Source organism: Dasypus novemcinctus, chromosome 4 (genome assembly GCF_030445035.2).
Source record: "Dasypus novemcinctus isolate mDasNov1 chromosome 4, mDasNov1.1.hap2, whole genome shotgun sequence".
NCBI lineage: Eukaryota > Metazoa > Chordata > Mammalia > Cingulata > Dasypodidae > Dasypus > Dasypus novemcinctus.
Window position 1 is genome coordinate 161098008 of NC_080676.1, and position 144179 is coordinate 161242186.

Below are 144179 nucleotides of genomic sequence, written 5' to 3' on the forward strand. Positions count from 1 at the left end.
ATGGATCCATTGTCTCTTCCATAGACTGATTTACTTGGAAGCAGCCAGTTAAATGAACAATGAAATGGCCCCTTAAAGCTAAGATAGGGAAGACACCAAAAGGTGCTTGGGCCACTACCCTCCAGTTTGGCCAGAGCATGCTGTTGCAACAATAGCCAATATGGTGCTGAATCTATAGCCAAATTATGGCATGGTGTCACCATTTGCCAGAACACACGGATCTAGGAACCAAATCTTGGAAGTAAGATTGGATGTTCCTGCCATCACTTCTAGTGACTCACTAATAGAATTTGTGCTTCCTGTCTCTGAAACTATATGTTCAGCAGGATTAGAGGTCCTGGTTCCTGGAGTAGGGGTAGGGTGCTTTTTGTGTTTGTTTTTAATTAGGTGGAGTTGTTGCAGGTTGCAGCAGTGGACTCTGCCACTTACTCAATTAAACCTTCTAGTTAGCTCATCTGTAGAGATTGTGGAGGTCCACCTTCTTGACCAGTTGGTGAGAGAGCAGAATTAATGTAGCATGTCATAGCAGTCCTGGCAAATGAAGATGGTTTTAATACTATACAATGGTTAACTTAAACTACAAGAATTTATTGGACTATGGTTTTAGTGGCTAGAAGTCCAAAATCAAAGTGTCAGCAAGGCCATGCTTTCTCCCAGAGTAGGCAGTGAACTGGTGATGGTGGTCCTCCAACACATGGCTATCTGCTTCATTCTCTCCTGTGGTTTTCTCTGCCTTCTGGCTTCTATGTCTTCTGGGCTCTCTCTGTAAGACCTCCAGTGATAAGGATCCAGGCTCACCCTAATTCAGGTGCCTGACCTAAATGGGATGTTAGAAGATCCTCTTCACAAATGAACTTACACCTTAACTGATAATCCGTCTTCAAAGAATCTTTTTTTTTTTTTTTAAGATTTATTTTTATTTATTTAATTCCCCTCCCCTCCCCCGGTTGTCTGTTTTCTGTGTCTTTTTGCTGTGTCTTGTTTCTTTGTCCGCTTCTGTTGTCGTCAGCGGCACGGGAAGTGTGGGCGGCGCCATTCCTGGGCAGGCTGCTCCCTCCTTCAGGCTGGGCGGCTCTCCTTACGGGTGCACTCCTTGCGCGTGGGGCTCCCCTACGCGGGGGACACCCTTGTGTGGCAGGGCACTCCTTGCGCGCATCAGCACTGCGCATGGGCCAGCTCCACACGGGTCAAGGAGGCCCGGGGCTTGAACCGCGGACCTCCCATGTGGTAGACGGACGCCCTAACCACTGGGCCAAAGTCCGTTTCCCCAAAGAGTCTTATTTACATGTGCGTTCACACTCGCCGGGATGCGGATTAAGACTAAGAACATGTCTTTTATTGGGAAGCGTGATTCACTCCACCACGCAAAGCTAGAGTGGATCTGAGTGGTGTGAACTGTAGCAAATGCATGCAGTTGGACTCCCTTCCCCTTAGGCTGACACCTGATTTCAGCAGAGCCTAGTGCTGCATTTCTGTTTGGTGTTCCCATTACACTGGGCTGATAGCAGCTGGCTTCCAGCCTGGGCTGCAGATTTTCACTTCTGCTTCAGGAATCCTATAAGACTGTGAACAGGAGACACTCAGTGTTCATGAACAGCCTGGCATTGCAAGGAGTTAACACCTGTATTAGTCAACCAAAGGGGTGTTGATGCAAAGTACCAGAACTCTGTGGGCTTTTATAAGGGGTATTTATTTGGGGTAAAAGTTTACAGTTACCAGGCCCTAAAGTCAAGGTACCATAAGAGGCACTTTCTCACCCAAGTACATTGCCATGTGTTGATGCAAGATGGTGGGTGATGTCTGTAAGGGTTTAGCCTTCCTCTTTCTTCTTAAGGCCTGTGGTCCCAGTTTCTTTCAATCTCAGCTGCAGGCTGGCATAAGGCTCATCTCTCTCAACAGGGCTTGTTTCTTTCCAGGCTCAGCTGCTCTGCTCTCTTCACAAGGTCAGCAGTAGACTATCAGCCTCATCTCTCTTCCTGGGGCCATGTCTGTGGAGCACTTTGTCCTTCTGAGTATCTGCTTATGTGCGAGAGTCTGTTTTATCAGCCCGAGGGGGCTGGAACTCAACACTGATTGGATCAAAGCCCTAATCTTAACATACTTTAATCAGGTGTCTCAGCTGAATGTAATACAATCAGAGGGTGATCATGCCACAGGAATAGACTAGTTCACAAACATAATCTCTGTTTCTTTTTGGAATTCATAGATAATATCAAACTGCCAAAACACTCTTGGAGAAAACCCTTAACTGGTGGGGAGACAGAAGCTGGTGACTCAATGCCCACATGTCCTGTCCTTCAGTGAACAGTTCTGAGATGTTCTGAACCCTTCTCAGGATGGTGCCCATTGTCCTCAGCAATTATTTAACTATATTGGCGTTTCCTCCTTCCCTGTCTCACTCTTTCTGCTTCCTCTCTCCTGCTCCCTGGGATGACCTCACAAGGAAACTACCTGTCAATTAATCCTATTTTCAGGGTCTGCTTTTTTAAGAACCAAGCTAAGACAACCCTTATGTTGTGTAAAGAGGGATACATTTATGTACAAATGAGCATGCCTATGAGTGAACTCTTTTTTGAATTATTTAGTGACTATTTGCTGGTCAGCTATTATGTACCTGACACTTTAAAACACTATCAAATTCAATCCCACAACGACCTTACACAGATGTTCTTATCATTATTTTACAGAAAAGAAACTAGTTTGACAGAAATTAAGCAACTCACACTATTTGTGAGTCCAAACACATGTTCTTTCTAACTATCCAAAACTTTGCCAGTAAACCTTGACTTTCCCTTCTTGTCTCCAGCTCTTATCTATATCTGCCTCTATTAGTTAGTGTACAGGTTTGGCGGCTGTGATAGAGACCAGAATAACAGTGGTTTAAACAGGACAGAGGTTTGCCTCTCTCTATAAAAGACTATCCTGGGGGCCAGCCCTGCTCTGAAGTCTTTCATCCCAGGGAGCTCAGAGTCTGTGGGTCTCCTTGCTCCACCTCCTCCAGGTATTGTCTACAGTGGTTTTTTATGGCTTCTCAGCCAATCAGGAGGAAGGAGGAGGAAGGAAAAGGGGATCCGAGCACATCCCATTGATGAGAATTTAGTAACATGGCTATGCTTAGTGGCAAGGGAGTCTGGGAGGTGCAGTCTTTATTTTGTGCCCAACTAAAAATTTGGGATATGTATTAGTCATCCAAAAGGGTATTGATGCAAAATACCAGAAATTGGTTGGTTTTTATAAAGGGTATTTATTTGGGGTAGGAGCTTACAGATACCAGGCCATAAAGCATAAGTTACTTCCCTCACCAAAGTCTATTTTCCTGTGTTTGAGCAAGATGGCTGCCGACGTCTGCGAGGGCTCAGGTTTCCTGGGTTCCTCTCTTCCCAGGACTTGCTTCTTCCTGGTCTCAGGTTCCTCTCTTCCTGGGGCTGGCTTCTCTTTCCTCTGTGAACTTATTTCCCAGGGCTCCAGCTTAAGGCTTCAGCATCAAACTCCAACATCAAAACTCCAACCTCAAAACTCTCAACTCTGTCCTTTGCCATGTCTTTTATCTGTGAGTCCCTACCCACCATAGGGCGGGGACTCAATGCCCTAATGGTGTGACCCAATCAAAGCCCTAATCATAACTTAATCATGCCCAGGTATGTGGGAAAATAGCTTGAATTTGAATGTGGGAAACTGACTTGAAGTTGAAATGCTTCCATAGTGCAGATAACAAGTGTGGGCTTGGGAACACTGGCCTTGACTAGACAGAATGCTGTCTGGTCAGCACGAAAATTGTATGTGGAGACATTTGAACTTTGCTATGGCCTGCTCCCTAGCATTGCCGGTGCTATAGCTTTAATAACAAGCAGCCTTGAAAATAAACATAGATAACTACTGCTTTGTAATTTCTAATAAATGCGATGTGGAAACTAGGGTTGAGGCTCTCAGTTCCAGAAGCTGTTGAGCCCCCTGGTTCCATCTTTAATTTCTCTCTTGTGTCTTTCTTTCTGTCCTCTTATTTCTTCAGTTCTGCCTTGCCTTCCCTTCATGCAAACCTATTGCTGAGCTGGTCTCAGCAACTGGCACCCAGACAGGGACGCGAGGGGAAGAAGAATCGCTTCCAGCGAAATTAAAGGTGTTAGCATGGCACAGAGCCCCGAGTGGTTGAGAAGGCTTTCCCAGTCCTCGGTGAGTAAGGACACTCTCGGGTATTTTAGCAGGGTTACAATGGGAAACGGAGACGGTTCACCCGTATGTCTGTCTCCTAAAACAACTCCTCAAGGCAAGAGGAACTGAGGTCAGTGAGTCTCATATTTAAGAACTCTTGCAGATTATAGAAAAATATTGCTCATAGTTCCCAGCAATAAGAAGTTTAGAATTGGGAAACGGACTTTGGCCCAGTGGTTAGGGCGTCCGTCTACCACATGGGAGGTCCGCGGTTCAAACCCCGGGCCTCCTTGACCCGTGTGGAGCTGGCCCATGCACAGTGCTGATGCACGCAAGGAGTGCCCTGCCATGCAGGGGTGTCCCCCGCGTAGGGGAGCCCCACGCGCAAGGAGTGCGCCCGTGAGGAAAGCCGCCCAGCGCGAAAGAAAGTGCAGCCTGCCGAGGAATGGCGCCGCCCACACTTCCCGTGCCGCTGACGACAACAGAAGCGGACAAAAGGAAAACAAGACGCAGCAAATAGACACAGAGAACAGCCAACGGGGGGGGGCGGGGATTAAATAAATAAATAAATAAATCTTTAAAAAAAAAAAGAAGTTTAGAATTAGGAGATTAGGAAAGAATAGAAAAAAGAGTTAAAAATATTACATGTACAAGGCGTTCTGCTCCCTCTTACTATTTGGCCCACACTTGGACTATTATTTAATCTGTTTTGATACTAAGTCTAAAGTTGTTTTGCCTTCAGCTCCTTCATTAACTGACTTTAGAAAGTCACTTTCCCTTCCGCCAACACCTCCTCTCCCTCCAATACCCGGAAAAGCTCAGCCAAAGTTGTCAGCTTTACAAGAGGGCATCTTGAAAGCTAGAATGGAAGGAAATCATGTTGAGCCGCTTGTGCAAGGAGAGGTTAAGTCACAAATGCAATGTCTCGTATAGGCAAAAGTGCTACATAAGGCCCTTGTTAGTGAAATCGTGCAAGTAAGAAAGTTCTCTGTTAAAGTGTTGACTAAGATAAGGAAAATATTCTGGAAGCAGCTGTGCAACACCCCCTGCTGCCTACATGATAATGTGGCTGTGGGCTAGTGAGGACTAATACAATTAAACCTCTGGAAGAAGAGGAAAATATGGCAACATTGCTGTTCTGTTTTGTTTCCATGCTGATTCTGATTGGGCCTATTTAGCCAAATTAATAAAATTAGTACAAAATATTTATCAAGGTGTTAAAAGGAATTTTTGGTTTTGAATTAATAGCTTACTCCTGAACTTCAAGTCTTAGTGTAGTCTTAAAGAGTAGTAATCCAAAAAATGTGTTAACTGTCCATCTAAACTGCTAAATAACAGCTTAACTGCATTTATGCTGCTCAAGTTATCCTAACTGATTGCTGATTACTAATAAAAGTATTTCCAAGAACAAGCTTGCTTGTTACAGGTAACATGGATTCCAAAAGAAATCTTAAAAGCAGTAAAATCTAAGATGTGAAATGATGGAGAGCTTAAAAAACAGCTATACCAGAAAAGTAAGAATTATGAGTCAAATTGTAAACTTTATGTTTCTGTTGGTGTGTTGTAACTGTTTTTGTATTTGTCTGTTTGTTCAATGTCAGTGTATATTTTGATACCTCTGGATAGTAAATAAATTAATAAATAAAAATTTCTAAAAGAGCTCTATTCAAATGGCCCAAAATTAAATAAGCACTTATATTAATACAAAAGTTTAAATGTTAATAAGAGCTCTACAATGATAAAAATTGTAAGCCTAGATTAATGAAATTGCTGTAAGTCTTCATAAAAAATAGTTCTTGCCTAAATTAAAATAATAGTTTCTTTTTCTTCACAGGATAAAATGAAGTGTGTAAAACTTAACTGAATATTTAAAGAGTAAAAAGTTTGTGTGAGTGCTGACTGAAAATTAATAAGTTTGTTAAAAAAAGTGTGTTTTGTCCTAAAATAAAATGGCTGCTTTTCATAAAATCAGAACGAACATATGGAGGACAGGACTTGAATGAATGTGGCAAATTGTAGAAGGTATTGTGGTAACTTTAAGTAAGGGAATGTGTTTTGTGAAGGTGAAATTTGTCCTAAAATAATATAATTATAGTCTATACAGTTTTAAGTATTTGTGGAAGCATTGTTTGAATTAAAGTATTTAAATGGCTAATTCCAAGAAGTCATTATTAAACAGAAACTGAATTGATAATAATAAAAAAAGTAATTTTATAACGGGAAAACTTGTTGGCAGCCAGCCTTCCCTGCCAACTTGTTTCTAAAGACTGTTTCTAGTATTGTATGCTATTAGGTATTTAAAATAAAAAAGAATTATGTTTGTCTATAACCAAACTAAATCATTATTTTAAAAAGTTTGTTTAGTGTTAATGGTAATTGTATGTTGTAAGAAGTTTGCTTGGAGACAGTTTCCAAAATTTTTGGTAACTTATATATGTAGGATATATAGAATGTGTTTTATTATTAAAGAAACAGAAAATAATTTTGTCCTAAGATAAAATGTTTGGTTATTAAGAAAGAGTAAAATGTGGGACAAAACTTGAATAAATACTGAAAGTGCAGAAGGTTCCTGGAAAAGGAATTTTTATGGTTAATGTTGAGTGCAATTTGATGGGTCTATCTATAAAGTTTTTAAAGCTTTAGTTACCAAATAGTATATTGATGCAAAGTTAAAATTTTGTTCTTTCTCTGTCAGGATGACAAAGTTTCTCAAGTCATTAATCTGTTTTAGTAAAAGTTTATAAAGAGTTTTTCTCCTGAATAATCAGTATACAAAGAAAGTCTCTTTTATCAAAATAGCTTCCTGTACTTTAACCTTATCATTTCCTTGTTTTTTTAAAGAAGTAAGTCTCAACACTTTTAAAGGAGCATAATGTTCCAACCTGCTTTCTCAAAGACAGATCCTGAAATGTATCTTTTTATTTCAAACTCTTACAAAAGATTTGTTCTTTTACCTTAATTAAAATTAAAGTAATAAAATAGTTAAGTTCCTTTAATATGTTATAAGTTGAATGGAAAGTGTTTAAAAATGTTATAAAATTAAAAATATTATTTAACCCTCTGTTAATTAAAAGTGTATGAATAAAAAGTTCATATGAATATTTAAAGAGTGTATAAAATTCCTGGAAATTTACCAATGTTTCAGCATAATATTAGACAAAAATACAATGTTGTTAATCTTGGTTGTAATTATTTAATAGTATGTGTCACAGAAACAACCTGTTATTGTAATTTAAAGTAATACCACTGTAGTATGCCTCAGTCCCAAATATTGCTAGTTTGTTGCAAGAAATTAATAGCCAATTGTGTCACTATCACTTTGTTTTAAAACTTGCTAAGACTTTCTTTAGTATTTCCTTAGTCAAGTCAAGCCAGCCGGCCTTCTCCTACCTGTAGAAAAGTCAACAATGGACTTTTGCAGTGCCTCCCTAAGGCTGTGTGCATAGCCCAACCATCTTCCCTGGCTTGGTGGCAAAGAATCTGGCTGCCTAGAAGAACTGTGTGGCTGAAACTCTACAGATGACATTACATTACGTTAACCAGTAATTCTTTTTTCAGAATTAAAAGAAACATCAGGGACAATAGTATCTTATCTTAAGAGCCTAAAATAGGCAAACAATTGGGACAGGCTGCAAGGTTCCTGGTGCTCTATCAAATTCTTAAATGCTGTCTGGTTGGGTAAGACAAAACTATACCCTCTGCTGTAATTGATTAAGTACAATGTTCTCTCATGTTAATGGAGTTTTGAAATATCGTTGAAATATTTAAAATCTTTCATCCCTCACTTAGTTCAAACATTAAAACCGTTGTATGTGTTAATTGGGAAAGGTCCTTCATGGGAGTAGGAGGACCTCCAGCAGGTTGCTTTAAAAAATAAAAAAGGAAGGAGAAGGTAGACATTGACTTAGCCTGTGAATTGGATGTGACCAGCACCAATATTGGCTTTGGGTGGGGTTTGTGACAGAGGCAGCATCCTAAACAAGTAACCTTGGGTTTTCGCCACAACTCTGAGAAGCGGCCAAAAGTACAATACACACACACACACACAAAAGCAATTGTGTGCAGCATAAGAAGCCCTGTTGAAAATGAAAGGTTTAACCCAATAGTATCTGGTCACTCTGAAGACTGCCGTCCCTATCTAAGGGTGGATTGCAAATACTAAAAACAAGACAGAAACAATACTCTAGTGACTCATCCTCTGGGGGAGAGATCTGTGGAGGAACATCTGGGATGCCTGCCAGCAGTGACAGGTAACTGTCTACCACATCCCTGCCCACTCCTCTAACATCTCTTACGACTGTTGAGGCAGATGCCTTCGTGAGCATCCAGAGCCATACCATTGAGACCTGAGAAGAAGCAGAGTGGCTCCACTAGAAAGGTGAACATCTTGGGTACCAAACCTTGTGGTGCCTAGTCCAGCAGTTCCGGCTGCGTGTTACTTACCAATAGCTCATGAACCTCATCCATGAGTGTCCTTCATGCTTACTCCAATGACTGTGACATCAGACCCCTCCTGCTCTTGGAAGGGGCAAGGTATGCTTTCACTGCTGCAGACACTGCATTGGGACTCTTATAACAAGACAGCTACTATTTTCTGACTAGAAAATGAATCCTCACAACAATGGACTACGTTTAAATTTAACAGTGGGTTATGGCCCCAGGTCCAATACAGATGCTAACAGTGAGACCAGCGAAGGCATTGAAATTATGAGTTGAAGTTCCAGGTGCCCCACAGCCCAAAGTGGGGGAATAACAATAATTTGTCACTGCTTATGCCTCAAACTACACAAACTGGGGAAAATTAGTCATTTTTGATTGAGTACTGGCCTATTTAGCCTTGCTGATTGGGAATCTTAAGCCCATGAAAAATGAAAGTCTATTCATTAAATGTCTGCTAGTTGGAAGTCTTGCTTATTGTATAACCTACTGCAGTTATAGATTATATATAAAATGCAGCTTTGAGCTTGGTAGAAGAATTACAAGCCCAAATAACAAGCATTCAATGTGCTTATTTGCAATTGCTTTCTGCTTCACAAACTATGACAGGAATTGTGGTTGGTTTAAGATCCCTGAACCCTATGATATGGATTGAGAGTTGGGGAAGGGTCTTCTAGGAGGTATATTAATTATCTGTTCCTATCTGTTTTGTATGTATTTAGTCCTCAGATGCATACTACAAACTCGCCGGGGTATGAAGCAGCAAGAAATATCCAGAACTGCCTTCACTGCTTTGCAAAAACAAAAAATGGGGAGATGTGGGAAAATAACTTGAATTTGCATGTGGGAACCTGGCTTGAAGTTGAAACGCTTCCATAAAGCAGATAACAAGTGTGGGCTTAGGAACACCGGCTTTGACTCGTCTGGTCAGCACGAAAATTGTTTGCATGTGGAAACATTTGAACTTTGTTATGACCTGCTCCCTAGCATTGCAGATGCTACAGCTTGAATAACAAGTAGCCTTGAAAGTAAGCATAAATAACTACTGCTCTGTAATTTCTCATAAATATGATGTGGAAACTAGGGTCGAGGCTCTCAGTTCCAGAAGTTGTTGAGCCCCTGGTCCTATGTTTAATTTCTCTCTTGTGTCTTTCTTTCTGTCCTCTTATTTTTTCAGTTCTGCGTCACCTTCTCTTCGTGCAAACCTATTGCTGAGCTGGTCTCAGCACCAGTACAGACCAGATTACAAACATGATCCAATATCTATTTTTGGAATTCATAACCATATCCGGTAATGCTACCGGATTCCATTACCATACAATAGGGGAAATGGAGTCAGGGCATGCCAGCAGATGTTTACCTGCTGTGCTTTACACTTGCCTCTGTACCGAGCTCATGGGGAATATAGAGCTGTACACAGTTCCATCCCTGAATTCAGAAAAGGGAGAGAGTACTGGTAAAGTTTCACTAGCAGGTAGAGGTTGTCAATAGACATGGAGCACAGGTAGCTAAGGATAGTAAGCTAGTAGGTCTTAGCTAGCAGAACACACAAAACAAACAAACAAGCCAAAGAAGGGAAGAGACAGTAATACTAGGATATTTTGAAACTTGAAATACAAGCTTCTTGAAAAACAGCCCTTTGGAATCTTGGGATTCTCAAAAATCCTCAAACAACTTATTGACCTTGACTTTGATTTTTTTTTCTGATTCTTTAAAATTTAATTTTTTAAAAAAGATTTGTTTATTTATTCCCCCTCCCCCACCCCTCCACAACAGAGTTGTTTTCTCTCTGTATCCATTCGCTGTGTGTTCTGTGTCTGCTTGTATGCTCATCAGGCAGCGCTGGGGATCTGTGTCCCTTTCTGTTGTGTCATCTTGCTGCATCAGCTCTGTGTGTGTGTGGCACCACTCCTGGGCAGGCTGTGGTTTTGCACAGGGTGGCTCTCCTTGCACAGGGGTCACTTCTTGCGCAGGGGGCACCCTTACACGGGGGCATCCCTATGTGGGCCGGCACTCCTTGCGTGCAGCAGCACTGCACGTGGGCCAGCTCACCACACGAGCCAGGGGGCCCTGGGTATTGAACCCTTGGACCTCCTATATGGTAGGCGGGTTGAGCCACATCTGCTCCCCTTGACTTTGATTTTTGAAAGAAATATACTTGGTGAATAAAGTAGGGCAGGGCCAGTGAGTACAATGAGGCTAGCCAAAGTTAACTGGAAAGCAACGTTTTCAGTGACCAGCAGAGAGCAATTAGAGAACATAGCAAGTTCAGCAAAATGTTTGCTGGATAAATGTTCATATCTGCAGTCAAAGTAAATTTAATTCTTATCCTCAGAAGTCAAGAAGATTCCACTACCAAACCCAACATTAACATCTGGCAAGTTTCCTTTTCTGAACAACTACCAGCCCCTGTGCAGGCACTAATTTTCAAAAAAGTGTGGTGTGCTCATTTCTCAGTCATGTGCACCTGTGATGTATCAAGGCATTCTGACATGCCTAAAATGAGAATTCATCTAAAAATAGAGGAGAATAAATTAGACTATGATGTGCCAAGAGCATTTCGTGATTTATACTTTTCTATGCTTTGAATTTCATTTTCAAAAGTCATTTTATTTGATTTTGAAAATCTAATTTGACTTTCAAGGGTCATTTTTATTTTGCTTTATTTCCAACCATTTGTGCCTACTCTGTCCTACACAGACAGCAACTAAGTAGGGAACTCCCACCCTAGGGCCAGGGTACCGATAGAGGGGTCCCCCAAATTTAGCAAATGTTTACAAAAGAGTTTGCATATGTTAAAGCTCTCTCATCCATCATCCAACATCATTTTTTCCCCATCACAGAAAGCAGATGTTCCCACAGGCTCTTGTCACTTGGAGAATGGCTGAAACCTGACACCCAAAGTCGAGAACTGGGGGCCTGCACGTCCAGGACGCTTGGTGAACACAGGCCACCCCCTCCCACAACTTCATGTCCTTTCCTCACTCCCAGAATAAATGGGGGATGAGGTGCTTTAAAACCATGACCCCAAACACTTGGGCACGGTTCCCATTGAGAGGCAGGGTCTACGTGCCCTCACCTTGAGTCTGGACTCCGTGACTGCCTGGCTCATAGATTGCAGTGCAAGTGACTGTGGGAGGGAGAATGCTCAGGCGACCCCACTGCCCACACCCTTGTCTAATCCACCCCCTTTGAGTCTGGGTGGAACATGTGACTGTGGTGGGATATCACTACTGTGGCTATGTTACGTCATGGTGCAAAGGGAGAGTACCCTAACGGGCCAAAGTTAATCACACGTGCCCTTTAAAAGCAGAGTTTTCTCCAGCTGGGACAGAAGGGGAAGTCATAGATTTGAAGCAGAAGAGGAGGTGGGTGTTCTGTTGGGGTTTGAGGCTGGAGGGGGCAATGTGCCAAGGAATGCGGGTAGCCTTTAGGAGCTGAGAGGAACAGGCAGCCAGGAAATGGGGCCCCCAGCCCTAAACCCAAAGGAAATGAATTTGGCTGAAGATGGAATGAGCGTGGAAGTGGATTCTTTCCCAGAGCCTGTAGATAAGAACCCAGTTAGGTTGACACCTTAATTATGAGACCCTAAACAGAACACTGAGCGAAACTTTCCAGATATCTTACCTAAAAACCCGTGAGATAGAATATGAGCATTGTTTTCAGCCACTCAGTCTACAGTAATTTGTTACTCACAGTAGAAAATGAATTCTGTGACAGTGCCAATTTCTAGGTCTACGCCAAAAAATATCTGTGAGCACTTTCTCTTGTGGATTGAATTGTATCCCTCCAGAAGGTGTTTTGAACTCCTAATGGTTAGTATCTGTGAATATGACCTCATTTGGCAATAAAACCTTTGCAAATATAATCAGTTAAGATGAGGCTGAACTGGATTTGGGTGGGCCCTAATCCAACATGACTCTTGTCCTTATAAGAAGGAAATTTGGACACAGAGACACAGGAAGAAGACTGTGTGACAAAGAAGGAAGAGATTGGAGTGAGGCAGCTGCCAGCCAAGGAACACCCGGGATTGCCAGCAACCATCAGAAACTAGATGAGGCAAGGAAGAATCCTTCCCTAGGCCCTTGGAGGGTGCATGGCCCTGCTAAAACCTAGATTTTGAACTTTTAGCTTCCAGAATGATGAAAGAATAAATGTTTGTGTTTTAAGGCCCCCAGCTTGTGCTACTTTATCAGGACAGCCCTAGGAACCTGAGGCAGAACCCAGCTGCCATATAGTGGGGAAGCCCATGGCTCCACGGAGAGGTCTGGCTGGAGAAAGAATTAAGGCCCCCAGCCCAGCCTCAGCTAAACTCCTAGTCAACAGCCAGGACCCCCTTTCCAGCCATGTGAGTGCACCACCTCGGAAGTGGATGCCTCAGCCCCAGTCCAGCTGCGCCAGCTGGCACCGTGTGAACCAGAGATGAGCTGTGCCACTGAACCCTGACCAGATTGCAAAAGCAGTGACTCTTCTTATTTTAAGCCACTAAGTTTTGGGGTGGTTTGAATAGAGTGTAAGTTTTCTGCTGCTTGCTCTACTGCCAACTGTGCTAATTATATCTCTGGCGATATGGTTAATGTTAAAGATAACTTAAAAAGAGCCATTAAAGGGATAAGGGTAGAAAAAAGCCTTTGCAACTTTAAGGGCACATTATTTTATCCTACTTTCCTCATAGGATTTGTAAATCAAGGGGCATCATGGACAGAATGTATTTTGCAAATTCTTATGTACAGTGTGCTGTTTTAGTGTCCCAGCTCCTAAATCAAAGACCAAACAATAGGTTGGCTTACAATAGGAATGTATTGGCTCAGGGTTTTGATGCTCAAAGAACTTCAGAACTGAGGCACCAGGAAGGAGATGCTGTCTCCCCGAGGACCGTGGCATTCTGGGGCTGGCTGCCCGCAGTCCTTGGTCCTTGGCTGTCCCATCACATGGCAATGCACATGGTGGTGTCTTGTCCTTTCTCTTTTGGTTTCTGTTGACTTCCAGCTTCTGGCTGCTCCCTGGGGCTTCTCTTCCTGTTTTCAATTTCCTTTGCTTATAAGGGCTTCAGCAGTGTTGGATAAAGGTCCCCTATCCCCCTGTTCAGTGTGAACACACCTTAACTAATAACTTGTTTGAAGGTCTCATTTACCAATGGGTCCACACCCACAGGACAAGGGGTTGGGACTAGAACATGCCTTTTGTGAGGACATGATTCAATCCCCAAGAGGTATCTTAGTTTACCAGGGTTGCTATGACAAATATCACACAGTGGATTGGCTTAAGCAACAGGAATTTTATTGTTGCGTGGTTTTGGAGGCTAGGTTTTGACAAGGTTTGCTGTTTCCCAGAGTATGTAGCATTTCAGCAATGCCTTGACAGACGGTGTGATGATTAAATTCATGTGTCAACTTGGATGGGTTGTGGTGTCCAGTTGCTTGGATAAGCAAGCACTGGTCTGATTGTTACTGTGAGGAAATTTCAAGGATTTAAGTCATTATTCCGTTGATTGTTTATTACAAGCAACAAAGGAGATTGCCTTCAGCAATGAGAGAAGTCTCATCCAGTCAGATGAAGGCTTTAAAAGGAGAACTGATGATTTCAGCAGTAAAAACGAAGAATTTCTATCTCTATTTCAGCAGTCAGCTTTTCCCAGGGAGTTCATTGAAATTTTCATTGGAGTTCCCAGCTTGCGAACTGCCATACAGAATTCAGAATTTTGCCAAACGCCATGGTCATGAGAGCCGTTCCCCATACCAAATCTTATAACATTTACATTATATATATAGAAATTAATTATCAATAATTTTAAAGTGTTCAATGTATTGACATAGTGTTTCTAGGTAAAGGAGCCTAACAGAAAATATAACATCAAATGTAGAATGAGAGAAAAAACCTTCACTTCATAAATATGATCATCCCATTATTATTTGCAATATAGAAAAACTAGAAACAACATAATATCCAACTACATGGGAATTCATACGTTCATCATGACATATTTATAATGACAACATACTATGTATCATAAAGTAGCATATTATTATGAAGCCATTAAAACAATGTTCATTAATGTTTTTTAATATTTGGATTCATGCTTATAATATAGTGCTACAGAAAAGAAGATATAAAATTGTATATACAGTATTATTTTCTATTATATAATATAAAAAGTAAAAGTATGTATAGTTAGTCATGTTAAATATTTCTATTAGCAAACATGTAGAAGCAACTTAATGTTTAACAATAGAGAATTCTTTAAATAACTGATAGTACACCCATAAATCATAATAGTTATTGGTGATTTAAATGAATTCATAACAGTATATAAATTTTTACAAAATCATTTAGGTCATTTGGTTAAGAGGGTTAAGTGTAAAAAGCAAATTTTGTCTATAAAATGGTGTAATAGTTCAATGAAAAGTTAACGATTATATGTATACACACATGAAGAATTTATGACAAACCTTTTATTGTGGCATCATCTGAGTGTTGGGCTTATGGGATCTATTTTATGACTTCTGTGCATTTTTCTGAATTTTTCAGATTTTCTGCATTGACAACTTTTTTCTTTTGTAACTAAAACAATATTTTTTTTTACGATTCAAATTGTAAGAAATAAAAACAGCTGCTGGTGCTGACCGCATTGGACAAGAGTACACTGCTAGGGGCAGAGCAGCAACCGTGGAGAGTTTATTGCAAATCCAGGATATTTCAGACTCCTCCAAACGTTGTTGTCTTCTGACCCAGCAATGACACTTGTGAGAATTGAGCCTAAGGAAATACTTGGGTGTGTACTCTCAGATTAAGCTCTAACATTGCTCACCACAGTTTAGATGGTAAAATGCAAGCAACATGAAGCTAGTATCGGTAGAAGTTCTGCCCATACTATCCAATAGCACTGCTGGGCTGGGGCTGGGGCTAGCTCTTAAAAATGTGCCTGAGGAAGCAGATGCAGCTCAGTGGCTGACTGCCTGCTTCCGAAGTACGAGGTCCTGGGTTCAACCCCTGGTACCTCCAAAAAAAGAAAAGAGAAAAAAACCAACCAACAAAAAACAGGTGGCTGAAAATCTTGGAGGGGAAGTCAGATGTCACACCATGCCAAGAAGGCCATGCCCCCTGACTCTAAATATCACAACCGATGCTGAGGAAAGAGCTTAATCGGGGTGAAAATGCACCATGCTGGCTTTAGAATTGTATTCCTGTGGTACATTGTTCTGGAATTCTTTGGGTTTTGGATTTTGCTAAGCCTGCAGGGGCACATCTCATGAATAAGATGCTCTGACCCTGTGTGTATTTGTGAGACTATTTGAACACATTGACTCTGCAAAGGCAAGACCTTGTCTGTTTTTCTCACCATTTTTCTCACCAGCTCCTAGCATGGGGTCCAGGGCTCAAAAATATTTGTTGAGTGAATGAATGAGCAATGAATGAAAACCAAATCCTCTCCCAACTCACAGGGGCCTCGGCAGGGAGCAGACCCTCACCCTGCCCTCGTTGAGTTTCCTTGTCTGTAAAATGCAGCTGATACCTCACGGGACTTGGTGAGGCTCCTGGGAGGTGCAGGATGGAAAGCTCTTAGAATGGAGTGCTCGGCGCAAGGCCCCTGAGGGTTGGCTGCTATTTCTAAGAAAATATCCCACAGTCAAGTAAAGCTGTCCTCAAGGCTTACCTGGCAAGGCAGCCTTGGGAAGTGGAGGGTCCAGGGGGAGCCGGCACCTGTGGGCCTCCGAGAACGGGGGCGTCCCCCAGAATGTGAGCGCTGTGGGGCAGGTGCTTGGCTCGTGGGCACAGAATTCCCTCCGCCTAGAGTTAGTGCTCTCTACATGTTTATCACATGGAATAGTGAGTGATACGGGTGACCTGGCCGGTGACCTGCAGGTGTCAGAGTCCAGGGCTGATTGACTGTGGAACCTCAGGGGACAATGTAGTTCTAGCGGAAGTGTTTTACGAATCAGGTACTTGAGAGAGAGAGAGAAAAATTTCCAGCAAATTAAAAAGATTATGAGAATTCATTGTCTACACAAGAACCCAGAGAACCAGGAAAAGACGAAGAACTCTTTGAGCAAAGTATGTGGCTGGTTGCACCATTTTTACATGAATAGCTGCAATTAGTCTAGGTCACTAATATACATTCTGGTCTCAGTGCATTTTCAAGCAGACTTCATATTGTCTTTTCTCCCCCCCCCGCCCCGTAATGTTGGCCTTCAGTGGCTATTTCAAATGCACTAAATTTCCAATTAAGTGTTTAGGTGCAAAGAAAAGGCAACTTGAGAATTAAAAAGGTTAAAGTAAGGGGTAGTCAGAGTAGCAAGGTATAGAGAAAGAATTTGAGACAAAAAAAAAATATTACTCATTTAAAAAATGGATTTTTTGTAAGATATAGGCTATAGTTAGTAGTAATATTTGATGATGCTCCTTAATAGTTTGTAACAAATATTCCACAACAATGCAAGGTGGTGGTGGTGGAGATGTCCGGGAGCCCTGTGTGGTGATAGGCCTGTTTGTTTGGTAGATTCACAACTTTTACTACACGCTTACTCTTTTTTTTTTTTAAGATTTATTTTATTTATTTTTCTCCCCTTCCTGTTGTCTGCTCTCTCTGTCCATTTGCTGTGTGTTCTTCTGTGTCCACTTGCATTATCAGGTGGCATTGGGAATCTGCGTCTCTTTTTTGTTGTGTCATCTTGCTGTGTCAGCTCTCCCTGCATGTGGCACCACTCCTGGGTGGGCTGTGCCTTTTTCATGTGGGGTGGCTCCCCTTACGGGGCATACTCCTTGTGTGTGGGGCTCCCCTACACGGGGACACCCCTGTGTGGCAGGGCACTCCTTGAGTGCAGCAGCACTGAGCATGGGCCAGCTCCACATGGGTCAGGAGGCCCTGGGGATCGAACCCTGGACCCTCCATATGGTAGATGGATGCTCTTTCAGTTGAGCCACATCCACTTCCCCCCACTTACTCTTTATATATGTTCATGTACGAATGATATACTTGAATAATATTTTATTAAAAATGGACTTTCATTTAAATACAAAAGCACTGGAGGATAAAGTATTTATAATTTAGAATTGATGAGGATCTCAGTCAAAGCACAGATTTTCAAACATGGTCATTTTCTGTGAAGGAAGGGCTAGGAAAGAGTTTCTTAGTTGTGAAAGGGAAGAAGGTGTGTCAACATGATTTTTTTTTCTTTAGTGGGTGGCTGTGGTCTCTTGAACTTTCACCAGAAGAAAGGAAAAGTGAGTTAGGAAAAATGCCTACTGGGGTTCACTGAACTGTGAAGTAACTAGGGCTGAAGGAATCTGATGAAACTGCTTCAATGGCTAAAGGGGATTTGTGAGGCAAATGTCCCACTACCGGAAGGAACAGCATTTTTTCCCCTTTATTGGCCTCAGGATCTCGTCTCAATGTTTGATCCACACCTTCCGTGGGTGTCTGCTTCTTCTCAGAGTCCTCTAGAAGACTGAATGGGGTGGGGGAACAAAAAGACCCTAAGAAGTGTGATAAGAGCAGATGGTTGAACATGGAGCCGCCCCACATTGTAGTTATCCTAAAAGCCATTGATTATACACTTGGATGGATTGTGTGGGTATGTGACTATTTCACAATAAAATGACTTAATATGTAAGTAAGTAAGTAAGTAAATAAATAAATAATTGTGCAAGAATACCCTGAAATAACTATGTACAGCAGGGGAACTACGGACTGAGAGGTGAATTTTCTTGTCAGTTTTTATTATTATTATTAAAATAATGGAAATACTCTAATAATGATGGAAGTGATGAATGTGCAACTATGTGATTATATCAAATACCATTGTACACTTTGGATGAGTTGCATGCTTTATTAATACATATCAATAAAATTGATTTGTTAAAAAAAAAAAGAAAAGCAGACCGTTGAATATGGTGCCACGTCAAGATTTGGGGGGGGGGTCTTTTCCAGAAATCACCACGGTGCTCTCTATGGCCAAACTGGGAGCTGGGCACGAGGAGCCGGAGGCCACAGGCGGGCACTGCCCGCAGCCGGTCTTGAAGCGACCTCATTCCTGAAGCTTGCCACACCGCGGAGGACTCCACTCGCGGGACTTCTTCCTTCTTGGTCTCAGCTGGAGGAAAGGAGAGGACAAGGCCAAGAGGCCTCCCAGGGAGACCCATGGCCACCGGCAGTTTGGACGAGAAGAGGCCTGCCTGCCTCCAACCGAGGCAAGAGGAAACTGGGCGGGGCGGGGGCAGGGGCGGGGGCTCAGGACCTGAGAAATGAGAGGACCCGGGTGGAGGCCAGCGGGGAGGGCGGCCTTGGCCCTGAGGGCCCAGGAGTGGAGCTTCAAGCCTGCACTTGACTTTCTGTTTGCCACTGGCTGGCCGCGAATGAGGAAATACGCCACTCTGGGGTCCTCATACCTTCCCGGAGCGTGGGGCCTGCCCTGGAGGCCGCCTCTGTGTTTACCAACCTTGGCATGACAGGATTGTCTCAGGAGCAGCTTCCTGCTGACAGGGGAGGAGGGACAGAATTCTTCCAGGAGGAAGAGGGAATCAGTTGGTGGTTTGTGTGAAGAGGGACGGAGCAGCCTTTTGGAAGCAGAGTGCCTCTGCAGAAGCCCTGAGGAGATTTACCTGAGGTAAGAGAGCCCTCCTTGGTGCCTCTTCTAGGATGGGGGTCTGCCTCGTGGGTTATCCACAGATACCAGGCTCTGCTCCTCACAGGGCTTCCCAGGGAAAGCGTTGTTGGGTTTCCTCACTTCTACAGGGTTAAAAGCTAAGGTCTGGGCTGTTCTGAGTGATCAGGAATCTGAGGCCATTTCTAATCCAGCCCATCTCAGTTCAGCGATGAGCACTTCACAGGGAGGCGCTGGAGCTGAGACTCGCCTGGAAATTTGGGGTCAGGATTCAAATGCTGGAAAATCACCGTGGCCCCTGCCGTTTGCCACAGGTGCTTGTAAATGCTTTTTTCCTCCCTGCTGTGAGCTCTCCAGCACTTCTAAGGCCGGCTGCAGCCCGGCAGGCAGTGCCCAGTGGGAGCAGGGACCTGCAGCCTCCGGTTGTGGGGGAAAGCAGGGGCCTTTTAATCTGGGCGTAGGGGTTCTGGGTGGTCCCTGGTGTGGATTTTGTTGCAGCTCCTTCCCACCGACCCCTGAGAAGCGGCTCATCCTCTGTCCCGTGTGGCTGCAGGCGGCCGCTGCAGCAGGAGGTTTGTGGGCACTTTGGGAGAGGACAGCATCAGATGGTTTTCGACAACCTGGACAAGGGTCTGGGGGTGGCAGATAAGTGAGCCATTGATTCAGGAATGTTTTTCCCAGGATGGGCACTTGGTGGGTTCTGAGCATTCCTGCGTTCAAGAGAGGAATATGGAAATTGCGGGGGGTCGAATCCTGTCCATTTAATGTAGCAAAGGGATTGTCAAGAAGGCGTGGCAGTTTTTCCGCTAAAATTGGATCCTTCAAGCGGTCCAGCATGAAATGAATGAGAAGTGAAATCTCAGGTCCCAATCACACGGCCCATGGGGACCCTAACTGCAAACGCCCGTCCTACGGCCTCATTTAATTAAAGGCGTCCGATCCCGGGTCAGCGGGAGGGCGGCTTCCCCCGGCTCGCACCCGCACCCATCGTGGACTCCCACATCCACGTCTGCAGTGCTCTCCAGCTGGATTCTGGCAGCTCTCAGGGAGTCCTGCACTGCCCAAGGCTCTGATTTTTAAAACCTCCGGACTGTTTCTAAACAGAATCCTTCTCTCATGCAGAGAGTAAATGTGAGCCTTGGGGACCTCGGCAGAGTGGGGCGATTACTAACAACCCGCATGCCTCCACCCGCTGATCAGGGGCTGGAAGCATGTCCCAATCACCCTTGCTCCTCACGTGTGCTCCCCGCTTCCCCCCCGCTTGCTGTCAACAGCAGGCAGAAGCTCCGGGGCTCTGGCTGGGGAGCTCCTCCATCCTCTGGGCGGGCTTGTGTCCCGGACAACTGGAGGACCATTTATTGGTAGAGCTGCGCTCACTGAACCTTGAATGTCAGTAAACGACTTACTTGATGCTTCACAATTTGGGATCATGAGGAAGGCTCCGGAAGGCTGTGGTTTCATTTGAGTTTGTGGATAACCGCTGTACCCCTGGCCGTGGACGCATACGTGTAGGGTTCTGCTGAGTCCATTTTAGAAGATTTCAAGGGGCTGGGGGCCCTAATTCAAGGGTTCTGCTGCACAGTTATTTTGAATCTTGAATTATGGACACTAGTAATTATCTCATTAGAGAGCATGTTGAATTTTGTTTCCAAAGACTCCAGAGAGACAGAGTGGTGGGGGACACAGTAACTCAGGTGTACAGCCCAGGCCGCTGGCCTGAGCTGCCCTGCCAGCCTCCACGCCATGCTCCGTGTTTTATTCTGAGCTCGTACGAGGTGCTTCTTGCAGACTGCGGTGTGTGGTTATTTTCCATGACTACTTCAGGTCTTGAGTTCCTGCCTGTGGGTTGCCTGTGGGATTTGCCTCCCACGACCTGTCACCTATGGAAAAATGAGACCAAAACCCCGGCTGGGTGTGTCAACCCCCCTCTAGCGGTCTTGCGTAGCAAAGGGCACCGCACATTTTGGAGGATTCCCTTAGAAGGTCGATGAATTGTCTCCTAAAGGACCACGCCCAGGTATTGGTGGTACTGAAGAGTGTTTGTAGCAAGGAGGCCCTTTTCTGAGGCTAAGGAGCTTTTGTTTTTTGGACAGTTCCTGGTACCCTCAGCATGTTGATGATGTGGCCCTTAAATGGCTCAGTGTGACTGGGCTGTACTGCTAAGGGCTTTGGATTGGCCTGTCCCAGGAGAAAAGGAAAAGATTAAAAAAAAGGTAGGGGTGGGGAGTGAGCAAGAGAGTTAAAAAAGAACACAGGGAGCTGCAGGAAGCGGGGGGAAATGGCATCACAGAATCTGCACGAGCTCCCGGCCTTCCGTCCTGCCCTGCCACCCTGCCTCTCTGCAGTTCCTCAAACTTGCTAGGCACAGTTTCACCCCAGGGCCTTTGCACCTGCTGCTGCTTCTGCCAGGGGAGCTCCTCCCGCAGATATTCACGCAGCTGCCGCTCCTCACCCCCCTTACTGTTCATAGAGCACCTCCTGGGAAGCCTGTCCTCTCTTGCCACCCTCTTGGAGACAACAGCCAGCCCACCCCGCCCTAGGCCCCCTGGCTTATGCTCCTCCTCGCTCTCTTTTTCTCATGCCTCTTGACACTTTCCAATAGGCGATACGATCTATTAATTTATTTTGTCATCTCTTGCCCCTCTTGAAAATGTAAGCTCCCCGTGAGCAGAGCTATTTCCCTCAATGATTAAAGCTCTGCAATTGAAATGAAGAGAAGCAAGCCCACGCTCCACCCCTGGCCAGTAACTGGGCAGTAACAAAATACCATCTGCACCCCATAAAGTAACCACGGGCTTGGGAGGGAAGATCGTGTAATACTGTGCAGGGATTCGCGCAAGCACCGGAAGCACCTGGAGGGCTCGTGGAGAGCACAGATTGCTGGCCCCACCCCTGGGGCCTCTGATTCGGCAGGTCTGGGGTGGGCCCGAGAACTGGGTTTTTTAACAAGGTCCTGGGTGAGCCCCGAGCTGCTGATGGCGCTGGGGAGCCCTGATCTGGTCTATCCAGGACCACACCTGGGCAGGTAGGGGACCGGAATCCCTCCGTGGGAGGTGCTCACTCGCCAGTGACAGACGACCCGCCTGCTTTGTCTCCCCAGGGCACGAAGGCGCGGAGATGGAAGGCGGCTGGAAGGGCACCCCTGGCCTGCTGGTCCTCCTGGCCGTGCTGGCAGGTGAGGGTCATGGGACACAGGTGGACGCAGTGGTGGGCGTCCGGCATTGGGGAGGGGTGTGGGCAGACGGGAGGCCAGGGGAGGCTGCCAGAAGGAACTGCCTCGGACCCGTCCCATCCTGTCCCCTCCCCACAGCAGCGTCATCCGTGGTGTCCATTTCCTGCTGTGTCAACTCAGCTCCAGGAATGGATTCCCTCCCCGCCATCCACCCTCATTGGGGTTCTCTCCATCCTTGGAGTCGGCCTCTGGTGCCTTCCCACATGTTATCCTTCCTGGTGAAATGCTCCCCCAAACCACCTGTGCCCCCACTCTTCTATCAGGCCTCCAGGGGAGGCCCGACTCAGGTGTCACCTCCTCCCTGAAGCCTTCCCAAAGCTCTTGGTTCTCGTGATGATGATCCCAGGTGCCATTTGTGCGCAGGTGAGGGGCCCGCGGGGGTGGTCCCAGCAGCGCCTCATCCTGGTGCCCTCCCAGGTTGGGGTCTCTGGGTCAGCCGCTGCTTTGCAGGAGCCAGGGCAGGGTCCCCGAGGTGGACTGCTGGAGACAGTGGTCTTGTTTGCGGTGTCCTGTCTGCCCAGCGAGCCCTAAGCCCACCAGGGATTGCATTCTTGGTTACTGCGATGATTCAGGAAGTAAAACACAGAGGAGAGGGCACACGGCCTGAAGGTACAGTTGGATGAAAGTCCCCAAACTGACCACCTTCCCGACATCAACACTGAGCTCAACATTCCACGAGCAGCTTCCAGCCCCCACCCCTGCTCCCACCCCCACTCCCCCAAAGGGGCTCATCTCCCGACTTCTATTTTATCTACATACTCCATTTTGGATGGCTTGACAGCATTCCTAAAACTCTGATCAAGACAGCACTGAAAAAATAAAATGGGATAAAAGACAATAAAAATACTTTTTATTTCAAACTCTCTTAGGGATTTTCCAGAGGACCCCTGAAAAATCACAAAGAATCTCCTCGGTGCCCCAAATAGGTTTATTTGAGGTATTATTAATTGTCCAGGGAGTGTTGTCAAATTAAAAGAGCTTTTCTGAACTTCCATTCGTTGGATTTATAGAAATAAAATATTAACGTAAAAAAAAGACACTAGGAAATACCGGATTATGTTGCACATAGTAAGGGTGGTTTTGTGAAATTTCGGTGTTAGGTGTATTTACACCTTAGGTCTATGAGCACCAAGCTGTGGTGGTAAAATGCATTTGGGATTAAAGACCTTTGGGAGCCACTCCCTTTAGAGTATGTGGTGCTAAATATTTAGCAGGAGCTTATTGAACAATTCTCCTGATGGGGCAGAACTCATCTCAGGGCTAACAAAATGCTCCAGACACAATTTTCGGGGTCTGGCTGAGCATGTGGGCCTATTTCAGGCATGGTTGCAGAAAATACTTCCTGGGGTTACGTGGGAACGAATGAACCTGGGATCTGTTGCTTTTCTGGACATTTCCCCTGAAGAAGCTGAGCCCATGGGAGTTTCAAGGGCGGGGATGGCTGTGGTTTGGGGCCTGGGGATGGCTGATTCAGGAGGGGAGAGCCTGATGGGTCCACACTCAAGCCCAGGGGACGTGCATCCAGTCCCCAAAGGCTGTGCCCCTGGGATGCTTCCTCTTGAAAAACTTCCGGGTCAAGATGCCTTGTCTGTAGACTTGGCCTTGGACAGCCTGGCCCAACCGAGGTGCACGGAAATTGGGCCACACACTTTATTCATTCAGTAACTGTTTACTGAGGATCTGTTTTGTGCTCCTTACATGCAGGCACCTGGGAAGAGCAATCAACACCCCTGCCAATGAAGGGCTTAGAGCCTAGTGGGGAACAGAAAAATATAAAATCGCCACTGGGACAATTGCTTAAAGATGCCTCTGTGCTTTGAGAGCCTGTGATGGGATAATTGTTTCTTAGTAGGGTGGTCTGGGAAGGCTTCCCTGAGGAGGAAGCAGTGGGTAGGAGCTGAGGAGTAAAGAGACAGGGCGTCCAGGCACGGGCCTGGAGGCCAGAAGAGGTGTCCAAGCAATTAAAGAAGGCGCAGAGGCCAGAGCACAGCACTTGTGCAAACTGAGGCTGGGACGTGCACGTGCGACTCAGGCGATCTTAAAATATAATAACCTGAAGGATTATTTCACCCTTATGCCAAAGGACCGAAATATTTGAAACAAAGTGTGGTGCGTGGAGTATGTGATCAGGTGAGTGTTTTGAGAAGGGCCCCCTGCCTGCAGCCTGGAGAACAGTTTTGGGGGATGCTGGTGCCAGGGAGGGTGACGGTGGGGGTAGCGAGGGTACGCTGGCGCTCCTGCCGTCATCGGCAGCTCAGACCCACCCAGACCCCCACCCTCGCTTCTGTTTGTTTCTGGTGGTCCCAAACCTCCACCTTTCCCTCGCAGGCTGCTTCTCCAGGGCCTTCCTGTCTGCCTGACTTCGGAGGCTCTGCTTTTCCATTTCATACTGATTATGAGCAAGAGGTGGGAGAAGTGGAGGGGTGCCCGGGAGGCAGCCGGGAAAGCCGGAAAAGGAGCAGCGGGATCAGGTGTGCAGTCCCTCCGTGCCACCCTGGCCAAGGAGGCCACCAGGTGCTGTTTCAGGGAGCCTAGGAAAAGCAGTCGCTGAAAAATATTTGCACTTAGGTCGATTGAGGGCAAAGCAATAGGAGCCCTGAGGGCTGGCAAGAATGCTATGGTATGAGTGACTGAAGTTGTGCAGATGTTAGGATGAAGGGAGGACAAGAAGGAAGCTTTCCAACCTCGGGTGGCAGCCAGTCATGTCCAGAGTAGGGTCGCACCTGCCGGGCAGGAGAGAAGCTGCCAGGGCAGGGCAGGGTGTGGATTTGGGAATTGCAGTGTCCGGTGTATTAAAGCTTGCAAGTGAATAAAACCCCTTCTTGGGAATTCACGCAGACAGCGGAGGCCAGGACCTGGCATCGGTGACAACAGCAGCTCATGGCCACGGGGAGGTTTCCATGGGGGGGTGACACTGCTCTCTCCCAATATTTCAACCCCAATGTGCCTTTTGGTTCTAGCAAGTTAAAGGCAAAGGGGAAATGGCGATTCAAGTCGAGGTAGCTATTTGCATAAATGTCATGTTTGCCATTTTGTCCCGTTTACTTGTGAAGGGCAGGGCTGCCCACGACCACGGGCTGATGTGCTGTGGTCCAGAAAAGCCTGAGATTCCAGATTTCAGCTTAACCTGGAAGGCAGCTTTGAAGTCAGGAGGTATAGCTGGAGGCCTTTTACTTTGGGTCATAGCAGTGATCACAGGGAATTTGGTGCCTCTTGAATTTCAGGGTCACACTCAGACTTTCCTTCCCTTCAGCTCTGCTCCTTCCCTCCCTTTCACTCACCTCCCCTGGAAGGGCTTGGCAGAGGAGTGGCAGAGAACCTGAAGCAGTGTGCTTGTTTGTTTATGATTCCTTAGACACACGTGACATCTGCCGGGGCTTTAAAAAGCTGGCTTTGGAGAGTACAGCCCTCGGGAGTGAAAAGACGTCACCATGTTGCTCAAAGCAGCAGCAGAAGGAAGTAGTGTGAGACGGTTTGCTCTTGTGTCAGGGTGGCCTGGGTCACCCCCTCTGGGCATTCCCAGCGCAAGCCCTGCTGCTTGGTGCACCACTTATCTCTACTGCTCCCCGCCTCCCTTCATCCTGATGTTCCTTGAGTCGGAGTTGGGGGGCAGGGAAGGGAAGAAGCTTGCAACGTGGGGTGTGACAGCACAGCTGTCTTTCTTCCCTTGGGGCATAGATTTGGCTATTTCTCTTCTTTCTTTCCTTCTGAAACTGCTATGCAGAATTCATGGGAAGCCAAGTCCACCCAGTGGTGGTGGCTCTCTTGGGGAATCCTGACCCAAGTATTTTGTGTTTCATTTTTTAAATCCCAGATTGAAGATGTCCTTAGATAAGAGAGACTTGCCCAAGGGTAAGGGCCAAGATCCTGCTGAACTATTTCTGGGTTTAGAGTCACTCCCACTCTTTATCTCTCTTACTTAATGCCCAGAGGCAAGTCAGAGAGAAGTGGCCAAGCTCACGCAAATGCTGGATGAAGCCTGGTTGATTCTGACCTGTTCTCAGTTCTGCTTCTTTCTAGCCAAGTCCGGCTCCCTATCCTGGCTATCCATCCCTAGTCCTGCTTGCCGGAGGGACCTGCTCAAGCCCAGGTCCCTTCTCCCCAGTGACAGAGTTTGTTAGGAGGCAGGCTTCCATTCCCGCAGTGATTCTGGGCACCGTGGAAATGTAAAGTGTTACTAGGTGGCAGTGTGGGTCCTCCTGAGAACTTTAGGGGTGTAATGGGTTTCATTTAGAACTTGCCTTACAACTTGACCTTATAAGGTGGGGAAGGAAAGAAACGAGAGGGGTAGCAGTCATTTGGGGACACACTTCTGGTTCCCCAATGTGTATGGCAGCCTCCCTGGTCCACCTACAGGGATCATACAATGCCAAAAGGCAAAAGGAACGAGTTGTTCTTGATGGGATAGGCATGGTTGAGAAGAAACCAAGGAGTGTGGTCTGCCTGGGAGGCTTCTTGCTGTAAAGTGAGTAGCATCAGGTTGGAAAGAGCATGCCCTTGGAGTAGGATGGTCTGAGTTTGAGTCCCAGCCACACCACTGTGACCAGATGCAAGTCCTGGGACGTGACTAGCCTCCCTTCTCACCTTTAAAATGGAGGCGGTGAAAGGATGAGCAGCAGAACTCTCAAAGGCTACCCATGGCTATGCACATGCTAGTTTCAGTTATTCCAAACCATGGGGGAAGTCCAGGAAAACACTGGCCACCAATTTGCTTTTCTGGGATGATAAGAAAATCCAACATAAATGTCCAAAGAGTTCTTGAGCACTTCGGGTAAAAAACTCACTCCATCTGGGGTAATTATGACTGCATGCACGTGAGCTGAAGAGCCCAGCTGTCTTTTATGCAGAGCATCAGTCAGGGGCTGTCACTTCAATTCAAACAAGGGTCACGTCTTAGGCTCTGGGACCAACTGCCTGCCTGATGGAGATTTTTTTTTTTAATAATAAACTTTATGCTTAGAGCAGTTTTATGTTTACAGAAAACTTTCACAGAATGTACAGAAATTTCCCACATACCCCCACCCCCTCCATTAACATCTTGCCTTAGCTGGTGGGGTTGTAAAGGGACTGCTAGATGTGGCTAGAAGTGGCAAGGCTTTTTACCAGATTTTCCCCCTGAGGAATACCACACCGCAATATCCTGCAGTCCTCTCTCTGCATCGACCGCTCACGCTCAGGAGGAGGGCTTGTGGCCTTGGGGACCTTGCGGTTCTCTCAGATACCCAGACTTTCCTGTCTCTCCTTGTCAGCATACTTAAGAGAGGACTTCCATCTTTATTTATTATTTCTTCTCTCTCAACCTTGCTCATCCTTAAATCCCAGACACTTCCCAAGCAGCGCATCTGGGCACCCTAAGAGAGCAGAGGGTGTGGAATGGGCCATGCCATGCTGGTGGCACCATGCCAGGATCCCCACCCTCTTTGGGAGGGGATGCTTCTTTCCCCTTTCCCCTCTGAACCTTGGGATCTCCTAGGAGGTGGAAACCAAAATCCCTCCTTTTTCACAGGGAGGAAACTAAGTCAGTGAGGTTGAATAATTTGCCTAAAGTAACCAAATTGAGATGGTTGGGTTCTTTGGGTGGGGACTGGGGTCAGATATTTAAAGTAGATGCAGGCAGGGGACAGTCTGACTAGAGGTACGGTAGACCGTGGAGCAAGGTGAGTGGAGTAGAAAGGAGGACAAGGCCGGGGCTGGATGTCCACCAGGAGCCTCTGGTTTACTGGTGGGAGACCTGGTATTAGGACCAGTAAGACTTGGAGTCTGAATCACTGGAAGGCCCCCAGGGGGTTACAGCTGGTAAATACAGAAGGGTAAACCATAGACTTGATTTCCATAGGTGCATCTATTTCCTGTCTTGAAAAACTGGTTGTCTTCCAGCTTCTGGATACTGCTACCAGATCTTGGAAGGTCCCAAGAACTCAACAGCCGTGGAGGGCTCAGAGGCCCGCTTCAACTGCACCGTCTCACAGGGCTGGCAGCTCATCATGTGGGCTCTGAATGGCATGGTGGTTCTGAGCATCACCCCCAAGGAGTCCATCATCACCAACAGCCGCTTCACCTCTGCGACGTACCAAGAGGATGGAAACTTCACCTCTGAGATGATCATCCACGCCGTGCAGCTCAATGACACGGGGCTCATCAGATGCAGCATCCAGAACAGTAACTGGGATAAATACAGCTTCCTTTCTGTCCAAGGTGTGTATGCAGGCTCTGAAGTAGGAGTCCGTTGGGGTAAATGTCAGAGGACTAGAAGGGACCTTCTGGCATTCATGTCATGTATGATGAGGTATATCATCTAGCTTCCACTTGGTATTCTCACAGAGTTGCCCTGACCTGACTAATGTTTATTGCTTTGTTGCTTGTCATCTCCCTTTCTAATGTCCTCTCTCCCTTTTTACCTTCATCTCATCCTGTCTCTCTTTCCTCTTCCCTTCTCTTCCCTTCCTTTCCCTTCTCTTCCTTTTTTCTTTTATTAAGACTTTCAGAGATGGCTGTTTCTCATGTCCTCATTTAATCCATTTCAATAATTAATATTCTTCCTGGAAATATATCCTGGAATTTTCTGGTGACAGTTACAATCACTTTTTATTTTTTTTTAATTTAGAGATAGTTAGCAGTCATTGACATTTCTCTAATTTTTAAATGTACTTGATTGCATTTCTCTTGTCTTACATCATTTATCAACTTTGAGGCATACTTTAACTTTTTCCTCTTCCCAGTTGAATTTCCCCAATTTATTTCTCTACCTGCCCCTAATGACAGTGGTTCTTATAGTCAAAGGTATGTGTTCACCCAGTATACCAAGTTTTTTAGAGAAAAGAATATACAAAAAATAATGGATAACTTAGTTTCATCTTTGAAGGTATTTTTGATGTGCTGAAAATCATATATTTAGTGAAAAAAATAGAAGAAGGCTTTTCAAGGATTTGTAACGTTCTTATCAAAGTTTAATCACCTTGCATTCTTTAAAAGTATATTTATATATTATTTATAGATACACTGGAGCTAGGAGAGCTGTCAATATCTGTGATAACACTCCTTACAAAAAATTTTATGTGTCTTTGAACTTTTTTGTTGTTGTAAATCTATATATTTACTTTCTGTCTGTATTTATGGTATTAGCAAATCAAATTTGATAATATTTGGTGGAGAGAAATGTCTACAATTTACATTTACACTTTTTATGTTCTTTTTGCCTTAGAAACTCAGCCAAATTGTTGCACCTTGACTTTTGTATGCTTTTAATTTTGTGTGGTTTTAATTGGGGCCACAATGATATTTTCTATATGAGTGATTTTATGAGGCACCTTGGATTATTGACCAAGGCTGTGTGACCAGATTCCCTTTAAATCATTTGCTGTACAATGGGAAGAACACAGGAAAAGGAATCAAAAGATATGTATTCTGGTTTTGCTTTCATCATTCCCTGCTGGGTGACCCCTGTGATGGCTCCATTTCTTTCTCTCTTAAATGGGGGTCAGGCCCACCTCTTAGGTGGTTGTGAGGATGAAATGGTAAAAGTGACCGAGAGCATGCTTGGTGACTCCAAAGCTCTACCCAGGTCACTTTATCATATAGAGGATAATGGTGTGGGTGTGTGTCCTGCTGCCTGGACTCCAGTTCCAGGTTCATTACTGCCTGGGTGATCTTGGACACATTACTTAATGGCTTTGTGTCTCACCATAAGATTGTGGTGGGCTCAGATGAAGAAGTCTGTGCAAAGCCTCGAATGCAGCTCTCAGCTCATAGCCCTTACTGTATAGTCGTTCGCTATCATTCATTGTGTTCCCAAGAGGAGCATGTTGTATTAGACATTTAGGGGGACTTAAAGACACATACAATAAGACACAACTCCTGCCTTCAAGGATCTCACAAGAAGAGGGGTTAAGACAAAGTGCACAAATAATAATGGTGCCATGCAGATGCTGGGGAACGCAATGGAAGGAAAACAAGCTCAGGTCAAAATGTGAAAGGAGATAAGAGATTCAGTTGAGCTTTTGTGGAAGATTACATGGAGAAGGAAACATTTAGATTTGCCTTGAAGGTCTGTAGAGTGTTAGGCAAAATGGGAAAGGGAAGCTGAAAGCTTGACTTCTTTTTGCAACTTGTAAAACATATCAAATCTACAAATCCATGTAGTTTGTAGCATCTTTTCCCAAAGATATGAATATAAAACACCATCTAAACTTTTTTTTTTAGTGTCACACAATTTTTTTTTAGAACTTATTATTTGCTTCCATTACCTAAGCCAAACAACAAAGGGTTACAGTTCTGTGATAAAGGAAAAATTCTTTTACGCCAGGACTGTGCCACCTGCTATCAGTCCTTGGTCAAGACACGAAATTCAACAAAGCCCACTAGTGATATGTAGAGCACAGCTTTCTGGTTTTCTCAGAAGCCGTCAGGAAGGCTTGAACTTCATCTATGTTTTGTATTTGGACTGCTTAGAGTTGAAAACTCCAAGATGTCCAAATGCTAATTTCTGAGTGGGACTGGGAAACCTTGGGTAAAAAACTCCTCAAACCCTTTAGCCACAAAGTCAGGTTAAAGAAGCTAAGACAAATTCAGTGAATTCAGTGTTAGTATTTTTCATAAGACCAAGGTGATAACTTGAGCAGAAAAGAGGATTGCCCAGAGTCCCAGACTACGGTGCTTTCTCAGGAAGAAAGGCAGTTGCTGCTGATACAGCTGGGGTTCTGAATGTCCACGCTGAAGAGGATGGGCAGGCCAAAGGACAAGTAGAAAAATTCCTCGCTGGGGAGGGGAGCAGGTATAGCTCAGTGGTTTGGGCACCTGCCTCTCCTGTAGGAGGTTGGGTGATTGGACCCTGCATTAAAACTAAACACATAAAGACTCCTCATTGGGGAGCTGGGAATTTGAGTAGAAAGGGCTCCCAGAGGAGGTCCGCAGGTAAAACATTCCTGGCCTTTGTGAAGGCTTGGAATTAGGCTCTAGGCTCTAGCCACGTAGCTATGCTAAGAATAGTCAGGAGGGACCGACTTGACAACTTCTGTCTTGTTCCCAGCTGAGGGGACTGCTACTTTCTTAGCTCAGCTGAACAGCTCTCTCCTTGAAGGAATGCATTCCTTTGGAAAAGAATGAGACAGCTTCTTCCCAAGCTCCAAGCCAAACGAAAGAAGGAATGACAACCAAAGGCCTGAAGAAGGACTCAGACCCTGACCCAAGGGCTGATGCATTGCAACTCCACGGCCAAGTTACCCAACAGGAAGGGCAGGAAAGGCCTTCACGGGGCTCAGGCTGCACATCATCCTGTATTTGGAGACTCGCCCCTTAGCAGAACCACTAAGGAGCCAGGACACCAACAGCTGTCTGTCTGGAGGGGTCAGAAGGGACTATGTCTGGCCATGCAGGCACCTCCTCTTACTAGGGGCTGCCCTTGACCCCCATGATGGCTCTCTGGCATTACAGTCATCAAGGACAGCATGCCGTAGGGCCCAGACTGTCAAGGACACAAGAATCAAATGAGAACAGGCATGATAGACCCTAGGAGTCAGTTGCCCGTGACTGTAAGGTGTGTAGGTTAAATGTCTTCTGCCCGAGATGCCACTAGGACTGCATCTCCCAGTGTACACATCCTCCCTTCCTCGGGGTGCTGAAACATAGGGACAGCTTGTCAACCAGCTTGGTGTTTTTCAGGTCAGGGTTGTTGGTGGAGAGATGCTTGTTGCTTCTTTTGTACAACAGCTTCACCATGAGCTTGGTGGAGGCTTCAGTCAGCTTCTCCTCTCCTTGAGGGATGTGGTGATGGGGATATTACAGGCTGCTGAGGTCCTTGTCCCACAGGGCAGCCTGGAACCTGCTCACCAGCCCTGACTGAGGTCATGTTTGACTTCAGCCATCGGTTCCTTGATCTCTTGCCAGTTTCGAGGAAGGGTGATGGTGTCATCTAGGAGGTAATTAAAATTGGTGCTTTTCAGGTGTTTTCCATAGGATTCTATGACGATCCAGCCTTCTTTGTGGGTCAGTACTTCTATGCTCCCATCAACATGGCCTGGGGCATGGTGTCATGCTGGGTTAGTGCCCTCATGGTGGTGTAGAGCCACCCACACTGAGCTGGGCATACTTGTTGCCTGGGCTTCCTCCCCTTGAAGATGCTTCTCTTGGACTTGCCCCAAGGCTAGGCATAGGCAGGTATCCCCTGGCATCCCTCACTGCAGGTAGATAACCATGCAGAGGGAGGGAAGGTTCCATGGTGAGTGGCCAGTGGAGGCCAGAGGCTCATATTCTCAGCAAGTCCCCAGGGCGCCTCTCTTCAGTTTGGTTGCCAGCCAACTCCATGCTGTCTCTGGGCTATAGCCTTCCTGCCTCCCTAACTTGCCTTTTTTTTTAAAGAGTATTTTTTAAAAATTTTTTATTTCTCTCCCCTTCCCCTCAGTTGTCTGCTCTCTGTGTCCATTCGCTGTGTGTTCTTCTGTGACTGCTTCTATCCTTATCAGCGGCACCGGGAATCTGTGTTTCTTTTTGTTGCATCATCTTGCTGTGTCAGCTCTCTGTGTGTGCGGGGCTATACTTGGTCAGGCCGCACTTTCTTTCACCCTGGGCGGCTCTCCTTACAGGGCCCACTCCTTGCACGTAGGGCTTCCCTACACGGGGGACACCCCTGTATGGCACGGCACTCCTTGTGCGCATCAGCACTGAGCATGGGCCAGCTCCACATGGGTCAGGAGGCCCAGGGTTTGAACTGCGGACTTCCCATGTGGTAGGCGGATGCCCTATCCATTGGGCCAAGTTCGCTTCCCCTAACTTGCCTTTTCATATGTTATTACTGTGGCATGTGGTTTTCATACAGATGGAAGAACAAGTATTTAGAGTAATTAAAGGCTTCTCCAAAGTAACACAGAAGGAGCTCCTAGGACTGGGCTAGAACTTAACCATTTTACCCTAGTTCCATTGGTCTGAATGGCACTTTGTTGTTAGTGGAAGAAATGTTCTCTCAACAGCAGGGTCTCACTTAAGAGGAAAAAGAATCTTGAAAGAGGAGGATCATTTCATTGGGAAAATGAATAATACGAGGACTGTGTTTTCCCCCTCACGTAGCAACAAGAAAAATCAAGAGGGCTTATGTAACCTCAAGTGGAAGTATCCAAAATCTCTGTGAACATTCTAGTATCACCTTCCATCTCAGTTGGTATGGAAGGGTGGTGTGTGGCAGTTTGAAATTATTTTATGAATCCCAAAATGAGAAATATTGTGTTTGATGACTAATCTATTCCTCTAGGTGTGGTATCCTTTGATTGCATTAAATTCAATTGAGGGGCCTTTGATTAGGTTACCTGTTAAGATTGCTCTAGGGCTTTTTATTGGACTACATCAATAGTTAAAGGTAAGCTTTTACCCCAAATAAATCTCCTTTATAGAAGCCAGCAGAATTTTGGCATTTTGCATTGGTAGCCCTTTGGTAGACTAAAACAACATGTACTGTATTTGCTATTTTTAAATAAATGTTTTAGAATAAAGATTTAATTTTAACTTTAAACATGATAAGTATTGATAGATATCGCACCCATAAACAAAAAGTCTTTAGGAATTCTCAATGATTTTTAAGTATGTAAAAGGGTCCTGAGACCAAATGCTTGAGAACTGCTGACCTAGTCAAATCATCTCATTTGACAGATGGGAAACTGAGAGCTTGAAAGTTTCAGTGACTTGCTTAAGGTGGTGGCAATTTTGTGGTACAGCCAGGACTGGAAACAGATTTTTAAAATTCTTAGCCTAGTGTTCTTTCCATTATGTTATGCAGCAGGGAGTTTTAGGACATTTTAATTTTAACTTATCAATGTACATATATTCCATTAAGGCTGTGTCTCTACTGGGTCCAAACCCTGTATTATTAGCAAAATCAAGGGTGATTTTCACATTGGTTATTTACAGTGTGAACACTGGCATATGTAAGAGAATCCTTAGTGAAGACTTAAGATAATTTATCTGAGAAAGATAGTCTGATAGATGACTTGGACTCATTATTTCTGAAGTGGGATGAGATTTGCTTTTGATTCAATTTCTATTGAGAAAAAAGAATTTTGTGGGAAATTATGTTTAAAAATATGTGACCCCAAAAAGAAAGAAGTAAAATATGACTGGCCATATGCCAGGAAAAGACTCGCTTCCCATAGGACCTGGGATGGGTTCTCCTTGATAATGAAAATCATGTTAAGGCTGTTTCCCATTTTGCTTCTGCTCCTGGATAGCCCAAGACACAATGGTTGTGTTGTGCCTTCTCTTCCACAATAAAATTGATTTTCCCCTCAATCCTGATGAAGTAAAATTCATTCGCTCAGTAATCATATACTTTCCTGTGCACCACTTCCCTTTCTTCAGGGAAATAGGCAGCGATGGGTAAAGACACAAACAGGACCTGAGTTCAGGTTTCCTAACGCAGACACAACGTCTTTGGGCTTTGGGAGCTCTCTCTTTTGAAATGTGATTTGAAGGGAACTTTTTTAACAAAGACAACGGGGACACTGTGCGACGTGGTCATTTCTTCCGCATGTTTCTCTTTCTTCTCTAGTTGTGGGAGACTTGCACATCCCCGTGGGTGGTCTTGTAGTCACTCACGATGAGCCTTGTAATTTCACTTGTTACGCGCTGGGCTGGAGCCCGCTCCCAGACCTGGCCTGGGAGATGGGTCTGCCCGTCGCCCGCTGGAGATCCTGGGTCCGGGAGCCTGCCGACCACCGCAGCGCAGTGAGCGGCCTCTCTCTCACCGCCCGAGGCAACGGGACCCTGACTTGCATCGCTAAAGTGAAGGGTCTGAATGTTCTCAAGTCTGTAACTGTAAACCTTACTGTGCTTCCGCCTCCCTTGGGTAAGTGAAGACTTTTTGCTTTATCTAAATTAAGTCATTAGTTTATGCCTTTTCTTTCCTGTCATGAGACTTAACAGTGCTAAGGAAAACTGTACAGTGACATTGATTTCCGATGGGGGGGTGGAGGCTTGAAGACCAAGTGCATGTGCTGTCAGCTTCATGACCCTGGAGTTTCATCTGCTTTTAAAATTACATCTTAAAGTTTTCTCTCTTTTCTTTCTATATATGAAAACTATTAAGAAGCTTGCTGGTTATTTATCATAAAATGGCATCAGGTTTAGAGCCAAACACTTGAATAAGTGTTTTTCTCCGGTTTTTACCCATTATTACCATTCCAGTTCTTTTGGATTCCTTCTAATCTTAGTGGGATTATGTTGTTTTTTGTTGTTGTTTTTTTTTTTTACCCAGTAAATCCAGTGTATATGGAAGTGTCAGGGCTAGATATAATTTTACCTTGACTGAGTGATATAAGTTTAAAGTTTAAAGACAAAAAGTATCTGCCCTAGAGACCTTGGCCCACCAAAAACTCTACCCATGCACCTTCATAGGGTGGTAGAAACTTTGGGTCTGAGTCTGCTGGGGACAACTAGAGAACATGGACTTACACTGCAGGGGTGGGGATCTGGAGCTGGGGAGTTAGTTTAACTCCTTCATTTTGCCAAAAAGGGAAAGGGGCCTAAAGAAGTGATGTGCTTCATTTTAGGTCGCACAGCTAGATGGAGACAAGTTGGACCTAGAAGCTAGGTAGCACCTTTCTTGGCCTCTCTTGTAGCTTCTTTCCTGGCCTCTCTTTCCCACAAGGGTAGCACAAGATCTTTTAACATTTGAAACAAAGCTACAGCCAAATCAAAATAACTAATAATAATAATAATAATAACAACTAGCACTATAGAGCATTTAGCAAGTGCCATGCACTTCTCAAATATGAACCAGATTAGCCTGCCCTCTGAGTCAATGTAATGACTGCTCCTATTTTAAAGGTGGGGAGACAGGGACCCAGTGTTTGGGAATGTTCCTGCAGAGCTAGTGATGGCAGGGGATGGTCCTGACCATCTGGTCCCAGAGTCTGCTCACCTGTTAGTTCCATCCATCCCAATGATAGTGTGGGTGGCCACTGGGATGGTGTTGCCGTGAACTTAGCAAAGCCATTCAGAACCTAGTGTGCTGGTGTCGTAAGCACCCAAAATTCTGTACTTTACATGGCAGGGATTGGGCTCTGATCAACAGAAGCCCACCGCCTGGGTTTGCACCCTCATTCTCTTGGTCTCCAGCTCCACTGCCCCCAGAGACCAGGCAGAGAATAGAAATAAAGGCATGCATGAATACATGCATCAGATAGACGATGGAGGACTGGGTATTTAGGGGAAGCACCAGTGCATGCTCTGTCTAACAGAGCAATCCTTAGCAGTTCCAGCTGGCATTGCCAAGGGAGTGTGCACTCAGCATGGCCAGATGTTCTAGTTTTCCAAGAAAAGTTAGAAATCTGGATTTTTAAATGAACTTTCCTGACTTCTAAATGTAGGCAGCTAATTGCAATATTTTTGTTACTCTGTAGGCGAGGAAAAACAGAAGGGGCTTGGCACTCCCTGTTTGCCAAACCCTACTGTAAACTCTCCTTTTTAAAATTAGATCAAAATGCAGTCAGTCTTGTGTCTGTGGAAATAATTGATTGACACTGCAGAGTCAAATTTATCTAGAGAAACAACTCGCAGCCATGTTTTTTCAAACTCAAAGGAGAGAAAACCAAGTACAAGGGTCTTCTTTTTCTGTCTTCTAGAAACTTCTGAGAGGCTTAGGGTTCTGGATAATGCAGAGTACTAGAGCTCTCACTTTTTGGGATAGCAATTACTCTTCTGCTTTCTTATGGAGACATTTATATATCTGCTTGAGGTGACCCACAAGATAGAGAAGCTTAGGCTTGGTTTCTGTGAATATCTATGCTGTTGAGTGGAAAGGATAGAGAAATTTGTATTTCTTTGATTTTAAGTCAAGGTTGACTTTTTTTTTTAAGTTATTAAATTCAACAGCACTTTGTACCAAGACTATATAATAAGATGAAGCTAGAGTTCAAACCTAGCTTGCTTTTCTTTCTTAGCCTGTAATTTTGAACAATTAAAAACCTCTAGAAAAGTTGCAAAGTAGAACCATGAATATCCAAATACCTTCACCTAGCCACATCAAATACTAAAATTTTGCCATTTTTGATTCTTTCTCTCTCTCAGTTAGAGGACATTTGGAAAAATGCTCTAAATTTGGGTTTGTCTTATTTCCCCTGCCACATACTTTACTTTCGGTTAAACCTTTTTGTCAGGGCATAGGTAATGTAGTGTGGGCACATGATGCCAATTTGTTCCAATATTAAGCTTGATCATTTGACTAAGTTGACATTCCCCATTTATCTTCATTGTAAACATATCCTTTTGCTTTTATAGTTTGTATGCAATCTATGGATGCCAGATGAATATTCTTTTTCTAAATAGTCTTTCACCTAATAATTTTTGCATCCATTGATACTTTGTTGCTTGAATTAATTATTTCTTGGTGTTTGCAAAACAGTGGTTTTCTGCTTCTGTCTTTTCTAAATGTATTATTTGCATTCTTCTGTAAACAAAAGACTGTCCTCTCCTTTATCTTTCCTCCTTTTATTTTTAGCAATTTTTGTGTGGACTCATTTTTATTCGACATGTTTTAATCTATTCTGATCATTATCCATTTTAATGTTCAAATTCCTCCAGATTTGGCCAGTGAGAGTCTCTGCAGGCTGGTTTTGGTATCCTTTTGATGTGCCCTCATTAGTTTTTGATCACTTGGCCCAAGAAGAAGTTCCAAATTCACTTTGCACTTTCGCTGGCCCAGCCAGGAAGCAACTATTTCTCCAAGGATCCAACCCAGCTTGCTTTTAAGCTATTTAAATATGATAAAGTATGGTCCAAGCTTTGCAAGGAAAGATTGAGAAAATTTCCATTAGTGCCAAATGGAATGAGCCTGAGTATTTAAAGCACATTTCTTAACAAGGTCATAGTGCAGCAAAGAGCTCTGGTTTGGAGGATGGTGCCTGTACAATTGGAGATCAATTTGCCTGCACATTATGTCTTTTGCAAGGGGAGAGCAAGATGGCACTTAATTTCCCTTTATTGGGTTTAATTCAGCTGAATTCTTCTTAGGCTAGGACTAGTGAAGTGAGCGGGCTTGATTACAGCAGCAGGAGTCGAGAGAGCCTGGGAGACAAAAGCACAGTGGGTGCGTTCAATGAGTCTTACTTTATTGGGCTCATTTGGAAAAGGGTAATTTGTTTCTAAATTATTCATTAAGATCCAGAGCAGCTGGTGGCTGGCTGCATGTTGTGTGTTTTATGCAAGTTTTAGTAGCAGAAGATCTCGTTACAGGTTTGGCTAGCCGAGCTCGGCCGAGGAGCTCACAGTCAGGCTTACCAATAACCGAGAATTACTGAGGCGGTGTCTGTTCAGGCTTCTTTGGAGAGCTGATAAACATCAGCTCTGCCACCCATTTCCTAAAAGGTCAAGGGATTTGTCTTCATTTCTGGAATGATCCCCTTAAGTCATTGAAAGAAGGATGACAGTGGCAGCTTAGCAGCTCTGAAAAGTTCAAGCAAAAAAAAAAGTTGTAGGGAGCAATTATTGGTTTATAGTTCAAAAAGCTTCTTTGAAGGAAAGCATGTCCAAAGGGCTAATTCTTAGTTTAGATCTGTTTCTTTTAAGAAGATGATCTTCCTGATCACAAAAGTAATAGAAATTTTCTAACATTGCAGACACAGATAAAACTAGAAAAGCTTCCCCCAAGAGGTCTGTGTACACCCTCCTGGATTTTCTTCTGTCTATATTTATTTCAGTGTATAGGTTGTGAAATGATCTAATGAATGAATATATTATTTTTAGGACACATGAGCACCTATTATTAGACTCTAGTAATCTATGAAATTAAGTTTATAAGCTTAATTTTATTGTGGGGGCAAATTGGCAGGCGTGACGAGTCCTCTGTCTTCATGCTGCCACTAACTGTGATTTTGGGCAACTTACTAACCTTTGGGGTTCAGTTTTCTTGCCTTTAAAATGGGGAGAGAGGGAAGCGGCTGTGGCTCCATCAGTTGGGCTCCTGTCTACCAAATGTGAGGCCCTGGGTTCGCGTCCCGGGGCCTCCCGTGCAGGCAGCCTCACTCGCTAGCACCGTGGAGGGCTGCCAGCCTGCAAGCGCCGTGGAGAGCCAACTCAGCAAGGTGACACAACAAAAAGGGAGACAAACAAAAACACAGAAGAGCGGGCAGTGAATGGACACAGAGAGCAGACAGCAAGCAAGCCACGGAGGGGGATAAATAAGTAAATACAGATACAGAAGAACACACAGCGAATGGACACAGAGAGCAGACAGCAAGCAAGCCACGGAGGGGGATAAATAAGTAAATACAGATACAGAAGAACACACAGCGAATGGACACAGAGAGCAGACAGCAAGCAAAAAAAAAAAATGAGGGAGAGAAGCTTAGAGCAGAGAGGTTCTCTCTACTGGCGGCATGTCATGGTCACTCTGCAGTGGAAGGGTATAAGGTGCACATACACTGATGCTCAGGCCCACGTGCCGGTGATTCTGATTTAACTGGTCTGTGTAGGCCCTAGAATAGGGACTAAAGCTCCTAGGGGCTACTGGGCTGGAAAATCCCTGCCTCCCTATCCAGCCCCATATCTTGCTACTGTATACCCAGAGCCGGGCACCAGACAGCCTGGGTTCAGAGCCCAGCTTGTCCCCTTACCAGCTGTGTGACTTTGGGCAAATTACTTAACCTTTCCGAGCCTCAAGTTCCGCTGCAAAATTGGGACAATAACAAAACCTACCTTATAGATGAAAACACCTAAGCATTTAGGACTGTCTGTGAGTCAGAGCATGCACCACCGAGGAGTGCACCCTGTTATTGATTTTCTTGTTTCTAAGCTTCTCTGTGTCCCCTCCAGCCTGCTCAGGCACATGCTCTGTACATGCCGATGGGGACATTTTGTTTTAATAGTTGGTTTCAGGAAACTCTCCGCCCCCTTTTAAAACTCTCAGCATTCCTTTGAAAGCCTCTGAGAAATACTATTTTCCTTTTCTTCACAGATGGGTAAAGGCCAGTCTTGAAGCTGAGATTATAGTCACACAGTAAATGTAGTACTGCAGTCCTCACGGGCTTTGTGAAGGCACATAGGCAAGAAGGCAAGTGGTGTTGAACTTGGAGATAATCTGTCTGAGTCACTCAGGAGCTCTAGCAAATTTGCTCTTCACCTTGAATCACGCACAACTGCACCGGCTACCAAGGTCCAAGTCAGGGATCAATGTCCACCTTTAGGATCTCTGAAAATATACTTATTCCATATAAGGCCTGGGTTCTATCTTCCCCAGCTGTGTGACAGAATGGAAAGACACAAAGTAGGATATTTGGGATTTCCTGTTTCGTGTGACCTTGAATGACTAATCTCTTTGTCATGATGGGTCTATCTACATAATGAAGGGGTTAGATTATACCTGAGATCATCCCCAAATACTATGTTTTTTGTCCACCATTGCAATTTTTGATCTATCACTATATTACTATTATTATTTATTTTCTTTAAATATACTCATTTAAAAATTAGCCTCATACTAAACAAAGATATCTATATCTATGTATATATGTATACAAATATACACACTTATATTGTTACACATATGTAGTACATTCTAAATTAAATAGTGTAATATATGCTAAGTCAAAAAATCACAATTAAAATAAGAAAGGTCCATCTTTGTATCGCCAGTACCAAATCCTGTTTGCTCATGGTACACACACCACACTTTGGGCTACACTTGAGTAGACAGAGTACAGGGAGAACTGGAGAACGTCCGTCTCTCTTAGGTGTGAAACTCCATGGAAAATCTGACTTCCTGTGAAGTGTGGACACAGCCAAATCACTTTGTAGAAGTTGGAGATTGGATTAAAGAACACAAGGTGGGCCTCCCCTTCCTTTGCATAGGCACTTCCTGGGGACAAAACTATTTCTGTGTTAGGTTAGAGGAAATGTTGTTAAAGTAAGCCTCAAATGATAGAAGGCTGGCATGCAAATAGTTTTTTCTCCAGAAGGAGGAAAAGCCACTGAGAGGGGCTATTAAGTGAGGCGACAAGTATGTTGCCTTATGCCAGTAACAATTCCAAGTTTGTACATAAAATTGAGCCAGAATTTGATGTTTAACCCCAGCAATAGGAAAACCTCTAACATTTGAAAACTTCTGAAGGAAACCCCCCAGGGGTCAATCTGAGTTCTTGACTAGAGCAGATGAATTGGAGTCCACACTGGATGGTCATGAGAGAAAGCAGGTTTATCAACCTGGCAGAAGGACAGGAGATGGAGATGGGGGTGTCTCACATCTGTCTTTCCATTAAGGGTTTTTCTTACAGCTTTTATACCAGTTGAAATAAAGAAAGTGAATCATTGGTGACATTTTCAAGAAGGATCTGGAACAAAATAGTTTTTGATTTTTTCTAAATCTTAAAATATATATAGTACCTGGGGTCAGGCAATCTGGGGTGATAAGGATGATGGGGGCGGTATGAATGTGAAGGTACAGATAATGAAGGATGGATGTGAGTAAAGATAATGAGTGAAGAAGTGCCTAGTTATACATTTTTGGTGCAGCTAAATCTGGTTAATATTAGATCTGTGAGCAAGAATGTTAGAATTTTTTCTAACATTATAAGGTACAGTACAATGCCTTAATATTTAAGGTATACTGGTTTTTTCTTATATTACAAGTTCCCCCTAGTTAAATATACATCCCGATCTTGGGAATTTGGGCATCGTTCAATCTGGTTACTTCCTGCTGTGGTGCAACATCGATATTATTGGGTGAAGATTGCAGCTAGTCATCATGCTTAACCTCTGGGTTCCAGGGCTTATCTGGCATAGGAATAATTCAGAGACTTTCCGAAAAACAAACTTAATAAGTAATTATAGGTTTAAATAACCATGTTACATTGGGAAATAATTTTATAACCTTTCTTAGGTGTAGTTCTTGCACAACCTGGCTGAAACTTGTGTAACAGTAGCTACCAGAATGACCTCTCAACTCTTACTTGAAATCTCTTACCCATTAAAACTTTATTCTGTCTTATTTCTCCTCCCCATTTTTCTCTAATCCCACATTGTCAGAAAGGCCCATTCCTGGAAATTGTCAAGTCCTGCATTGCCAGAAGTCTAGGACCATGTTGCCAGGAAAACTTTATCCCTGGAAGTCCTGTCCCAAATAGAGGGGAAGGTAGTGAGAGTTTGACTTAGAGAGGCAGGCATATTTGAGTAATAAAGAAGTTCTCTAGAGATGACTCTAAGGCATTAATTATAGTTAGGTTTAGCTTTGTCATTACAGAAATAAATTTTATGAGTGCAAGCCTTGAGACCAAGTGTTCAGCTTACTAGCAAGTTTCTTTTTCACAGGTTTACCTTACAGATTTCTGTTTTAATAACAGAAGCTCTTACTGTTTGAGAGAGTAGTAGGAATTTCCCAGATAAAGAAGTATAACATTTCTACATTTTTTCCCAGTCCTTTTTGGAATTTTGCAAATACTTTTCTTATTCCCAGAACACTTTGAAATGCATTGGGGTATTACAACAAGTCTGTACAGAAAATCACAAACTTATTCACTATTTTAAGTTTCATGTTAGCTATACTATTTAAACAGACTGACTTGTCAGGTTATTTTAGATAGTGTTCCACAGAAATTTAAACCCTTTTCTAAACAAAATAAATTCCTTTTGGTCCCCATAGTACTTTAAAAAGCTGATATTATTTTGCTCCATATATCTTTTTTTTTTTTAAAAGAAGATAGAGTGGTTCCCCTGCCCCTGCCAGATGGCTTCTTCATCTGTTTTGCTCATTGTTTTTGCTCAATGTTTGTGCTTATTGTCTGCTCTTTTTCACGTATCTTCATTCTCCTTAATCTTTAGATTAGTCCCATTTACCTCTAATTGAAGTCTGAATCTTTTTAGCTTCTTTATTTTTAGCTTCTTTAATTGGGGTGATCTTTTAGAAGTAATGCTGCTTTTTCAGCATCTCAGAGCTGGTTAACTTTAGCTTTGGGTTCCAGGTGTTATACAAGCTCTTAAAATTCTAGGGAGCGATTAGGTTATGCACAAAGACGAAAAGATCTTAGGACTTAGAATAGTCTTCTCTTCACATGTAGGGTCAAAAGGGAACTCAGTCCTTCATTTGTCTCTCCATCCATCTGTCCATCCATCCATCCATCCATGCATGCATCCATCTACCCATTGCTGTACCTGTCTATCCATCCATCCATCTATCTCTCCATCCACCCTAGTTGTCTAATACGTACTAAGCACGTGGGGTATAGAAAAGTAAGTCACAGTCCCTAGCTCTGAGGGCATGAAGTCCAGTTTAGAAAGTGGCAGATGATAAAAGTAACAGCAGTCACTTTCATAGGCATTTGACATGGTAATGAGTATGAGATGTAAAAAAGAAAAAAAAAGAAGCTCAAAATTACTTAGTATTTCTCAATGCCTTAGATGGAAATTTTTAAAAATCATAATAAGTAACTCAGAGAAGCCTTGCATGAAGAGGGGAAGGTGAATAGCTTTTTAATTAATTCTTAAAGGTGTAGAGGTCCCTGAGTTTTAGCAGTTGCTGCTAGAGAAGTCTGTGGATTATTTTGCAGTCAGACTCCTGTTTGCCCATGAGTCAGCATGCAGGTTCTTGATGCTTTTAGAGAGCAGGCCATTAATGTCACCTTTCACCAAACCTACAACTTATTCTAAGCATTTAAATTAGACACAGGAATAACAAATATGATTGAAAGGTCAGTTTTCAAAGAAAACTCTAAGGCAGAACATCCAAAGGCTGTTTCCAACTCTAATCTTAGTCCCAAAGTGCTGGATAGCCATTGATTTAAAAAGCCAACTCTATCTTCTTTCCCAGAGAAGTCTGTTGTTTTAATATTTTCTATTGACTAGAATCTAATAAAACAGCATGCATTAAACTGAGACTCCACCCAAGCATTCAGGGTTGAATGGCTGACTTACACTGAGTAGCAACTTCCGTTGAACAGATCCGTGTCAATCTTTGTGATTTGACGGCAATGTGGTGGTTCAGCAGGGAGGCCTCTTTGGGACAGAGATGAGAGTTCTCTGGAACATCATGCAGTTCCCACGAGAGTTTCTGTGATGGTGAAGATGTTTTCTCTCTGTGGTGACTGAGCACTTAAAGGTGGCTGTTGGGGCTGAGGCATTGAAAAATTAACTTTCCATAAGCTTAAGAATCTCAAATTTAGGTAGCCATATGTGGCTAGTGTTAGCCCTGGTGAAATTCAAATGGCTTTTTTCTTCTCTCCCTTCTCTCACTCCCTTTTATTTCCTGCTTGCTCTCCCTTACCTTGCCTTTTCTGTCTCCCAACTCCATGACTACTTTATAAAACAAGAGGGAAAAGTGGACACCAAGGTAGGTGATTCATTCACAAAGCATCCTGGAGAAAACAATCGCTACCTGAGATTGGAACCCTGTGGATGGGGCTTGTGTGTGGCTGGAGGAAGGCTGTGAACAAGTTTCTCTTAGAAGTGATCCTCCCCTAATTGTCCCAATTTCCTTGGTGCTCTGGAGTTTCAAGGTAGGGACCTGGAAACGCAAACCAAATGTCGTTCCTCTTGTCTGGGCTAGTAGTAGTGTTCAGTAAGTATTTCTTGAGTGGAATAAATGGAGTTTCTCCATGTTACTCACTACCCCAGCAGCAGGGAGCTGTCGGCACAGCCCAGCCTTATTATCTACTTTTCAGGAAGGGGAGAGGCATTAACCAGCTAGTACTTGAAAAGGATTGTGCTCCTAAGCAGTTATTTGTCGACAGTAGTAAGTCTTGTTATGGAAGAGTATTGTGTAATTAAACAAACGAAGGGAAGCTGGCCTTTCACACCTAGCTGTTGCAGGCCAAAGAGTCACAATATTATTTGAAAACATAATCTAATGAAGAGTGTGGCAGACTCAGTGATTACATGGCATTAGACAGTGGCAAGCATCACTAAGCTTCTCTTTTTTTTTTTCTTCCTTTCAATCTTATAGGTAGTAGTGATAATGATAAACCAAGCAGCTCATGGCCTGACTGGCCGCAACCCCTTGTACTCGCAACGGCATTGTTAGCGATGGTGGCAGTTGTTCTGATTATATTCTGCTGCTGCTGCTGCTGCTGTGGCAACTGCTGCTGCAGAAAATGCTGCCCTTGTTCTTTTTGCTGCAGGAGAAAGAAAAAAGGTAAGTTTTTTTTTTTTTTTGGTGCCTATAGATTTCTATATATCTCTTTTTTAGGAGTACTGGGAATCGAACCCAGAGCCTTGTAAGTGGGAAGTAGGTGCTCAACCACTTGAGCTACATCTGCTCCCTTCTATTTATCTTTGAACTTTTGATACAAGCAGTTGAAGTTCATCAGCTAATCAGCTCTTTCAAAATGTATGTTAGCTTTCTGAGCTCATGAAAGAAAATAGGCTAAATTCATAGAGAAGGAAAGGATTTTCTCGGGGAAGGAAGTCATTCCTTTTGGAACCTCATGATACCTCTCCAGGAAGACCGAGATTTTACACTTTCGAGACGCTGGTAACATGGCGCCTTTCTAAATAGGATCTCCTATTATTAAAAATAATACAAATAAAATGAAATTGATAAAAACAATTACACATTTCTTCTGAATGAGGTTTTTTGAAGTACTACAAGATTTATGAGAGTGAAGGCTTTGTTTGGGGTCTGGCTTAACTTAAATTGGGCCAGATGTAGAGTTGGATAGTTAGTGACTTCAGAAGCTAAAAGAGCCTTCGTTATACAAACAATTTGGTGTTTTCCAAGTGCTGAATGTATGTGTCTGTCCTTGCCTTTTTTTCTCTCATAAAACCTTGGCCTACTCTTATTTGAATATTTTGAACATTTAAATGATATTTCTTAAGATTAGATTTTTGATATTAGGGTACATATGAGCTTAATTGCATTTTAAAGTTTATTAACACTAACTGCCATTCGATTAGCATTTGTGTGTTTGTGTGTGTATAGTGAACACTATGCTTACTCTTTTACCAAGAATATTTCTCTTACAGAGATATTCCATGCAAAACATTTGGTCTAGCCTTAACTAAATTAGTGGCCTAGCCTTAGTTCTTCCAAGGATTTGCTTTGTGATTGGGGAATTCATTCTGTGATATAACTTGATTCCCTGGAAAACAGAAATTGAAAAGCATCAAACTCCTGTTGACCCAGATTATAAGGGAGTTTGTTTTTACTGTATCTACATGCCACAAATTGATGCCTTAAATAAATTACACTGTACTTAAAGTGGAAAGGATTGAATATAACTTAATTTTTGGTTCAGAAATGACTATGGATTGTTCTGTGCCTTCAGATGATGATTTTGAACATTAGCTAATTTGAAGTACTTGCAGAACATTCTGGTTATTCTGGTTAATGCTTGTCTTAGGCCACTGTCAGTTCTACAATAGCCTAGTAAGAGGTTAGTGATGGCTGGTGACTGAGACAGGATGTATGGAAGGATGATTCTCTGGTTCTCAGTTTTCTCATTGACAAAGCAGGAATAAGTACAGTGGCTGCTGTAACAAAAACAATAGAAATTTACAGCTTGGCTTGCAGCTGCATCACTTCAAGCCCTTTCTTCATTATCACATGTTCTTCTCCCCAGGGTTTTTGGGTCCCTGTGTCCAAATTTCCAAAGAGGGTCACAATCAGGGACCCTGGCGTGAGAAATCAACCATATCTTTTCGGGCAGGGAACACAGTTCAACCCATAGCAAGTGTTGCCCTACAGAGTTGTTGTGAGAATTAAAAACACTAATATATGTAAAAGTTTAGGTCCTAGATTTTAGCCTTGTTTAACTTTGAGAGGAAAAGCCCATGTGAGGGTGAGTGAGTGGTTTTCTTTCCCTTGTCCATAGCAAGTCCAGGAAAGGGCTATGAGCAAGGCTTGTGAAGGTCCATTTACAATGCCAGCCCTGCCGCCACCTGGTGTTACCCACAACGACAACTATCCCAGCAGAAATGTAAAGAATCCAATAGCATTCCAGGTGTCCCTAGGATGATTACTGCAATGCTTGAAAAACTTATCGAGCAGCAGATTCTTTCATAATTGTGTCAGCTGGTGAAGCCAAGACTGACTGAGAATGTCTGAGGTCAGCTTGACCCAGAGGCCTTGGCACAGGAGCTTTCTAGAACCAGAGGGTCTCTTTCCTTCCACCCGACCCAGTCAGAGGCACCAAGTGCATACTGCTGCAGGGGTCCTCAAGGGAGACCAAGGAATCTCTCGTCTACCATTCAAATAGGATTGATCACGAGCTTCAATCTGCAGTATGAATTGGCAGACGTTATCCAAACTAAAAATAAGGGAAAACGTTATCTAAAAACAAGGAAATTAATATATTTTTAAACCTCCGTAAAGCTTAAATTACCAGAAGAACTAGATAGGAAAGCATCGGGGTAAGGAGCCCCGGCTTTGGAGTCTAAATCTGGAAGTGTAGCTCTGATACTCATCGTCTTCAAATTCTACATTTCCTACAGTCCAAGAATCCATTGATGAAAGCATTACCAATTTAATGGCAGCTTTTTTTCTGAGGGGAGTAGGGGTAGAAGAACACAACTGTATGAATTGAATACATTTGTCCATACTGGAAATATACCTTAGAAGTAAAGATGTAGTGCTTAAACTGTATAATTCCTTGAGTTAAAAAAGGCATGGTTTTGGTAATGCTAATATAATAGTTATAACAATATAATAATTAGGGTTAACTCTACCTCTGGGTAGTTTTAGTGATGAAATGAGTTACTATCTAATACAGCCCTGGCTCTGAGCTGGCACACAGTAAGTACTGAATGGATGAAAGTGTTGATTGTTAATACAGAGGAATTCCTCTCGGGTGAGTGGAGCCTTTATAATCTCACTAGTCAAATTCAACATTTACTTTACCAAGGGACTTTGTATTTTTATGATAGTAAATAGTGGATTCCATTTGAATACTTGGAAGTCATTTGATAATTCAGTGTTGGGGAACAGAATAATCTATTAACCATATCCTACACAACAAGTACCTAATGTGTTACAAAGAGATATGTAAATGTAGTGTATAAAAATCAGGGAGCTTATAAAAATCAATGAGATTTTATTTTCAGAATAAGTATCCCGATTTCATTAATGTGACTCTTTTTTTTTTTTTTCAGGATCTAGTTATCCAAGTAAAATAAGGTACGTTTGAAATCACGCCAAAAATGCAAAAACAAAACACAAAAAAACTGTTTGACTCTAGGATTTATGTTCCTGAAAGTTGAGTACTGAAAATGGACAGTTCTGAAAGCTGTATATGCCAATCACAAATTCTCAGGGCAACGCAAATTGCGGAGTAAGGTAAGTGGATGGTTGGTGTCTGTGTTCGACTTGCCCTGGCTCATGAGAGAATGTGGCAGATTTTCTACTTAGTGTCTCGCATTTGCAAGTCTCTCCACAAGAGGACACTGTGCACCACGTCTGCTGGCCCTCCTGCTTGGAGCCGAGGCTAGGAGGCTGAGTACTGTTTCAAGGATGTTCAAGAACCAGGCAGAGATCCTGCTGGAATTTCCTGGGTGGCTAAGAACAGAGACCCGCTGGATGACCGCCAGGCACACGAGCTTGTCCAGGCAGGCAAATCAGGTGGTGTTCGCTGCTTGTTCAGCCAAGCAGGAGCTGAAACAATTCCCAGCATTCCCACTGCCGTCTAGAAGTAGCTGCCAGCACTGGTAAGGCAACCACATCGAGACTATACAAGATTATACGACCACCAGCTGAGATGTTTGCAATATTCATGTACTCCTAAATGCATTAAGGACAGGGATTTTTAGACAGTGGTTTGGGGGTATTCAGCACAAAACCACATGTTTTCGATATTTTAACAGCTCATTCTTTTTAAGAAAGGATTGAGAGTTTAAAATACCTTTTGGCTACATGCTGTGAATAGAGAGTGGATGGTCACAGTGTGTCAGGTAGAGTTCATTGTTATCTGAGCTCTCTCGTCCTCCACTTTCTCTCTCTTACTCTTAACCATGTGGTTTTGAGAGAGGCCCCCACAAAGCAGAAATATGCAAGTATACCTCCTTTGGGACATGGTATAAGGCAAGACAAGGGGGAAAAAAGGTGACCCTGGAAATTCTCCCTGTGTTTCCCTTCACTGCTGTCACAGGCCAGATCCCAGCCTGAGTTCTTTGGTTCACCGTTGTTGACTGAATCAACGTCTTCCATTTCTATTCTCTGGAGTCCCAGATCATTTAAAAAGTAGCACAATGGGGGCGTTTTTGGGACTTGGAGTTGTCCTGGGTGGTGCTGCAGGGACTGTTACCAGACTCTGTATGTCCTCCCATGGCCCACTGGGTGGACTGGGGGAGAGTGTGGGCTATGGTGTGGACCATTGACCATGAGGTGCAGCGGTGCTCAGAGATGTATTCACCAAGTGCAATGAATGTCTCATGATGATGGAGGAGGTTGTTGTTATGGGAGGAGGAGGGTGATGAGGGGGGTGGGGGGTACCTGGGGACCTCATATTTTTTTAATGTAATATTAAAAAAATAATGACAAAAAAAATAGTAGGATAGGTTGAAGGAAAAATATGCCAAATGCAGGATAGGGACAATAGTTAGTAGTAAGATTTTGATGATATTCTTTCATAATTTGTAACAAATGTCTCACAACAATGCAAGATGTTAGTGGTGAGTTGATATGTGTGTCCCCTGATGAGGTTATGCATATTTGCTTTGTAGGTTCACAACTTTTACTATACACTTATTATTTGTATGTTTACATATAAATGAAATAAAAATAAAAATAATTTCATGCTCATGGAAAAAAAAAAGTAGCACAATGGGCAACAACTCTCCAGGGAAATTGGGAGAGAATAGTAGTTTTAGTGATGATAATGTTGGGTGTCTCTTGAGTTCCTGACATACACTCCAGGACCTCTTTTCAGCTTTGTCGCTGTTTTGATCTTATTTAATTCTCAAAATGCACAACACTGTGAATGTACTAAATGCCACTGAATTCTATGCTTTAAAATGATTAAAATGGTAAATTTTATGTGTATTTTAACACACACAGTAAAGGCTCAAAAAGACATCTTTTCTTATAGAATCAAGGTGTTTATTGTAGAAAAATTAATGATGGTATAAGAAGTAGTTTAAAACTCACCCACAATTTATTGTTAGAAATAATTATCTAAACATGTATATTCCTACATTACATATGTTCATATACACACATACATTTGCACATGTATACATATACAATATGGATCATTATAAATGTGAAGTTCGTTCTTTTCACTTGATTCTATTCTGAAGATTATTTTCTCTTAAGAAATACTTGCTTACAATATTTTTGTTTTCTTCTTAATTACTTTCTTTTGATTGATATATAACATTAATAAAAAAGCATATATATATTGTAAGTGTATAGCTTCATTAATTTTCACAAAGCATTTGTGCCAGGACAGTGACCACATAAATGAACATCTAGAATATCACCTGCACCCCAAAAGTCTTCCTAGGCCCCCCATCCTGACTCCAGCTCCCAAAAGGAGAATGTTCTTCTTATATCTCTCCCTATAGCCCCATGGATTGGATTTGTGTAAGTTTTATATAAATGGAATCTCTAGTATGTACTCATTCATGTTTATCCCTATGTCCATGTAGATGTGGCTATAGCTGATTTAGTCTTATTATTCTATAATATTACATTTTGGGTGGGGGCCATGATGAACTCTACTGCTCCAATATACATCTTTTGATAAACATATGACCTCGTTCCTGATTGGTAGTCTGTTGGGTGTAGATCTATAGGAAAAGTTGGACCATAGGCTGGGCATATGTCAGCTGTAGATGAAACTGCCACAATTTGCCAAAGGAGATATAACAGACCACACTATGCCAAAGGAGGTGTACCAGTTTACACTTCACAAGGTTGAAATGGTTGTATGGTATTCCATCTTAGAGTTATATCACAATTTGTTGTATGACTCCCCTCTTGTTGGGCATCTAGATTGTTTGTAGTGTCTGTTATTATTAAATAGTTCATGAAGGAAAGTTCTTTCAAATAAATCTTTGCAAATATCCTTAATCGTTCCCCAACAATAAATTCTTGGAGGTCAAGTCTGAATATTTTTTAATTCTTTGGATGCCCATTACCAAACTTTCTTCTCCTTGGAAGCTGCACAAGTTTTTGCTTGATTTCAGGAATTGGCACACTTTTTATATACAGGGATTGATTGTCACAACTGTTCAACTCAGCTATGGTAACATGAAAGCAACTACAGACAATATGTAAGTGAATGGTTGTGGCTGTATTTTAGTAAAACTCTATTTTTAAAAAACCAAGCAGTGGGCTGGATATGGCCTGTGGGTGGTATTTTGCTGAATCCTGCTTCATTTGGCCACTGGTTTCTGGAATTGAGTACTAACCAGGAGTGGAGTCCATGGACCTGTCACCATACTATTTTATCTCCCCCTAATGGGAGTGTGTGAGCACACAGGCAGTCTACTTGGAGCCTGACCCCCACCAACTCCCGGGAAACTATTCTTACAAGTTCAAATTATAAGAATGCTCTGAGCAGAACTGTGTGAGCAAGTGCCCATCGCTGCTAAACACTTGACTTTTAATAATTGTCTAATTCTAGGATATCTGCAGAATTGAAGAGAAACAATGAAACTTTGGAGACAAAGACCAAAGGTGGAAAGGAAAACTTTGGCTACAGTTCAGATGAAACCAGGATGGCAGGTAAGCAGACAGGTGGGGCAGGAACAGAAGAAAGAAACTCAAAAAAGAGGGTATTTGGGAGAAGAGCTGGCTAAACATCAGCTTCACAGGGCAGGTAATTCAGGGACTGGTGGTCATTACTTTTGGGGTAATTTTTCAAAGAAGAAGAAATTGTAGGAGAAGGCCTATTCTTGGAATAGGTTAATAGTAAAAATCCACCTGTTTGTCTAAAGCTTTTAAAATAAAGGGAAATGGCACTCTTAGAGTTTTCAGAAATAATTTCCTTTCTCTTTCTAAGCTTGGCTTCTACCTTAGAGTGTGTGAAGAGGCATTTTAATACCTTGAGGATCATGTCCCCAGAACTTCAAGTAGATTCCAGTAAAACTGAAACTCAGCAAGGAGACTATTCCTAGTCAGCTTCCAGGTCTGCAAAATGTTGGAAGACCACACCTGATTTTTAGAAAAGGTTTCCATCATCTCAATTTCCTGCCTTTGTAGGATGCAAAACCATGGTGAGGAAGGCACTTCAGAAGGCAGTTTCATTCGTGAGCAGTGGGGTAGGATTTGCACCTAGACTTTTCTGTAAGGTCAATGAGAGGGGAGGCTGTGTGGACCCTCCTCAGCTGTCACCTGAAAGGACAAATGTCATGGAAAGATTTTTAGCCAGTCAACCAACCCCTGCAGAGGAGATTGAACACAAAACATTTTTTTTTTTTACACCAAGATTGGGTATCTGCTCATTCTTTCTATTAACTCTAGCCATCTCTCATGTATATTTCAAATGATAAGCTTCAGCTTTAACAAAAAATTCCAGGCAGCATTGACTGCCTCCTTTGATAACCTGACCACGGCTTCTGTTAAATTTCCTACGGGTGAAGATTCACTTACTTGTGTTTGGAGTAATTAAGCAAGTAGTTTGTTCAAAATCATGGGTGAAACAAAACTTTCTGCCTTTTTTTTTTTTTCATATTTTTCCTCGTTTGTTTTTCTTGCTCAGCTGTAATGCTGTGGACTCATCATGTGTCTGGATGAGAACTACCTCTGCCCCATAATAACTATGTCCCTTCTCAGCCTGAGGCAGTCACAGGGGACATCGTCCAAATCCCTCATGATTCAGGAATGAACAATAAGAAGGGGGGAGTGTAACTGCTGACTAAAGATATTTACTGTTTTTGTTGTTATTATCTGTGTTAGCTAAGGAACTTACAATGGTGATATAAAAAATGTTATATTTTTTCATGCTCGGGGTACTGGAAGGAAAAGACAGGAAAGCATAGGGGAAAGGAGTATTGGCTTTGGAGCGGGACAGTCTAAAACTGGAATTGTAGCTCTGATATTCACCATCTCCAAATGATGACTGTCCTCCGGTCCAAGAATCCAGTGATGAAAACATTACCAATTTAATGACAGCTTTTGTGTGTGTGTGTGTGTGTGTGGGGGGGAGGGAAGTAGCAGTTGAAGAACACAACTGTGGAAATTGAATCCATTTGTTCATATTGGAAATGTATCTAAGAAATAAAGACATAACGCTTAAATGGTATAATTCCTCATGTTTTAAAAAATGCATGGTTTTGGTAATGCTGATAAATAGTTATAACTAAATAATAATTAGTGTAAATTCTACCTCTGGGTAGTTTTAATGATGAAATGAGTGAATACCTAATGCAGCCCTGGCTCTGAGCTGGCACACAGTAAGTACTGAATGGATGGAAATGGTCATTGTTAATACAGAGGAATTCCTCTTGGGTGAGTGGAGCCTTTATAATCTCACTAGTCAAATTCAACATTTACTTTACCTCAGGTACCCAGGGACTTCATATTTTTGTTATCATAAATAGTGGATTCCATTTGAATACTCAGAAGTCATTTGATTATTCAGTGTGGGGGAACTGAAAAACCTGTTAAACATAACCTATATAACAGGTAGCCTAAGGGTTACAAATAGTTATCTAAATGAAGTGTTTAAAAATTAGGGAGCTTATAAAAATCAGTGAGATTTTGTTTTCAGAATAATTATCCGGGTGTTGCTAATGTGATTTTTCTTTTTCTTTTCCTTCCAGAATCTAGTTATGCAAGTAAAATAAGGTACGTTTGAAATCACATTAGAAAAAAACTGTGTGACCCTAGGGCTTATGTTCCTGAAAATTGTGTCCTGAAAATGGATAGTTCTAATAGATGTGAATGCTAGTCACAAATTCATAGAGCAGCGCTAATTGCAGAGTAAAGTGAATAGCTTGGTGTCTGTGTTCCACTTGCCCTGGCTCATGAGAGAATGTGGCAGATTTTCTACTTAGTGTCTCGCACTTGCAAGTCTCTCCACAAGAGGACACTGTGCACCGCGTCTGCTGGCCTTGCTTGGAGCCGAGGCTAGGAGGCTGAGTACTGTTTCAAGGATGTTCAAGAACCAGGCAGAGGTTCTGCTGGAATTTTCTGAGTGGTGGAGAACAGTGGACTCACTGGATATGACCGCCAGGCACACGAACTTGTCCAGGCAGGCAAATCAGGTGGTGTTCGCTGCTTGTTCAACCAAGCAGGAGCTGAAACAATTCCCAGCATTCCCACTGCCGTCTAGAAGTAGCTGCCAGCACTGGTAAGGCAACCACATCGAGACTATACAAGATTATACGACCGCCAGCTGAGATGTTTGCACTATTCACGTGCTCCTAAATGCACTAAGGAAAGGGATTTTTAGACAGTGGTTTGGGGGTATTCAGCACAAAACCACATCATGATTTCAATATTTTAACAGCTCATTCTTTTTAAGAAAGGACTGAGAGTTTAAAATACCTTTTGGCTACATGCTGTGAATAGAGAGTGGATGGTCACTGTGTGCCAGGTACAGTTCATTCTTATCTGAGCTCTCTCGTCCTCCACTTTCTCTCTCTTACTCTTAACCATGTGGTTTTGAGAGAGGCCCCCACAAAGCAGAAATATGCAAGTACATCTCCTTTGGGACATGGTATGAGGCAAGACAAGGGGAAAAAAATGTGAACCTAGATATTCTCCCTGTGTTTCCCTTCACTGCTGTCACAGGCCAGATCCCAGCCTGAGTTCTTTGGTTCACCTTTGTTGACTGAAACAAAGTCTTCCATTTCTATTCTCTGGAGTCCCAGGTCATTTAAAAAGCAGCACAATGGGCACCAACTCTCCAGGGAAATTGGGAGAAAATTGTAGTCTTAATGATGATAATGTTGGGTGCTTATTGAGTGCCTGACATACACCCCAGGAACTCTTGTCAGCTTTGTCGCTGTTGAGATCTTACTTACTTCTCAAAACAATTTTAGGCTGGTTTTACACTTTGTAAATAAATGAGGAGCCTGCGGGGTACGGAAAGGTTGAATGACATGCCCACTATCTCCCATTTAGAGAGTGGAAGATCAGGATGCGAAGCAGGCAGGGCTGCTCTGGGCCTGGCCTCCTCCCTGGGCAGCTCTAGCACTTACAGCAAACAGTGACTTGGGCCCGGGGAGGTGGGATGAGGGTGGCTCACTGGGGTGGCCGCGCGCCACCTGCCTGCTCCTCTCCTTGCACCAGTGGTGCTGAGTTCAGGTGCTCGCCGATTTCTTTTGCACTATTTTCTTTTGGAATGATGAAAATGTTCTGAAATTAGGGAGTGGCGATGGCTGCACAATATCGTAAATGAACTCAATGTCACTGAATTGTATGCTTTAAAATGATTGAAATGGTAAATTTTATGTGCATTTTCACACACACACTAGAAGTTCAAATATAGTTTTTTTTTTTCCTTATAGAATTAAGGTGTTTATTGTAGAAAAATTAAAGCTAGCATAAGAAGTAGTTTAAAACTCATGGTATTAGTCAGCCCAAAGGGGTGCTGTTAAAAAATACCAGAAATCTGCTGGCTTTTATAGAGGGTATTTATTTGGGGTAGAAGCTTATAGTTACAAGTTCCTAAGGAGTCCAACTTAAAGTTACTTCCTCACCAAACTCTGCTGCCATGTGTTGAAGCATATGGCGGGCGATGTCTGCAAGGGTTCAGCTTTCCTCTTTTCTCTTAAGGCTCCATGGACCTAGCTCCTTCCTATCTCAACTGTAGGCAGGCATAAAGCTGGTCTCTCTCCCCAGGGCTCATTTCGTGTCTAATGGAGCCTTCTCTCTTTCCCACACATCTGCTCCTTTGTGTATTTACTTTCCAGGGCCCCAACATCAAAACTCCCACTCTCTCCTGCCATGTTGTTTCTCTGTAAATCTTTGTATGTATCCTTGATCGTCCTCCTGCAATAAATTCTTAGAGTTCAAGTACGAATATTTTTAATTCTTTGGATACCCATTGCCAAACTTTCTTCTTCTTGGAAGCTGCTTGATTTCAGGTGTTGGCACCCTTTTCTCTATAAAGGGATAGATAGTAAATATTTTTGCCTGGTAGTCCATCCAGTCTCTGTCACAACTTTTCAGTTCTGCTATGGTAACATGAAAGCAACTATCGACAATATGTAAGTGAATGGTTGTGGCTGTGTTTCAGTTAAACTTTATTTTTAAAAAAACCAAGCAGTGGGCTGGATATGGCCTGTGGGTGGTATTTTGCTGAATCCTGCTTCATTTGGCCACTGGTTTCTGGAATTGAGTACCAACCAAGAGTGGAGTCCATGGACCTGTCACCATACTATTTCATCTCCCCCTAATGGGAGTGTGTGAGCACACAGGCAGTCTACTTGGAGCCTGACCCCCACCAACTCCCAGGAAACTAGTCTTATAAGTTCTAAATGTAAGAATGCTCATAGCAGAACTGTGTAAGCAAGTGTCCACTGCTGCTTAACACTTGACTTTTTATAATTGTTTAACTCTAGGATATCCCCAGAGTTGAAGAGAAACAACGAAACTTTGGAGACAAAGACCAAAGATGGAAAGGAAAACTATGGCTTCAGTTATGATGAAACTGGCATGGCGGGTGAGCTTGGCTTCTGCCCTAAAGTGTGTGAAGAGGCATTTTAATACCTTGAGGATCACGTCCCCAGAACTTCAAGAAGATTCCAGTAAAACTGAAACTCAGCAAGGAGACTATTTCTAGTCAGCTTACAGGATGTGGTAAAATACAGGAAGACCACACCTGATTTATAGAAAAGGCTTCCATCATCTCAATTTCCTATCGTAGGATGCAGAACTATAGTGAGGAAGGCACTTCTGAAGGCAGTTTCACTCGTGAGCAGCAGGGTAGGATTTGCACCTAGACTTTTCTGTAAGGTCAATGAGAGGGGAGGCCATCACTGAAAGAACAAATGCCGTGGAGAGATTTTTAGCCAGTCAACCAACCCCTGCAGAGGAGATTGAAAACAAAACTTTTTTTTTTTCCACTAAGAATGGTAATCTACTCAATCTTTCTATTCACTATAGCCACCTCCCATGTATATTCCAAGTAATAAGCTTCAGATTTAACAAAAGATTCCATGCAGGACTGACTGCCTCCTTTGATGATCTGACTATGGCCTTTTTGCAAAATTTTCTATGGTGAATATCTACTCATTTATGTCTTGGGTAATTTCTGCCTTTTTTTTTTCCTGGTGGTCCCATGTTTGTTTTTCTTGCTCAGCTGTAATGCTGTGGACTCATCATGTGTCTGGATGAGAACTACCTCTGCCCCATAATAACTATGTCCCGTCTCAGCCTGAGGCAGTCACAGGGGACATCGTCCAAATCCCTCATGATTCAGGAATGAACAATAAGAAGGGGGGAGTGTAACTGCTGACTAAAGGGATTTACTGTTATTGTCGTTATTATCTATGTTAACTGAGGAACCTGTGACGTTGCTATAAAGCTAAATGAAAAAAGAAGAAACCATTGGAGACAAACTTATTGCATCACAGGTCAAAAAAAAGAGAGAGAGAAAAGAACTAATTTTGAGTCAGTTTGGCACATTTTTATGTCATTTAAATAAATAAAGTTTTACAAGTATGTAACTGGAAAAGACTATTTTATAAAAAGCCTTGTAACAGATAAAGCTTATTGTTTGCTGGGTCTTCTGAAGTAGAGCAAATATATTTCTTTGAAAATTTGAATTGCTAATCTATGTGACTTGGTTTTTATCACTTGCCACTCTAAAATCATTTTTCTGTTGCAGAGATTTCTTCTCACCCTTTAAAGCCAGATGAATCCAGGGTTTCAGAAGAACGCAACAGCCAGCAACCCCAGGTAATCCAAACCATTTTTTTCTCCCTTGTGGAATCTTTTTGCCCTTTGAAAAGACTTGCCTCATGGTCGGTGTTTATAAAATAGTGCGTGTTTTGTGTTCATGATGGAAAAACACTCTTTGCTCACCTCTGTATCAAGTGGTCAGCCTGGTGGGAATGGAGCTAGAACCCTGACTATCTCTAGCCACTTGTAACAGTGGCATCGAGACCAAGGCAGGTACCACCTGACAGCATTGCCTATGACTCGACTTGGGACATATTCAATCAGTGTAGTATTGAGCAGGATTTATAATTTGCCATTTGTTCTCTTTGAGCCGAGTTCTTGCAGGATGTAAGTCTACTCTCTGCTCTCCTGGTTAGGCAGTGCCCATAGGAGGCAAACCTGCACCTGGACCCTCGGGCGCTTTGGCTCATGGAAGGATGCTGGGCTTTGGCTGAGAAGCAGGACAGAGAAAATGTGGTTTGCTCTCTTTGCAAGATCTGTGCCAGTGAGCTTGAAAGCTAGATAATTCCTGGGGGAATTAGAATTTTAGGGGAAAGTGGAGGAGTAGAAGATGAGTAAGGAAAATAGCTGGAGCCACTGGAAGGCTGGAGTCACCATTTACGAGATGTGGAGCACTGTGGGTTGGAATGGGTTTTTTTTTTTGAGAGATCAGAAGTTAGTTGGGGGATTGCAGATGTTGGGTGTCTGTTAGACGTCCACAGGGGGTGTTAAGTGTACAGTTGGATGCACCAATCTGGAGCTCCAGGGAGAGGCACAAGCGGTAGGGATTGCTGTTTATTAAGCATCTTTTTTTTCTCCCCAGGGCCCACTTTTTTTTTAATACACTTTTTTAAATTCTATTTTTTTTAAAAGATACTTAGGTTACATAAACGTTACATAAAAAATGTAGGGGATTCCCATATGCCCCACTCCTTCCCTCTCCCACACTTTCCCACATTATCAATGTCCTTCATTAGTGTAGTACATTTGTTAAAATTCATGAACGCATTTTGGAGCATTGCCACTAAGTGTGGGTTATAGTTTACATTATAGTTTAAACTCTCTCCCACACAATTTTGTAAGTTATGACAAGATACATAATGGCCTGAATCTGTCATTGCAATGTCATTCAGGACAAGTCCAATGTCCTGAAAATGTCCTTATATTACACCTATTTTTCCCCTCTCCCTCCCCTCAGAACTTCCTGTGGGCACTGCCTCCACATCAATGAAAAAATTCTCCCATTGCTAGAATAACAATGAGTCTATAGTAGAATAATGGTAAATCTACTCTAATCCATCGCTCAGTCCCCAGTCCTGAGGATTCTGGGATGGTGATGCCAACTCTGCCTCCATTTGAGAAGGGGGTTTATTAAGCATCTTTTTGATGGGCTCTGTCCTTCCAAAAGATGGCTAAGTTAAAAAAAAATTGATTAGAGACTATGGGACACAATATATTAATTTTCTGACAGAGTTAGCATTAGTTGTCAGACATGTATGAGTTAGAGTTCATGAGCAGGAAACAGGATTCTTTTATACCCCAAATCATAAAGAACAAAACATATGTAGCAGCACCGTTTTTCTGACTGCACAAGTGAAACTTCAAGCAAGAAACATTTTGATGTAATGCTGTGATCATGTCCCCAGGAAATATGAACATTTTCCTTTTTTTTTTTTTTTAGCTTTTGGAAAAGCCAAACAAACATTGCATTTCCGACAGTACCAGTGAGGTGGCCTTGAGTTTGTTCTGGATAGGAGCTGTGAGAAGTTGAGATTGTGCCTCCACATGCCCCATATATCTCTCCAGTGTAGAAATTTACTAGTGTTTGCAGGCAGCTCCAAGTCCTAATATTTTTTTCTGCAGTTGGATTTAGCTTAATACATCCATCTTGCCAGTTATTTTCCTTGGGGCTGGATGTCAGGAAAAGGTAAGGTAAATTTCCTTCCACGAAGTCTGCTCTCTTTGACACATATATCTTTTGGCGAATTTCCTCCAGAGCTGGGAGAAGCCGCAGGTTCCTTTTGAAGGGCCTTTCTCCTGAACAAGAAGTGGCAGGTGACAGGCTGCGGCATGGTAAAGCCCCCAGGACTGGGTGGCAGCCGCGGGCTGATGAAGGAGTATGGTTGGCTGAGGCTCTGTCCCACGTAGAGCCAAGTGTGGTACCCTAAGAATATACTTAACCGATGGTTGTCTCCCTGGCCTTTCTGTGTTTGCCTCTCCTTGTCAAGCATCTTCTCACTGCATTAGCCTAAGTTTGCAGGCCTGGGGGTGGGGGGGCTGGGAGGAAATTCAGAACACGGTAATATCAGATGATTCCCCTTTAAGTATAAATGAGGAGAAAGAAGAACATAGGATGTATTTGGATACAAAAATGGAGAATGACATGTAGGAGCTCTGAGTGTTCTGAAAATAGAGAGAGAAATTTAAGAAGTAACCTGTAAATAGAGTAAATAATCTCCCCGTGGAAAGAGAGCAGCAGCCATCCTGGTGCTGAGCCTGGCGGCTGGTTAACACACACTTGTGGGTTTTAAGGGAGGCTCCTAGGGGAGCAGTGCATCTTGGCAGAAAGCAACAGCGTTAATAAGAAACGCATCAGAAACCCAGAAAGACAAATTGTGCTTCTTGCCTGGACTAGAAACTGGCTAGATGCTATTAATGGCTGAATTTTCTACTTCCACTGGCAGAACTTTAGGACAAGTAGAATTTTGCATAGATCAATCTTTACCAGCCAAGCATGCCTTTTTAGGGTCTGGGGCCAGTTATTCTCTAGGTGGCTGCAGTGAGTTTAGGCCAACTACGAAGTTAGAGGGCCCAGTCTCCAAGACAGCCCTTACTTCTGACATCTATCGCCAGTTCAGGGTATGCTCCAAATCTTTCTCAGGTGTGATAATTTGCTCATAGAACTCACTGTTATGCTCACAGTTACAGTTTATTAGAGGAAAGGATGCAGATGAAGGTCAGCCAAGGGAAGAGATGCATGGGGCAGGGTCCTGGGGAGTTGCAAATGCAAAGCTCCCACTGTCCCCTTCCCGTGGAGTCAGGGCATGTTACTTTCCTGGAATGTGCATGTGCGACAGTACACATGGAGTCCTGCCAGCCAGAGAAGCTCTCCCGTGCCTCAGAGGCTCTGTTATGTAGGAACCCCTGGTTGATGGCCCACATAGTTGATCTCAGTTTTCAGGTCTTTTGATCTTCTGTGACTCAAGGCCCCTGCTCTAAATCACGATGTTGGTCTTTCTGGCATTGCTAGCCTTGCCCCCTCGCCCCTCCACTGCCATCTCATTGTCATTGTCTAGCTAGCACAAAGTCCCAGGAAAACAAAGCTCTGGGCCAAGGTCAGGCCTTTTTTGGGGCAAGGTAAAATTCTTTACTACACAGTTGCCCACTTAGAGAACCTAGACATGAAATATCCATGGGCCATCCTTCCCTTGACGCATTCAGAGCTGGGAGTGAGTGAGATAGTCTTAGAGGAAAGAGCTGGATCTAGGAAAACAGTAGCTCCTTCCATGTCTATATTAGTCAGCTAAAGGGGTGCTGATGCAAAGTACCAGAAATCTGTTGGCTTTTATAAAGGGTATTTTTTGGGGTAGATGCTTACAGTTACAAGGCCCTACAGAGTCCAACTCAAGGTTACTTCCTCACTGAAGTCTGTTGCCATGTGTCGAAGCAAGATGGCGGGCGACCTCTGCCTTGTCTCTTCTTCCTTCTTTCTCTTAAGGCTCTGCGGGCCCAGCTTCTTCCAGTCTCAGCTGTAAGCTAGCATAGGGCTCACCTCTCTTCCTGGGGCTTTAGCTGTTTTAGCCTTCTCCTTTCTGTCACATGGCAGGACCAAAATGACTGAGTTCTCTCCTCTTCTGGATCTTCTTCTGTGTCTTCTTGAGTGAGTGTCCATTTATATTAGCCCACCAAGGTGGCAGGGACTCAACCCTGAGTCATGCTCTACTGACATGGTCAAATCAAAGTCCTAACCTTGATTTCATTTAGTAAACACAAAACCTTTGAATTTAAAACAATCAAAGGGTATCACACCCAGAAGAACAGACCAGTGTACAAACATAATCTTTCTTTTTGGAATTCATAAATAATCTCAAACTACCGTATTGTCTTTGGACCCAAGGGGATATAGTCCTGCCTATTCTCATTTGGTTTCTTGAGAGCTGCCAGGATGACCAAACCATGATTTAGCAGAGAAGTTCCTTTTAAGGGCTTCCAGAAGGTCAGGCACTACATCCCTGCCTGGTTGGTGAGGCCAGGTTCTTGCTGTGCAGGCCATTGTGGATCTTCCACAGGACTCGTTAGTCTGAGGTTTAGGGACAATGCAATCTGTGTCATTTCTTTTCTCATAATCTCTCTCCATTCTGCTGTGAGCCTTGCTCCCGAAAGGGCCCAGAAGAGGCTGTTGAGAGCTAGTCAGCCCTTTCTAACTTCTTCTATCAGTCTGACCTCCCCAGTGCTCTGGCGTGACTCCAGTTTGCCACAGTGCCCAACACACCATGCACTGCTGTGCAGTGTTTCCATGCTGTCTGCCTCATGGCCCAGAGCTTTTGCCCAGTGGGCCTCCTGCTCAATGAGCTTGCTTGATAAAATGCAGAGTTGACTGCAGATTACATTATTTTGTAGAAAACCTGTGCTAACTCAGGTCCTATAGATAAAACTGAGACACCTCCAGCTGTGAGTCAGCCTACAGCAAACACTTCCAAATCCCCATCACCAGGAGGGTTGGGTTTGGGTCAGATGAATGCCCTATGCATGGTCACATGGCATCTATAATGCTGTCTTGGTCTGCCAGGACTGCCTTGGTAAATACCACACAATGGGCTGACTTAAACACTGGGAGTTTATTGTCTCATGGTTTTGGAGGCTAGAAGTCCTGCATCATGATACTGATAGGCCGTGCTTTCTCCTGGAGTCTGTAGGATTCTGGTGCTGGCTTGCCATAATCTTTGGAGTTCCTTGCCTTGCATCTCTGCTTCTGTTACATGGCTTCTCCTTCTGGCATCTACTTCTCCTGCTCAGTTGTCTGTGTTCTGACAAATTTCATCCAAATTTTCTCTGCCTTGTAAGACCTCAATCGCATGGATTAAGGCCCACAGTGATTTAAATTGGCTTCACATAAATAAGATCTCAGAAGTTTCTATTCACAAATGAGTCTGCACCTTAACCAATAACATCTTCAAAGGTCTTATTTACAAATGGGTTCACACCCACAGGAATGTGGATTAAGACTTGAGCATGCTTCCCCACAACCAATAAAGACCAACAGAAAGCTTTTGCTTTGCATTGAGAGGTCTTAGATCAGGATGGCCTTGGTTTTATAAACAGCACAGGGACTGTTGAGCACGTGCTTTTTTTCCCTGCTCAGCCTGGTGTTTTCAACTGCTTAACCTGGTGATCTTATTTATCATCAGCCATTTCAGAAAGTCTTAATGAGTGGATGGCCATTGCCTGTGTGCCATCTCACACAGGTATTATTATGTGCTCATGAATGAAAATGAAGAGCTTCAATCCCCAACCTTGTGCTCTATGGAGGTTCTACAGAGAGCATGCAGAACTGTGATTTCTTTAGCTGTTAATTGCAGTTCAGATAGGACAAGGACTATCACTCAAATGGCATAGATGAATAAGCAAAATAAAAGGAATAGTTATGTTTTGGATCTTAAAAAGTTAGGGGAGCAGATATAGCTCAGTAGTTGTGTGCCTGCTTCCCATGTGCAAGGTCCTGTGTTCAATCTCTAGCCTTACCAAAAAAAAAAAGTTAAATGATTCCATGTTGAATTGTTATTTCGCTCACTCATGGTTTGGGACACCTTGGTTTTCTTCAAGTGCCCCTTGTTCAAATGTAGCCCAAGGAAGGGGAGGCCTGAAGACCCAGGGTACCTTGATGTGGACTTTGGGAGGCTCAGACACCTGGTCCTCAACCCTGGACCTCCGTAGGGTTGAGGTGACCTCAGCATCTCTGCATTTTGAACCACTTGTGGTTTTGACATTTGGCTCAGGCTGAGGGTTATTGGTTACTTGACAGCACGATAACTGAAAGGTAAGAGTGGGAGGTTGCCAAAGATCAACTAGCCTACTTCACAATTCCCCCCTGCCCAAAGGATACTCAATGATTTCTATTTGCTCGGAGTCCTAAGGTGCTCATGATCACCTTGGGGGAGGATTGTACAGAGCTCCTGCAAGGGTTGATGGTGCACATACACCTGCTTCCTCTGTGCAGAATAACATGGACTCTCTTACAAAGAGAAGGGGGTCCAGAGACAGAGCCCTTAAATAAGTGATGATTCCCAGGGCAGGGCAGGGCATGGCAGTGAGAGGAGAGACAGTGCTCCTCAGGTCCTCCTACTCCTTGCCTTCAATTCTACACCTTCCAGTCCCACCTGACTTCTCCATGCCAGTCTACCTGCCAAGGCTGCTGGGAACCTCCCCATGCCATAGTCTCTTCATGAATCACCAAGCACCGTTTTAGAAGATCCTAAACTCTACTCAAACAGGAAACCAGAATCTTAATGTTTTAGGAAAGGTTAGAAAACCCCATTTGCTCTTGTGCCAGCCTCACATAACTCTTGCTCCTTTGACCTCTTTCTGATTGAGGTCTGGAATTACAGAGGCCAGGGCTGCTGTGAAGAAGATACGGTTGAGATTGAGTGTTGAGCCTCTGTTTGTCAAAATCCTTAGTTATTTCCTGATGTTTTTAAAAACCTTAGAAGACTTCAAAAGGGTTGAGGGCTTGCTTGTCTCAGGGACAGTACCATAGAGGATAGGCTGTGGGCTGGAGTTTGGCCCTGCAGAAGGCCAGCCACTTTGGTCAGAAGCTACATAGGCTGCTGATGGAGGATGTAGGTCTCGTCCAGTTGGGTGACTCTAGATTTTGTACAATGGGAAGAAGGGCCTGTTCCCCAGAGTGCTTTGCCCTGCCACCTGCCTGGAACTCCTCCCTTGTTCATCTCTATCTCCCAGTGCCCTTCTCCAGCTCTTCCCAGAACTTCTTACTGGAGTCTGTGAGATGGGCAGTCCTCATTCCTGCCGCCAGGTGGTAGAAATGGGGCATGTGTATCCAGTATTCTGGATCCTTATTTTCCCAAAGAATCCTTGTTGAAGGTGAAAGTACACCTAACACCTAGAAATTCTCATACCTTGGTACCCTGCTGGTTTGGCCATTCTCAAAACAGCAGTATATCAGAAGCACATTGGATATTTGTTAAAATGCCAACTCTTGGTCCATCTTCTAGACTTTCTGGATCAGAATCTCTGAAAGATAGAGCCAAGGAATTGGTATTTTTAACCATGTGCCCCAACTGATCTGCTTTGAGGAAAACATTTTTTTGTGGCCTAGGGTGAAAATGTAACAGATGGTACTATTTCTAAGGGAAAGTCATCTCCTAGTTCCAGGGATTTTCTTACAAACCTCCTTTGTTTCAGGTGTGCCCTAAGGCACACAGCAGTCAATAGGAATTAAAGGAGTAGGATTTTCGGTTGTAGGGCATTAAATGTGCCAAATTGTATGAAGGATCAGAAGAAAAAAAGGGACTGATTTTCAAAATTTACTTATACCAAAGCATGGCACTTTTTTTCACTGATTACTTCTATTATGGTTGAAATTACAGTTAGGATAAAGGCTGACATTTTCTAGACAAAAATTTCTGTTGGTGAAATATAGTTAACTTAGGCTACTATCTGTAGTCGGAACACATTAGGATAAAACTAATACATAAAATTAGAAATTCTTGCTAAAAATTACCCTCAGTTAATGAGAAAGGCAAGCACCATTTATTTTTATATGAAACCGTGGGGTTTGCAAATGTTATGCATCTTGATGAATATTTAAAACAAATAACCCTCCATTTCTTCTTCTCTCCTCTTTTCATGTCTCAACTTGCCATCAGTCAATTTCTCTGGTTATTTTAGGCAATTCTGTCTCTCTTTTTCTCCCCAGTCTGTCAGTTTTGGGGAGTGAGCATATGAACGACTTGAAACCTGGATCAAGTCTTCCCCACTCATCACTCCCCTCATGAAATAAGCAGAAGTAAACGCATGATAAACTTAGTAAACAGCAATACCTGTGTGCAATCCAGCATGAAAACAAAAGGCAAACAACAACAGCAAAAATTGGGAGCATGTTCATAGCAGAAGGTGTAATTCTTATGTCATATTGCAGAAATAAATTAAAACCATGATGCAGAAGAGTCTACCCCCAAGGCTTACTGGCATAACTTTGCAATGTAAATAATTTGTCATGCCTAATTACATTACTCAGGATGTTAAATACAGTTTACCAAAAGAATAGTTTGCAGGAGGCAGTTACAGTGCCCTGGAATCTGAGCTGGCATTTCTGGAACTGGCAGGGAAAGCATGCTGCACAGGTTCTAACAGGACCACACGTTTAGGCAGGCACTGGTCCCACTGGAGGATTTGGGATCACGTTTCAGAATGAGGATGGCAGAGACCATGTGAATTCCTGGACCCAGCATTGAGCACTGCCGAAGGAGGCAGATGTGTGAGCCCTTTGGGGTCAATTGTCCAATATCGCTCCTTCACTTTCTAAGAAATGAATGTTCCTTAAAGAAGGATAAATACATTTTATATTTTTACACAAAATCTAACTGTGTAAAACTAGAATGTCCATCTCAAAATTGAAAAAATAACCTGAGACTGCCTTCCTGAAAACAAATGAGTATTTGTGTTGGGTCTCTCCTTGCACCCTGAACTTGGGAAACCTGCAGAGTACATATGTGTTACTGAAAAATAAGATTTTTTTTTTCTCTCTGCACCTTGAGTTTATCTTATCTGGTTGATGAATGAAGCATATTCTCAAGTGTATTTTACATTGATTTTAGCCAATTAAATCGATCCTTTTTCCCTTTGTTACCAGGGACCTGAAGAGCCTCAGTTGTTAGAGATTCATCATGTTTCTTTGGATATGCCTAGCCCTGAGAAGATTAGTAATGCACCAACGGTATAATAAAAACTTTTCTTGAGCTCCAATTTGCACGTGGCTGGCGGTTGACAACACAGTGATGTCATTTCTTCTCCATCCCAGCTTGGCTCCAGTTTTGCCAGGATTATCTGGAAGAGTTGATATCAGAATCATCTGAACTGATATTTTATATGAGAGGAGGAATTGCTTTTCTAGCTTCCCACGTAGAATTTGACTTTAAAATATTTCATGATTTGAGTGAATTTCTTAAATTACAAAGTCAAAGATGAAAAAGCATCATAATGTTCCCCATCACTCAACACTCCCGCTTGCTAACCCAGCAAATGACAGACAAGCCTATCTTTGACCGTGATTGTGATGGTTAGGCTAATGTGTCAGCTTTGACAGGTAATGAGACCCAGTTGTTTGTTCAAGCAAGCACTGGACTAATTGTAATACAAGAGCACCTCATGGACTGTAATCAACGGACTTTAATCAACCGAGGAGCTTGCTGTCCATGATGAGTGACGCCTCATCCAATCAGTTGAAGGCCTTAAAAGGAGCAGTGATTTCAGCATTCAGGGAGAGAATCCCCATCCCCTGGGAAACTCAGACCTCCATCGGAATCCCTGGCTTGCCGCCCGCCCTGTGGAATTTGGACTCGTGCATGCCCATGGTTGCATGAGACAATTTTTTAAAATCTCATACTATTTATAGATATCTCCTGTTGGTTCTGTTTCCCTAGAGAACCCTGATTAATACAATGATTCTAATAACTTATTTAGTACCTTAAATTATATTACTTGTTATTTATATATGCTTAATATGTGGGGCATTGGTGTGTGTTAGTGACATAAGAGGATAAAAAGTAGGAGTCAGTCAGAAATATAAAATTGACAAGTCAGAACTCCAATTTCATGAGCTCAAGATAAGATGAAATTCTAAAGCTGGTGCACATGTTCCTAATGATAAATTAATGAAACAATGAACAAATTCATTATTGGCTATTTACAGGAAGCCATTTCTTTTAATCTGCTGCCTTGTCCTATGTCCTCTAAGTAGTGAGGTATAGATTGTACTTTGCAGGGGATTTATCTTACGTGCAACAAATGCCATGAAAGAAACTGGAAATGGACAATGTGCTCCTTAATAAATAAAAAAAAAACACCAAAAATGAGTATTGTATTTTCCTTTTTAATTCTTTAATATTTGGGAGGTCATTTAAAGAATCACAGAGTTTAAGCAATTTAAGGATTCAAATATTTTCCAGTAAGGAAACCAGGAAACTTCTCTAAAAATCTGTTCCATCTTTGTGTTTGTCTATCTTTGGCTCCTGTACATTTGCCCCAATTAAAGTCAACATGAATGTGATTAAAAGAAGAATGAGACTGCTGCTTTTTACACATGTATTTTTTTTCTTCTCCTTTTATTTTTTTTTTTGACATACTGGGATTGGGTATTGAATCCAGGACCTTGTATGCAGGAGGCTGGCACTCAATCACTGAGTTTGCTCCATTGTCTGTTGCTCATTATCTGCTCATTGTTCATTTCCTTTAGGAGGCACCGGTAACCAAACCTAGGACCTCCCATGTGGGAGGCAGGCACTCAACTGCTCGAGCCACATCTGCTGCCCTAGTTTTCTTCTTCTTCTTCTTCTTTTTTTAAAAGATTTATTTATTTATTTATTTCTCTTCCCTCCCCCCCCCCACCCCGGTTGTCTGTTCTCTGTGTCTATTTGCTGCATCTTCTTTGTCTGCTTCTGTTATTGTCAGTGGCACAGGAATCTGTGTTTCTTTTCGTTGCGTCATCTTGTTGTGTCAGCTCTCCGTGTGTGCAGTGCCATTCCTGGGCAGGCTGCACTTACGCTGGGCGGCTCTCCTTATGGGGTGCACTCCTTGCATGTGGGGCTCCCCTATGCGGGGGACACCCCTGCATGGCACGGCACTCCTTGTGCACAACAGCACTGTGCATGGGCCAGCTCCACACGGGTCAAGGAGGCCCAGGGTATGAACCGCAGACCTCCCATGTGGTAGATGGATGCCCTAACCACTGGGTCAAGTCCGCCACCATAGTTTTCTTCTAATATTTGGTAAAATTTACTGCCCACCCTCACTCCTTTGTATTCAACCAGAGGCAGGACTATTACTTGGCTGCGCTTAACTGATTTCTATGCTAGTTAGTAAATAGCTTCACTTGTTCCAAGTCCCTCCATGCCCAATGGTGCTCTTTCCAAAGTAGACTTGGACTTTTTACACGTGTCAAAATTTTAGTGAATTCCTTACTGTTACTAAGGAAAAGATGTACATTCATAATAGGAAACATTCCTGCTTCCTGTTCTAATAAATAATAAACATGTTTTATATACTGCTGTGATTTAAAAAATGTTTTTATCATTTTAAATCACCTTCAGCCCCTGCTCTGGACCTCTTGTTAGCCAACAATTGGCTATGAAAGAAAGTGGGAGGATTCGGCGCCCTGCCCCCCCTCCCCCAGCACAGCAGGGGTCTCCCCCAACCTGCTCCAGGACTGTGGCAGGTCTCTGTCCTGATTGGCCAATACCCGTATAGTATCTGTTCTGATTGGCTGGTCACCAGATGGTGTCCATCTGATTGGTTGGTGCCTGTATGGTGTGTTTTCTGATTGGCCAGTGGCTATACACTTATCCATTCTGATTAAGTGGTGTCCATGTCATATTTGTTGTCAAATAATTTTAATATCACCACCTCTTAGAGGATCTTGAAAAAGGTGTCATCTCTTCTAGGACTACTTCTCTCATTGGAGGGAATTGGCTGCCTATTTTACTTGGGAGAAGTAAAATGGACAATTTCAAAAAACCATGAATACTGCCATGTCACATTCCTAAGACAACCTTCCTATGGAAAAAACTGCCAATCCAAAAGCTTAAAAGTGAGGGTTGTTTATTATAATAAGTTATTTATTTTTTCCCACCATCATCCTTGAATGTGTACAAGGAGAGAAAAACAAAGAGAAACAGAAGGGTTCATGAGACCCTTCAGGCAGGGCTGTTCACTTTGTAGTTTACTCTCCTTAAATCACTGTAGAATACAGATTCTAAGACAAGGCAAATGCCATGTCTTTGTCACCTTTTGTCATCTATACAATACTCAGGATGCTGGCAGCTTTTCAGCCAATATTGACATGGAAGAGCCGTTGATGAGAGACACAGTATATTGAAGTATAATGACTATTTGCTATCTGCCTGCTGTAAGAATCATATTTCTGTGGTTGTTTTAGAAGTCAGGTTGTTGCATGTCAAATACAGTTGAAGTTTAAATTTTTGAGCTCTGGAGAACAATGCCAAATGATTTTAATAGAATATTCTATGATTCAGTATTTGCTTATTGACTCACCCTCAAAATACTCTCTCATTTATCTGAGAGTAGTATCATTTTCCCGTGTCACTAAGGGGCAGGTTCCGCTGACTATGACCTATTCCTGGAGTAAGGTTTTCAGTGGGGTCCCCAAGCCAGTGTTTCTTTCACAAATGGTAGATATGTTATTTGAACAGAGCTGCACTGTCCAATAAGGCAGCCAGTAGCCACCTGTGATATTTATATTTAGAGTATTTATAAAAAATGGACAACTCAATTTGTCAGTCACATGAACCACATTGCAAGGGCTCAATAGCCACATATGGCCAGTGGCTACTATACTGGACAGTGCCGATTACAAAGATGTTCACTGCCTAGAAAATTCTATGAGGCAGTATTGATCTAGAGCTAGCCACTTTGAAATGACCTTGATGTATCAAGGATGGGCTCTTTCACCTAAACATATGACCTGTGTTTTCTCTCGATGTAGTCTATACATGGCAGGTTTCTATTTAGGGATCCTGCAAATCCCAGGGCAGCTCTGAACTGAAAATGGTGTTTTACTGATGTGGTAAATTCATCTCTCACTTCTGCAGTGCCGAGAGCTGAGGTAGGCTCAGGGGGGGTGGGATGAGAGGAATCAGTCACAGCAAGATACCACGGCCAAGATTGTTTCTTACTCAGATATATGGCCATCTGCTAATTAATGGCTGATAAGGCTGCACACTTATTTAGACAATTAGCCCTTAAAGCCTTGGTTCATAAACTCCTGCTCCAGAAATCACACATCTCCATTGTTTCCAGGGGTCTTGGATCTAGGTTACCATGGTGACTCCCAAACCAGCCCTGCCAAGTCAAGGACCTGCGCAGTTTACTTGGAGTAGGACTTGAGGCAGTGCTGTCAGTATTTTCAGGGTAATTGGGGAGCCTGAAGAGAGATACTTTCATTTTTCTCTGTGGCCCTGAACTTGGAAAAATAGTTAGCGGCATGAGGGTTGGGTTGCCAGTTCCTAAGAGTTTGATGACTTAAAGGTTGATGGGTGCTTCAAGGGATGTAAGAGGAGTTGTGCCAATATGTGATCCCTGCAGCTTAAATCCTTATGACACCATTCTTGTGTAAGGATAGATTCCTCTATAGAGCAGATGAGAGCTAGAAGAGTTCAGAGAAGAGAGAAATAGGAGAGGAGCAGAGCAGTGAGGAAAGGTTTGGGGGAAGGTAGGACATAGGGTGGGTCTTGACAGATGGGTGCCCTAGCCAGCCTGGGGAACACCTGCCATCTGTTCTAGCTTGAACAGTGTCTCCCCCAAATTCATGTTTACCTAGAACCTCAAAATGTGACCTTGCACTTGGAATTAAGGTTTTGCAGACGTAATTATTTATGATGAGGCCATACAGGAGAGGGGTGGGCCCTAAATGCAATATGGCCAAAGTCCTTATAAGAAGATGAGACATAGACAGACAAGGAGAGGAGGCCACTTTAAGAAGCAGGTAGAGATGGAATCATGCAGCTGCAAGTCAAGAGGCCACAGGAAGCTGGAAGAGGCAAGGAAGAAGAGGCGCTGGAGGAAGCATGGCCCTTCCAGACCTGATTTCAGATGTCAAGCTTCCAGAACTGTAAGAGAATAAATTTCTGTTGTTCGAAGCCCCCCAGTATATGGTACTTTGTTTATGCAGCCTCAGGAAACTAAGGCCCCATTGATAGACCTGAGAGGGCAGAAAGAGGTTGCTTGACCTGCTTGAAAAGGCTTCCCAACTGGAGCTGTGACTTTGGTAGAGGGTCGCAGCCAACCCATGGGAACCTGCCTGCAAGAGAGCCAGAGTAACAGAGACTCTGGTGTCTGCTCCCATCCTTGGGCCCTCCTGCTTGTGTCTCCCACTGGCCCAATCCAACCGGAAGCCAGTGGGCCAGGGAGGCCATTGAGAATCTATACAGGTCAGCCCTCAGGAGGCTGACCAGGACGGAGAAGGGTGGAAAACCCTGGGAGGGTGACCAGGGCAGGGAAGGGTGGGAAAAGGATCTGGAAGGGCAGGCAGCAGATATTCAGCCAGGAGGATTTAACAACACCTAGCAAGTAGAAATCAAGGAACAGAATTGAAGGAGAAGGTGTTTGTCAAATCATAGGGAAAGACATTTTGCCTAGCAGCTTTCCACTTTTCCCCTTCATTAAGGATGAAGCCAAAATGGACACCTATTGGGCGGAAGGAATTTGGCTGCACTGACCTTGAGGTCCAGTTCCACTTCAGTGGAAGGAGGAGTTTCCGTGGCATGTCCCTGAAGTACCTTCCGGCACTTCCCTTCCTAGAGACGTTCTTGCTTCACCCCACCCTGTCCTCATCACGACCTGCCCAGCTCTCAGGGTCCAGGATGTTCCTGTCTGAGTGTCTGCAGGCCACCGTCTGCGCCTGCAGTATCGGGGAGCATCAGTCTGTAGATGGCAAATATTTAATTCTCACCTAGCACAGCCTCTAAGTCATGCTACAGGATCTGGCCTTGGGTGAGACTCGCTCTCCAGCATTTCCGAAGCAGTCAGGCTGACCTCTCACTGAGCACCTTGACAAAACGCAGAGCTGGAGGCAGCAGGCAAACAATCGCATACTCCTCTTTCTTCCTTTGTCGGAAGAGCTGTGTAATATTTGAGAATACAATGAGATTCTGAAAGCCAGGGCTGGTGGGAAGATTTGTGAGAACTGTTGCCAACCAATGAATTCACATAGAGGAATTTATGGTCTGCTTCCTAGTAACAGGGGGTTGACAATAGAAAATCTAGACGATTCCAGCAAAGTCTGTGGGGAAATGCAGCACAGAATATATTGATTATATTTCTCTTCAGAACTCTTAAAGATGTATAGTATTTACACGGTCTCTTAGTTTGGGAAGAATTGGTAATATTATGCTTCAATTTCGCGGACAGTGAAGACTGAGGTTGTTAAAATAATAGCATGTTATTAACTAAATCAAAAACTAATTTTAAGAATCACAGTCTATTGAGGGTTTTTTCTCAGAAAGTCAAATTGGGCTGGACAGAATGATGCTATGTAGTGGCCAAAGCAGGTGATAGGAGAATGTATCCCAACTCCTCTGCCTCCTCACAGCTGTGTGTGTATGTGTGGGGACGTGTTTGTGTATATGCATTTACTTCTGTGTGTTTGTGTGCTTCTGTGTCTAAGTGCGCATATGTGGGTTTGTGTATGCTTTATGTGCTTTTGTGTGTTTGGGTGTTTCTATGCATTTTGTGTAAGAAGCAGTGGAAGGAGAGAAACCTATGTTCTATGTCTACTATAGAGGCCAGAAAACTACTTTGCTCCCTATTTGCATATGGCCTGCAAGCCAAGGAATGGTTTTTGCCTTTTTAAGTGGCCGAAAAAAAACCAAAAGAAGAATAACATTTTGTGGCATGTGACCATTGCATGAAATTCCTAATCCAGTGTCCAAGTGTGGTGGATTGGATTGTGCCCCTGGTTTGGACACGGGCTTGGTCTGCATTCCGGGTGGGTGAGGCCCCATTGCAGGAGGACCTCTTCCAGATGTTGCTGTAGTTGGGGTGTGGCCCCACCAAATCAGGTTGAGCTTTGGTCCAGACTGCTGGAGACCTCTGTGGGCAGAGTGGGTGCCTGATGGGGAGAGAAGCCAGGAGACGCCACCACATGCATTGCCACACGACAGAAAAGCCCAGGCCTGAGGCTCGCCAGCAGCCAGCCCCAGGAGGCCTCAGTCTTCGGGAAGAAGGCATCACCTTGCTGGCATCTTGATTTTCGTCTTCTAGCCTCAAAACCATGAGCCAATAAATTCCCATTGTTTAGGCCAACCCATTGCATGATATTTGTTTTAGCAGCCGGGAAACTGAAAGTAGATAAATTTTATTGGAACCAGGTGTGGTAGTTTGGAACTGTATGTACTCCAGAAAAACATGTTTTTAAACTTAATCCATTCCTGTGGGTGGGGACCCATTGTAAGTAGGACTTTTTGAAATAAAATTTTATTGAAGTTTGTCATTCATACATGAACATATATAAGCAATAAGTATATGGTAAAAGTTGTGAACTTACAAAACAAACATACATCTCATCATACAGGGCTCCCATACATCCTCCCACCACCAACACCTTGCATTGTTGTGAAACATTTGTTACAAGCTATAAAAGTGCATGGTCAAAATAGTACTACTAATTATAGCCCATATTTTACATTTGGTGTGTTTTCCCCCAACCCACCTATTATTAACACCCTGTATTATTTATTATACATTTGTTATGGTTCATGAGAAAAATGTTCTCATATTTGTCCTGTTAACTACAGTCCCTCATCCATCACTGGATTCCTATGTTGTAAAGTCTCATGCTTTGTACAATCCATTCAAAGTGTATACTCAGAAGCTCTGATTTTCATCACAGAGTTTTGCTGTCATCACCTCAGTCAATTTTAGAACATTTTCCTTACTCCAAGAGGACAAATCACATACCTCCTTATACCCCCTCTATTGTTGTTCCTTAGAATTGATTTAATATCTTCTTTGTCATTGCTGCAAAAATATTACAGTATTACTGTTAACTATCATTCATAAGTTGTATTAGTTGTAATTTTCCCAGGTATCCCCATATTCTTAACACTTTGTAAAAGAAGAATGTTCTTATATTTATACTGTTAACCACAGTCTTCATCTACCACTGAAATCACTGCTATACAGTTCCTAAATTATTCTCTAGCTTCCTTTCAATTGACATTTATATCCACAGACTACCCCTTACGGTCACAATCACATTCATAAATCAGCAGAGTTATTTCCACCCTCTATAATGTCTTACCATCAACTCTGTCCACTTCCACACTTATACTATAAACCTTGTTACAAATTTGTCAGTAGGAATTTTTGGTGAGGTTATTTCAGTTAATCAGGACAGGTCTTCATGTTGTTACTGGAGTCCTTTATACAAGTAGAATGAAATTTAGACAATCGGAGAGAAGGCCATGGGAAGCAAGAAGCTGAAGGTCAACGGAACCCAGAAGAGAAGGGAAAGGCCAGGAGAGGCCGCCATGTGCATTGCCATGTGACAGAGGCGGCCGGGACAAAGGACTGCCAGCAGCCAGCCCCAGAATGCCACCATCTTTGAAGAGAAAGCACAGCTTTGATGTTGCCTTGATTCAAACTTTTTCTTGTGCTCAAAACCATGCACCATTAAATTCCCATTGTTTAAGGCAGCTCTTTGCACGGTGTTTGCTTCACAGCCTAGGAAACTAACATACCAGACTGAACACATTCATTTTATTTCATTTATGGCTGGCTTCAAGCTAAAGGGCAGAGCTGAGTAGTTGCCACAGAGATGGTATGACTCACAAAGCCCAAAACATTTACTTTCTGACCATTTGCAGACACAGTGAGCTGCCCTGCTGCCCTGTATATGGCTGCTTCTCATGGCTTATCTCAATCTTCACAATCAACCAGTGGTACCTTCTCTGTCTACATTTTATCAATGAGCATTTTACCAGTGACACATCTCTTCTGATCCAGGTCTTTCTGAGTCTAAAACAGGTGCTCTGTCTCCTCCCCAGTGTGGGATGGCATCTTCCCCTGGGTCCCCACTACTCTCAGATCAAAATCTAAATTTCTCATCGTAGCCCATACCTCAGCCTGATGTACCCCCAACCCTCCCACTGGCTATGCACAGACCTCCACAAATCTCACCCCAGTCACTGCGGTGCAGAAAGTTCCACTGGTCTGCATGCTCCTTCTCACCGGGAGACCTTTTCACACCCTACAGCAGTCTCCCCTTTTCTCTTCACTTTGCCCACCTCTGGCTAATTCTGGGGTCCTCTAGTGAAGCCACGTGGGTGGTTAGTACCATGCCAATGAGCTACCACTCTTTCTTCCACTCTATGGTTTTGGTGAGAATTAGCCACAAGAGAATTATACCCAGATTTGGAATGTGGAACTGAAACCCCCAGCCGCTTCCTGCTCTGAAGGGTGGAGTAGGAAACAGATGCTGTTGTACTTTTGCAGGCTCTAGATGATCTGCTGGTTCCCCCACAGCTCCTTCAGCTCCCCTGGACCTTCTCTGAGCTTTGGAGCAGAGGCACATGCACAGATGAGGGAAATCGTGACAGGTTTTACTGCAGGTTATCTGTTTCATTGTGGTTAGGCTGCTGACAGAAAGACACTCCAGTTTTCCTGGGGTCCGCATTTGTGTTTGCTGCTGACTCCCACTTCACACTCACCTTTGCTTCCTGCCTGCCCTGCTGAGAGTTCCAGAGACAGCAGCTCATCATGGACTTCTCATCAGCTTCCCTCTTGGATCCCTGGTTAGTGACTCTTCAGTCCTTCCCTTCTGGATCTTGACTTTCGGTGTCTCTGACGATCATGTTACATCTAATCCCTTTAATAAACCCCAAATCTTATGTCGCTCCTAGCGTTCTGCTTCCTGATGGAGCCCTAACTGATAGCTGCCCCCCCGTCACCCCATCCTAACCCCCAGAGTGGGTTAGTGCTCCACTTGATTAATATTGGACCTTGGATCTCTCCTGTATTGCACTGATAACCATCGACATAATCATTTATATCATTTATTTAATGCCTTTTCTCCCCATTAAGTTGTGTGAAGGTGGGAGGTTCTGGATCTGCCTTGTGCTCCCCTGTGCCCCTGCTGGTACCAACGTCCTTAGCTGTCAATGGTCCACTGGCTGATGCTTGTTAGCAGCCACCTTCTGTCCGCTGGTTCATATGTCACCATAGCATCCCAAGCCAAGGGATGCAAGCACCCACCTGTGGCTGAGGCATACCTTTAAGGTAATAGCCATGCCTTTTTTTTTTTTTTTGGTCAAGATGTCATTTTAGAGTTGGATTTCCCCTTTTTGGAGTCTGGGGCCCTCATGAGTATGGTGCAGGGTAAAGAACCTAAAAGAAACTGCACTTGCTACCAGCTTGCTCTGTATCCTTGAGAATGTCACTTGACTCAGTGGAGCCACATCACTGGTGAAAGTGTGGGTCTTCTCTAGGGTGTGTCCCTTAATGATTGACATGTGCTAGTTACTTTTTGGGAGGGGGGTTGCTAAATGCTCTGCAATAATTGGGAAAAACCTGCAAAACTTTCACATCCAGACATTTGTGTGATAAACGTGTTTATCCGAACCTAGTTTCCCACACAACTTATTTACAATTAAAATAAGCACAAAATATGATTTTCATCTTTGTAAGATAACACTGAAGTTTCCTTGAATATTGCTACCTTGAAAATCAAGCAAATTGTTTGCTAGGAATTTCATTGAATCATTTACAGTTTTGGAAAACTGTATCACCAATAGCACTGCCACTTGTAGGATATTTTTTCATTAACAAATGTATTGAAATATATAATTCATACATGAACAATAAGTGTAAAGTGGAAGTTGTGAACTTACAAAACAAACATGAGTATCATCATGTTTGTGGTGTCACCCCACTTACAAATATTTTGCATTGTTGTGAAACATTTGTAACAAATTACGAAAGAGCATCATCAAAGTATTACTGCTCACTATAGTCCGTATCTTACATATGGTGTATTTTTCCCCCAACCCACACCTTATGATTTTTTGTTTGTAAACCAGCCAATTTATCTAAAGTGTACAATCAATGACATTTGGTATAATCACAGATTGTGCATTCATCACTTCAATCAATACTAGAACATTTCCAATACCACAAAAAACTTCAAGCCACCATCACACCCATATGTTAGCACTACTAATTACAAATCCTATGATGTGCTTTTACCATTTCTATTCATTTCCAAACATACCCAAACAATTTTTTACCAATTCTTCACAGATTAAACCTCAACTTTCATTCTCTAACCACTTTCTGTTCTCTTGTAAGTTACATTCTAGGTATTAACTCCATGAGTTTGCTCACTATATTTAGTTCATAATAGCAAAATCATACAATATTTATCCTTTTGCGCCTAACTTGCTTTACTCAACATAATATCCTCCAGGCCCATCCACACTGTCACATGCTTCACGACTTCATTTCTTCTTACAGCTGAATAATATTCCATCATGTATATACCAGTTTGTTTATCCATTCTTCAGTTGATGGACACCTGGGTTGTTTCCATTTTGTGGCAATTGTGAATAATGTCGGTATGTCCCATTTATCTGTTTTATTTTTTGTTGCTCATGCTTTGGGTATAAGGTTTAAGAGACCCTCACCTATTACAAGGTCTTGTAGATGTTTCCTTACAGTATCTTCTAGGAGTTTTATGGTCCTGGCTTTTGTGTCTAGGTCTTTGACACAATTTGAGTTGATTCTTGTATAGGGAGTGAGATAGAGGTCCTTGTTCATTCTTTCAGCTGTGGATATCCAGTTCTCCCAGCATCATCTGTTGAAGACACTGTTCTGTCCCAGAAAAATGAACTTAGTAGGCTTATGAAAAATCAGTGGACCACAGAGGTGAGGGTCTATTTCTGAACTCTTAATTCTATTCCATTGATCAGTGTGTCTATCTTTATGCTAGTGCCATGCTATTTTGATCACAGTTGCTTTATAAAGCACTTCAAGATCTGGGAGTGTGATCCTTCAACATCACTCTTTTATTTTAGGATTTTTTGGCCATTCAGGACCCATTTCTCTTCCAAATAAATTTAGTAATTGACTTCTATTTCTGTAAAATAAGCTGTTGGAATTTGATTGGTATTGCATTGAATCTATAAATCAATTTGGTAGAATTGACATCTTCACTATGTTTAGTCTTCCAATCCATGACTATGGAATGTCCTTTCATTTGTTTAGGTCTTTTTTTATTTCTTTTCGCAGCATTTTGGTTTTCTGAATACAGATTCTTTACATTCCTTGTTAAATTAATTCCTAGATATTTGAGTCTTTTGTTGCTATTGGAAATGAATTTTTTTTCTTGATTTCTTCCTTTGTTTTCTCATTTCTAGTGTATAGAAATGCTGGTTTTTGTGTTGATCTTGTATCCTGACACTTTGCTGAACTCATTTATTAACTCTAATAGCTTTGCTATAGATATTTCAGGATTTTCTAAATATAGGATCATGTTATCTGTGAAAAGTGAGAGTTTTCTTCCTCTTTTCCAATTTGGATGCCTTCTATTTCTTTTTCTTGCCTAATTGCTCTAGCTAGAACTTCTAGCACAATGTTGAATAACAGTGTTAACAGTGGGCATCCTTGTTTTGTTCCTGATCTTAGAGGGAAAATTTTCAACCTCTTCCCATTGAGTACCATGTTGGCTCTGGGATTTTCATATATGCCTTTATTATGTTGAAAAACTTTCCTTCTATACCTATCTTTTGAAGGGTTTTCATCAAGAAAGGATGCTGGATTTGTCAAAATTAAGATGATTTTGTGTTTTTTCCCCCTTCAACTTGTTAATATGGTGTATTACATAAATTGATTTTCTTATGTAGAATTACCCATGCATATCACAAATAAAACCCACTTGATCATGGTGTATGATTCTTTTAATACAGTGCTGGATTCAATTAGCAAATATTAATATTTTGTTGAGAATTTTTGCATCTTGTTCATTAGAGAGATTGGTCTGTAATTTCTTTTTTTTTTTTTTTTTGGTAGTAGCTTTATCTGGGCATGGTATTAGGGTGATGTAGGCATCATAAAATGTGTTGGGTAATTTTCCCACCTTTTCAATTTTTTTGGAATAGTTTAAACAGGATTGCTATTAAATCTTCTCAAAATGTTTGGTAGATTTCACCTGTGAAGCCAGCAGGTCCTGGACTTTTCAATGTCATAAGATTTCTTTTTAAAGATTTATATCCACTCCCCCACCCCCTTGTGCTTACTGTCTGCTCCATGTCCGTTTGCTGCATGTTCTTCTGTATCTGCTTGTCGTTTCTTCTTATCTTCTATTTAGGAGGCACCAGGAACTAATCCCAGGACCTTCCAACATGGGAGAAAGGCACACAATCACCTGAGCCACCTCAGATCCCTGGTTTGTTGTATCTCTCACTGTTTCTCCTCTGTGTCTCTTTTTATTGCATTATCTTGTTGTGCCAGCTCTCCATGCCACATGGGTTAGCTTGCTTTTCACCAGGAGGCCCTGGGAATCAAACTCGGGACCCTCCATATGGTAGATGGGAGCCCAACTGCTTGAGCCATATCTGCTTCCCTCTTGTAAGATTTTTGATGACTGATTCAATCTCTTTAATTGTGTTTAGTTTTGTGAGCTTCTGTATTCCTTGTAGAGTCAGTATAGGTTGTTTGTGCATTTCTAGGAATTTGTCCATTTCATCTAGCTTGTCTAATTTGTTGACATATGGTTTCTCATAATATCCTCTTGTGATCCTTTCTATTTCTCTGGGATCAGTCATAATGTCCCCCTTTCATTTCTGATTTTATTTATTTGTATCTTCTCTTTTTTTTCTTTGTTAACCCTGCTAAAGGTTTGTAATTTTATTGATCTTCTCAAAGCTTTGGTTTTGTTGATTTTCTCTATTGATTTTTGTTGTTGTTGTTCTCAATTTCATTTATTTCTGCTCTAATCTTTGTTATTTCTTTCTTTATGTTTGCTTTGGGATTGGTTTGCTTTTCTTTTTCTAGTTTCTCCAGTTCTTCATTTAGATCTTTGATTTTAGCTCTTTTTCCTTTTCTTATATAGGCATCTAGGGCTATAAATTTCCTTCTCAGCATCCTTCACTTTATCACACAAGTTGTGATATGTTGTATTCTCATTTTCATTATTCTCAAGATATCTACTCATTTCTCTTATAATTTCTTCTTTGACCCACTGATTGTTTAAGAATGTGTTGTTTAGCTTCCATATATTAGCAAATTTCCCCTTTTCCTTTCTTTTACTGATTTCCAGCTTCATTCCATTATGATCAGAAAGGATGCTTTGTATAATTTCAATCTTCTTAAATTTATTGAGAGCTGTGTTGTGGCCCAACATTTGGTCTATCCTGGAGATAGATCCATGAGCACTTGAGTGGAATGTGTAACCTGTTGATTTGGGGTACAATGTTCTGTATCTGTCTGTCAGGTCCAGCTCATTCATCATAATGTCTAAGTTCTGTGTTTCCTTGTTGATCATTTGTCTAATTGTCCTATCTTTTAATGGGAGTGGAATGTTGAAGTCTCCAACTATTATTGTAGAAATATCTCTCCTTTCAGGTTTGCCAGAGTCTGCCTCATGTATTTTGGGGGCATCCTGGTCAGATGCATGGATACTTATAACTGCTACTCCTTCCTGGTGAATTGTCCCTTTTTAAAATATATAGTGGCCTTCTGAAACTCTTATAACTTTTTTTGCATTTAAATTCTGTTTTGTCCAACACTGGTGTATTTGTCAGCAAAAGGGGTACTGATGCAAAATACCAGAAATCTTTTGGCTTTTATAAAAGATATTTATTTGGGATAGAAGTTTATAGTTACCAAGCCATAAAATAAAATATAAGTTACTTCCCTCACCAAAGTCTGTTGCCATGTGTTGGAGCAAGATGGCTGCCAACTTCTGCAAGGGTTCAGGCTTCCTCTTCCTCTTAAGTCTCTGTGGTCACAGCTTCTTCCAATATCAGCTATAGGCCAGAATAAGTCTCAATTCTCTCCTGGGGCTTGTTTCTCTTTGGACTCAGCTGACTTGGTTTTTTTCACAAGGCCAGCTGTAAACTATCAAGCAAATGGTTTATCTCTCTTCTTGGGGCCTCATCCATGTCAAATGGCACCTTCTCACATATCTGCTTCTCTGTGTATTTACTTCCCTGGGCTCCAGTATTAAAACTCCAACTTTCTCCTCTGCTATGTCATTTTCTCTGTGAGTCCTCACCCACCAAATCAATCAAAGCCTCTTTAATCATAATTTAATCAGTAAGAGTGAAACCTCTGAATCCAAAATGATCTAATATACCCAGAGGAACAGACTAATTTACAAACTTAATCCAATACTATTTTTGGAATTCATAAATAAACTGCTACAACTGATATAACTATCCCTGCTTTCTTTTGGTTACTATTTGCATGAAATATATTGTTTCCGCCTTTTCCTTTTCAGTCTATTTGCATCTTTGGGTCTAAGGCAATCTGCTTGCAGACAGCTTATGGATGGCTCATGTTTTCTTATCCATTCTGTCAGCCTATATCTTTTGATTGGGAAATTTAATCCATTAACATTCAGTGTTATTACTGTAAAGGCATTATTTACTTCAACCACTTTATCCTTTGGCTTTCATATGTCTTATTTATTTTTGTCCATCTTTTAGTTACTCTTTCTGATAGTCTTCACTTCTACACTCCCCTCCAAGTCTCTTCTCTTTTCTTTTCTGTTTGCAGAACTCCCTTTGGTGTTTCCTGCAGAGCTGGATTCTTATTTATGAACTCTCAGTTTCTATTTATCTGTGACTGTTTTAAACTCATCCATCATATCTGAAGTACAGTTTTGCTGGATAAAGAATTCTTGGCTGGCAGTTTTCTCTTTCAATACCTTAATTATATCCTACTACTGCCTTCTCATCTCCATGGTTGCTGAAGAGAAATCAACACTAAGTCTTATTGGACTTCCCTTGTATGTGCTGCTTTCAGAATTTATTTTTGGCATTTGGCATTCTCAATATTATATGTCTTGGGGTCGGTCTATTTGGATTTATTCTAATTGGAGTATACTGTGCTTCCTGGACATGTATATTCATGTCCTTCATGAGAGTTGGGAAATTTTCAGCCATTATATCCTCAAACACTCTTTCTGCTGCTTTTCTCTTCTCTTTTCCTTCTGTAATTCTGATATATGTATGTTGGTGCACTTTGTGCTATCAGTCAACTCCCTGAGCCCTTGCTTAATTTTTTCCATTCTTTTGTCTCTCTGTTCTCTTTTTTCAATTTCAGTTGTTCTGTCCTCTACATTGCTGATTCTTTATTCCATAATTTTAAATCTGCTGTTGTGTGCCTCTATTGTATTTTTAATCTCACTCATTGTGTATTTCATTCACATAAGCTCTGTTATTTTCTATCCAAGATTTCAAATTTTTCTTTGAGCTCACCCAATGTCTTTACAATGTCTTTTATTTCTCTAGTCATGTTGTCCTGTAACTCCATGATTTGATTTAGGAGATTTATGTGAACTTCATTGATTAGTTGTTTCAAGTCCTGTGCCTGGTCTGGAGCTTTGATTTGTTTCTTTGCCTGAATTATATCTTCCTTTTTCTTAGTATTGCTTATAGGTTTTGGCTGATGTCTAGGCATTTGGTTCTGATGCTGAGTTTACTCTGATGTTCAGTTTCTCTTTCTTGTTTAGGGATTTACTGTTAAGTAGTAACTATGTGCTGCCATTGTTTTTTTGTTTTTTTGGTTTTTTTTTTTTTTGACTCTTGGCTAAACTTGTCTTAGATATTTAGGATTTCCCCTGTTTAACCAGGGTTAAGGACCCAGTAATGGGGTACAGACCATTTTCCAAGGGCCTTGGAAAGGGGAGCAGTAAAGGCACCTGATTGCCCCTATTACTTATTATTATTTTTCCCTGTGCACCTTTCTGTTCTGCCAGCAGATGGTGTCTTTGGCAGACTTCTTAGCTCAGACCCCAGGTGTTAGGGTGAAATGCATTCAGTGTAACTCCCCAGTGGGTGGTGCAAAAGCAAAGTCCTCAGGGCTGGCCAGGTCTCCCCAGTGAACTTTCTCAGAAGCTGTTTTCCTCCCTTGGTTGGCCTCACCTTCCTTCCCTCTGTCTCCTCAGCAACAAGCCCAGGGCAGTAGGGAGGCTGTTTCAGAGGCAAATTATCCTAGCACCTGCTGACTCTCAGTGCAAACTGTGTCAGGACGCCACCGGGCCCGGAAGTTTGCAACTCCTCCAATGCAGCAGACCAAGTTCTCTGGTCAAAATCTGAATTTGCTCCAGGCTATATCCTTCCCTCTCCCCTTTCCTGGAGAAGAGGACCCCTGCAATCCCCTCAGTCCATAGCCGCTGAAATCCACAGTTGCTACAGTCCATAGACTACTGTTTGCCCTGAGGGTGGGAAGATGGGCACCAGCAACTGCTGCTGCAGCTTTACTCATGGGATTTTCCCTACCACCTACGATGCCATTCTTTGACCTCTCTCTTTTGAGTGGTGTTGTACCTTCTTCTGGTGTTCTGAGTCCCTGAGCAGCCCTCTGGACAATCTCCATCTGTCCTCTAGCTTTTTTCCTGGGAGAAAAGTGACCCTTCCTCTCTAATCCTCCATCTTCCCAGAAGGCCCACTTGTAAGACGTGATTTGCCAACACAACACATGTGGGCCACCTGAATTTGTAGCTGTTGCATTTCTGGTGATTCTCCTAAGTCTAGATCCAGGCATTTGCCTACTTCGTATGTTTTCTGGTGAAGAAATGATGAACATTACATTTCCAGATTGAAATGCATGTTGCATATGATAAACTGCTTTCAGGTCTCTTTTATGTCAAATAAGATGTTATATTACATTTTTCTTTAAATTTAGGCATGTAAGTAAAGTTTTATATTATCTGTGAGTTTAACTACAGAATCCTAAAGTGGGCATTGAAAAATACTTGTTATTCTAAAAGGTGTTGGACTTTAAGGGGCTAAACCTTTAGCTGATCTCATTAGAATATTCTTTTAACTTAAAAATACCCCTGCATTTTTGCAATCCCACAATGCCACATTTGACATTGGTTCAAAAGGGAGAAGAGAAGAAGCTCACAATTAGCACATTCAGGTTTTGATCTCTTCTCTTTTCATTTGTTGTTCTTCTTAACTGGATGTTTATATATTTTGAAAATTTTAGAGCATTAGAGATGTATCAGTGGCATCAACATTTCACAGTAATTGTAATGTTGTACTTGACAATGCCTAGTTTCCAAAATACATTGCAGCAGGTGTTGAATTCAGCATTTACATGAAGTAACTCTTCCCATTGAAAATGGGACTTGGGTTCCACTTCTGCCTAGGAGGTGGATAGCTGTAAAGTATGTCATTGTCCTTCTAGCAATGAGTAAAGTCCAGATAAACCAAATGATCACAGCTTTTCTTGAACCCATGATAGATTCAGAAAGCTGACATTACAGGGCAAGCCAGTCACTTGAAATGCAAGGAGGGGGAAGTGGACTTGGCCCAGTGGATAGGGCATCCGTCTACCACATGGGAAGTCCGCGGTTCAAACCCAGGGCCTCCTTGACCCGTATGGAGCTGGCCCATGTGCAGTACTGATGCGTGCAAGGAGTGCTGTGCCATGCAGGGGTGTCCCTCACGTAGGGGAGCCCCATGCGCAAGGAGTACGCTTCGTAAAGAGAGCTGCCCAGCACGAAATAAAGTGCAGCCTGTCCAAGAATGGCGCTGCACACACGGAGAGCTGACACAACAAGATGACACAACAAAAACACAGATTCCTGTGCAGCTAACAACAACAGAAGCGGACAAAAAGAAGAACATGCAGCAAATGGACACAGAGAATAGATAACTGGGGTGGGGGGTTGTGGGGGGTAGGGAAGAGAAATAAATAAATAAATAAATCTTTTTAAAAAAATGCAAGGAGGGAGAGCCCCTCTGCTTCACCCTGCCTCCATGGTATCATGGAGAGACAGGACACAGACACTGGCTCAGCTCACCTGGAGCAGAACACAGGAGGAAATCACCTGTGCCGTGAAAGGGTTTTGAAGAAATCAACTAAAATTTGAGCTAATTGCTAAGGGCCTACTGTGGGCTAGCAAGTCATCAGAGAACCCCTGGGAAGACCAGACACAAGTGGAGGTGGCCCTCACTCAGGGCTTTTCTATGGGTCTCCACCAGGGATATAGGGCTGGGAGACTGGAGAGAGCTTCTTCTCTGGTGGGGAGAGGAGTGTATTAGTTCACAAACTTGGAAGCTTCATATAACCTCTGCTTATTGTTTCAAGTCCTGGAGGCCAGAAGTCCAAGATCAAGGGGTCAGGAGGGCTGCATCCCCTCAGAAACCTGCAGGGGAGGACCATACTGCCTCTTCCAGCTTTGGGTGGTTGCTGGCCGTCCTTGGCATCCTTGGCTTGCAGCTGCAGCACTTCAGTGCCTGCCTTCTCCCCTGTGTCTGTCTCCTTCACCCCTTCTTGTGAGGACACCAGCAAACTGGATTAAGGAGCCACCCTACTCCAGCAGGCCTTTGTGTTTTAACTAATTCCATCTTCAAAGACCCTATTTCCAAATAAGGTCACATTCACAGATGCTGGGAGGTGAGGACTCTAACAGATCTTTTGGGGGCACAATATTCAACCCATATCAGAGGATGGGATAATCTACTTTTCTGCCTGATCCTTTACTCAAAGCAAAAGCCTTTAGCAGCTGGGGAGAGGCAGTGAAATTTGCAGCCTCCAGGGTGCAGGTAAAGACCCACTGTTGCTGATGGAACAGTAGAAGGGAAACCTTCTATCCTGGGAGGGGCAAGAAAAGATCCTGGGCCCAGGATCCTATACCAATACCTTCTGAGATTTCCTGCCAGTGCGAGTGGCACAGGGAACTGTCAGCACAAGGCTCAGTACTGATACAGAACAGACGCTGGGTTCATGGGGAGACAGGTTAGGACACCCAAGAAGTCCACTCCCAAATCCAAGCACACAAGGCCACCTAAGAGGGGTGCTTGATAAGGACAACAGAGAAACTTCCCTGCAGCCCACCGCCAGCCTGCAGACACTGAGTGACAAGCAGCCGTCTGCTGCGGGACAAGGGGCCAGAGTTCGCAGAAGGAATGCCTCTGTGACACAGGCTGAATGAAAGCTGAGGGGAGAGGGTGGGTATGGAGAAGTCCCTTTAGCGTTCTAGCCCACACCCTCATCAGGAAGCAGTTTAGAAGCAGGTGCTGCCTTTGGTTCTGTTAAGTAAAATAAAACGGCCACTTGCGTTGGACCTTGTGGAGAGGAACCCGTTTCTGAGAGAGGATTTTCCAAATGACAAAAGCAATTGACCTGCAGAGGTTTTCTGAGAAAATGGAACAATGGAATGCACCCTGCTGAATTGCAGATAAGCAAAACCTGGTGGAAAGCCTATTTCGGTCCAGGAGAGACAGCTTATCAGAATACACAAACACAGCATATGAATTAAGGTATCTTTGCTCCCCGCTTTGTAAAATAGGAATTTAATGTCAGCCGATCGGAACATTTCCTCACTTGCTTCCACGTTTGCCCTAGTAAGGGTCCCCTTTTCACGCCCTTGGGACGCCTGACCATACTCGGTTTGGTCCTGCTCAATTTGTGGATCATTTGTTGTCCAAATAAACCTCGACAAACATTTTTAAATGCCTCCATTTATCTTTGACAGAATCTGCTATCAGAAGGGGGCCCTGAAAGACCCCGAGAGCAGTAAGTAACCCCTCAAGCTGCCTTGAGCTCGCTGCTCTCAGTGCACGCGGGGGCTGCGGGTAAGTCGCTCCTGGGTCCGAGCTCCTCCGCCTGGTATGGAGCTCTCTGAGTTCATCTGGGCATGTTAAAACCAGACTGGGTCCCAAGGTGGACTCAGGTAAGACTCCCACTTTTTGAAAGGGAAAGAAAGCAAGGCCTGGGTATGTGGAAAATGGGTGATCTATACTAAAGACACCTCAGAGCTATGGCGGCCGCAATGGGGAAGCTTTAATTTAGACAAAGTATTCAACGGAGAGATGCCCCAGAAAAAGAAAGGATCCGACATACCCCAAAAGCAATGAAATGTTTTTTTTTAAAACAAAATTGGTATACTGAAGCATCAAAAAGAATTAGTGATTCCCAAAGAGACTCGTTTAAAAGACTCCTTACAAAAAGTCAATAAAAACTTTAAAAAGGATAAGTCGAGGCAGCTGACTATGTAGACAAAGTGACTTGACTGTGACTGGGCCCCCAGCCCTGCTTCTTCTTCTCCGTTGCCCAATTATGCTGGATCTACCTACCTTCCTTCTTCACCCTTTTCCTAGCCAGATGGCCTTGAGGTTAGATCCTCCTCAGGCTCTGGTGTTCTGACCTCACTTCTTTGAACCTTTGGCCAAAGACAGAACTCAGAGGTATAATTATACGTGGAAGGGTTTAGAATTCTTCTGGGTGCATATGATCCAGGGCACCTGGCCCATGTCAGCTTGCGCGCTTGTTGGTCTGAACCTCAGATGCAAAATCCTGGAAGGTAAAAGCTGCTTGGACTGACCTGGGAGGAACTGACAGCGTTCCTCTTTCCACCATAAATCTGAGGGTCAATAGGCCCAGGAAATAGGGCAAAGCTTCTAGAACTTAGGGAAATGGAAAAAATGTTTCCTCCACAAATATCAATGGGAAAGCTTTAGTTCACATAGTAAGCAATTAAGCTCAATGTGTCCCATCTGCCAGGAGCAAATTCTAATAAAGTTAGGAGTGGTGCCAGGACAAAAGCCAGCTCTTTAGCACAAACTAATGAGTTTTGTATTTCTATGTTTTTTGGGTTTCTGTGATATTATGTCTGACCCTGCTGAAAATTTTTAAATTGAAGCTATAAACTCTCCATTTGTGTCTACCTATATTTTTTGTTTTGTTGTGTTTTTGCTACGGAAAGACTTGATTCAAAAAGATTATTGCAAACAGGGAAAGGGGCTCTTGCAGTAGAGTGATAATTATAATAGGGACAGTGCTCTGATCACAAGGTCTGTAAGCATCTCATGGGTTAGCCAAAAAGAGCTTTTATTTTACAGAAAATTAAAAATTGGGTATGGGGAAAAGCTGGCATGGTCAGAGAACAGATCTGAGAATATTTTATACTGAAGCAACATGTTTTTCTAGGAGTCACCCTTAAATTTCAGGGGCCTAGAGGAAGGAGAGAAGCTTCACCAACATTTGGTAGATAAGCATTTTGTTCTGATTGACCAGTGGGGACAAGAGGTTCAGCTAGTGCTTTATGAGGTGCAGAATGGGCATGCAGAGGGTCTATGTTTGGCCTTGTCCTGGTAAAGAGGTGGCACCCATGAGTCTTATCTTGAAATCTTATCTTACCCATGGAGAAGGCGATTCTTTGCAGTGCACCATTTTCTGGAACACAAGGGTGGGGGGATTTCTTCCCCTTCTCTGTTTTCCGGGATCACAGGGCACAAGTCAACATTTAACATTGTCAACATGCTCCTTGCTGATCTGGATTCTGCTACTGCCAGTCCCATCTCTCAGTGTAGGACAGGTGCTACGACCCCAGTCAAGGTAAATTCATTTTGACTATAGCCATTGGGCAGCCCCCAATGTAAAAAAAGAGGCAAAGTTGTAAGCAACAAAAAGCCCTGTGAAAAAATAGTCATAATTCTTAACTGGCGGCCACTGATATTTAGGGAGAAATGCGGTCTGATGCTAATCTGCATGCCACTGCTTATTTACATGGACATGAATATCCATAATTTAAGTTCTAGATATAAAAAAAGATTGCCTAAAGAATACTAGATTGAATGCTAGTTTACCAATACTGAGATTTTCAAATTGACTGCAAACACCTTGAGATCAAGAACTATTTCTTTTAGTTCTAATTTATAGATGATTCCAGAACTTTACTCCTCACTGCAAAAGGAATTGGGTGGAGAGGTATGTGTGTTACTTTTTGCAATAACTTATTGTTCTAGTTCTCCTACGTTTCTTTGTCTTTTAAGTTTTTTAAAATATATTTTATTAGAGAAGTTGTAGGTTTATAGAAAAGTCATGCAGAAAATGAAATTCCTATATAATCCCTTTTCCCCACAGTTTTCCCTGTCATTAATATTTTCCATTAGTGTGATAGCTTTGTTATAACTGAATAAAAGAACATTACTACAATTGTACTATTAATTGTGGTCCATAGTTTATATTAGAGTTCACTGTTTATGTTGTTCAGTCCCTTGGATTAAAAAAAATTTATTCTAGTACCATATATACAACCTAACATTTTCACTTTTAACCACATTTACATACATATTTTAAACACATTTACACAACACGATGTTGGGCTACCATCACCTCCATCCATTACCAAAACTTTTCCATCACCCCGAACAGAAATTATGTACAAATTAAGCATTAACACCCCACTGCTTACCCCTACTCCAGCCCTTGTTAACCTGTATTCTAATTTCTGACTCTGAGTTTGTGTATCGTAACTATTTCATACCAGTGAGGTCATTCAATATTCATCCTTTTGTGCCTGACTTATTTCACTCAGTATGAGGTCCTCAAGGGTCATCCAAGTTTTTGCATGTATAAAAACTTCAGCCCTTTTTAAGACTGAAAAATATTCCATTGCATGTTCACACATTTTATTTATACATTCATTTGGGGATGGACACTTGAGTGGCTTCCATCTTCTGGCAATTGTGAATAATTTTGCTATGAACATTGGTGTACAAATATTTGTTAGAGTCCCTGCTTTTAATTCATCTGGGTATTAACAAGAAGAGGTATTGCTGGGTGAGGGCAAGCATGCAAAAGTTTGGCTCTCAGAACTGGCCGCCTCCGAGGTCTGAGGCACGAAATACGCCTCCCTTGGTTGGCCCCTCGGGACGAGGTATGCACCTACGCCTCCCCGCAGGGGAAACTCACGCAAGCCCCCTCACACCACCTCCGTCTGGGCCAATCTCAGGGCCTCCTACCTCGTAAAGACACGCCTGCTCTCTTCCACCTATCAGCGAGCTATCCAGCTCAGCCCTCTCAAATTCAAGCTCTCCCTAGTAACTACTGACCAGCCTAGTAGACGAGTTCTGCTTCTATGCCCTTATAAGGTAACAACAGCTAATCTAGAACCCAATCACCCTCCACCAATCCCCTCTCTTCATACTCTATAAAACTGCTTGTACTTCCTCAATAAAGTAGACCTGCGCCATCCGCCTCGTCTCCGCAGTTGTCCTTCGAGCCACTGTGCGTCCTCTCACGCCTGCGCCTCCCCACCCCAAGCCCCCTGTCTAGAGAAGCGGGGGCTCCTCACCTCATTTGGCGCCCAACATGGGGCTCCCCGTGGGGCCTGGCTTCAACCGCTCGCCGTCGTCCAGGAGCAGGTAAGGACCCCTCCGGGTGCACCTCCCCTAGCTAGCATGGGGAGCTCACTCTCCTGGCAGCAAAGCCCGCAGGTTCGGGCCCTTGCTGCCCTCTTAGACTGCCACAGATGTAAAGTCTCAGCCCGTCAGCTTCAGACTTTCTGGGACCTCCTTCTTCCCTTTAACCCCTGGCTTACCACCGCCAACCTCTGGGACCCAGACACTTATCGTGTGCTCATAGATCGGGTCACCTCTGCCATGGAGCACGAAAATAAGCATTTCCCTCCTGGCCTCATTCCTACCCTCATCACCATTCGCTCCTGCCTCCAAGGAGCAGCTCCTCCCGCCGCGGCTTACAGCTGCGAGGAGGCCAACCCCACTGATGACAGGGACAACGACTCCGTCTCCCTCGTGTCCCAGCTTAACAATCTCTTAGAGCCCGCGCAGCCGCAGGCGCTCTCTCCTAAAGTGCAAAATCTTGAGCCATCGGCACCTCCGCTTAAGCATCAAGATGGCGCATTTCTGCCTTCTTCCCCGTCCGAGCCCAAACATGGCACACTTCCGCTTTCTTCCCCGCTCGCCGCGCCCAAGGACCCAAGCAGCCACCCCCCATCTCCTTTCCCGGGGAAGGTGCCACCTCCCTCCACAGCGGCTACGTCACTCTACCCTGAACTTCCTGCTGCCGCAGCACAGGAAGTCCCCAACTTCCCCCACCCTCCCTGTCTGCAGGGCGGGGCCGCCGCAACCACCCCGTTTGCCCAGGCGGCTAGCACCTGCCTAGGACTAACCAACCCATACCCGCACGCCGGCTCCTCCATGTCTGCCCCTTGGCCGTTCCCCACCAGTCTCGAGTCGCAGCCAAATAATTCCCCATCATTTCCCGCTGCGCACTTCCAAATGATGTGTCAGGAGCCTTCACCTTTGCCCGCCCCGAGCGGCTCCGCTCAGCCTTCAGCCGGCTTCCCCCAGCTCTTCCCCCTCAACATCCAACAGACTCCACAGCGCCCCCTCCCTTGGTACCCCCACCAACGCACAGAGGTCAAACGCCTCAGGGAGGCAGTGAAAGAGGACGGTCTCGGCAGCCCATACACCAGACAGCTCCTCGATGACATCTCTCTTCACTTAAATCTCCCTTACGATTGGCTCTCTGTTGCCCGCACCATACTAACTCCCGGTCAATTTGTCAACTGGCGCGCGCATTTCCAGAACCAAGCCGAACTCCAGGCAGCCACCAACCTGCAGAACGGCGTCCCCTTCCCGGCTGAGGCCTTCTTAGGCACCGGGCCTTTTGCCAACCTTGGGGTATACGCCCGGGCGCCTGCCGCCTTTTGGGATCAATGCCGTTCGGTTGCCTTGCGAGCCTTTCAAAGCTGCTCGGCTATTAAGACTGATGGTCTCGCTAAACTTACCCAAAGGAAGGACGAGGACTTCTCAGCCTTCATTTCGCGAGTCCAAGAGGCCTGTGAACGAAAAGTAGAAAATGATCAGGCCCGCCGAGCCCTCGCTAGGGAACTTATCCTAGAAGGGGCAAACTCAGCCTGCAAGCAGGCCATCTTGCCTGTGCGTGATAAAGACATACATGAATGGATATTGGTGTGCAAAGACTTGGATCAAACCACCCAAGTCCTAGCCACCACCCTAGCCACCTCCATAAACCATTCCACCCAGAACCTCGCCGACACCTTGGCCTCATCCCTGGCTGAGGCCCTCTCCCTTACCGGAGGCTGCTTTAAATGCAGGGAAACGGGCCATTTCGCCCGAGACTGCCCCCAAGGACCCCGCCCTTCTAACCATCGGCCTCCAGGGCCTCCCACTCCTTGCCCAAGGTGCGGGCGTGGCTATCACTGGGCCAGAGACTGCCGGTCACGCACAAATAAGAGCGGCAAGCCTTTAAACTTCCAAGGGGGCGGGCCCCAGCCCCACAACCAAGGGGTTCCCCCCCCCCCCCGGCCCCACAACCAAGGGGTCCCCCCCCGCATGCAAACCACCAAAGCCATAATGTGGTCCATCCCCATCCACCAAAATAAACCTCTTCTAGCCATAAAAGTTGGAGGAAAAGGTGGAGGGCAATGGTTTCATGGCACCCTTGACTCCGGAGCTGAAGTCTCCTGTTTCCCCATTTGTTATGAACACCTATGGGAAACCATACCGGGTCCTCCCATACAAGGTGCCACTGGGGAAGCGCCCTCCCGAAAGACTAGGAAATTAATTCCATGGGAGGACGAAGATGGACACAAAGGGCTATTTCAGCCTCTCATTGTGCCAGAACTCCCTACTATTCTATGGGGCCGTGATATCCTTGAACAAAGCGGTGCTATCATCTCCACCGAGCACCCTGGGTCTACGGAGCACCCCCAATTCTAAGCGCCATTGCTCGTAATTTACCACCCCAACCCGTTCCTCTTCAATGGGACACAGAGGAACCTATCTGGGTTGAGCAATGGCCTCTCCCGTCTCATAAATTGGAAGCTTTAAAGTTATTAGTACAAGAGCAGCTACACCTGAAACACATAGAACCCTCTGTTAGCCCATGGAATTCCCCAGTCTTTGTCATACACAAAAAAGACAAACAGGCATACCGATTCCTCCATGACCTACGCGAGATAAATAAGCATATAAAACCAATGGGTTCCCCGCAACCGGGGCTACCTCACCCGTCAGCTATTCCCAAAAAATACCACATACTTATTATTGACATCAAAGACTGTTTCTTCTCCATACCACTGCATCCTAATGACCGCGAAAAGTTCGCCTTCACGGTTCCACTGCCCAAGCATCAAGGGGCTAATGCTAGATATCAATGGACCGTGTTACCGCAAGGTATGAGAAACAGTCCAGCAATGTGCCAAAATTATGTCAATCAGGCCATTGAACCTCTTAGATCCTCATATTACGTCATCCACTATATGGATGACATCCTCATCGCTCACAGTGAAGAAGAAATGCTAATCGAAGGGCTAAACCAATTAAAATTAAACCTCCAACAAATAAATTTAACCATCAAAGAAGAAAAGGTACAAAAGGTAGCCCCATTCACATTTCTTGGATACCGAATAACCTCCCATATAAACCCCATATCACCCCAACTCGAGACTCCGGAAGCTCTCACTCTTACCGAGCTGCAACAGCTTTGCGGACATATCAATTGGATTAGAACCTCCATCCCTATCACTACACAAGACCTTGACCCCCTTTTCCAGCTGCTTAAAACACCTGGACACCCTTCCAATATAATTCATAAAAAGATTAAAATCACCCCGGCTGCCAAACAAGCCATAGAAAGGGTGTCCCAGGCTTTGTCAAAAGCAGTTATCAATAGATATAACACTGAGGAACCAATCTTAGCTCTAGTCCTCAAAACCCTAGGCACCCCAGCGGGAGTGTTATGGCAAAATGGGCCTCTTCTTTGGGTGCATTTGTCTAAATCTCGCATCCCAAAGCTCCTGCCACTAATACAGGCCTTTATATCCTTGGCATCAGACCTTGTCACTTTGTGTAGGCAAAGGTACAATGTAATGTAGAACCTGCACGAATTATATGGCCATTAAATAAAGAACAAACTACCACCCTCTTGCAGGAGAACTATAGCATGCAAGTGCTCAAGGAACAGTATACTGGGGACTTTGACACACATTACCCTTCAAGCAAGTTGTTGCAAGGCCTTACAGGCATAAAGTTAATGGAACAAAACTATGCGTTCCCTTCTGGAGCGCCTATTCCTCATGCCACAGTAGTATTCACTGATGCATCCAAACGTGGATTTGGCTTTGTAGCATATACAACCAACAAATGCACACCCTCATATCAGGCCTATAAGTTAACTAATTCAGTCCAGAGGGGCGAGCTACATGCAATCATAGCAACCCCTCAAACATTTAGTCAGGAACCACTTAACATATTTTCAGACAGCCAGTATGCCTGCCAGGTTTGTAAAACCATAGCGTACTGCACCTTCTTCCCCACAGACTCACCTCTAGATGCAGCCCTGGTTGACCTAAAAAAGGCCCTGGAGCATAGACATCACCCCTGGTATATCAGCCATGTTAGAAGTCATACCTCACTTCCAGGAGCTATAGCAGAAGGAAACCATTTGGTTGACTCTTTAGTCTCGGCACTCCTAATGCAACAATTGACCGTTGATCCCATCAGTCAGGCAAAAAATCTGCACGCGCGCTTTCATTTTTCAGCTGTATCCTTAAAGCACTTACTCCCTGACGTACCTTTAGACACATGCAAACACCTAGTGCGCCTTTGCAAAACCTGCGCACCATTCTTACCGTTGGGACCCCTACAACCTCAAGGGATTAACCCCCGAGGCCTGAAGCCCAACGCACGCTGGCAAATGGATGTCACCCACATCCCAACATTTGCTAGGCTAAAATATGTACATGTCATCATAGATACTTATTCTCATTTAACTTATGCGGCAGCCTTGGCCAGTGAAAAGGCTAGGCACTGCATAAAGGCACTGCGACAAGCCATCCTGTTCATGGGAGTGCCTTGGGACCTAAAAACAGACAATGGCCCTGCCTATACTAGCAGAGAGTTCCAAAATTTTATCAGAACGTACAACATCACACACCATTTTGGCATCCCATACAATCCACAAGGTCAAGCCATAGTAGAAAATATGCACCATCGCTTAAAGGTTCTCATTGAAAAAGAGAGGGGTATACAGCCCCAAGCTACACCTGATGAACTATTAACCTCATGCCTAATACACTTAAAGTTGATGACATTTGACAAGAATGGCCTCTCGCCAATGCATAAGCATTGGGGGCCCTCTATAATATCTACTCCTCTTCCCCTCGTATATTGGAAGAACCCAGAATCCAACAACTGGCAGGGACCCAGCCCCCTTTTAACCCAAGGATGAGGGTTTGCTTGTATTTTTCCAGATAACGTCCCATAGCCCATCTGGATCCCTGGAAGGAATGTCCGCCCAGCAATCGGAGAGACCAAACCGACCCAGTCAGGGTCCATGGAAGCCGTCCCGGAGGGACCGCCGGCGGATGCGAGCTCTCCAACACCAGATACAACACCTCAACATGTCGGATGAAGCTCCAGACATCACCGCCCTGATCCACCTGTATAGGAGAGCCAGAGCCACCGGCCCAATGAAGCCCCCTAACCTCGTTGCCCTGCTGCTTGCTATGCTCTCACTCGCCTCTACAGGCCAGGCCATGGAGGTCTGGGCGGCTGTCCGTCATCCTCCTGGATTCCTTTTCCTTTCCCTGCAGAGCCTTGTTTTCCCCCAACTCATCCTAAGCAACTGCTCTCTACAGCTACCATGCAATCCCACCTTCGTACCCACATCTATAACTCTCACTGTTTCTCTTACTCCCCCCCCCCAGATGCTCTCTGACTTATAGCCTTTGGCAGTGTTGCCAATCCTATAACCAATCCTTTTGGAATTATACCCTCTCTCTGCAGCATGACATAGAAACCTTTAATGACCTCGTTGTCCCCGAATTTACTATTAGCCTCCTCAGTCAGCTACTCAATAAGAGTCACCCAATTTTTCAACCCTGCCAATCTCATTTTCTATGGTATCCTTTTCCTAATAGCTGTTATTCTTCTCATGGTGTTCAGACGTGTCTTTACCTCCCTAACCGCGTTAAAGCAGAACCAGCGAGTTCTGGCTATCTCCACCCTAGCCTTAAAAGAAAACAAAGGGGGAATTGAGGGCAAGCATGCAAAAGTTTGGCTCTCAGAACTGGCCGCCTCCGAGGTCTGAGGCACAAAATACGCCTCCCTTGGTTGGCCCCTCGGGACGAGGTATGCACCTACGCCTCCCCACAGGGGAAACTCACGCAAGCCCCCTCACACCGCCTCCGTCTGGGCCAATCTCAGGGCCTCCTACCTCGTAAAGACACGCCTGCTCTCTTCCACCTGTCAGCGAGCTATCCAGCTCAGCCCTCTCAAATTCAAGCTCTCCCTAGTAACTACTGACCAGCCTAGTAGACGAGTTCTGCTTCTATGCCCTTATAAGGTAACAACAGCTAATCTAGCCTATCAGAACCCAATCACCCTCCACCAATCCCCTCTCTTCATACTCTATAAAACTGCTTGTACTTCCTCAATAAAGTAGACCTGCGCCATCCGCCTCGTCTCCGCAGTTGTCCTTCGAGCCACTGTGCGTCCTCTCACGCCTGCGCCTCCCCACCCCAAGCCCCCTGTCTAGAGAAGCGGGGGCTCCTCACCTCACTGGGTAATATAATTCTGGACTTAACTTTCTGAGGAATTGCCAAACTGTCTTCCCCAGTGGGGAAGACATTCCCATCAGCAAGTAATGAGCATTCCTATTCTCCGCATTCTCTCTAACACTTGTTATTTATTTCTTATTTTTAACAGCCATTCTAGTGGGTATAAAATGGTATTTCATTGTGGTTTTGATTTGCCTTTCCTTAATAGGTAATGATGTTGAGCATCTTTTCATATGCTTTTTGTCCATTTGTATATGGTATTTGGAGAATGTTTACTCAAGCCTTTTGCCTATTTTTAAAATTGGGTTGTTTGTCATTTTTTGTTGACTTGTAAGATTTCTTTATATATTCTGGATATTAAGCCCTTATATATGTAGTTTCCAAATATTTTCTAGCATTCTGTAGGTTGTCTTCTTATTTTATTATGAGACTTTGATGTACAAACCTGTTGGTGTGTTTGATACATGATTTTTTCCTACCTCCAAATTGTTTACCACATTAACTCATAAAACTCCTTAAAAGAACTCTATTCAAATTGGCTTAAAGATAAACAAGCACTTATAGTAAATTAATACCCATAAAATCCAAGAAATTAAGGAAAACCAAACTTCTAATATTTCCAATGAAAAAAGACTTTGTGGAACAAAACCCAAATGTTTTAAAAAATCAAGGTCACATAATTTAGGTATGCCTTTGGCAAAGAGAACTATTTTAATATTGTTAGGTAAATAAAAAGAGATATGTCTTTTGAGTTATCAATGCTAAGTACCATACAAAGCATACTATTTTTTTCTACTTGAATATGTCCTTCCTAAATTTATATAGGCTTACTGATCAAATAAGCTAGCATTATATTTTTAAAGATAATTTCTAGGATGATGAAAAATGTAAACTTGCATTTACCCAAACTGATTTATTATTCTGACAAACATTATTTCAATAGTAATTGTGTCTTGAAGATACTTTCTAAGATCATTTTGGTAACTTAAATATATAAGGTATACAGGATGTGTTTTGGTTAAGGAAAAAGAGTAGTTTTGTCCTACATTAAAATGACTAGTTTCAGAATGAGAAACAGGTCTGTGTAGGACAACTCTGAATGGATATAGAAAATTGTAGTTTTGTGGAAACAGAATTTTGTCATGGTCAAATTTGGCTAAGATTTGATAGGTTTATAAAATCTTTAAGAGTTTTCTTATCAGATAGGGTCTTAATACAAAACTAAACTGTGGGTTTCTCTTGGTTAAAATGACAAAATTTTCTTGGATTATTGGTCTGCTCTCAGTAAGAGGCTGTAAACTGTTTTTCTTAGCCATCTGAGCAGTACGCCTAGAAGGCAAGGATTCTGTATCCTATCAGAATAATATCTTGTACTTTATATTAACCTTGTTTTAAAGAGTGCCTTTTCACTTTTGAAAGAATTTTGGTTTCTTTTTCTTTTTTCTTTTTTAGCAAGCATGTGAATGCCTCTATTTCTCTATTTATTTTAAAAATCTTTTTATTGTCACTTTGGTTAAATAGGGAACCAGATATCGTTTCACAATGACTGATGATCCCATTAAACAAAATGTTCAAATCTGGCAACTTTTAACATTTGCCTTCCCACAATCAAACCCTAAATGATACCGTCTTGATCTTAAACTATCTTTGGGATTTTCAGGAGTGCCCCTAGAAAGTCACAAGGATATGTTTTTTTACTTTGTGAAAAGAGAGGTGCTAGAAGCAGTTAGGTTTATTTGATGTCAGTAGCATGGGAAGTATCAAATTAAAAATTATTTTCCACCTTTCTGTTGCTAAAATTTACATAGGTAGATAACATTGAAATAAATATTTCAGAAATTATATAGAGTTCCTGGAGATTTGTCATTGTCCTTGCTGTCCATGAGATGTCCTAGCACTGATCTGCTTATTAGACAGCAGTTCAATGTTATTAGCTAGAATTTCAGTTATTCTTTTAAAAAATGTTAAATGAACTCTCATCAGATTGTTCCCATATGTAAAATAGCAAAATGGTAATTAACTTTAACTAATTTTAGTTTTTCGTCATCACACATTGTTTCCACTCTGATGCTTCCCTGAAAAGGCTATACGCCAAAATCTTCAACAAAACATCTGTCTCAGAGACCCGTGGAAGGGGCTGTGCCAGGTACTCTGGGTCACAATCTTCTAATGACATTGCCCAATAACGTTGAAACCCACACTGCTGGGCCAGAGTCAAGATCTCTGAATTCTAGTGAAGAAGTTGATGAGTTCATGAGACTGTTAAGACAAGATTGAGCAGAACAATTACCTAGGACTGAATGAACTGAAAAAGAATAATTAAAGGTTTTGTTTGGATTATTGCTGATGACTTAATGTTCTATTTTCTAGGTTTAAGGGAGTCCCTTATTCTTTTCTCTTAAGCTAGCTATAATTCATAAAACATTAGCTTTTTCTCCCTGTCCAATCATTCCAGAATTTGGAAGCCCTTATTGAATATTCTTATTTTTATAACAAAATAATTATTTGCATTGGTCGAATAAGCATCCATCCTCCTTGTTAACAGGATGTTTTGAAGACACTGGTTATATAACCAAAACTTTGACTGGAATGTCATATTTGAGAATGATGCTCATTTAATCAGATATGACCAGGTACTTTTAGGGAACTAGGGTTGACTTTACGGAGCCACGCTTCCAAAATCCTCTTGGAAAAACTGGTCTGGTACCTGGCTCCAGGGTACCCAGTCTTATGAGTAAGTAATGAAGGCCACTTTCTGGCATGCATAGAAACCATATGCTATTTTGAGGACCTCAAGAAAGAGGGGTTTACCCAAATCTATGAGTGCTGCAGGTGAAATCTGGTGTCGAGTTCTTTCCTAGCCTTCGAGGCTTTTAAAAGTCCAGTTGGAGATTCCTTATGACAACTGCCAGCAAAGCAAATGTAAAAAAGCCTGTATGGTAAATTGCCATTCTTGCTGCTCCGTTGTAAACCATCAGGACAAATGTAATGAAACCAGCTTTATTTTATGATTAATAAAAATCTTTCTTGGAATTATCTTTGATCAAAAGGAGGGTGACTTTAGACAGAAATTTTGTGTCTCAGTAAAAAACTCCAGCACACTCCCATGGCTTATCAGATTCTGCTCCTATTCATTGAGCTATTTTGTATCCCTTTGGTAACCTGCAGGTAACTTGCATGGTGCTGTTACCTATCTGTAATCTGGACTTGATCTTGTGATCCTGCATATACTGTTTACCTTAAATACCAGCCAGAAAACTAAAGTAGGATCATTTGTCTATCAGGCCTCAACCCGACTAAAGAGGGCTAACACCCTCAATCTCTTCAATAACCCAAATACAGGGCTCCATTCTTTCCTGTGCATCACTATACCTTGGGGCAGCTGAGCATCAGACTTCCTGCAAAACAGAAAGGCTCTGGCTGTCTGTTGTGAACAATGTTGCTTGCATCTGGAGCAGTGGTATATAATCTAAATATTTTAAAAGACCAAGTTAAGGTGTTTTGTAATTTCTGTCAGGCTCAAACATTTCAAAAGACAGACCTATCTCCTGATCTAGGTTCTTAGTTTAATAGACTATGGGGACAAATTAATATGCTTTAGATTTATGCTTTTAATTGTGACTTTCAGTCTACATGTTTTTATCTCTTGTATAAACTGTGTTTCAAGATTTGAATTCCTTGTCACTCTCTAGACAGATGGTTGCTCTTAAGATAGCTAATCAAAAGGAAATGAGATAGAAAGGAGACTGTCTGTAGTGGACCGAGGCTAAAAAAAAATTTAACATAATAGGCACTATGACTCAGAGAGAGGACTGAACCTGTAATCCACTCAACCAAGTAACCCCACTCTAAGGGTCTTAAATGTAATTGAACAGCCACCCAATGGACTGCACTGCAATCAAGAAAGGAGAAAAGGAAGAAAAAGAGTGACTGAGCTAGCCTACTCAACTGTCAGACAAGAAATCAGTGGTGGTGAGCTGAATATTTTGCTCAAGTGTCCAATGAGTTCTAGACAAATTATGCATGAGCACTTGTGTACAAACACAGACACATACACTCACTTGTCTGTTGGCTTTGGGAAGGAGAACATTCACAGAGCACAATTGGATGAGAAAGAAGCCACACCAAACCTCCCAGTGCTTCCAACTAATTTAGGACTTGTATCCTAATACAACCCAAAATGGAATCAAAAGTGATGGGAATAAATATGAATGAAATCCAAGGAAATAAGGGGATTCTTTCCCCCCTCCCTTCAACGTTTATAAATTGGCTTCTTCAGGTGATTTATTCCCAGGGACTATTAACCACTCTGCCATGTAATTTCTCTTCCCCCATTCCTGCTGTGTGGTGGTGTGGAGTTATGTTTCTCAGAAAAACATATTCTTTTTTTAAAATTTACTTTGTGTGTGTTTATTTATTTATTTATTTTGTATTTATTTTTTCTTTATTTTCTTTTAAATGTTACATTAAAAAAATATTCGTTCCCCATATACCCCCCCCACCCCACCCACACCACCCCTCCCACATCAACAAACTCTTCCATCATTGTGGCACATCCGCTGCACCCGGTGAATACATTCTAGAGAACTGCTGCACCACATGGACAGTGGTCTACATAGTAGTCTACACTCTCCCCCATTCCACCCAGTGGGCCATGACAGGACACAGTGTCCAGCATCTGTCCCTGCAGCACCACACAGGACAACTCCAAATCCTGAAAATGCCCCCACATCATATCTCTTCTTCCCTCTCGCTATCATCAGCAGCTACTGTGGTCACTTTCTCCACATCAATATACAATTTCTTCCCTTACTAATCACAATAGTTCCCCAGCAGAACACCAGTAAGTACACTCTAATCCATACTCTATTCCTCCATCTTGTGGACCTGGGATGGCTATGTCCAGTCCCCCTCTACATCAAGTGGGGGTTTAGATGCATTCACATGGATGATGGATGCAATTCTCCTGCTTGCAGCTATAGGCACTCTTGGCTCCCTGGTGTGGTGGTTGACCCTCTTCACCTCCCTGTCAGCTGGCCAGGGTAAGCCCAAGAAACCAGAGGGTAGGAGCTGCAAGTCTGCTGAAACTCAGGGCCTGGCCATCACAGGGACAGTTCAGAGATTCAGGTTGAGTATACACCAACCCAAATGCCAACCATAGGTCCAGTAAAAGTGACAGAAGAGCCATGTGTTGAAAGGTTATATCTGAGTCCAACTCCATCACACTCAGGAACACAAACTCCAAAGTAGGGCCAACTGACATGGCCCTGAACTCCAGAGCCATCTGCCATGATCATAGAACCTGTGGGTCATTGTAGCCCTCAGGAGAACCAGCACCTGTGTTTCCATCTACCTTGGCTTTCTCTAGTACCCTGTTGAGTCATGCATAAGCATCATCCCCTGATGACCTCCTGACTCCTTTTTGGAGACTCATAGCCAGATAAACTCATTTGTCCTTTCCATTTCCCCCTTTTATGGAAGGTCAAAATGCAGTTTTTAACACCTGATATTACAGGTAGGCTGAGATATTCTGCTGGTCTGAGTTGACCTCTTTGTTCATGGTCTTTTGTAGTTACATCATCAGTTGGTGCTTGGTAGTAATCCCTCAGTGCCAGGGAGGCTCATCCCCGGGAGTCATGTCCCACACTGGGGGGAAGGAAATGCATCTACATGCTGAGTTTGGCTTAGAGAGTGGCCACATTTGAGCAACATGGAGGCTCTCAGGAGGTAACTCTTAGGCATACCACAGCTATAGGCCTAGTTCATATTTCAGACACACAGGCTCATAATCAGAGCCATCAGTATCAAGGGCTCATCATTGGACCATCCATCTTTATTGGTCTTTGCAATTGCACTTGGGGGATTATTGTTCCATTGCGAAATGTGATAGAGCTCCCCTGTCAGGAATTCAGCACTCTCTCATCTGTCATTTCCAACTGAAACCACTATGAAAATATCCAAACCTTTCTATGTACCCTGTATACGTGCCCTGGAGAACTCCCTCCCAATCATGTGCCCCCCACTAATGACACCCCACACAAGTGCTCCTCCCCCACCATAGTTGAACCTCTCTGTAGTCCAAAACTTCTTCAAAAAGGAAACCCAATATATTGCCAGGTTCCATTAATAGAAAAATAGAATATAATGATGGGTTTAAAGGTTAGATATAGAATACATAGAAATTTAGAAAAATTAAATAAAGGAAAAATAAACTGGGGTATCAAAGAAATGAAAAAATGAAAAAGCTTTGTTTTTGACATTTTGCCTTTCCTCACTGCTACAGGTGTTGCCCTGTATGTACAGTGGCAAGGCAATTTCTTTCATTTCTTCCTCTCTGTCTACCTTCTTTCTTTCTTTTATTTCCCTGATTATTAAGTTTCTCTTCAAATAAGTAGAAAAACATATTCTTAGGCTCAATCCATTCCTGTGGGTATGAATTCTTGTAAATAGGAACTGTGATGAGGTGACTTCAGTTCAGTTGAAGCCCAGTCAAATCACAATGGTTGTTCATCCTATTACTGAAGGCCTTCTAGGGAAGGTCACAGAGAAAAAAGAGCTAGAGGGAAGGGCCAGAGGCTGAAGGTCAATGGAGCCTGGAAGATAAGGGAGAGGCAAGGAGAGCAGCCATGTGTCTTCTCATGTGTCAGAGGAGCTTGGGTCCAAGGATCACCAGGAGCCAGTCCCACAGCACTAGGCATTGGAAAGAAAGCATCACCTTGATTATGCCTTGATTTGGACTTCTACTAGCCTCAAAACCATGAGTCAATAAACTTACCCAGGTCAGCTAACAGGGAGGTGATGATGGTCAACCACCACACCAGGGAACTGAGTGAGTCTACAGCTGCAAACAGGAGAATTCCATCCATCAGCCATGTGGGATCTAAGCCCCCTCTCAATTTAGAGGTGGAGTGGACATTGTCATCACAGGGTCCAAAGGATGGAAGAATAAAATATGGATTAGAGTGAACTTATTGGTATTCTACTATAGAACTCTTGTGACTCTAGGAATGGAAGAAATTATATCATTGATGGGGAGACAGTGGCTGTAGGAGTTGTTGAAGGCAGGGAGAGGGAAAAAGAGGTGTGATATGGGGGCATTTTTGGGACCTGGAATTGTCCTGAAGGATAGATATTGCAGGGACAGATGCAGACATTATATATCCTGCCATAACCCATTGAATGGACTGGAAGAGTGTAAACCACAGTGTAAACTATAGTCCATGCTGTGTAGCAGTGCTGCAAAATGTATTCATCAAATGCAATGAATGTACCACAGTAATGAAAGAAGCTGTTGATGTGGGGGTTGTGGGGAGTGGGGTATATGGGAACCTCTTATATTTTTTATTGTAACATTTTGAGTGATTTATGTATCTTTAAAAAAAGATAGAAAATTTAAAAAAATAAAATAGAAGTTTTCTTCTTGCAAAAAAAAAAAAAAATCCCATTGTTTAAGCCAACCCATTGTATGGTATTTATTTTAGTAGCCAGAAAACTAAAACATGCTTTGCCCGGAAGAGATGAGAGATGGAGGCGTCTTCGGGACATGGAGCTGCCCTGGATGGTGCTTCAGAGGTAATCACCGGACATTGTAAATCCTCACAGGGCCTACATGATGGAATAGAGGAGAGTATGGGCCATGATGTGAACCAATGTATATGAGGTGCAGAGGTGCCCAAAGATGTACTTACCAAATCCAATGGATGTGTCATGATGATGGGAACGAGTGTTGTTGGGGGGGCGGAGAGGGGGGGTGGGGGGGTGGGGTTGAATGGGACCTCACATATATATTTTTAATGTAATATTATTACAAAGTCAATAAAAAATAAAAAAATTAATTAAAAAAAAAAAAAAAAAACATGCTTTGCCCCAGGTACCTTTGCCTACTGAGAAAATTTCCAGATGCTGGAGGGAAGGGCATTTCTTCCTCCACATGAGAAGTCCCCTTCTCCCATGGAAGAACCACCAACAGCATGCCACAGAGGCACTTAGAACCTCTGGCCTGAATCAGGCCACCGTTAATTGCTACAGGTCTAACTGGTCTGTGGGTTATATGATTTCCTGTTCAGTATAACAATGGAGCAATAACTTCAATGTTCATGTGTAGATTAAGAATATTAATTAATTTAACAACTATTTCTCAGGTTCCCACCATGTGCCAGACACGGTGGTAGGCACTGGGAATGGAACCATCAAGCAACTGCATAAAATGCCTGCTTTCGTGGAGCTTGCATTCCAGTGTGCAAGTAGGATTCAGGAGGCCAGGCAAGAAATAAGAAAACACTTTATCAGGTCACCTGTGGGTTAGAGCTAAGAAGAACAAGCCTGGAGAGTTGAGTCTTTGTATTGTACTTTGCTGATTAGGGTGAGTTCTTGGTCCTTCTGTCCTACCATTTAATGTCTCATGGGCAACCACCTTCTCTGGTCTAGAGAATTTCCCTGGTCTTTGCTCATACCCCACTTCTGTCCAGCTAAGACATGAACAGGGCTCAAAATTCCAAAAGCGTAAGATAGTGTACAAGGAAAAGTCTCTCTGGTCTCCACAGGCAACTGATAGCATTTGTTCCTTGTGTATCCTTCCAGGGATATTTTATGTATGTTTAAGCAAATATCTGTGCATGTATGCATGTATATATTCCTTCTCTCTCTATGTAATATACATTATATATATCTAAAATTTCTCCAATGATATACCATTTAACATAGTTCTGTACCTTGCTTTTGTCACTTAGCAATACAACTCGATAAACATTCCATATCATATAATTCATCCCTTCATAGTTATTTCAGTTATACAGTATTCCATCTTATAGCTGAAACACAGTAGATTTAGCTAGTCTTGAATCAATGATCCTTTGTTATTACAACTGTAGCAGTATGATATGGTTTATGAATTCCAAACAGAAATATTGAATTATGTTTGTAAACTGGTCTTTTCCTCTGTGGTATTAGAGTGGTTTGGATTCAGAGGTTTTACTTTTACTTGATTAAATAATGATTAAGGCTTTAATTGGGCCATATCAGTAGGACATTGAGGGATGGGAACTCACAGAGAAACTACACTGCAGAGAAGGGAGGCTGGAATTATGAGCTGGAGCCCCAGGAAGTAAGCTCACAGAGGAGCTTGGTGGTGAGGAAAGAGAGAAGGCCCTGGGAAGAGAAACAAGCCATTTGCCTAATAGTCTACAGCTGACCTTGTGGAGAAAACAGAGCATCTGATTGCAAGGCCTGGGAAGAGAGGAACCCAGGAAACCTGAACCCTCACAGACATCAGCAGCCATCTTGCTCCAACATATGGCAATAGACTTTGGTGGGGGAGGTAACTTGTGCTTTATGACCTGGTAACTATAAGCTTCTACCCCAAATAAATACCCTTTATAAAAACCAACCAATTTCTGGTATTTTCCATCAGTACCCATTTGGCTGACTAATATAACAACCAATATTATAACAAGTAATCTTATACATTCATCATTTTGCACATGCTGAAACTTCTAAGGGTGGAATTTTGGGGACAAAGAGCTTTTCTGAATAAACTTCCATAGCAGAACTATTTCCCTACATTGTTGCCAACCCATGTTATGAAATTTTTAAAATTGTTGCCAATCTGATAGGTATTAAATTGTACCTCAGTATAGTATTAATTTTTTTTCTTGTAATGAAGAGTGGAAACAAAAGGACTGGGTAGGACAGTTTCTTGTATTTTCTATGCCCCAGAGTGTTAGAAGAGGTAAGATGTTAGCAAAAGTAAACACACACCAGAATTATGTCCTGAAGGAACCTGTACAATAGACCACATTCAGGGTTTCACATAGGATTGTTAGAGGAAAGAGTAAATGGAGGTCCCTAAAAGTAGAAGTATGAGTGGGAGAGAAGATACACCTACAGGTTGGTAGATACGTTTCAACCATCCTCCCTGCCTTCTTCTGTTGGTCTTGGCTGCCTGCAATACTGGACTGAAGACTCTGAGGCTATAGGAAAGCAAAAATAACTAGTGTGCTGCGATCGACCTGCACTGCCGGCCACTGGAGTGACTGAGGAGAGAAGGAGCTCATGGCCAGGCATGTTCAGTCCCTACTCTTGCTGGGAAGTTTGAAACTGTTTCATAAATAAGACAGGCCCAATTTAGGCACATAATTTCCATCATCCTCTTCAGAACCAGGGTATTTGTGAGAATGGAGATGTGGGAAGGGACGTATAATAGCACCAAGCATTTTTCCTTTCTCTGTGTGATATCACCCTCTCTTGTGGTTTGAATTAAATTTCTCAAAAAGACATGCTCAAGTCCTAACCCCCAGGACCTGTGAATGTGGCTTTATTTGGAAATAGGATCTTTGCAAATGTAACCTAGTTAAGATGAGGTCATACTGGAGTAGGGTGGACCCTAATCCACTGATTAGTGCCTTATCAGAAGAGGGACATTTGGACACAGAGAAACGCAGGGGAGAATGGAGTGATGGAGGCAGAAATGGAGCGATGAGTCTGCAAGCCAAGGAATACAAGGACTGCCAGCAGCCACCAGAAGCCAAGAGAGGCAAGGAAGAATCCGCCCCCAGAGCCTTGAGAGAAGGCTCTGCTGAAACGTTGCTTACAGACATCTGGCCTCCAGGACTGTGACACAATTTCTGATGCTTTAAGCCACCCAGTGTGTGGGAATTTCATTTGGCAATGGCAACCCTAGGAAATTTATCTACCCTTATACATGACTGCAGAACTCTTTGGGAAGGCTGGAAGGAAGATTCATATTACATCCTCGTGGCAATTTCTCCTATTGCAGGGGTTCTGGGTTGGCAAACTGATCCCAGTCTTCTTCACTGTGGTGACTGAAATCAGTTCTTTTGTTTTACTGGTTGTATAGATCAACTAAGAGCTCAGGACACTGCACAGGTATTTCACGTCTAGGATTAAGCCACTACCAAAGATCTCTGTGGGTCAACCATTTTGCCTACTGACCACTCTTCTCTCCATTGTCAACTCTGCCTCTTTGTTTCTGCCATTCTCCTGTCCCTGTTGAAATAAACGAGTCCATTTCAATGACATCTGCCCTTCTGAAGGCAGCCACGCCCCAATGTGAGAATGCTGGTACTGCCTCTGTTGGCTGAATTCCTTGATGGAGCCACTGCTTCATTCAAGGTGCTCTGATTTCCATGAATTCTTTTCCCTTTTCTCCCTTTCTTCACTCCTCCAGGTGGATGATATCAACTTTCCTTCCATAGGCACTTCATTTCAGCAAATCATGTAACTAGCCATTTTTTCAAGGTCTGCCTGTTTTCTTTGAGCTTTCTTTAAATTATAAAATACAATGATCTCATTATAAATAGATTAGAATAGGTCTAAGCAGGGGAGTAGGAGAGAGAATCTCAACAAGTATAATGGGAATTCTAACAAACCTAGCACCTTGAATTATTTACCTCCAGTTTTTCTTTTCTGATCATATGTATTTTTTTAATATTTGAAGTACTGAAATTACACAATATTCTTTTTTTAAAAAATCACCTATTATTATATTGTAAGTATTTTCCCTATTGCTGCATAGTATCCATAGCTGCCTTTTTTTTTTTAAGATTTATTTATTTATTTCTCTCTCCTTCCCCTGCACCCTGGCTGCCCATTCTCTGTGTCTATTCGCTGAGTCTTCTTTGTCTGCTTGTTGCTGTCAGCAGCATGGGAATCTGTGCTTCTTCCTGTTGCGTCATCTTGCTGTGTCAGCTCTCCGTGTGGGCGGCACCATTCCAGGGCAGGCTGCACTTTCTTTCACGCTGGGCGGCTCTCCTTACAGGGCGCACTCCCTGCGCGTGGGGCTTCCCCACGCAGGGACACCCCTGCGTGGCACGGCACTCCCTGCACGCCTCAGCACCGCGCATGGGCCAGCTCCACACGGGTCAAGGAGGCCCCGGGTTTGAACCGCGGACCTCCTGTGCGGCGGACAGACGCCCCAACCACTGGGCCAAGTCTGCCACCAATAGCTGCCATTTTTAATGTCTACATAATATTCCTTTAAGTGGATTTATTCTTGACTCATGTCCCTCCCTATTGATGACTATTTTAGGTTAATTCCAATTTTTTCTTTATTCTTTTTTCTTCTGCAAGGGAAATTACTTAAACACATGTTTTTCTATAGTTTGGAATATTCCCTTAGAATAGTCGCTAAAAAGAGTTGATTGAGTCAACTTTGATATACTTGCATTTCTTACCTATAAATGCATCAGGCTGTCCTTGCCCACATTAAAATCATCTGTTTCTTCTCTTACTGTTTACATCAACTTCTTTGTGCCTCCTTCTTCTGAATTGAATTTTCTGTCATCTGTAAATTTAAACCATTCAAATGCACTCCCTTATTTTAATAATTTATGAAGATACATGTCAGATCCTCACACTATATCTGATTTTGATATTCCAAATTATGACTTTACTATTCTAAGCTTATCAATAACAAAATAGATCCCTTAATTCTGACACCCACCCCTGTTCCGCTCTTTTTTAGATTATCCCTTTTATTTTTTTACTTATATTTTTCAAAATTACATAAATATTACTTCAAAAACATAGGAGATTCCTATATAACCCACCTCTGCCCCCTCCAACACTTTTCCCCATTAAGACCATCTTTCTTTAGCGTGGTACATTTGTTACAATTGATGAACAAATATTGAGGCACTGCTACTAACTATGGTCCACACTTTATATTATGGTTCATACTTTGCATGATACAATTTTATAAGTTTTGCCGAAATGTATAATGGCCTGTATTTGTCATTGCTATATTATGCAGAACAGTTCCAATGTCCCCCAAATGCCCCCATATTACACCTATTCTTCCCTCTCCCACCCATCAGAAATTCTGGTGACCATTGCCTTTCTATAAATGTTACAAGTTCTTCCATTACTAGATTAATAATAAGTCTCCTTTAGTCTATAGCTGGATTCTCCCCTTATGTTTGTTCACTCCTCAGTCTTGAGGATTTGGGGATGGTGAAGCTCTGCTTCTGAATGAAAAGGGGCTTAGATCCCATGGGGCAGATGGATGGAACTGTCTTCCTTAAAGTTATGGACACTCTCTGTTTTGGGGAATAGGCATTGTCCCCCATCGTCCTTTTTGTTAGTTGTCCTGGGCAAGTCCAATGACCTGGAGAATAGATGTTGCAACTCTGCTAAGACTCAGGGCTCAGACAGCATATGAAGAACTGGAAGACTTAAATTTCTGGGAAACATATTTAATGGGTATAATGCTAATTATAGGTTCAAATAAAGGACATAAAAACCATGTGTAAGAAATTTATAAATGAATCCAACTCTAATACAGTGGGGGAAGATTATCCCTTTTATATACCAGGAAACACATATATAGTTAAAATGACACCAAGCAAACGAATACAAAAACTTACAACCAACCCAAAAAACAAAACCAAAAAACTCCTAGAGCTTCAGAAATTCATTCTTTATCTTACAAATATTTTAACAGATATTTTTCCAAATAACTATGTTATTTATATGTATCTTAATACACAAGAAGTGTTATTTAAATACTTGTTGCTGTGAAATGATTTGTGTTAGTTTAAAAAAATATAGAGAAAATCTTCAATAAACATTTTTCTGTAATGTGAGTCATCAAATACTGTGGGCAAAAGTCATATAAAAATTAAAAATAAATAGTTGAGGAAAGATTTACCACAGTTGGATGATTTGACTTCTAAGACAAACACTTGGTTCATTCCAGGATATATCCTCTCTGGGACAACAAATGTATCATGCCAATGGAAGGCCATGGAATTGCTAACTTCCATAGAAGCTTAAAAGTTAGATGATAAACATTTATTGATCTCCCAAGGTTCCTTAGGACATAAAGAATAAGGTATTATCTTCATAGAATTTTCAAGTTATTGGTTATTCCAAAGTGTTGTTTTACATATCTGTTTTATTTATTTATTTATTTATTTTTTTTAAAGATTTATTTATTTAATCCCCCCCCCCTCCTTGTCTGTTCTTGGTGTCTATTTGCTGCGTCTTGTCTCTTTTTCCGCCTGTGTTGTCGTCAGCGGCGCGGGAAGTGTGGGCGGCGCCATTCCTGGGCAGGCTGCTCTTTCTTTTCACGCTGGGCGGCTTTCCTCACGGGCGCACTCCTTGCGCGTGGGGCTCCCCCACGCAGGGGACACCCTTGCGTGGCACGGCACTCCTTGCGCGCATCAGCGCTGCGCATGGCCAGCTCCACACGGGTCAAGGAGGCCCGGGGTTTGAACCGCCGACCTCCCATATGGTAGACGGACGCCCTAACCACTGGGCCAAAGTCCGTTTTCCCTACACATCTGTTTTAAAGTTTCTATCCCTGTGGACTCCTCTTTGAGTTCTCACATAGGCTGAAATATCTCCTTTCTCTGGTCTGCCTACTTTATATTTCTTCAAAGACTTGCTATACTGCAACAAATGTACGTGTCAGGACTTTTTACTTTATTGGTGAAATAGTCAAAGGATTCAAAATTGTCACTTTAGCCATAAATTCAATTATCTGGTCATCCAATTTCCCAAATAAACATGTATACAGTAGCAAAACTGGTGGAGTTTTAGTCTGAGTTCTCCCATCCTAAAGAAGGTGGTTCTAGGAAGCAGGAGCTAGAGAGTAGGGAGAAAGATAGAGAATGAGGAAAAGTCAATATGGGGTTAGGTATGTTATCATTGTCTGAGGTTGCCAGAGCTGCTATGACACAATGGGATGGCTTAACAAGCATTTATTGTCTCAGAGCTTTGAAAGCTAGACATCTTCAGTGCCAGCTAGACCATGCTTTCTTCCAGAGTCTGTAGGGTTCTAGTGATGACAGTCCTCTGGCACATGGTGGACACACTCTCTTGGGTATGCTTTCCACAGACTTCCAGCTTCTTCCTATGGCTTTCTCTGACTGATGGTCTGAATTTCCTATCTATATAAGGACTCCAGTTATTCTGTGGATTAAGTCGCACCCTGATTCAATTTGGCCACACATTAATAATACTATCTTCAAAAAGTCCTATTTTATTACAACTGGGTTCACATCCACAGGAACATGGATTAAGGTTTAACATGTCTTTTGTGGAGTTATGGTTCAATCCCCAACATCAATGTACTGTTTAAAGCTAACAGAGGTTTCTGGTGTGGACAATGAGCATTCAAGCTGGTGGAACCTCTGGGAAGTGGAGAAACATCATCTGAAGGACAGGAGGCAGCAGCATTTGTTTACCTGCTCTGAACCCCACTGACTAGAGACATTAATTCCCTGTCCCTACATCTCAATTATCAAGAAAACTCTAGTGAAAAATGTAATGACCCAAGCTGACTGCTCAAGGAGGAGGGATGCTGCAAATGATAGATGAGTTTGAACTTCCTCAGAACTGTTTACCTTATCTGTGGATGTGGATCAGGAGATGTGAGTTGAGTCCTCAGAGGCATTTGCTTCAGGGAGGTTCCTCTCTTTTTCCTTTTCCTGTTTGACTCTGTCATCAACATAAAATATCAGGGGAAGAGAAGAGGATTTGAAAAATCTCATATTTGAATAATACAACTTCTGGTACCAAGAGTTGAATACCTTTAGTCTTTCTTTATTGGCAAACTGCAGAGAAATTGTGAAGTACTTGCAGCTGTTCTTTGATCATGATAATTATAAAGAAACAAATTAATGAAGAAACCTGAGGTTATTGATAAGCATTCTTCCATTGTCACTGATATGCAAGTGGCTCTTCTCTTACAAAACTACAGGAGTAACTAGATTTAAAAATTAATGGGTGTGCCATGCTTTAAATTCATTTATCTTTTGAGGGCAAGTGTGGGCAGGTGCAATCACAACCTGCAAAATGTGAAATGCAGATTTGTTCTTTGGAAAATGCAAAACTCTGAGCTTTAAAGCCTATGGCAAACTGTGGTAAGAAAGTGTTAACCACAGCTGGCTATGCTTTAGGATACATTAACATACATTTGACTTTTTATTTCATCATTAAGATTAAATAATAACATCTATCTGAATGTGACATTACATGAAAGAAAGCTATGATTTATGTCTTTTTAAAAGCTTAAAAGGTAGAACAGATTACTGATGTGATCAACAAAATAATGTAGAGTCATCTGTTAAAACACTTAAATTATTATTATTACTAAGGAACAAGTTACTGAGTCAGATCATGATTAACTTATACTTACTTTAGGGAGGATGGCCTGGGGAGGCCTTTCTATTGTTTTCATAAATAGTATTTCTTCTTTGGAAGAAATAGATTTTCCAGAACTGCTTGTAGCAGTTTGATATAATTGATGAATTCCAAAAAGAAATATTAGATTATACTTATAATCTGATCTGTATCAGGGCATGACTGAGTTATGATTAGGGTGTTGAGTTCCCACCCCTTGGTGGGTGGGGACTCACAGATAAAAGGCATGGCAAAGAACAGAAATGAGGACTTTTAATGTTAGAGCTTACTGCTGAAGACTTAAGCTGGAGCCCTGGGAAGTCAGCAAGCAGAGGAAAGAGAAGCCAGCCCCAGGAAGAAAGGAACCTTGAATCCAGAGAAAAGCAAGCCCCAGGAACGTAGGAACCCAGGAAGCCTGAACCTTCGTGGATGTTGGCAGCCATCTTGCTCCTAATAGACTTTGGTGAAGGAAGCAACCTATGCTCTATTGCCTGGTATCTGTAAGCTCCTACCCCAAATAAATATCTTTTATAAAAACCAACCAATTTCTGGTATTTTGCATCAGCACCCCTTTGGCTGACTAATACACCATTTAAACTTAGGAAGAGATAAGGAGAAGAGAGGGGATTGGGGATGGGAAGACTGGGACCTCAAGGGTGACTAGAAGAGGAAACTGTGACCAAGGAGATCTGAAGTATATTTTCCAGGGAATAGATCCTTTGGGCAGTTTAGAGTGATGGTTGTTGGAGGGCAGACTCTTGAAAATGTTGAGTTAATAACTAAAGAGATGATGAGTGCAATGAAAAAGCTCAGAGAAACTTGGGGAAATACACTGAAGTAGTGGATTTTGTACTAACTTGCTGTGTAAGGGAAGTGCATTGGAGGGCCCCCAGGGGAAAGAGTGACAGGAAAATGAGGAAGCATTACAGGGGTCAGGGCAGAGCCCAAGAGAAGGTCAGGCAGCAGACTTATGGTCTAGTGAGGAATAGGTGCCAATGAGGAGCAGGGCTGAACTTTGCATAGATCTGACCTTTGCCCCTGACTATTGTGAGGTGATCTCTAGGCCTCTAGAACTTCCTGAAGGATAGAAATTTCTTTGTTTGCCTGGGTTTGGCCATTGGACAGGTTAGCAAAGTGATTAATGATGGGGACCTTGGACCACACAGTGTTGATTTCAATCTCCAGTAGTGACTGTAGACTAAAGGTCAACATACAGACAGTGCTAGATTGAGGAAGAAAAAAAAAAAACACCTCTGGATACCAAAGGCTCTGGTGAGCATCCCTGTTGGCAGTACTCTGAGTATTGTCACACATCGTGGCTGGAGACAGTAATGCTGCCCATGACTCTAAGGGGAGAGGATGGCCAGAAGCCCATGTTTGGACTCCTCCTTCCTCCTCCCCTGTCCCCGACCCCCAGACTCTGATCTATGTATTTCTTCCTTTGGCTGACTTTTCTGTATCCATCCATGTAATAAATGTTACAATGAGTATAATAGCTTTCAGGGAGATCTGTGAGTATTTCTAGTGAATTATTAAAGCCGAGAGTGGTCTTGGAACCCCCCTCTGAACTTGCACTTGGTGTCAGATATGAGGGTGGTTTTACTGGGACTGGTCCCTCTAACTGGACAGTTGACTAAGCTTGGAAACCCAATGGAGAAGGTGGAAATATTATATTTAGGTCAGTCTCTTAAAGTTAACTCTAAGGCTTTTAGGTGGCCCTTTATAACCCTGATTTGTACTCCCATAAAGTCCTTTATATTCCAAAAAGACACACTCTCCAATCTTTCCTGTAGCACTAAAACCCGCCATTGTGCCCTCTGAAATCAAATCTCTCATCAGCAAATACCCCTGCAACTTCAATTTCTTCCCCCTCTCATCACACATGGAGCACAGAACTGAGATAGAGTCGGTTTCCTTCTTGCTTCTCATTACCTCTACCTCACCATTTTCTTCCTTCTTTAAAAATCCTGATCCTTTGCTGCTACCGTTCTTATTTGCCATGGCCCCTTGCTCATCTTTCGGCCATTTACCTTGTTCATTGGAGGCTTTAACGTCCAATTCCATCTTGTTATTTGGGGGAAATATAGACATTAATTTTATGTTTTTGCATGGCTAGGACTTTCTTAGAAAATATTATTAAAATTGGGACTTGGATTAAAAGAACAGGCCTTGAAAGTTAGAGGGTGAGAGATCTTACAGAGAGATTCACCTCCCTGGAGCTGTGCGTTTTTACATTTCAGGGTGGGGGACAAGATGAAGACCAAAGACACATCCTGGATTGTAAAACTGGAGACGTTTTATATCCTAAGGAGTAAGAACCCAGTATCTTTTACAAAGAGAATTTATTGCCACTAAAGAGATAAAATTTCTTCTCCTTTCTCAGGGAAAGAGGGATGCCCCACAAGCCATCCTATATAGCTACTCATATTCATATTTCCAGTGCAGAATCTGGGATGTATACAGTCACATCTGATCTGGCTTTCACGTATTGCCCCAGGAACAAGAATTGGGACATGGGAGAAAGGGCATGGTTATTATAAGTAAGTAATAACCAATCTGTCCTCGCTCCAGAAATCTCTTATTCACTTTCAACTTAATAGGAAAAAATACAGATATTAAACATTTAGCATTGTCTTTATCACTGCTCTTGCCATTCTTGGTGACTTCAACATTCACGTCAAGCCACCACACCTGGGCTTCTCAGCTCCTTCATTTCCTCACTGTTCACAATTATTTTTCTACTCCACCTTGGCCACCCATTCCTTTGAAACAACTTCAAAATTATAATTCTAAACATTTTGCTCTCAAATCCCCACCTTTTATATTTACTTATTCTAGTGCCTCTACCCCAACAATACTTAGTCACCATTGGGACCACCCATTTGACCCTTCTTTTTTTCACTGAGAATTATCCCTCATGTCCTCACTTGCTTTTTTACCCAGTTTAGACTTCATGGTCCTTAAATGTTATCACTCCCTTGCAAACACCTTCAGCTCTTTTGCTCCTCTGGCCTTTGCTTGGTAAAACTCCAACCTTAACTAAAGTAAGTATTTGCCTATTTAATATCTGCTCCCAAGCAACTGAATGTGACTAGAAACCATTGCCAGCAGGGCTGACTGGTCTCATTTTGAATATATGACACAATGTCACAATGGCACAGTACGTCAGATTGCCTAGAGATCCTATTACTTTCTCTAGTCAATTCATTCTTCACTCCCAGAGACAGCTTTCTCCTCAAAATTTTTCTATCAGTCAATATTGATGTGTGAAAGGCAAGTACAAAATCTCAGTGGCATTTAAAATAAGCATTAGTGATCATGGTTACAGGTCTATGGATCAGCTGGTGTTGCTTGTTGCATGTGTGGCTATGAGTCTCCAAAAGAGAGTCAAGAGGTCATCAGAGGGGTAACACTTACACACACCTCAGCAGGGTACCAGAGAGAGCCAAAGTAGATAGAAACTCAGGTACTGGTTCTCCTAAGGGCTACAGAAACCCACAGGTTCTATGATCATGGCAGATGGCTCTGGAGTTCAGTGCCATGTCAGTTGGCCCACTTTGGAGTTTGTGTTCCTGAGTGTGATGGAGTTGGACTCAGATATGACGTTTCTATATATGCCTCTTCTGTTACTTTTACCGGACCTATGGTTGGCGTTGGGGTTGGTATATACTCAGGCGACCTGAATCTCTAGACTGTCCATATGACAGCCAGGCCCTGAACCTCAGCAGACTTGCAACTCCTACTGTCTGGTTTATTGGACTTACCCCGGCCAGCTAATAGGGAGGTGAAGAAGGTCAACCTCCACACTGGGAAGCCAAGAGTGCCTACAGCTGCAAGCAGAAGAATTGTATCATCCATGTGGAATGTAAGCCCCCTCTTGATGTAGAGGAGAACTGGACATAACCATCCCAGGGTCCACAGGATGGAGGAATAGAGTATGGATTAGAGTGGACTTACTGGTGTTCTGCTGGGGAACTATTGTGATAAGTAAGGGAAGAAATTGTAATATTGATGTGGAGAAAGTGGCCACAGTAGCTGCTGATGATAGCGAGAGGGAAGAAGAGATATGATGTGGGGGCATTTTCAGGATTTGGAGTTGTCCTGTGTGGTGCTGCAGGAACAGATGCTGGACACTGTGTCCTGCCATGGCCCACTGGGTGGAATGGGGGAGAGTGTAGACTACAATGTAGACCACTGTCCATGTGGTGCAGCAGTGCTCCAAAATGTATTCACCAGGTACAGTGAATGTGCCACAATGATGGAAGAGGTTGTTGATGTGGGAGGAGTGGGGTAGGGGGGGTGAGGGGTATATGGGGACCTCATATTTTTTAATGTAACATTTAAAAGAAAAGAAGAAGAAGAAGACAAAAAAGAAGCAAAGAGACCAAAGCACCTGGGATAACTCAATCCCAATCCCTCTTCACCTCATTCACTCAACATCTCCTTGGCCAAACTAAGTCACAAGGTCAAGCCCCACCTCAGTGTGATGGGAAAGAATGTTCCTCAGATGAAGGTGGTAAGAGAGGGGAGTAAATGCTGGCTGAATAATAATCACTTCCAATTGATGACCTTGTTTTATTTCACAGACAAATCAAAGAAAATTATCATATTTTCCCATTGAACCTGCCAGGCCACCAACACCTGTCTGTTCCTTGGACTCTGCATCCTCTCCTGTGATAATGTGCTTGATTATGTCTAAGCCCACAGCTCCAACTGGGCCCTGCCTCCTCTCCTCTGGCTATGCGAGGTAGCTTCCTTGCATTATCAATTTTTCCTTGTTTCCTGGATCATTCCCCTCAGAAAACATGCTCTTCTATCTCCCAAAACAAAAAGCTGTCTTCTGATTTCTCACCCCCCTCCAGCTACCATCTCAGTTGGTTCTGTTTTATGGCAAAACCCTCAAAACAGTGGCCTTGAATCACTGTTTCCACCCGTACCGCTGAGGCTCTCTTCCTTCCATTCCAAATAAGCTTTTGTCCCTTATGTGACACTAAAATCACTCCTACAAGTTCACTAACCACCTTCATCTTGGCAAATACAGTGAACGATTTGCAGTATTTATCTTGCTTGACCATCAATAGCATTTGATATAGTTGATCACTTTGTCCTTCTTGAAATCCCTCATAATTTCATTTCTGTGGACTCCCTCCCTTCCCTTCCTACTTCCTTAACTCCTCTTTCTATGTTTCTTCTTTTAGAAGTCTCCTCTTCTTGTGAATTCTAAATGTCAGTTCATTCTGGATAGAGTTTTGGTTCTCTTCTCTTCTCCATCTGTAATCTCTCCTTTGATAGTTTCACTCAGTCCCATAGCTTTAAAAAGACATCTATATGGTGATAGTTTCCACATTTTTTCTTCATCATTGACCTCTCACTTTGTTATCCAGATGTGTTATCCAATTTTCTACTTGACATATTGCTTGGATGTTGAATAGCCACCTCAAATTTGTATATTAGAACTAGATTTCTCCCCAAACCCATTGCTCCTCTTGCCAATAAATGGTGTCAGCAGTAGCTAAACCATTTGTCTTCAGTTCTTTTTTTTAAACATCTTTCATGTCAAGCAATATCAAGTACATCTAGAATCCACCTACTTGTCTCCAGCACTGTGGAATAATGCCCCTAACAAAGATGTCCATGCTCTAACCCCCACCCCAAAATCTGTGAATATTATCTTACATGGCAAAAGGGACTTTGCAGATATGACTAAGATTACAGATCTTGAGATGAGATTACTGTGGATTATATAGGCAAACACTGTCTAATCACATCAATCCTTAAAAGTGGAAAAGGATTTTGTTTAATCTATGTATCTTAAAAAAATAAAAATAAAAAAATAAATTAAATTAAATTAAAAATTAAAAAAAAATCAAAGAATTCAACCATGATAATATGTAATTCTTCAAATGAAATGTATGGTCTAATTAACTTAATTTTCTGTTTGTGAATCATACAATGTTCCCAATTTCTTTATTATTTGTACCATCCAAGTATAAAAGGTGCTAGCTATGAGCACAAGGTAATTGTCAATTTAAAAAAAAGTGGAAAAGGAAGGCATGTAGGTAGGTCAGGGAAAAGCAGTGTGAGAAGGACCCAACCTACTGTGTGGCTTTGAAGATAGAGGGAAGAGGCATGAGCCAGGGAAGGCTGCAGCCTCTAGGAAATGGCCCTTGGTTAGCAGTCAGTGAGAAAATGGGGACCTTGATCCTATAGCTGTAAGACACTGAATTCTGACAATGCAAACAAGCAGGAATCACATTCTCTCCCAAAACTTCCAGAAAGGAACACAGCCCTGTGAACATTTTTAACTTAGCCTGATGAAACTGTACCAGACTTCTGACCTACGAAAGTGAGATACTATGTTGTTCTAAGGAATGAAGTTTCTAGTAACTTGCTATACCAGCACTAGGAAATGAACACAACCTCCATCACCATCATCCCCGTCCAATGCAAAATCAGGTCTCACTTGCAACATGGTCTAATTGCTTCTACAACAGAGCAATATTTGAAAATATAAATCAGATCATGCTTTCTTTCACCCAGAAACCTCCAAACACATCCATACATATTTAAAATAAGATCCAAATTTTGTTTTAAAATCTCTGCACAGTCTGACTTGTAACTTCCTGATCATAAATGCTTCCATTTTCCTTCTCCAGCCACATAGGTTTTCATGCAGTTTTTCAAACAGCCCAAGCTTATGCCTGCCTCAAAGCTTTTGCTTTGTCTTTCCCTTGACTGCTCTCTCTTTCTCCAGATACTCTCCAGTTTTGTTTCTTCACTTTGTTCAGGTCTTTCCTTATATGGAGTCTCCACAGCCAGGACTTCTGAAAGAGGCACCACACTCTACTCTAGACCTGCTGTATAAGTCCTGGTTTATTATTATTTGAAATGGGTGATATAAACTTGTTAGTTTGTCTCTGCCACTAGAAAATATGCGTTATGAGGGCACAAAAAGTTCATTTTGTGCATTGCTGTTTTGTGCAGCTGCTGGAATGGTTCCTGATACATACTAAGGACTCCAGAAACTTTTCTTTTTATCCCACTTTTTGCTTGCTGTCTGCTCTCTGTGTCCATTTTCTGTGTGTTCTTTTGTGCCTGTATTTATTTATTTATTCCCTGCCCCCTGCAGCTTGCTTGTTGTCTGCTCTCTGTGTTCATTTGCTCTGCAGTCTTCTGTGTTTTTGCTTGTCTCCCTTTTTGTTGTGTCACCTTGCTGAGTCAGCTCTCTCCGGCACTGGTGGGCAAGCCTGCCTTCACAAGGAGGCCCTGGGTTCATGTCCCAGGGTGGTAGATGGGAGCCCAACTGATTGAGCCACAGTCGCTTCCCACTCCATATACTTTTGTTGAATGAATGAATGAAGGGCAGGGAGTGTCTTGAGTATCTGAGTCTTAGATTCGATGACCTTCTCTTGGACAGCTCAAGTGCATGGGGAGGGGATCAATTTTCTAAATGATTAATTCTTTACTTTATCCAGTTGGTCAATACAACTGGGAGGCCACTGGCTAAAGGATCTCCGTAGAATAGGACTGAGCTAGCACGTTGCACATATTCCAACTCAGCAGAACTGTGCATCGAAGGGGGCAGGCCAAACAGGAGACGCTCTTTACGGGACTAATCAGTTGCTGTCTCAGGGCTCTGGGACTCCAACCTGCAAGAGTTCACCGACATTTTGCTTGTTCTTTGGTTTTCTGCTGAACCCACATAGTTATTGAATATAGTGGTGGTTAGAGGAAAGTTCTCCCCTCCTCCTGCTTACAAAATGAGCTGGCACCATGCTGTCACAGCCTGGAGGACAGGTCACTGAGCATGACCTCCTGATTAAGTGGTGCATATAGCAGCTCTCATTTCTGATGATACCATCGCTGAAGTGCTGAGACATTGCCTTGACAGGGCATGTGATGTTAAAAAACACTTACTCACAGAGAACAGCCCTTTTTGTTGAGGGAAGCGATTCCAGCAAGTGTGTCCTTGGGTCTCTATAACCGTAAGTCCTCATACTTTCCATCCTCTTCCTCCTACCCATACTTCAGGACCTAATTTGTTCATCAGCTCTCAAGCTTCTCCAGCCTTCTCCATGAGTTTTAGGGTGTTTTTGGCCAAACATTTCTTTCTTTTACCATGAAAGAAATTCTTCTCTTTTTAATATCTGTTTTGTAGTGACTTTGTTCTGGAAGCATTGCTCTGCTGGCACCTTCTGCCTAGAAGAAGTAGCATTTTCAAGTGTGTGGTTGCCTCTAGTGTTTCTTTCTGTAGTAGTATTTGTCCAACTGCACAGAAGGAGTGTCTTGAGGAGGATAACAATAAGCCCTCGCTAGCTCTTATTGGAGCTTGTTATGTGGCAGGCACTGTGCTGAGCTTAGCACTTCATGTGCACATTCCCTCCTCTTGCCTTCTTTTCTCCTATGGCCCAGCTTCTATCCTCATCACATGACTGGCTTGACTCATGTTAAGGTCACCAATGATCATCTTCTTGTCCAGATCGAGGAAGACCACAGGCTTGTCTTGCTGGTGCACTTGGCAGCATTTGGTCCAGTTGACCACTTCCTCCTGAAGTCCTTTCTTTTTTGGCTTCTGTGTTGCCTCATTGTTTTGATTTTTTACCTATGTCAAATTGCTTTTTCATTGCCTATTTTAACAGATTACATGATGGAGAACCCCCCACTCCTTGGCCTTCCTTGCTTCTTCATTTATACTGTTTCTTTAGGTGATATTGTATAATCCCCTGACTTTAAATGTCATTTGTCTGCTAATAACTTCCAAATTCATCTTTCTCTTTATCCTCTACTTTGACCTCTATCTTTGCATATGCAACTGCCTCCTTGGCATCTCTGTTAGATATCTACCAGGCTTCTCAAAAAACAGAGCTTTTGATCCCTCACCACAAAATGTTAAAAAAAAAAAATTTTAGACATAGTCCTTGATTGTTCCCTTTCCATTATTGCTACAAACAAATCCACCAGCAAGTCCTGCCTGCCAGCTATACCTCTACAACACACATCACAATTTATCCACTTGGCTCATCCTCATAGCCCCCACTCTGGACAAAGCTTCCATTAACCTCATGCCTATAACTACAAGCCTCTTTACTGCTCTTGCTTTCAGTACATGTCATTCTCCAAACTGCAAGACGAGTCTTTTCAAATATAAAATAATGATTCCCCTGTTAAAACTAAGCAATGATTTCTCATTGTACTTGGCGGTGGAGGAGGTGGATATCTTATAAGCTCTCCCATGCTGGCTCTCTTCTTCTGACTTGGTTATACCTCCTAACCCCACTGTACCCTGCCCACACACACTGGAATACCACACTGCAGTCTCACTGGCCTACTTTATCTTTTGGTCAGTTTTGATCCTCTGCCTTGAACATTGTTCTTACACATACTCACATCATTTATGGCTCAGATATATGTTGCATCCCCAGAGAGGATCCTTCCTTGACTGATGGGGAAACAGACCCAGGGAGGTCAATCACTTGCCTGAGACTACCCAACTGGTAGGTAACACATGTGCCATCTGAGCCCAGGTGCTCTGACTACACATCCTGTACTTTTAACCATAATTTCATCTGTCTCTACTCCTTGGCAATAGGGGACAGAGAGCACACCATGATGCCGGGCTTACTGGGGGCTGCACCAGGAGATGAGACCAGGGATAAAGGAAACCAAACGAGCAAAAGTAGTGGGAAATGATCCCTTGAGTACTTACAACAGCAGCAGAGGCTAGTGGCAGAACAACTGGGTGTTGTTCTGTTAAAAGCAAGCCTGTTAGCTCAACATCACCAAGAATAAGACATCACATCATGACCCAAACACACAATGTTGGGACTGCAAAACTCTCCTAACCTGTTCTTACTAGCTACAGATGTATTAATTTCCTAAGGAAGTAAATTAGGCTTAAGACACTAACGTATGCTGGTATTTGTGATTAGTGGCTTATACTTCATATAACAACTTAGTAAAGACCTTCAGTAAGATTTATCATAGTACGATTGCTATTTTCAAATAAGTCCTTTAGCATGGAATTATTGAGCGATAATAATAATGACTATTGGTTGAAGTAAAAATTGTTGAAACTAGTGACTTACCATCTGGTCATGAGATAAGATCTAGCAGGAGAAGACCCTGGGAAAACTGAAGGAGGGATGGATGTGTCAACTCCCGTGTTAAGTCATGTATGTGGTCCCTTTGGCTCTGTGTAGCAGTCAGGGTTCTCTAAAGAAACAGAACCAGATTTATATAGGAAGAGACTTACTGTGGGATAGTGGGGCTGGCAAGTCTGAAATCTGTAGGGCAGGCCAGCAGGCTGGAAACTCAGGCAGGAGTTGATGCGGTCATTTTGAGACAGAATTTCTTCTTCTTCAGGAAATTGCCCTCAGGCCTTTGCTCTTAAGGTCTTCCCCTAACTGGATGAGGCCCACCCACATCATCGAGAGTAATCTCCACCTCAAGTTCACAAATATCAATACCACCACAAGGACAGGTATATTAGTGTTTGATTGGATACCTGGGCACTGTGGCCTGGAAAAATGGACGGACCCATAAGAACAACCATCACCATCCACCTCTAGCCAGGCTTTCTGGGAATTGGCAGGAGGCCCCAGTGATGGAGACAGGAAAGAGGAGCACACTCAGACACCAGCCCAATTTTAGTGTGTTTAGATATTTGACAACCATTAGATGCTCAGTATAAGTAAAAAATTTCCCTTAATTGATTTTTATACGTTTAATATCTCAATATTTTTTGTGTTGTTCTTGATAAAGAATTTCTAACAGTTATTGACTACTTTCTGCCTCACATTGAACAGAATTTAACTTTTTCTTTCTAACCAAGGGAAACCTCAGTTATTTTACTGCTCTACATCATGGGAGAAACTGAAGTGTATGCTGTGGCCCACATATCTAGATATTGCTAGTGGTAAACCAACCTTTCCTTCTTCTTGGTGTAAGTTTTTCAATTCATTTACTTAATTAACTTTTTTTTTAAGAAAATGTTTTATTGATATATCACATCATAATTCACCCACTTAAAGTATACAGTTGAATGGATTTTAGTATATTCATGGAGTCGTACAAGTTCCAGAATGTTTTCATCACCCCCAAAAAGAAACCCCGTACCCATCAGCTGTCACACCCCATTCTCCTTTCTTAATTAACTTTTTTTAAAAAAAGATTTATTTTTTATTAATTCCCCCCCCCCCCAGTTGTCTGCTCTCTGTTTCCATTTGCTGTGTGTTCTTCTGTGATCGTTCCTATCCTTATCAGCGGCACTGGGAATCTGTGTCTCTTTTTGTTGCGTCATCTTGTTGTGTCAGCTCTCCATGTGTGCGGCACCATTCCTGGGCAGGCTGCACCTTCTTTCGTGCTGGGCAGCTCTTCTTACGGGGCGCACTCCTTGCACTTGGGGCTCCCCTACGCGGGGGACACCCCTGCGTGGCACGGCACTCCTTGCGTGCATCAGCACTGCACATGGGCCAGCTCCACACGGGTCAAGGAGGCCCGGGGTTTGAACCGCAGACCTCCCATGTGGTAGACGGACACCCTAACCACTGGACCAAGTCCGCTTCCCCTTAATTAACTTTTAACAAGAGCCTACTTCATAACAGGTATCTTACTTGGAGTTGATGAAACAAAAATGAATTGGAAATCATCGTTGTCCTGGGAGAAACTGCAGATGGAAAAATCAAATGACTGTAATGGAATGTAGTAAGTGTTGTATGTCAAGGGGGAGCATAAGAGCTCTTCTTGGATATAACTAAAGTCAGGAATGCATTGGGTAGTCTTGCCTGATTCAGAAGGCTTGGAGGAATGTTATTATTTGGATAGTTGTAAATTAGAGTCGGAACAAAGGCCATCTGCAATGTCTCCTTCACAAAGTCATCTCCTTCCCATAGTGCTTTGTCTACAAAATGGCACAGAATGTTTGGTGTGGACTTCTCAAAGTGAACATCACCAGAGTACAGTGTAGTCAATCCAATTAAACTTTAATCAAGCATCTACCATATGCCAGATTCTGAGCTAAGGGCAGGATGAGAAACTACTCCCCTGATATTTTTCAGGTCAACCCTGTGGCAATGTCCACCTCCTAAGGTATATGGCACCCAAGGAAGATGTCACTAATGGATGGTGGTCCTTTCTCACTTAGCCAGTAGTGAATTCTCAATATTTGGCTATAGGAGGACACTACTAGTCAAAGGATGTTGACGTTGGAGAGTAAACCAATTGGCTATTTTGGTTGCAGGAATCTCTATGTTTAGGAAATGTGGTTGTCTCTATTATAAAAAGTGAAAATCCTTAATGTGAAATTGAAAGCCTGCTCCTTTCTGGGTCTGGATACTGGTAAGTCATGACTACCACCTCTTAGCTTTGTTCCTAAGTTTATAAAGGCTCTCTTTTTTTCATGTGTTTTAAGAATGTGGGTTTCAATGTACTTACCTATGAAAAGAACAGTGTTGGGAGGCAGGCTTTGACTTTATTAATCTGTTCACGTATTTACTTTCCCATAGACCACAAGTTCTGGAGGGCTCTGCAGGGCCAACATCCTGTTCATCTTTACTTCCCCAGCCTGTGCTTTGGACATGATAGGGGCATCAGTGAAGATGAGCTGGATGAAATGACTATATTTGAAGTAAACCAATGTCTTGAACCTACCCACCTGATCAAGTAAAAATCCAGGTAGACTGCAGACCACCTTAGTTTTCCAGGGCTGTTACAACAAAGTATCATAGACTAGTTGGCTTAAACAGTGAAACAATTTGTTATCTCATGGTTCTGGTAGCCAGAAGTCTAAATCAAGGTGTCGACAGGGCCATGCTTCCTCTTAATGTGGAGAATCTGTTCCATGCTCTTTCAGGGAATCCTTGGCTTGTGGCAGCATAGCTCAAGCGCTGCCTTTATCACATGGCCATCTCTCTGTCCTGTTTCCAAATTTCCTCTCCTTCTAAAGGCACCAGTCATATTGGATCAGGGCCCAACCTAATCCAGTGTGTACTTATCTTAATTAATAACATCATTAAAGATCATATTTCCAAGTAAGTTCACATTCACAGGACCTGGGACTTGGAATCAAACATATCTTTTGGGGATACAAAATGCAATCCATAACACAGTCGGCTACCAAGTAACCAATGCCTAGGCAAGGAGGAAAACTCTCGGATATGTTGTTACTTGGGAAACAGTCATTCATTTATTCAACAAATATTTATATGCACTCACTCTACAATAAACACTAGGTGCTGGGCACCCAGTGGCATACCAAGAGCATGATCTCTAGCCCACGGGACTTTCAGTCTAATGAGGGAATATATCTTGAACAAATGAATAAATATTTGTAAGCTATGGTAAATACTAGAAAAAAAGAGTATAGGAAGGATGTAATCCAGATTAGATTTAAGGATTGGCCAGTGAAGAAAGGGGGCAGAGCTTTGTACTTAGTTATCCACCTCATGCCCTGACAACATCCAGTCACCCAGTGTGAAGGACAAAGGAGCTGGAGGATCTAACACTCATGCTGATTCTCAGGTCTTCTGGTGAATTTCTCCTCCATGCAGACATGCTCTGTTATCGCACATGCTCTATCGTGTAGAGCACATGTTCTCATCAGGGTGTTCTTTCCAACACCATTAAAATTTTAGGATGTGGATGTGGCTCAAGCAGTTGAGCACCTGTCTCCCACATGGGAGGTTCCAGGTTCGGTTCCCTGGTGCCTCCTAAATAAACAGAAACAAACAACAAACAAAATGGATGGAAAAAAAAAAAACAACTTAGGAAAGCTCAGTGGTTGAGTACCAGCTTCCCACATACAAGGTCCCAGATTCAGTCCCTGGCCCCTGCCTGGTACTTTAAAAAGAAAAAAAATCAAGCTGCTGAGACTTTCGTTCCAAAGAGGCAATAAACTAAGTATTTAAGATAGCCCAGAATCAAAATTGATGTTCATACCCAAAGTAATCTCTTACTTCATAGTAATGAAAATGAGCATAATTTCCACTTCATAAAAACATTCATGTACTGGGTTCATTGGTTTTTATTCTCTCCTGGCTTGGTTTATAATGCCTTAACTCAATCTGAGCCCTCAGAGCTTGGGTTTTCAAAAAGTCCATAAAAGTAGTGGCTTCACTGTGTCCTTTTAAAGATATAATTTCTTCTCTCTATTTTATAAAATGATGGACCAGATTCTAAGTTCGACAAAAGCCTTGGACTATTTATTCTATTCCACTGGATTTCCTTCATTCAGTGTTTTCTACATCTTACTCCCTCTCCCTTCCTTTTTTTTTTTCTTTCTCAGTATATACAAGGTACAGAATTTAAATTCTAAAATAAAAGATCTAAAATTAAACCTTAAAAGAAGTTAGAACCCATCTTCTCTTTACTAATAAATTCAGTGAACTGTTCTAGTTATGTGTAGAACAACCCAAAGACCATTTTAGAACCTTCTTTTACCAATAAAGATACTACAGGAAACTAAATGGTTAAAGATTTAATTGTTAATAATACTCCCTTCACATGACTATACTGATTTGAAGGAAGCCAGTTGTTGGGGATTGAATCATGTCTCCCACAAAAGGCATGGTCAGCTCCCAACACTTGGACTCATTTGTAAATAAGACTTTTGAAGGTGTTAGTTAAGTCGTGCCCAGACTGAATGAGGGTGTGCCTTCATCCAGTACGGCTGGAGTCCTGCTAAGCAAAGGGAACTGGACATAGAAAGAGAGATCCTTGGGAGTAGATAGAGGAAGGAAGTCAATGGAACCTGGAATAGAAAGAAGAAAAGCCAATGAAACCCAGAGATTGCTGGCTAGCCAGAAGATACCGACCTTGGGAGGAAGCAAGCCTTCTAGGCTTGGAAATTGTGAGCCCACACATTCCTGTTGCTAAGCCAACCCATTGTTTGCTATTTGTTTTGGCAGCCAGGAAACTGAAATATCAATACTCCAATAGTCAATTTTCCGTGAGCTTTTGTATAATCACATCTGTCCATTATCTGTTTTTCCTTCCTGATATCTGATGGTCATGGGCAACTCATTGCGTCACTGAACTTCAGTGTTTCTCAAATGTTCCTTTCATTACTGTCTTTGCCACAGAAAAGGGAAGATGCAGGGGGAACAACCCAGAATCACTACCAAAAGCACAAACTTTCTGTGAAATCTCATGTTTTAAATTAACATGCAACCTGTAAATTTGCACTCTACCGTATTACATATTCCTACTTGTTTTGATATAATTATCTATTTTCCCCAAACCATCAAGTAACACAGATGTTTTGGGATGCTGTACAAAGCACATTTGCCTACAGCTGTGTGCCTGAGGAATATGGGGAAGGCATACTCAGTCCAGATGTGCAGCGCAGAGTCAAGGGTGAGATTTAGCCCAGGAGTATTGAGGCTCCAGCCTGTGGCAGGGGTGAGAGCCTGCCCTGCTCCTATAGCCCATGCGCCTACAACTCGCTGCCTTGATTTGAGCACAGTTTTGATCCTGCCTCCCCCTACATGGCTTTTCTGTGCCCATACAACTACTGATGTGAATAAATATCCGGGGGGTGGAATGACACTTGAGCCCAGCCAAGACAGGATACCTTATTTCAATGTTTAGGGATTATCGGTTTTCTAATAGAAAGCATCAACTGCTGCTTGTTAGATCTCCTCCTGTATCTCCAAATGCCACAACTTTCTGAGGTTTCCTCCATTACCCTGGTTAGAGACAGAGTCTGCCCCTTCTTTAAATCCACATGGTAAAATAGAAACACAACAAAGGAGAAGACGAGATGGAATTTAAAAAATCATCATTTTGCAATTACCACTGTAATAGAACCAGGTGAAAATAGTGGGTTGAAAAGGTACAGGGGAACACGATATTCCCACAGTCTCAGAGTATCACTCAATAGACTATTTACTAATTACAAGGGAAAACAATCCTTCCCAATGGATGCCACTTAGCCCAGAGATCCAACAGTACATTGCCACGGGACAGGCTGGCATCCTGGGCGGATGTTCAGTTGCAATGGGAAGGCACAGCATCAAATATTTAGAATTTTGACCCTAAATGTTTAACTTGAATCTGATCATGAGGAAACAATTTCACAAATCTAGATTGTGACTCTTCAAAAATATGTCGCAAAAGAACAAACCAACGGGCAGGGAAGAGCATCTGTTTTAAAAAGGAAACTAAAGAGTCTCCTCTATAAAGACCCTTTCAGGCTAGAATTGGTGATGAAATACATTACATGGTCCCCGATAGGATCTTGGCTAATTGGGGCATTTGAATACGGACTGCATATTGTATCAGTATTAATTTTCTTGGGTGTGTTAAGAGTATTTATGTTATGTAGGAAAATGTCTTTTTTCTTAAAAGAAATATTTGGGGATGAAGTATTGAAATGACTTCAGTGGCCTTTCAAATGATTCAGAAGAGAGAGAGAGAGGAGAAAGCAAAAGCAGGAAAATGTTAAAAATTGGTGACTTGGGATCAAGGGTATTTAAGTATTTATTGTATTCTGACTTTTTCATAATAAAATAATTTTTCATAATAAAAAGTGGCATAAAAAATCCACATAGTAACATATCTACCACTCTTATTTGGAAATTTCGTTCTTGTATTCTAGTTGTTTGTGTCTGTTCTACTTGTCCCTAGTGGAATACTAACATGTATAGGATGAGACCGTATCTTCTACATTCTACCTACAGAGACTAATGCACTGCTTGTCACATAAACACATTCAATAAATATCTGTTGCATGAATACTGAGGATCAGTAATTTGTACATTGAACGAATGAGCGAGCCTCTCCTCCTGCCTCCAGAGGCAATGAAGGGGCTCACCTTTTTGCTGAAAAGGGTGGGACATTTAAACTTTCTGACTCATGAAGACCTTGTCAGCCCTTCCAGTACACAAGACCCACATTCAGGAAGCTGGATTTCTTGGCCTTGAAAAGCTGGCCTTCATCTGCTCTAGATGGTGGGAATTTTTCATTGCCTGTTTGAGGAAGTTGCACAAATAAGTTTGAATTAATGCAACAATAAGACTTTTATAGTAGATGCATGAAGCCTCAGACAGTAAAGTGCTTATGAAGTTATTTTTTAAGAACATAGATTCTGGACAATATGGAAAGGCACATTTATTAAGTTAGCACAATCAAATCTATCAGAATTATATATTTGTTCAAGGTTCAGGAACATTTAGTATTTTTTTCACTTTCATTTGACTTGGGAAGCATTGGTTTCTCTCTTATAAAGGGGCCTGGGGGTGGTAAGGAGGGGCTCTAGCCCTTGGCATCAAATCCCAGCAGCATATTTGGGGGTTTAACTGTCCTTTCCTTGAGCACCTCTTAGTTTGTCACTTTCTGAGCCCAACCTGGACAGTGGTAGATGCACATCAAGTTTCTTCACTGAAGAGTCAGGTTGATTGCAGAAGAGCACGAGAGTGGTCATGATTTTATCCAACTGGATGCTCCTTTCTACTGCCCATGGAAGAGCTGTGAGGGCTTTGCCCTTAGGGTGAGGCTGTGCCACGTGGAGGCCCCTCACCCCAGACTTGCTCTCCCTTCTCACTCCCCTCCCCACCATGAATCCCCTTTCAGGTCCCCAACCCACTGCCCCCACCCCTCCCTTGGGAGACTCCTTTGTTCCCCTAAGGAGAAGTGGGGTTTTTCCCGTGTGGTCCCTTCAGGTTTAGCTGGATGCTAACGGAAGCTCTCCTTCTGCGGGGAGGTCTCAGGTAGGCAGGTGGACTGCTGCCAGGAGGGAGTGTGAATGCTTCAGTTCTACTGCCAGAAGCTGGACGGCTGACCACCTTCCTTGTTAACCTGCAAAGTAGGCACACCTTGCCAAGGTGAGCACTGTTTCTTCATGGTGATGACACATTCTCACACCATGAAAAGGATATTGCTCCTATTAAATGATCTTGTCTTTGCCCCATTTAACATGCAAAATAAAACTTTTTTTTAAGAGGTTTTAGATTACAGAAAAGTTACATCTAAAACATAGGGGATTCCCATCTGCCCCACTCCTCCCCTTCTCACATTTTCCCCTATTAATAACATCTACATTAGTGTAGTACATTTGTTACAATTGATGAACACATATTAAAGCATTGCTACCAACCATGGTTTATAGTTTGCATTATGGTTTACACTTTGTACCTCACAATTTCATAGGTTTTGACAAAATGTATCATGGTCAGTATCCATCATTGCAGTATCAGAAGAACAATTTCAACGTCCTATGTTACTCCTATTCCTCTCTCCCCCTTCCCTCAGAATGTCTTGTAACTACTATCTTTACATCAAGTTCTTCCATTTACTATGATAATAATGTCTACTTTGGTCTGTGATTGCATTCACCCTTATGTTTGTTCATTCCTCAATCTGGAGGATTTTGAGATGGTGATGCCCACTCTGCCTCAGATTGAGATGGGGCTTAGATCTTCTGGGATAGATAAAGGAAATGTTTTGCTTGCAGTTATATTCTTTGCTTTTGGGGATGGAGGTTGTCCACCATCACCATTTTGTTAGTTGTCCTGGGCAAGTCCAATGAACTGGAGAGTATGTGCTGGCTGCAACTCTGCTGAGATTCAGAGCTCATGCATTTTAATGTGACAGAATATGAAAACTTTACTGATACGATTTTCAACTGCACATTGCACCCATCATCAAGAAATTACTGAGTCTTGTGTAGTATCAAAGAATAGTATCCATAATTATCTGAAACGTTTATTAAAGTACTCCTCCCTTTTCCTACTCTGTACCTGTGTGAGACCAAATCTTCTTCATGAAAATAACATACCACAGTAGACTGAACATAGAAGTTTATAGGAGAATCCATGTGTTTTCTATTAAGCCAAACAATAACAAATTTGCAAAAATGTAAACCAATGTCAGTCTTTTGAAAATAGAATTATTTTTCATAACACATTTTAATTATATCAACAGGTAACAGGTTTATTGTTGTTATTTTTAAATTAATTAAATACATATTTTAAAATATCTCTATCCTAATTTTGATTTTGGTAAAGGTCCATAGATGTAACTCATAATAAAGAACATCGCTTTGGGGTCCTCACTAATTTTGAAGAGTGTGAAGTTTTTCCAGGACCAAAAGGATTAAGCACCTCTTGTTTAGGAAAATCAACAAAGGATCCTACAGAGATAGTGCTACTGTCCCTCAGCTAGAAGGGCCAAGCAGAGGAGCAGTTCCTGGTGAAGGGCTGCAGCATGTGGGGCAGGCTGCCTGGCAAGGGCAGTGGCCCTTTGGTGGAGAGATGCAACACTCTTAAGGAAGTCACTAGGGGCTGTAAACTCTGCCCTCACTCTCCTATTCTCCATTCTCCTGCTCCTCCTTTGCTACAGAGGACATGGGAGCCCATTGACTTAGTCTATAAAATCAGTTTCTTGGGGCACTGAACTTGGGGTGAAAGAAGAGTGGACCTAGAGCCTCAAAGTGCAGAAAATATCCACTGCAATTCCTTAAGCCCACATCTTTTCCAGCTACAGCCCCATTTCTTTTTCCCTTTGCAGAGCAAGCTATTTGGATGTGTTGTCTTTGGTCTCTGTCTCTACTCCATCACCTCCCACTCTTTGTTCAACTCATTCTACCAGGAATCCTGTCCCCCACCCCCAAACTGTTCCTTCTCCGGTTTTCCCATGCCAAGTTGGCCAAGCCAAAAATGTAGAAGACATCCTTGATTTATCTCTTTTTGTTATTCTCGCAATTAATTATTTTAGTACTTTCTTCAGCAGTCTTTTCAACATAAGTCCGCCATATTTCCCTACTTGGCCAGAAACTCCAGGCACCAAGATCCTTTGTTCCTTGGCCATGCCAAGCCCATCCTGCCTCAGGGACTCTGTGCTGGTCTAAAATGGGGCACATACTCTATGCATCATTCTGTGTTATTACCATCAAGGTTCAAGCACTCAGTGCTAACCAACACTATCTTGTCTAGGTATTTGTGTACTTGTTTGTTGCCTGTTTTCCCCCAAACAGAACATAAGCTCCATGAAAGCAGGGCATTCTTCCCCAGAACATATAACCACTCATCATGTATTTGCCAAATGTGTGAATAAGGGAGACTTTATATGCCAATTCTGGCTCCCTTTTGGCTAACATTTGGATAGAATAATGCAATATAGGTAGAAAATTCACTGGACCCTGACTGACAGTTTTGCTGGGTCCTGCCTTAGTGGAATGGATGTTGTGGGAGCTGGCAGTCACTCATACATTTTGATCCTGTTGTGGTATTTTCTTCCTAATGCTCTCTCTTCTCTTCTTGCCTTTCAAGGCATTGCTGCTTTCTGGCTTCTCCTCCTGACCTCTGACATTGGTTCTTTTCCCTTTGCATGCTCAGCTTTCTCCTTTTGCCTGTTAAATGCTGGGAGTGTTCTCCAGGCTCTTGTCCTTAGCCCACTTCTCTCCATGCTCTGAATATTTTCCTTGGGCCATCTGCTCACATTAGACATTAGAAATAAAAATCAAATGCCTATGCTCTGATATTCTTTGCAGTGATAAATGTAAAACTCTGATTTTACCAAAAGCCATTTAGATGGATTGTATAGTTTGTGAATATTTTTCAATGAAATTGATCAAAAAATCAAATGTCTACCTCCTGGTTGGGGATGTTGATGATTTTTAAATCAATATTCACCTGCTTTCTGGATTTAAATTTCCAACTATTTAGTGGCAATTTTGATCTGGCAGTTTGAAGGCACCCTGAATACAATGTTCATACCCTCCCCTCAACCGAAACCTCATCATGTAATTCCCATTTTGCATAATGGAACCAGGATTGAGCCAGCTGCTCAAATTAACAAACGTGGACACCTATCCCCAGCAGTCATATGCTATCATCAATATAGACAATTCTATCCTATAACAATTTCTTGCTTCATCCTCTTGTCTGCATTTTCATGCTGCCATTCTAGTTCCAGTCCTTACCATTTTTCTGACTGCTTTTCTCTTCCATCTACTCCATCTTCTACATTGTCACCCAGTTCCTCTTAGCACACTTTAGAACAGTCAATTCCTTGAAGTTACTCAAGTCCACCTTCGTAGGAAGGCAACGATGAGGCTCTTTACCCTTTGGTTCCATATCCTCTCTTCAGTCAAATCATCTCCTGCTTTACCTGTGCATTATGCTCTCTCTTTGCTCCACAAAACTCCTGGAGGATACCTGAACATCGGGATTTTCAATTCTGCATCTTTGGTCATATTGTTCACTGTGGTAGTGATACTTCTTTCTCCCCATTCTTTGCTCATCCTCATCCAAAGCCCCATTCTTCCTGTAACTCTAGATGAAAAAATCCCATAACCCAGATGACTTGGAGATCCTAGTCTTGAGATCATATGTGTGTTATAACACCACAATAGATTGCAATTACTTATCTCCACTTATATTTTCTTCAAAAAATTATGAGTCCTTGAAAGAATCAATTAGGTCTTATTCCCATTTTCTAGCAAGGAGTCTAATACAAAGAGAGAGGTTTTGTTGATGCTGTTTTGTTTTCCAAAACAAACAGTGTCATTTCTTGCCTAACAGCCATTTAAGTCCTTTATTTCCAGAAGACCAGAGATAAAACGTGAAGACAAGTGATTTAAATAAGTTGAGGAAAAGTATAAAAGCAAAGTCATACATAGGAGTCAAAGGCTGAGAAGAAAAGCTTAGACTCAAGTATCTTTCATCTCTTGGGGCATGGGGCTCTGATATCCCAGGAACTTGGTCTGAGTCACTGCTTTCCACACTCCTGCCTGAGTACTTCCTGAACTTATGACGTTTCTGTTCACACCTGCACTGTGCGTGGGGATAGGTAGGTTGCATGTACCCACTCTGATAGCATGGTCCCAAGTGAATGTGAGAGGAACTCTACAGTTGGGTTTGGGAATCTCTGAACCAAACTTATTAGGATATTCATCAGTGAGACATTTGGGAGCTGGAGAAGGAGAGAGGTTGGGGAGGGTGGCAGAGGAGGAGGGAAGAGTAGGAGCTGAAGGAGGAGATAAGGAAAGAGGCAGGGAAGGGGAAAGGGCCAGGAAGCAGAAGGGAAGAATATAATAGGAAGGAAGGAAGAGGTGCCAGGGGCCTTATGTAATCACCACCATTTGGGTTTCATCCTGGGCTTTTTGGTTAAAACAGCTCCATTTGAGTGGTGCCACAGCATGGGGAAATCTAGAAGAGTGTGTTTCATATAAGCTAGGCTCACCAAGTCTGGGTTAGGAACAATAACATCATTTCATTAATTTACCTGACAGAAGATTCCTTTTCACTGTGTTCTTTTTAGTGGGCAATAGTAGAACGTTTTTATCAGATGAGTGGTGGTGAGCTTAGAATCAAGGCAAAGTGAATTATACAGTTTCATCAAACATTCTCTCCAGGAGTCTTTTTCTTCCTGAGACTGGGGTGTTCTGTAAACATTTTTTGTGGGTCTGGTGGGGTTATTTCTTTTTAATGTGTACTAATCTCACTTCTGGTCAGTGCTTGTTGCTAAGAATGCAGGAGTGAGGCAGGCATGCTGCGGTCATGGAGCAGCAAGGAGGGGTGCTGATTTCTTCACCAGTCAAAATTCCTGTGAGGTCAATATTTCCAGTCTGGCTTGACTGATGGTAGAAGACTGGGGCTCAGAGAAGTCACTCAGCTCTCTGAAGTTCCCACAGCTCACAGCCTGAGGAGAGCCCCCAAAGCCCAGGGTGTGTGGTGAGTTTTCCTGACTTTGGAATGCTCCCTCTTTATGAGGGAGGCCTGAGGTAAATAGATATTTGGGAGACAGCATAAGAAGTTCTGTTATCTAGTTAGGAAGCTCTTGTGTCTTAGTTTGCTATGGCTGCTATAACAAAATGCCACAGACTATTTGGCTTAAACAAAATAAATCTTTGATCTAAGAGTTCTGGATGCCTGAGGTGCTGACAGTGCTGTGCTCCTCCTTAAGGAGGAGAATCTGTGTGTTATGGATTGAATTGTATTCCCCAGAAAGACCTGCTCAAGTCCTAGCCCGCAGTCTTGGACATGAGAACTCATTTTTTTTTCTTTTTTAATATATTTTAAATTTTATTTTTAATAGATACATATATCACACAAAATGTTATATTAAAAATATAGGCTATCCCAATATGTCCCACCTACCACATCCCCCACTTTTTCCCACATCAACAACTTCTTTCACTAGAGTGGCACATTCATTGTATTTTTTTTTCTTTCCTTTTTTTTTTAAAATTTAATTTAATTTTTTGGGAGGTGAAGTTGGTTAACCACCACATCAGGGAACCGAGAGAGCCTACAACTGCAAGCTGGAGAATTGACTCCATCGACCATGTGGGATCTAAACCCCCTCTCGATGTAGAGATAGAGTGGACATCACCATCCCAGGGTCCGCTGGATGGAGGAATAAAATATGGATTAGAGTGCACTTACTGGTATTCTACTATAGAACTATTGTGACTAGTAATGGAAGAAACTGTAGCATTGATGTGGAGAAAGTGACCATGGTAGTTTCTGAGGACAGCGAGAGGGAAGAAGAGATGTGATGTGGGGGCATTCTCAGGACTTGGAGTTGTCCTAAATGATATTGCAGGGACAGATGCTGGACATTATATATCCTGCCATAACCCACTGAATGTAGAGTGTAAACTGCAGTGTAAACTATTATCCATGTGGTATAGCAGTGCTCCAAAAGGTATTCACCTCATGAATGAATGTGCCACAATGATGAAAGACGTTGTTGATGTGGGAGGAGTGGGGTGTGGGGGATGTGGTGTATATGGGAACCTCTTACATTTTTTAATGTAACATTTTTTGTGATCTATTAACTTTTTTAATATAACATTTTGTGTGAACTCATTTTTAAAAGGGTTTTCAAAGAACCTACTATTTAAGGTGAGGTCGAGTGAATTAGCATGGACCTTACCACAATGTGACCAGAGTTCTTGTAAGCAGAGGAAATTTGGACACAGTCAGAGGAGGACCCAGAGGGAGACTGACACCACGTGATGGAGGCAGACACAGACGTCATGTGATGAGTTAGGGGTTGCTGGCAAGACATCACCAGTACCCTACAGATGTCAGAGAAAGCACGATCCTGCAGACACCTTGATTTTGGATTTCCAGCCTCCAATCTGTGAGCCAATAAATTCTTGTTGCTCAGGCCAACCAGTCTGGAATTTGTTCACAGTAGCCCTGGCAAACTAAGACACCATTTCTTGTCTCTCTCCTGGCTCCTGGTGGGTGGCCGGCAAGCCATGGTGAACCTTGGCTTGTGGTGGCTTAACTCCATCTCTGCCTCTGTCGTCACATGACTGTCTTCTGTCTCTGTGTCTGTGTCCCTTCTCCCTTTTGTACAAGGACACCAGTCATATTTGATTAGGACCCATCCTACTCCAGTTTGGCTTCATCTTAACTAATAACATCTTCAAAGATCCAATTTCCAAATAGGGTCACATCCATGGGACTGGGGGTTAGCACTTGAGCATTTCTTTTAAGGGAACAGAATTCAGTCCATACCACCTTTGTAGCATGATGGTGGCAATGGAGGAGTGGGAGGGACACTTGGGCAGGTTTTGAGAGATACTCCATCAGACAAAGGGGTAGGCTGGGGTGGGAGTGGGGAGAGCTCCAGGCTGAGGGAAGCTCTATGTGGAGGTACTCATCTCTTTGGAATGTGTCTTCCCCTCATTGGGAGGAATGGACATTTTAACAACAGGGATCTGTGCTGCCTTTTGCTTTGAATTTATAAAAGTTCCTCATCTACCCTGTGGCCTGAAAGTCTTGAGGCCTGGGGCATCTCCAGCTTTATGTCTCAAAAATGTGCTTGTGCTCCAGTGGAGAAGCTAAAAGAGCAATCTAGCTGTGTTTTTTCAAAATGAAAAAAAAATTTTTTTTCGTTGTTCTTGAGCCAGGTTTTAGTTTATTCTTTGGGTGATGTTGCCCATCTGGCATAGCTGTCTTGGAACAACATTTAAGCCCAGTTGCTTAGAACCTTTACATCTGCTTCTACATTCCTTTCTCAGGGGCTGAATTATTCAACCAAGAGTTACCAGCTCAATTTTCATTCCTAGAAAAGAAAGGAAGAAAAGAAAATGATCATTATGGGGAACCGGATGTGGCTCAAGTGACTGAGAGCCCACCCACCACATGGGAGGTTCGTGGTTTGGATCCCAGTGCCTCCTAAAGAAGAGACTAAGCTGACCTGATGGGCAGGCCCAGCAAGCTGAAACAGTAAGCTGATGGAACAAGAGACTCAAGAAGAAAAACACAATGAGAGATGCAACCAAAACAGGGAACATATATTCCCGGTGCCTCCTAAAGAAAATGAGCAAGACTGCAAGCTGACGTGATGGGCAGGTGTGGCAAGCTGATCCAACAAGATAATGCAAGAAGAAACAGAAGAAGAAAAAAACATAATGAGAGACACAACAAAGCAGGGAGCAGAGGTGGCTCACATGATTAGATGCCTCCCTTCAAATCGGGGGGTGGAGGAAGGATGTGAGTTAACGTCTGCAGGGGTAGAATCTGTGATGAGCTGGCTGGCGGTAAGTATGAGCACAAAGAAGGGACAAAATGGGGGCAAGGTGTTGCCTTTGGGTGGGGCTTTGTGGGTTGGAGGGGGGCTGGGGATGGGAAGAGGGGTAATATTGTCCAAAAATTGGGGGGAGGGAGGGGCAACATACGAACATGGGAGAGTGTCAGGTGTTCGTTGAGAACAAAATGTTGAGAAAATCGTGTCAAAGTATAAGTAGGAGGGTTACCTGTTTAGGATGCTCAGGGGGTATAGTCTGATGCGGGACGGACTCCGGGGGAATAGCTGAAGGCTCATTTTGCCAAGGTGGGTTGTACCATTGGGAAGAGACCCAAGAAGTGAGAGTTGGGGTGGACCCACATCCTGGGGAGGACTAATGCCGTCAAACAGAGAGAACTGTATCTCTCATGAGAAAGGATGGCTCCCAGGGCATTAGGGCAGTTGAGAAAGTCAGGTCCTGAATACTGCTGCAAGTATCTCTGGACATGGCTTCTTGGGAAATGAAGATTGGCTGGCATTGTGGGCCCCAAGGGGAGGGGAAAATGGATGTGGAATGGATGGAACCAGGGTAAATATGGGGGCAAGAGAGGAGTTCTGTGAGAGTACACGAGGATGAATATAAAACATGTAATATTGCACCAAAAACATATAGGGGACAACAGACTAATAATGTAAACCATAAGGCAAAACATAGGATAACTAAAAAATTTAGAAAACTGTACAACCTAAAGTATGGACCACATAGTAAGCACAGATGTCACCTTGTTTGAAAGCTATTGTCTCGGAATCAGTACATCAGTTTCAGGAAATATGATATGAATAAGCTAAAAGATTATCGCTGTGGAAGGGAAAAGGTTTTATGGTGGATCTGGGGAAGTACTGTATATTGTATATATGAATTTCAGTGATCTAAGACTCTTGTGAAGCTGATATTATGTTGGCATTCACTTAACAGGAAGTTTTGGATCACAGAGTGGTTCAACAATGGCAGCGGAAGAATACTGATATAGGATGTTATTGACAGGATATATATGGTTGACAGGGAGTTATACAGGGCATATGCCCAGGGTATATAGTAATGTCTAGATATACTAATAGTGGAAACAATTAAAAATAATAGCTGGGGGGGTACTGGGCCCCTGGCAGGGGGGTCACTGTCATGGACCCTGGGGGAGCAGCGGCAGTCCCCCAGGTGCAACGGCAAGAACCAGGAAGGAAGGAGGGCCCAACAGTCAGCTCCTGATACTAATGGCTATGCTTTTGAGCCTATACACCTGCAATAAGAACAAGGCCTAGAGTAGCACTGTGCCTGGGAGTTTCCTCCTGACAGCCTTCATGTTACTCAAATGTGGCCACTCTCACAGCCAAACTCAGCATGTAGATGCAGTGCATTCCCCCCAGTGTGGAACATGACACCCGGGGATGAGCCTCCCTGGCACTGAGGGATCACTACCACATACCAGCTGAAGATGCAACTAGAAAATGACCTTGAATTAAAGGTTCAATACGGATCAGCAGAATATCCCTGTCTACATATAACGACTTCAAAATGCTGTTTGACCTAATGTAAGGGGGAAATGGAAAGGAGAAATGAGATTATAAGGCTATGAGTCTCTAAAAAAGAGTCTGGAGGTTGTCAGAAGGAATGCCCTTATGCACAACTGAGCAGAGTCTAAGAGACAGATAAACTAGACACAACCCCAGGTATTGGTTCTTTTGAGGGATAAAGAGACCCATGGGTTCTATGGTCATGGCAGATGGGGTTCACTGCCATGGCAGATGGCCCTTCTTTGGAGCTGGTGTTTCTGCATGATGGAATTGGACTCAGAGGGGATCTCTTCTCACAAGACTTGCATGCTACTTTATTGGAATTGTAGTTGGTGCTGGGGTTTAAGATATATTTAGGGGATTTGAATCTCTGGACTGATAATATGACACCCAGGCCCAGAGCCTCAACAGACTTCAGCTCCTACACTTTGATTTATTGGATTTACCCCACTCAGCTAACATGGAGTTGAAGAAGGTCAACCACCACACCATGGAGCCTAGAGTGTCTACAACTGAAAGCAGGAGGAGTGCATCCAGTATCCATGTGGAATCTAAGCCCCCACTTGACATAGATGTGCAATGGACACAACCAATCCAATGTCCAACAGAGAAAATGTGGAATGGGTGTGGGAAGGGTAAACATGGTGGCTGCTGGGTTTGGGGAATGGGAGGAAGAGATGAGATGTGGAGGCGTTTTCGGGACGTGGAGTTGTCCTGGGTGGTGCTTCATGGAAAATTACGGGACACTGTAGATCCCCCCAGGGCCCACTGGATGGAACGTGGGAGAGTGTGGGCTATGATGTGGACCATTGACTACGGGGTGCAGTGATGTTCAGAGATGTACTTACCGGGTGCAATGGATGTGTCACGATGATGGGAGAGAGTGTTGCTGTGGGGGGAGTGGGGGTTGGGGGTGGTGGGGTTGATTGGGACCTCATATTTTTTTAATGTAATTTTTAAAAATAAATAAATAATTTTAATTTAAAAAAAAAAATAGATGCTTCCCTTCCACATCAGAAGTCATGGTTTTGGTTCCTGGTGCCTCCCAAAGAAACAGGGAAAATGAACAGTCACAGCAAGTGCAAAACAGTGCGGCGGTGGGGAGAAATAAATAAATAAAATAAATCTTTAAAAAAAAAGAAAAAAGAAAATGGTCATTATGGAAAAATGCTGGGAAAATATCTCAGAAGGAGGTTTAGGGGTGGAGTATAGAACCACAAGTATAAAAAAATTCAACAAGAGCAGTAGAAAATCATTGTCCTCTACCAGGAAGCTTTGGCAGTCCTATAACTACAAGGTCATGGGATCTTTTTTTTCCCTTCTTGGGAACTTTTTTATCTGAGCTTTAGTGTGGAGCTTTTCCAGTGTGGAAAACATCCATTTTGACTCAGAAGTGAGCAGCCAGAGCACTTCTACCTCCATCTAGAAAGCCAAGCTCTGTGGGAGGTCAGGCAGGGAAACTGAAAAAGAGACCTGTCTGTGAAGCTTCCTTACAGCTAGGGTAAGATGCCTCCTTTTAAAAGCTATTTTTAATATAACTTTAAATCTCTAGCCCTGGGAAATAGGCCTTGGTATGGCTGACCTTAGGCCCAACTTTCCTGAAACCAGAAGAGAAGTGTTGGGGAAGAGGTATATACTTTTATCTTCAACCCTTTTCTAAACTTCAAGAAATAATTATTGAGGCCTTTTTTAAACACATTAATTCTGTTGTCTGAATAGAGATTGAAATTTGTTAACTGATAATTAATGTCTTTTTTACCTTTTAATTAAAAGTTAATTGCCAGTGGTAAGTGCCAAGGAATATTCTTGTGCTCTACCCCATCAACTAATGCTCTCTGAGCTTTCCTGGCCTGCCAGTGTTTAGAGCCACCAACCAGTTGGAGGACCACAGGACCAGAAGGTGGTTTATGTATATAAGGACAGGTTAAGCACTTGGGACACTTAAAATAAGTTATTCTCCATGAAAAAGTCAAGGTAAGGATGAAACAACTAAAAATGAAAGCGTTCCCCAAATCAACAACCCCCTCAGCTTCCAATCCCATCCACCACCTCCAGTTTGCTGGAAAAGAAGGCTTTGTTTTGTCTTCCAAGGAGTGACTGATGAGTCATCGCAAGTCATAGCTTCTCAAGTATCTTCCATAAGTGGGAAGACAACTTGGCTTTCATGTTCTCAGACTCCCCTGGGACACATCTTTCAAAGGTGACCATTCAGCCACCTTTCTTTGGGCAATCATAGGTGGTGTCCAAGTAAAATTCTCCAAAGAATATTTCCTTCCCACCTTTATTTATACCTTGGTAATGTCACATACTATGTTATTCTGTCCAAGGATGAGGGAGAGCATAATGGTCTTACAGGAAGACTATTTTTTTAAACTGTATCTTGTGCAACCCAGGTTTAATTTGCATCCTTGTAAGAATCATATTTACCATTTAGAAAACTCTTACTATGTGCGAGTCACTGTGCTAAGACTCTTAGCTGCTAGTTTGAACAATCTGGAATTGCAGATATTCAACCATTTTGACCTGCATAACCAGACATTTCATATGCCTCAACCTAATACATGATTTCACTTAATCCTTGCAAAAACTCTAAGGGAGAGCAACATTGTATTCAATCCCCGATGGGGAAGAACCACAACTCAGGGAGATTAAGAAACTTGCCCGAGCTCATGTGGCCAGTAGACTGCAGGACCAGGTTGTCTTATGCCAAAGCCTGTCTGGTAAGCACTTTCTTATTTTGCCCTTGCTCATAGGTCACAAAACCCTCGTGTGTGTATTCCAAAAGAGAAAAAGCCTGAACTAAAATTCAGTACTGCATTCTGGGAGGCACGTAAAATGAAGGTGGGTGGTTTAGTTGTCACAGTGCCTGGAAAGAGGGCACTTTTGGCATTCAGTGGGCAGACCAGGGATGTTAAGAATCCTGCAAAGGGTGGGGAGGTCCTCACCACTGAAGAATCATTCTGCTCCAAATGTCCATTGATACCTCTTCAGAAACACAGGTCCAAAGGAACCCCGGGTTTTTTGTGATGGTAGAATTCAATCATTCAGAGCCTTCAGCAAGCTCCCAGCAAAAGCAGGGTATTCTTTCAGTGGACAGGTGATGGGTTGTCTGCACAGTCCCTTTTTGAGGACATGCTGCCCTCAGTTGGTGCAATGATTCTGTTGTGGGACATGTCCCTCAGGCATAGCCCATCCAGCCAAGAGTGAGTACTTCAGCAAGTTGGGCTGATTTTTGACAAATTTGACCGTGCGCACACACAGAGACCTGATGTGGCTGGAACCGCAGCATGCCTGACTGAAGGTTGTGGATGATCAATGTGGCAGTTTGAAGGTCAGTGGACCCCAGAAGATCATGCCCTTAGAGCTAATCCATTCCTGTGCCTATTAACCTATTGTACATGGGGCCTTTTGATTAGATTCAGTTAAGGGAACTTCCTTTTGATTAGATCACTTCAGTAGGGCATGACCCAGGGTGGGTCTTAATTCTCTTACTAGAGTCCTTTATACATGAGAGAAATAGAGACTACAGAGAAAAAA

At 42.8% G+C, this 144179-nt stretch overlaps 1 protein-coding gene, 1 long non-coding RNA gene and 1 pseudogene across 4 annotated transcripts; 2 read left to right on the forward strand and 1 right to left on the reverse strand.

Annotated features, from left to right (window-relative positions):
• Nucleotides 1-18839: 18839 nt before the first annotated feature.
• IGSF5 (immunoglobulin superfamily member 5) lies at nt 18840-68430 on the forward strand. 3 transcript variants are annotated; one of them, XM_004446615.5, is made up of 11 exons: nt 18843-19190; nt 22288-22362; nt 28297-28614; nt 34949-35245; nt 45326-45514; nt 48469-48493; nt 51942-52042; nt 54082-54106; nt 56830-56930; nt 58098-58168; nt 67020-68430. In XM_004446615.5, exons 2-11 carry the CDS (start codon nt 22305-22307, stop codon nt 67107-67109), a joined length of 1275 nt encoding a protein of 424 aa, XP_004446672.1. In that variant the 5' UTR covers nt 18843-19190; nt 22288-22304; the 3' UTR covers nt 67110-68430. The 3 variants fall into 3 exon arrangements, with proteins under 3 accessions (XP_058152244.1, XP_004446672.1, XP_058152245.1); XM_058296262.2 differs by lacking the exon at nt 34949-35245 and having other exon boundaries at nt 18847-19190; nt 67020-68428; XM_058296261.2 differs by lacking the exons at nt 54082-54106; nt 56830-56930; nt 58098-58168; nt 67020-68430 and adding an exon at nt 53019-53556 and having other exon boundaries at nt 18840-19190.
• On the reverse strand, nt 31443-32585 carry LOC111765756 (BTB/POZ domain-containing adapter for CUL3-mediated RhoA degradation protein 2 pseudogene; annotated as a pseudogene).
• Nucleotides 68431-76423: 7993 nt separating the features above from the next.
• LOC139438906 (uncharacterized) lies at nt 76424-105081 on the forward strand. The gene is made up of 3 exons (XR_011648726.1): nt 76424-76692; nt 96159-97471; nt 104948-105081. It is a non-coding gene; the product is annotated as an uncharacterized lncRNA (long non-coding RNA).
• Nucleotides 105082-144179: the final 39098 nt, after the last annotated feature.

What these genes read in the sequence shown, in the direction of transcription:
- IGSF5 (XM_004446615.5), top strand. Translation starts at nt 22,305, where the DNA reads ATGGAAGGCGGCTGGAAGGGCACCCCTGGCCTGCTGGTCCTCCTGGCC. An exon ending in AGTTATGCAAGTAAAATAAG is followed by an intron (nt 54,107 to 56,829) that starts GTACGTTTGAAA and finishes GTTTAACTCTAG; the next exon opens with GATATCCCCAGAGTTGAAGA. An exon ending in TGATGAAACTGGCATGGCGG is followed by an intron (nt 56,931 to 58,097) that starts GTGAGCTTGGCT and finishes TTTCTGTTGCAG; the next exon opens with AGATTTCTTCTCACCCTTTA.